The 135967-nt window shown below is 47.2% G+C and overlaps 4 protein-coding genes across 7 annotated transcripts in view; 3 read left to right on the forward strand and 1 right to left on the reverse strand.

Moving 5' to 3' along the window:
• Positions 1 to 14581: 14581 nt before the first annotated feature.
• GPR157 (G protein-coupled receptor 157) lies at positions 14582 to 37010 on the forward strand. 4 transcript variants are annotated; one of them, XR_014714487.1, is made up of 5 exons: positions 14582 to 15442; positions 26406 to 26619; positions 29113 to 29307; positions 31962 to 32231; positions 35699 to 37010. XR_014714487.1 is itself a non-coding variant. In XM_084652062.1 (5 exons), exons 1-4 carry the CDS (start codon positions 15048 to 15050, stop codon positions 32172 to 32174), a joined length of 1017 nt encoding a protein of 338 aa, XP_084508188.1. In that variant the 5' UTR covers positions 14582 to 15047; the 3' UTR covers positions 32175 to 32217; positions 35699 to 37010. The 4 variants fall into 4 exon arrangements, 3 of the variants coding, with proteins under 3 accessions (XP_084508188.1, XP_084508189.1, XP_084508190.1); XM_084652062.1 differs by having other exon boundaries at positions 31962 to 32217; XM_084652063.1 differs by having other exon boundaries at positions 31962 to 32197.
• A 12026-nt stretch (positions 37011 to 49036) lies between these two features.
• On the forward strand, positions 49037 to 72457 carry LOC311532877 (solute carrier family 2, facilitated glucose transporter member 5-like). Its single transcript, XM_084651799.1, has 12 exons — positions 49037 to 49257; positions 53419 to 53517; positions 55567 to 55727; positions 56526 to 56650; positions 58400 to 58552; positions 58646 to 58771; positions 60581 to 60768; positions 61179 to 61289; positions 62780 to 62881; positions 63372 to 63447; positions 66755 to 66882; positions 68097 to 72457. The coding sequence occupies exons 1-12, from the start codon at positions 49201 to 49203 to the stop codon at positions 68331 to 68333; spliced, it is 1563 nt and encodes a 520-aa protein (XP_084507925.1). The 5' UTR covers positions 49037 to 49200; the 3' UTR covers positions 68334 to 72457.
• An 8521-nt stretch (positions 72458 to 80978) lies between these two features.
• Positions 80979 to 121694, reverse strand: CA6 (carbonic anhydrase 6). Its single transcript, XM_084651608.1, has 10 exons — positions 121596 to 121694; positions 104153 to 104245; positions 101891 to 102073; positions 100551 to 100699; positions 98477 to 98572; positions 92574 to 92640; positions 90706 to 90863; positions 87379 to 87502; positions 85620 to 85718; positions 80979 to 82607 (listed from the first exon to the last, which is right to left on the reverse strand). The coding sequence occupies exons 2-10, from the start codon at positions 104229 to 104231 to the stop codon at positions 81994 to 81996; spliced, it is 1569 nt and encodes a 522-aa protein (XP_084507734.1). The 5' UTR covers positions 104232 to 104245; positions 121596 to 121694; the 3' UTR covers positions 80979 to 81993.
• A 5592-nt stretch (positions 121695 to 127286) lies between these two features.
• ENO1 (enolase 1) overlaps positions 127287 to 135967 on the forward strand; it is a 20275-nt gene continuing 11594 nt past the window's right edge. The window contains exons 1-2 of the mRNA XM_084651611.1: positions 127287 to 127411; positions 133410 to 133503. Coding sequence (XP_084507737.1) covers positions 133419 to 133503 — 85 coding nt within the window. The 5' untranslated portion in view covers positions 127287 to 127411; positions 133410 to 133418. The remainder of the gene's footprint in view (positions 127412 to 133409; positions 133504 to 135967) is intronic.

Raw genomic sequence — 135967 nt, forward strand, 5'->3', positions numbered from 1 at the left:
CTCACTTCATCGGATGCATACTGTGGCCAATTTACTGCCTTGGGGTGAGTGTTCTCCTCTGGTAATCCTGTGTTCCACCCACAAACTCATAGGTTAATGTTAGCCTCACCGGTGTTCTGGCCTGACTAGAAACAGGACATACTGGGAACCTCCATGAGGGAAGCATCTCTTCTCATGAAACTCCTCTGAAGAGTTAAGCAACTCTTGCTGGAAGCATCTAAACTTATGAGGGCCCCTCTGAAAGTATGGAACGTGGCCTGTCACTGCAAGAGGCTGGCAACAGGTCCCTAATTTCTCCACTCCATAAGTTAGGAGTCTCTGGCCAGTTCATTCAGCTGGGTCCAAAGTCATCCCTGGTGTAAGTCTGCTGACTTTGGTTGAATGGCATGATGCTGGAAATGAACTTGGCCCTTTCTTTGTTTATTTTGTTAAATGGAGGCTTTCAGTAGCAGAGAGATGTATCCCTATGGGGAATACCAGGCACATCTCTGCAGGTCTTCTTCGGAAGAGACTCCTTCCCCTTTAGAGCAAGAAGGAATGTGGTCCAATAACAGGAGCATCTTCTCCCCTGCCTTGTTGGGTATGTCTACACTGCAAACAAAACAACAAAAACAAACACTGCAATGAGTCTCAAAACCTGGGTCTACAGGCTGACGCTTTGAGGGCTTGTGGTATGGTGCTAAAAATCTCAGTGGAGACGTTCCCCCTCTGTGTCTCATACCCACCCCCTCGCTGGGTTTCAGAGCTCCAGCCCGAGCGGGAACATCTACAGTGTTCTTTTTAGCGCCATAGCACGAGCCTCACCAACCTGAGTTGGTAGACCTGGGCTCTGCGAGCTGTGGGTTTTTTTTCTGCAGCGTAGACATGCCCAATGCGGTTTTCTTGCTTGGTAATAGAATGACTCACACTAACTTTCTCTTTAGGGTTAATCTGTTGTATTGTGATATGATCCACCAAGCAGTTCCTTCCTGCTCACTTATCCACCCCCCAGACAGGTAGGGCAAGGGTGGAGCATGGAATCCTCCAATTCTGTGCCCCACCAATATCTCAAATGAGCAGCCAAGACACAATAAAGAAAGCAATAGATTGGAATCTAAATTCAGAGCCGGTGTGAGCTGGTGTACTTTGTGCACTGAAGGGCTGGGTTGTACCAGGGAAGGCAATCAGAAGTGCGGGTGGGGTGAGACAAAAAAGTTTTTCCTTCTTACACATCGTCTCTCCCCCCCCCCCCCCCAATCCCGGTTGACAGCCATTCCTGGTGTAAACCCCATGTTTCTGCCCCCTTCACTTGCAAATGACACCAAGACATGTGCACGACTTAACCACATGCAACTTTCACCAACATCTATATTGCCTCTGACTCTCGCCCTTGGATGCTAATGTACCAACTGCTTGTTGCCCTCAGTCACACTGCAAAACACGCACCTGAGTGGGAAACTTGCCATGAATATGTCGTCCCAGGAAGTTAGCCGAGAACTTGGAGAGGAGGGGAATGAAACTTGCTGCCTGGACAAGTGAAATACAGTCACTCCATTGACTGCCTAGGACCAACACCTCCAAGCAAAACTCTTCCAACTGTCTTGCTAACTCAGAAAGCTTTTTTGGTCCACTTAAGACTTCAACGCTGCTTCTGAGGCAGCCCAGCAGAGAGAACCTCCGTGTGGCTGGAAATGAAAGAGCAAACAAATTCCCTGCTCAAGAGCTGGACAGATTTCTTAAGCGTCACAAATGCCTGCCTTTTCTGCAGCAGCATGGGGCGTAATCTGAATGAAATGATCCTCACTCTCTGCAAAGGAAGATGATGCTTCTCCCCCCGCCTCCTTCACTTCCTTCATGTAGCTTTTAAAATATCCATTGCAAAGTTTAAAGGATCACTGACTGTTAGGTCCCAACTTTTGGTGGTAAATCCCATCCAGCATCCATGGAGGAGGCATGTGTGTTTCCTGCTTGTGAGAAATCCAGACATCCCAGACTCAGGGTGTGGCATAAAGGTTTTAGTGGCACGCCATCAAATATTCCCTATGTGTGTACGTACTCCGTTGCCTGTGGTGGGGATTTCATTAACACTTCATGGCACTCAGATCTTCCGTCCAACCTAAAGGAAAAAATTACCTTTTTAGAATAACTCCTAATGGACTGGGAGGAGAAGCTAACATCTCATTGTTCGGGATGTCCTAATGACTTCTAGATATTCAGAGATTTAGATTGTAAGCTCTTTTGGGCAAGGATATTCTTTCCTACTATGTCTTTGCACTGCGCGTAGCACAGCAATTTAATTAATAATAACAGGCAACCATGTGTCTCCATTGGTTCAAGTCAGTATTTATTTCTGGATGTATAAAATAGCCCCATCTAACAGGATATTTTAAAGTTCTTCCCGTTTTTGCAGGGATTCTCATCCACGCAAACAAGCCACTTCTCCTTCCCACCCCAACTGCAGCCTCCCCACCACCATCCTCCCATGCACACCGTTAAAGAAACCCCAAACCCTCAAGGTGCAGCTGATTTCACTTTCAGAGACCCATGGGATTTGGGAGATTATCTGCTGCTTTCTTGCATTAGGTGCCGCATTATCTAAAATGTATTTGCTTCTAATGATGAAACAAAACTCCAAGCAGAGATCCGTGCACATCTGCCTGGAGCTAGACTCCAACTCGTTAGACCTGATGGAGAGATTAAATCGCGTATAAGGTTCCAGCAATTTGCAGTTGAATGCTTGAGTAGATTAGCACTAAATAGCTAAGAGACACAGAGGGAGCGTTCTCCATCTCCTCTTCCCCACTTTGGGGTGCTGCGTGTGCATTTGATTGTGCTGCTCTTCCAAAGAGGTTTGAGTCCAAGGCTATAGGGGATTATCATGTTGGCTAATACTCCCCTACAACAATAGCAGGGCTGACTCCATCGGATTATGGGTACCCTCCTTTGCCAAAGCACTTTGAGCTCTTCAGATGAAAAGCACCACAGAAGAGCTAGTTATTAGCTGGCTTTAACCTGTCCAAATCTATGGACTAGGTAGCATGGAGATATGAAAGTCAGCTAGCCTGCCTCTGTTGCCCCATGCGTAAAAGATTGTTCCCTACAGTATCTTCTCCAGGGCTTTGTCCTGTCCAGATTACAATGGTCCAAGTGATGAGGATTCTACCATTTCCCCAGAGAAGCTATTCTAGTCTCATAGCTCTCGCAGTTAGGCATAAAAGCAGAGTGGGTGACTTGAAATACCAGTGGCCCCTCCTCCTTCTTCTGCATTTGACTGCTTTGTGCCCCTGTAGAGCCTGTCCCTGAACTGTTCGCTTTTGAGATAAAGTCTGACTTGTTTTGAGACTGATGGGGAATACTGGAGTGCTGGTTAGGTCATTGTTCAAACAAGGCAGCTGGTTCCAGATTTTGGCCCATCTCAGTGTTAGGGAAGGGGCAGATTACTGACCACCTGGGGAGGTGATTGCTGTAAAGAAGGCTTGACCCTGTGACTTTCTTGCTAGGGTGAGACGGCTGCATAAACAAAGGGTTTGTTAGTTAGCAGTTGCCTCCTGTGGGGTGGACTGATGGCACTGCAAGTCACCTCTGCCCTTTGATGCACGGGCTTTATTGGAGTGCAGGTACTAGTGGTCGCTCAGTCAGTCGGCCTCCTCAGACAGACGGTTCATAGGGTCTGATTTACACCTTCCATGCCCTAGGCACAGCGTCCTCAGCGTCCCTCCTGCCAACAGCTGGCCCTCATGTTTTCTGTAAAAAATGAAACTTTTAACCCACTTCCAACTTTTAGGCACCCCAAGAACGCCAGCGCCCCTAGGCTCGTGCCTACCGTGCCCAATTGGAAAAACGTTCATAGAGTTTAAGGACAGACGGGACCATTTAAGATCATCTGCTCTGACCTGCTGCTTAACACAGCCCACAGAACTTCATCCGGTGATTCTATCGTCAAGCCCCATAATGGGTTGGACTTGGGGATGCCTTTTAGGACTCCAAGTGCCAAGAAACTGCCATGTCCCTTTGTAATAATAGAGTTGCCTGCTGACCACCCAATGAAAAATAAAGAGTTAGGAAAATCTGTAAAGAAGTGGGGATGGACCTCCATATAGTTCAATGTGTTGTTGCTTTGGGATGTTAGCCCTAGTACCAGAGGCCCTAGGGGAAGGCTCCCGGCATATGGGATGAGACCCATGAGGTTCACTTTGTCTTAAATAACGAAAGTCGACATTTTCACATATTCACATGACTGCAGGCGCGAGGGCTTTTTGAACACCAGATATTGCAAGAGTTAGCAGTACTGTTCCGCTCCCTGATGCCACTGTACACCACTCTGGCTGGGAAAAGAAAGTGGCCTTAGTATAAATGAGAATTGGGCCCTTTTTCTGTTTCATTTGCAGATGGATCTGCTCTGAGTGAGTTGTTCTTCTCTAATCCCGAGCATGACTCAGGGGTGGCAGCGTGCAGCCAAGGGAAACCACTAAGAGTTTGAACGGACTTGTGTCTTGTGTATTAGGAATTTGGGGATGGGTTATTTTTCCATTATCTCTGCTGAATGAGGCTCTCTGGAACTAGGGGACAAATTCAGGTAAATATGGAATCCAGACAGGTGCTGGCTTTCTTTATTATTTTAATATCTGTATCATTTAGAGGCTGTATCTGAGATGGTGTGTGTGTCTATCGAAGTATATTTTCAATCTCCATCTGGAGAGCCACTTTTATTTTTCTCCCCCTCACTATTATGGCTGTTTATTGACTGTTTCTTTGTCCCCCAGACTCGCCTGCCATTTTTAGGTCAGAGAAAGAAAGAGGGAGACGGAACCACCCGCCGCAGCTCACATCCCGTCAGTTGATGCCAGCTGTGAGTGTTTCTTTGGCAGTGTCTTAGCTGGTTGTTGTGAGAAATAATCAAGGAAGCAATCAGCAAGTATACTGCCCTAGAAGTGCTGCACGTTGTTGGGCCCGCAACACGTCTCACTGACACGAGAGGAGGCTGCCGATCCCGAGTGGAATGCGGCCCAGCTGTTCCCCTGTGCTTCGTGCTGGGTTGGAGAATGGCATGGCAGGTGCTGTCGGTGAAGCAGAAGACTGACGTGAGAGGTGCCGAAGGAGGCCTAGATAAGATGGTGATTGTATCAGAGGTGCCAGAGGCAGCTGAATTGAGCATTGCAAGGTGCTGTTCACTCATTCCCCGCCCCACCCCGCCAACCCCCTACCACTGCGTCAAGGACAGCCGTTAGTAACACTGCGAACATCTCTGGCTGTTGGGAGAAGTGTCCCTGTTGGGAAGAGTCTCTCTTGGGTCAGGGCTTGAGCTAATAAGGAGAAGTTGATATTGATTTTGGCCCCAGTGTGGGGTCAACATGGAGCGTGTTCCTGTGGTCACTGCTCCTCCAGGGCCCTATTCAGCAGGAAAGACAAGCAGCTGAACACGCCAAGCAAGGTGCTACCCGAAGTCCCCCAGGCCTGGCTGTGCTGCCACGCTTTACCAGTCTGTTCCACTGCAAGGTCATTCAGGTCACAGCCATAAGAATCACATGGTTAGTCTCTAAGGTGCCACAAGTCCTCCTTTTCTTTTTGCGAATACAGACTAACACGGCTGTTACTCTGAAACCTGTCATGATAAGTAAGTGCAAGCCAAGCAGAGACCTGAGGAAGTGGAGGGATTGTCATACTGAGATTGCCCTGTGCCCTGCTCGAGCTTTCTTTGTGCTGGATCCCATGCATGAAAGATCCTATGTGTGAGAGCACTTTTGAGCTGCTCCATGTTTTGGCCTGTATAGGATACTTCTCCGGGCTCTGGCAGCTGGCATTAGAACTCCCCTACCTGGTGTCTTTAGGGTGTAAGCAGGTGTCTGCCTGAAATATGCCACTCTTTTATGTGTAGATCCTGCCGGGACAGAGTTAGGTGGGTTTAACTTATGGCTGCTAATCCATGTGGATATAAGGGACATGGAGAGTGGCTTTACTGAGATGAGGGATCTAAGGTGTGGGCTGAACAGTCCTGAGGGAGGAACCCTAAGAGCAACCAAGCTCATGGAGGGGATTTGAGCTGAACTTTATCTGTGTCTGGTGGTAAAACAAACACCAGGAAGGGGATGAGAGTGCAGGTTGTGAAAGGCCCGTGCTCACACTGACCTGCTGTCTTGTGCAGAAACAGCCCCCAAGCCCCACCTCTGTTTGGACTCTCACTATGACCTGGGGTGTGTCTCAACTTTTGTGCATCAGTTTTCCCTATCTTTAAAATGGGGGTGACTGTACCAACCTACCTGACATAGGGGGTTGTGCGGCTTTAATGCATGAATGTTTGTAAAGCTCTTTTTTATCAGAGCGTGTTGGGCGCTAGAGAAATGTACAGTATTGTTTTGTTGCAGCTGTTCTGAAACTGGACTATGCCTTGTTAGAGACCATAAAAGAGCTGGTGAGTGAGACTTTGGGCTGGTATATCACCTCTCTAATGGCAAACACTGCCCAGAAATCTTCTCTGTATAAGGTTTTTCCTGTTTGCAAAGCAAGAGCTACAGTCAGTCCCCCCTTTTTTTTTTTACCAAAGCAACAGTATTCTGAGCATTGTTTTCTGTAAATCCCTAAAGGGAACAAGCGTTCTGTCTTCAGCCATTCATGAAACACCATTTCTGCAGTGCTCCCCTTCTCTTCACCTCACCCCACCCTCCAACCCTCTTCCCAAAAACTCCACTGCTTTGCATGCTTGAGTCCCACCAAGCAGGGTGTAGGCCGAATGGAACTGATAAAATGTCTGGAATGTGGGTTGGGATGACTGTCAGACACTTAAGGCCTGGATCTACTCTCACTTATGCGGGTGTAAATCCATAGTAACTCCACTGGTGTATAAAACCAGTGCGACTCCATTTACACCAGTCAGTAAGATTCTGGTCCTTTTATGATTTTCCTGTAAATACCTTCTGTCGCTGACTTGTGTTTAATGGTGTGGACTGTACTCAGCTGAGGATATGTGGTAGGAACGACACTGCAGAAATAAACTGTATTGTAACCGGGCTCCTTCTTCTGTGCTCTGTACTACCTCAGAAACTCTCTGGAAATATACAGCACGCTCCCACTTCCAGGTGAAATGATCCTGGACGCAGAGCTGAGCTGGAGCTCTTCGTTTGTGGGGAGGGTTATTTATGTCCACACCTATAGAAGGGTGGGTTAGGGCTGTTGAGGGTCACACCTATTTGTTGGCAAATTGGAGTGTTCAAAAACCATCCTGGGGCAGACAGATGGAGAAGGAGGAGAGTCAGCTCATTTATAATTAATCGGGCACTTATGGCAGCTTTTCATTAAGAGGTAAATGAAGGGAGCAACAGGCCCTTTGTTGCTGTTTAACGCCCACAGAGTCAGCTTGGACACAGAATTTGGATGGTGGCCCTGCACTAAAAGCCGCTGGATGTTGATCTGAGCTATGATCCGGACATCTTTAAACAGGCGGTATAGTTCTGCTGCACCCCTGTTCAGGTCGAAAGCAACTGGGTCTCTGCCACTGAGCACTTCATCATCCAGGTGAAATAACTCTTGGATAGGGTGTTAGTAAAGTTGACATCTCTTCACAGCACTTCTTCCTGGTCTCACCATTGAACTTTACACTCTTTTCCTTTCTCTATGCTGCTGTCTCGTCTGTGTTAAATGGTAAGCGCTGTAGGCAGGAACATATATTGTACATATTCCTTTACAATGCCATATCATGTAAAAGCTGCACAAGAAATCCCCAGACACCACAATAAAGAGAGATTGGTGTCCTTCCTCAAATGGAGCAGAATTTCAATCAGTAGGTTTTTATTAGAAGACCAGATCTGTTAAATTATCGATTGCTAATGCTAAGTGTCATTGTAAACGTACCATCCATTCAATAACAGTAGCAGGAAGGAGTATCCTTATAGCATTCTTGTAATTAAAATTTAAAAAGGAAACTATTATATCACTGGAAACATAGCTTAATTCAATGATTGTACTGGTCTAATTCCCAGTGGGTAACTAATTACATTCTGCCTATAAAATTCCCTATGTAGCTGGTGGGGGTTTTGGTCAATTGCTGTCCTGTGCTGGTGTGTAGCCTTGCTGCAGCCCTCTTACAGATTTTTAATGTTAATGGAAAACTTTGTAAAGTGACTCAGGATTCAGGCATCTCTGTTGGATTGGAAGAAAGCAATTGTACACACTGGTCAGATCTAACACAGCACTGTGCATCGTCTTCAGCCTACGTCCTGTCATTCAACGTTCAGAGGTACTGTTCTGCATCCGTAACTTACTGGAGACCAAAACGTGCAAAACTGCATGCTGCCAGGACTCCTGTGGTATACACAAGCTATTAGCCTAATGGGAGTGCAACTAAGTATATTTGCATTGAGTCACTCACCTGCACCGATGCTAAGTTTTGCAAACAAAGGATTCAGTCTGGACCCTGAAAACTTTGCTATGGGGCAACTGAGCTTTCAAGGCCAATGTTGGTTTGTTGGCCTAGTACCCTGAAGCACACCCATAAGGCGACGTCTCACAATAGGTGGATTAAAAGGCATCCATCAGAGCAGTAAAATGGAAGGAACTACCTGGGTGGGTGAAGGTGGGAGAAATGAATTAGACTGTAGCAGCTGCATGGGTACACAATTTTTTGATTTTTATGATGAAAAGCCATAGAAGAAATTCAGAAAAAAGTCTGTTAATGATGCAGGCTGCTGGAAGAACTTAGAAATAATAGTTGATTAAAATGCTTAATTCTCAGGCTGTTACTATTATATTAATGAGCTCTTCTGTAGGGCATCACGGATGTGGACTTTAGTACTCAGCCCATCCCGCCTCTGCTGTAGGGGAGGGATGCTGGCATGATCCTCACTTAATAGATGGGTTAAACTAAGGCAGAGCAAGGTTAAATGCCTTGCCCAAGGTCCCAGACAGTGTCAGGAACTTGCATGGATACAAGCAGCCCTTGTAGGTCTCAGAGTAACAGCCGTGTTAGTCTGTATTCGCAAAAAGAAAAGGAGTACTTGTGGCACCTTAGAGACTAACCAATTTATTTGAGCATGAGCTTTCGTAACTTTCGTAACTTTCTGTAACTTTAGCCTCTAGCAGAGGAGAAGCAGCCAGGGCAGAGTTACCTTAACATAGGGCAGACTAGTCACCGTGGTGATAGCTTTTGTCTTGCGCACAAGGATCTGGCCTAACAGGCATGCCCAGGACTCATCCGATGTCAAGCAGTGACAGCTAGAGGTGAGATTGTCATAGTCCATGACACAACTAGGTTTCTATCCAATGAGGGCTGTGATCTCAGGGAGGGGAATGGCAGGGAGAGGAAAATAGGATCTACATTTCAGTGGAGGTGGGCGCTAAGCTACTGTTCTCTCTTGTATGCAAGCACTTGTGGAAAAGGAGAAGTGTGTCTTTTAGTCAATTGTAGCTTCGACTATTTGCAGAGTTTAACAATGCCACACATGCAGTACAGTCCAGCGCCTGTCCTCAACAGCCTAAACCCCTAAGTTCCTTTTCCAGGTGCCTGAATCCATCATGGGGAATGAAAGCTCTTAATCTCCTATACTAGCCTTGTTCCCTCCAACACGCCAGCACTGCTGATACTGTTGTGCTATGCGATTTTTTTTTTTTTACACAGCCATCCAAACGCTGAGGACCTCTAGTTTTGCAGCTCACATGAAAAATGGCACTTCAAGCAGCATGGTGCATTGGCATCTCCTTACGCGGTTTTTCAGCACTGGATGCTTATACACTGGCTCTGTGTAGGCTCAGCAGGAAGCATTCCACCTGGCCGACCACAAACGCCACTCACTGGAATACGGGGCTTCCCATCCAAGTACAGGCTGAGCCTGTTTTTTCAGATCGCACAAGTTACCACAACCCCAAGTGCTATGCCTGAAAGCATATACCCCACACACACACTCCCTTGATTGCTGTAGGCTGATGTCTCCACATGAATGTGGAAGCATAAATACAAATATATATAACTAGAATCTCTGTATGTAACAAAAAGCAGTATATTCTTGACCCAAAGAGCTTCCAGGGTGATCCCCCCCCCCTTGCATCTAAAGAGTCCAATACATGCTGAGGACTCAACCACCATCTCAGTCCTTTAGACTATGCAACTTCAGACTCCAATATTGGGGTAACACACTGCTGTGTGTAAGAGCAGTTACAGTTGGGGACGTGCAACTAGTTTTTCCAGAAATATTACAGGGTCTCTCCTGATTATTCTTCTTTCAGAACCAACTTACTGCAAAGGGCAGTATCAGAAGAGGAACTTACTTGTAGAACAAGCCTGAAGGCTTTAAAGGGCTTTGCAGAGCTTTGCTATATAGCCTCAGGGATCCCCCTGACAGCCCTATTCACAGAGCTATGTTGTATTAGTCTGGGCTCCAGAAAGGGCTGTACCAAGGAAACAAAGTCACTGTTTATATAATTAATCTGCAGCAGGACTGTTGGCTGTGTAGATGCTAATTCAAGTATCACAATAAATAAGAGAGAACAAATATTGGAATTACCATGTCAGGGGGTGGCTGGTCTTTCATAGGAGTTGGGCCTCTACTCCACTTGGGACTAATCAGCTGCCTCCCAGCTGATGTGCCGCAGCCAGGGATCAGGTGATAGCTTGATGATCAGTTTGTCCTCATAAAAAGCAGCAAGAGTGCATTTGATAGGGAGGTATGGGTTAGTCTCCGTCCTCCTGCAGCAGTCCCTGGGTGTGTGGAAGAGAATTGCAGAGTGCAATCGCACAGGGAGGTAGCAGGCTGCAAAGGGAAAGGGATCAGAGTGACATGCCTTGTCTCCCAGGTGGATAGCTTGTGGAGTGTCATCCTGTCAGGGGTAGGAAGGGCCTTTGTAGAAGACCTTGGGTCAGGGCAAAGGGTACAAATGTGATGCTGAACCTGTGTTATTTTGAAGAAATAAAACTAAAGCCAAGGAGACTGAAATCTTGTTGCTGGAGGGTGTTGTCTGGGATACCGGTCAGTGAGATAGCCCCCTGGTTTATACCACACCAGTGTCCATCAGTGGTCCATCTTGTCTATCATCCTTTCTCCACTAGCCCTAGGGATGTCAGCAGAAAGGGTGAAATATCCCTAAAAGACAGTTTTGTAATAAAAGAGGTACACGGAGAAACTGCCTTCCTAACCCCCTTGTGACTGACCTTTGCCTTCAGGTACCTAGCAATGGGCTGGGAAGTTACAGCTGAAGTGGAGTTTGATCCAAGATTTCAACTGTGGGCATTTTAATAGAACATCTAGGTGCTTGCATTTAGTAGCTCAAAGTGCCACTTTGACACCTAAATGTCAATTTAATACACATAGGTGAAGCCCTAATGCAGAAACACATGCATAACTCCATCCTTATTCTTCAGGACAGCAATTAAACATATGCTTAGCTGCTGTCTTGAAAAGGAAAGCTTTGCCTGAATTGAGGCCAGGGATTTCAATGTCCTTTGGTAGTCTCCCTGGTTGTAGACCAGGCTCCACAGGGCTAGGAGTAAAATATAGAAAACTAGTACAATGATGTGCCTGAGAGTCATTGCACAATGGTTATGAGGCCCAACTACAATTAAATTCAAATAAAAAACAAGCTTTTAATTCTGCGTGTGGGGTTTTGTTCTGTTTTTTGCTAAGATTTATATTTGTGTCCATTTCTTTGCCCACCTGTATTGTACTCTGCTTTCCTATGCCTGATTCTCCATCCTTATGCCAGGACCTTGCCAACCCCCCAAATTCTGTACATATTTTGTTAGTTAATCTGCAATATCAGGTGAGGGGCGTGAGGATGATCTGGGAAAGAACATTGGCATCAAAACACTTTGCCTTATTTATGACCATGTTAACACAGTGAGGGCTTTGTCCAGTGAAGCTATTTGTGAACATCTGCTTCTTGGAGATCTTAACTCCGCTGGCAGCTGGAACAATAGTGACATCTTGAGGCTAATGAGAAGAATCATTGATCCGAGTTCTAAATAGGCATGGGGGGGGGAGCAGGGAGAGGGGAGTTTTTAAATTATAATTGCAACAAGACTAGAGGTGCTACCTGTCCTTGTTTTCCCAGAATCGTCAATTATTTTTTGTAGATAGCTGCCCTGGGAAATCGAGAAGAGTGCTCAGTACACACTACCAGCTGTACAGTTTAATGGGCTGAGAATCATCCCAGAGACCCCGACAAGAAATGAGTGTGTTATTCCGAGTTCTTCTCTTGTTGGCCAGGTAGCTGTATTATAGAAATGCACCAGTTTTTTCTCCTAAGAGGCCTCCTGTTCCAATCTGGCAAATTTCATGAATGTAACAAAGCTGGTTGACTCTCAGATAGCCTCATCCTCTCACAAAATCAGCAAGCAGATTTTAAGGCTGCAATTTTCAAAAGAACCTAAGGGTGCCTTTGAACATCACCGTATAAAAACTCTTTTACTGTGAAGTTAACTATCATCGAAATAAACAGAAAATCAGGAGAAATAACACTGAAATACCTTTCCCACCATTTACCATTTTGGTTACTTCATTGTGCATATAAATACATTTGATGGGACTTTCAAAGGGAAATTTAGCTTAGTCAGTTGCTTTTAAAGCAAATGATTCCCCTAGATTTTTTTTTTGTCTCCACACAGTTAATTAGAACGTGGTTTTATCATTTATTTTTAGTCAGTTTCCAAACATTTCTATTACTTTGACAACTGTAGCATTCCATGTATTTGAGGGTAGGAATGTGTAGCTGGGGAGAAACAGAAACAGCTGCACATCCACCCTGGGATTGGAGGCAGTAATGTCAAGGTTGTGGTGGTGGACATCTTACATGTGCAAAAATCAGGAAAATGGGGAAAAAACAACCCGGTGTGGTTCTCACAATTAATCTATCCAAGTTAGAAGCCTAAATACTTTGAGGATCTGGGCCATGGATCTCTGGCCCTCACCCTACAATCTGATCCATCGGAGCAGGATCTTAAGCTCATCTCAAGTCCCACTGAAGTCACTAGAGACATGTTGGAGTCTGCCCACAAGGTTCAGATTGCAGGATCAGGGCCCATGGCTGAATTTGAGATCACACAATCACACAGTTGCTCATTATAACTAGGCTTGGTCGAATTTGACATATATATATATATATAATTTTGACATTTAATTTTTAAGCATTTTTAATTTTTTTTATCAATTTACATTTTCGTAGTTGGGAGAAATTGGGGAGGGGGAAAGGGAGACAATAATTATTAAATGACAGTAGACATTGAAATTCAAAACCCTAAAGCTCTATAACCCTTAAATCACAAGTGGACAACAACATGTCAAAATATCTTTTAATCCAACTCTAAGAAATGCTCACCCAGCATTTTTCTTACTTTGCCTAGCTGTAAATGTTGATTATTATTGATGGAAATATTTGTCATGGGTTTGTGAGTATATGGGGAAACTGACATTTACTGACAAAAATCGAATCCTCCAAGACTACTCATAAAGCGCATGCAGTTTGAAATTGGCAACAGAGCAATGGAGAAGGGGGGGTCACTAGCTTTTTCGTACCTTTTAAGGTAGAATTGGAAGGGCAGCGTACAGCTCGCCGTCCTTGTGAGCTAGGCTGCCAGTTTCAGAATGCTGGTGCCCCATGGCGCCTAATGTACTGCCAAGTCTGTCTCAGTATCAAATCAACATGGTAAGTCAGTAGGGCTGGGGAGGAATGATTGGCCAAAGAGATGGTGGTTAGGATGTATTTGAATGCACAATGCTAAAACTTGTCCAAACATTGTAAAATACGGGGGGGGGGGGGGGGATCAAATCTGACCCACCACACTATTTTGAACACTTTATATGTAAATCAGATTTCTTCACTCATGTCAAAGGCGATGCCCTCAGGAAGGTCTGAGTTGACAGCAACGGGGAAGTTTTCCAAAGAACCTGTTCTGAACTCCAAAAAAATAAAAATAAAAAAAATCTGAACATTTCTTTAAGTGGTTTAAACAGTTGCCACTTGCCATCTAAACTAAGCCAGTGGGAGGGATTTTGTGGAAACCCTCCACCCATAAAAATTAACTTTCAGGCTGGGAACAAGGTACTTTTTGGAAACTGATAAGCGATCCACACAAGAATGGAAGTTCCCTCTTTTGGGTGAGACATAAAACCAAGGTCCAGACCACTGTTGGCCATCGATTCAAGATCTCATGGCACCTTTTTGCAGCACTATCCTCCGCATGGTGGCTAAATTCCAACTTGAGCAAGTACCTGATGCTGCCTGTTAAGCCTTTCCCTTGCCGTTTCAATTTAGACGGTGTAACTCTTTTCACCCGCCATCCCAATACTGTCCTGTGCACTTAGGCCATGTCTCTGGTAGGAAGCTCTGTAGGACCATAGTGTAGATACTGCCTACATTCAGGGAAGGATTTTCCCATTGATGTGGGTAATTCCCCTCCCTAGGTGTGGCAGTAACTATGGACCAACTCTCCTGTTGACCCAGCCACGTCTACACGGGGGGCTAGGTCGGCTTACTTACAGCCCTCAGAGGGGGGAGAATTGTTCACACCCGCAGCTCGGTGCAGGCTTCAGGGAGCGGTGGGGCTCCACCCCAGGGGTGGCTGCACGCCAGCAAAGGAGCCCGGGGCGGAGCCCGGGGCGGACTGGAGGCGGGAGAAGGAAGGAGCCCGGGGCTGGAGGAGAGCGGGGAAGGGACCCAGCGAGCGGCAGGGACGCGGATTCCGTGGCCGGCGCAGGCACGCGTGGCCCGGGCAGGGCTGAGACACGCACCGGCCGCGGGGAGCCGGAGCCAGGCGCTCACAGGAGCGGCGCGGGCCGGGGCCGGGCTGAGTCTCGGCGCTGGGAGCCCGGCAGAACTTTCCTCCCGCAGCCGCCGCGTCCCGGCCGGCCGGGCCCTGGGAGCCGCTTCGCTCCGCCGCCCCCTGGTCCCCTCCCTCCGCTCGCTCCTCTTTCATTTCTTCGTCAGCTGCCTCCCCCTGGGCCGGGCCCCCTTCCCCTGGGCTCTCCCTCCTCTCCTCTCTCGCCCTCCAGCCTTTCCTTCCCCTTCTGCTGACCTCCCCTACCTTCCTTCCTTCCTTCCCCCCACACCCACATCCCCTTCTCTTCCCTTCTCCCCCACCAGCCACCCCTATGCCCCACTCCACCATGCTGATGGGGACCATGCCCCCAACGGAGGTGTACCCCTCTGAGCGGGTCATCGTGCTGGTCTCCTGTGTTCTCTCCTTCCTGGGCTCCAGCCTCCTGGTCTTCACCCATGCCCTTTGGCCGGAGCTCCGAACCCGTCCCCGGCAGCTCCTGCTGTACCTCTCCCTGGCCGACCTCCTTTCGGCTGCATCCTACTTCTACGGGGTGCTGCAGGACTTCAACAGGACCTCGTGGGACTGCGTGCTGCAGGGTGCCCTGTCCACCTTCTCCAACACCAGCTCTTTCTTCTGGACCATGGCCATTGCCTCCTACCTGTACATCACCATTGTGAGGGGCACACCAACGGGCACTGGCCTGCTCTGCTTCTTCCACGTCATGAGGTGGGTGAGTTCTGGTGTTACCCTCATCCCAGGCGCCCACTTCAGCCAAGAAGTGCTGCTGAGAGCCTCTAGACGGGAGTCCCCCTAGTGCCCATCTGTGCCATGGTCCTGGTTGGTGGGTAGGGATGGCTGTTGTGTGTTCCCCACTGCTGCCAGGATTGGTGGTGATGAGCTGCTGGGGACTCAACCTGGTCTCTCCTGAGGCTACTTTGCCCTTCTTTAGCCCCTTTCAAGCCAGGGCTTTGAGGTAATTAACAAATTAAGTGTCTCAATGCCCTGGGGAGGTAGTTCTCATTAAACCCAGATGAGGAAACTGAGGCATGGAGGGATGAAATGACTTGCTCATGGTCATGCAGTGGATCTCTGGCAGAGACAAGGAAAGAACCCAGGAATCCTGGCTCATAGTTCTTACTTTCTCTCCTAGAGTGTCCCACTAGAATACCACATGTACCCAAAGCATGGAGGCGATATTTAGTGCCTCTGCTCCAGTGACAAAGTCCCTCATTTAGAGTGTGTTTACCTAGATCCTTGGTCACCCCACCTCTCTATACTTCCCCTGCACCAGTAATTCAGTAACTGTAGGAGAATGGCAGTTTGAAAGTGAGGAGGCTGCTAGAAAAGCAGTCTGAAGGCTGTTTGGCATATCTGAAGGAAAGCAAGACAAAATAGCTCACGGTTTAACTTGCGCCTGGGTGTTTACTATTTAGCTCGCTGATTTTCCACATCATGTTTAATAAAAGCCTTCATTATGCAATCCGAGCTTGTGTAATCATATGCCACCTCCAAGCTCAGCCTGACAGTGATCCTTTGGTGCTCTGGGCTGCCAGGTTTTTATAATAAATTACATGGAAAAGGATATAGTTTTAAAAAACCCTCCAGGGCAAGCCAAATAGTGGATTTGGGGGTCTTTTTCTTTGTCAAATGCTTCCATCATCTCATACTTACAAACAGCATTATTTTGGAGATGATTGAATGACTTTGTTGTGCCGGTCTAAAAGATAGGCCAGGGAAAACATCAAGCAAGTCTAAGTGTTAAGTAGAGAAGAAAACTGGATTCTTACACTCAGACGATAATTAGGAGCTAGAGCAACATCTGCTTGAGTGGAAGTCAGAGAGCTTGCAAAAGCAGCTTGATAGCTCAGTGAGTATAGCGTGTGACTTACATGATCTTTGCTATTGTATGTTACAGGATGGTGGGGTGCTTTCATTTTGTCTTCAAATAAAAAGAAGGTGGTGGGGTGGGGGTATGGAAACTATGGAGAGAGGGACTGCTAGTGAGAAGGGCAGGTCTAGTGGTTAGGGAATGGGATTAGGAGCCAAGATCCATGGGGCCAAATTCTGCACCGACTTGCATCCCATCAAACTTGATAAGAATGAATGAGTCTCCGCAGAATCTGATCCATTTGTTCTTTTCCTGTCTCTATCAGGGATATATGGGACCCTGGTCTGTGCCTCAGTTTCTCCATCAGTTTAATACTTCCCAACCTAGCAAGGGTGCAGGGGAGGGGAATTGTAAGGATGGATTGATTGTTTGTGCAGCCTGCTAAGAATTCAAGACGTCCCTTGCCACCACTAGGTACTGGGAGGGAGGATTCAGAAGCTGAACTTCCCCTCTTTGTGAACCTTGTTGGGTTTTATTTTCACACTCCATATAGTCAAAATCAATCACCATGTTCTCTATGTCCTAATAAGCGTCAGCAAGATGTCTGGGTATCATTCGGCTCAAACTTTGCTGTGTTCAAAGGACAAGGCAAGTAATTGACATCTAAGTCCTATTATTGGATTCTGCTTCATAATCAGTTGCACACATACAAAATGGGAAATGATTGCCTAGGAAGGAGTATTGCGGAAAGGGATCTGGGGGTCATAGTGGATCACAAGCTAAATATGAGTCAACAGTGTAACACAGTTGCAAAAAAAGCCAACATTATTCTGGGATGTATTAGCAGGAGTATTGTAAGCAAGACACAAGAAGTAATTCTTCTGCTCTACTCCACACTGATTAGGCCTCAACTGGAATATTGTGTCCAGTTCTGGGTGCTACATTTCAGGAAAGAGGTGGACAAATTGGAGAAAGTCCAGAGAAGAGCAACAAAAATGATTAAAGTTCTAGAAAACATGACCTATGAGGGAAGATTGAAAAAATTGGGTTTCTTTAGTCTGGAGAAGAGAAGACTGAGAGGGGACATAACAGTTTTCAAGTAAATAAAAGGTTGTTACAAGGAGGAGGGAGAAAAATTATTGTTCTTAACCACTGAGGATAGGACAAGAAGCAATGGGCTTAAATTGCTGCAAGGGAGGTTTAGGTTGGACATTAGGAAAAACTTCCTAACTGTCAGAGTGGTTAAGCACTGGAATAAATTGCCTAGGGAGGTTGTGGAATCTCCATCACTGGGGATTTTTAAGAGCAGGTTAGACAAACACCTGTCAGGGATGGTCTAGATAATACTTAATTCTGCCTTGAGTGCAGGGGACTTGACTAGATGACTTCTCAAGGTCCCTTCCAGTTCTGTGATTCTATGATTCATAGATGACTCTGCTGACACACTGCTGTGCAGAGCCTGTGAAATATTTTTACAAGCCTTAAAAATCTGCAAGAAGTTGGAGAGAAAACCAGTGCAGCAGCTGCACCAGTGGGGACTTGTTCCCTGCCCTACCTATCATCATCATAATACCTTGTTCTCCTCTTTCCCCTCCCTCCTTTGTTTTCTTTATTGTGACTTGAGAACTTGGCCATAAAAAGAAAAGGAGGACTTGTGGCACCTTAGAGACTAACCAATTTATTTGAGCATAAGCTTTCGTGAGCTACAGCTCACTTCATCAGATGCATACTGTGGAAAATACAGAAGATGTTTTTATACACACAGACCATGAAAAAATGGGAGTACTCCTTTTCTTTTTGTGAATATAGACTAACACGGCTGTTACTCTGAAACTTGGCCATAAAAGTGCAACTTGGGAAGGATGTTGTCTGATTGGTTATTTTTCAAGGCTCCAAAGTCCTATTGCCCAGACTGAATTGTCTTTTGTATACTGTCCAAAATCCCTTATCCAACAGGACAGGTCAAATCTGGAATAGCCACAAACGTCATGTGACGTTTAGATACTGGGGCATGTGGTGAAAAGTAAATTGAATGGAGGGACAGAGGGGGCTGTATAAAGAGAAGATGTTGTGGTTAGGAGTTAAAGATAAGATAAAATCATTAGGATCCTTGAAGCGTGAAAGGGGGTTAATGGTAGATAGCTCACCAAGGCTCTGATCTTGCAGTGCATTTGTGCACAATTGTGCATATTCCCATTAATTTCAGAGAGACTCCATATGGGCAGCTATCTGTCTGTAAGAGTGCATGGCAGGAGTGGGGTTGATCATAGTTAAATTACCCGTCAAAGGGTTGACATTTTTAAAAAGACAAATGCTATCCTGTGGTTGCCTGTGCCTTATGGTGGAAAAAAGAGTTGCAATTCTCTCTTTGACGTTCAATTTAATCAATCCGAGACTTTTTTTTTTTAATTGACGTGCCCCTGTGATGGCGGAATGTGTGCTGGATGGTTTACCCTAGATTTTTCCTCTTAAGGAAGTAGGATTGTTGCTTAGATGAATCTGCCAGACTGGTTTCTTGGTTGTTGACTGAGTAGTAACACATGCTCCGTTTTAGCAGCCAATCTGGGGAGCTCCATCATACGCATTCAGTTTTGTTGTGCTGGGCCTCAAGATGATGGAGTTAATTTTGAGTCTGCTTAAATATTTGGAATGTGCGTTAGTCCCAGTATCCTGGCCACAAAATTCCAAGTTAGTTAATTATGTTCTGGTTCTCTGAATAGCCCACAGAATCTCAACTGGACACAATTTTCTTTGCTTCCTATCCAAAATTGTGTAGTACGGTTGTGTGCTATTAAACAGCTTCTGCTGTCCACCCAGAAGCGGCTGCATGCCTTTGGGGAGCTAAGCAATTAGAGAGAGAGCATGTGTGTATGACTATGTATCCATACATGTCTGCAGCACACTTTGTTATCCTTTCAAATACAGGGCTGTGTAAATGTAAAATACTGTTGTATTACCCATCTGAGATTTCAGTGAAATGGCTCTTAAACTTACTGCGAAAGTACTGATGGCAAAATGTTTTCATGAAGGTGAGATTGTCCATAAACTCTTAAGTGCTGCTGATAACAGGTAAGAAGCTGTTGCACCTTGCTTTGGTTTTATAGGGTAGCTCACCAAAGGCTATTTATTACAGGTGAGGTCAAGTTCAGTGGAAACACATGAACGGTAGTGCTGTAGCGTGTAAATCCTTAGTCACATATCCGTGAAGGGTGCTCCTCCTGGTGACAGAAGGTGATGATGCTCTGATGACACTCAAACCAGATCCACTCCTAAATCTAGAGTAACTAGACTAGGAGACCTCATAGTTGTCCCCAGCTATTGCTAGCTAGCAACGCTGGTGGGAATAGAAAGTGTATTGAGTAGCCCGTGTAGATAGAGGAATAGAATATAAATATTTATTTTCTTCCCAAAGGATCCCAAAGCATTTTACCAATGACATACATGCAGTACAAATGAAATGCAACCACCTCTGAGGTGCGGGGGGGAGCAGCTTGCCAGCCACTGCACACAGCATGTTGTATCGGTAGAGGTGGGGGCCAAAGATACCAGGGCAAATGACTGATTTTATTAAAAAGTGCTGGGTAGTCTTCAGTGTCCATGGAGAGCAGAGAGAACCTTGACTTTTAAGGTCTCCTGAAGAGACTCATGCACCAAACTCCAAGTATTGGCCTCCCCCACTTACATAACCTAAAACTGTGTATGTTTATACAAGCACTCTGGAACTTCAGCAGCCGATGGACCTACCACCAGGTCTGGCAGCCCTATTGGGTGATGGTCTGGGATGCTGTGAAACGAAAGCGGGCCATGAGTGGCAAGATTTGGGTGCAGATCCTGCCAGTCCCAAAGTTCAAGGGTGTGAGGACCCAAACCCTAAGTTTAGGGGAAAGGTTTGGCTCTGGGTTCTGGTTAAGGTGCATCTCTGGATAAAACCCTCTGCAGCTTGTGGCTCCTATTTCCAGAAGCCCAGCCCCCTTTTTTGAGGATGCAAATTTCTGCTCACAAAAAAAAAAGAAAAAAAAAAGAAAATGCACTTGTGGTTTTGTGGCAGCACAAATCCTACCACTTGAACGGGTCGCGGCCGTTCTTGCACAGGCAGCATGCTGCAAATCCTCCCAGGACTTGTAGGAATATAAACCGCTGCATGAAATATGTCAAAAGGAGAACAATTAAACAGCCTGACCCCAGATACTTTTTGGGGGTGGGGGTGGGGAGGAGGAGAGTGTGTGAGGAAACTGAAATGGAAAGCTGAGATGGGAGCTTCTTGTACCCCAAACTCCTCATCCAGTAGGTGTGGCAGGAGCCCTGCAGCAATAATAAGCACCCTAGTGTGTATTAATATTAGCAGTTATCTAATAATAACCGTACTTAGTTCATTGCTTTGATAGCTAGTAATAGCTGGGGACAGTTCTCCTGGGCTAATTTCTCTAAGTCTGAGTGTATCTGCTTTGTGTGTCATCAGAGCATCGCCTTCTGTTACCAAGTTGAGTACCATTTGTGGCTGCATACGTGTCTGTGTATTTACACGCTAAGGCAATACTAATCGGGTGTTGGCACTTCACTGATCAGACGTGTAACAGCCTTTTGTGAGTCCCAATAAAACAACCCAACTTGCAACGATGCTTTATGTCCGTACCTCTCAAAGCACTTCACTGAGGAGGTCAGTATCATTGTCTCCATTTTACAGATGGGGACACTGAGGCACAGAGGAAAAGTGACTTGCCCAGAGTCTCTCAGCAGGCCAGTGAAAGAGCTGAGAATAGAACCAAGTTTCTCCCGGGTTCTAGTCTATTGATCTCACCACTAGGCACCACTTCCAAGTGCTTTACAAATATAAATGAATCCTCTCAGCCCCTGTGAGGTAGGGGAGTGCAGCTATCCCTATTTTACGGATGGGGGAAACTGAGGAATATAGAAATTAAATACTGTATTTTCAGAAGTTCCAGGCACCCCAACTTTGAGTGCTCAGCCCTTCTGAAGACTGGGGCCTAAGAGACTGTTTCCCCAAAAGGGGGAGGAGAGAGGGAGTAACCCAAGCCAGGAATAAAATTCAGTTCTGCTCCCTTTGTTACTGTGCTGTTGGTATGCACCTTGGGTGTGTCCTGTGGCCAACAGCAAAATATCTTCAAATGTATGTGCTAAGGAGTGCCCTGGTAGCCTAGGAATAAACCATTCCAGAATGCGTGCCTCTGTGATCTTCTTGGCTAAGCAGTTGGGAGCTAATCCTGGCATGGACGTGCATGGCTGTAGCAGCTCTAAAAGCAGGGGGGCTGGAACAATTTTTATAGTGGGGGGGGCTGAGAGCCACTGACCTGTACACCCTGTATATGATGGAAACCACTTCAAGGCCGAGGGTGCCGCTGCACCTCCAGCACTGTGACTAAAAGGCCCAATTCAGAACATCGCTTAGTGTCCCAAACCGAAATTTTCCATGCTTAGAAACTGCCAGTGCTTCCCAGTTTTCTGATTTCACACCAGTAGGCACCTGTCTTGCTCTGACCTCTGTTGTTCATTTACTGTTGAATAGCCGGGAAGCTGAATAGTATGGAAAAATATCAAACCCCATTTGCAGTCAGAGCTGGGGTAGTTATTAGTTCTGAATAACAATCAGGAATTTTATTTTTATTTTTTATTTTTCCTGTTCACAAATCAATCCTGATATCTGAAGAAATATTTGCTGACTGCTTTGAATAAACAACTCTTCAGCCTATGGGGTGATTTGTGAACCGTTCTCTCTCCATATTCATGGAGTATGATAGGCCATCTCCGTCACATGGACATGGTATAAATTTTTTGCCTCCTGACTGGATGAGTAAATGTTATAAAATTGGAGAATGATAAAATCGCAAACAACACAAGCTCTGGCAATAATTTTCAGGCAAGTGATCATTCATGCCAAGATGTATGAAACTTCTGGGATTCAACAGACATTTTCACAAACACTCAGCAGTGGTCTGAATACTTCTGAAAAGCCAATGCACGGGGGGATTCCTCCATGTGGAACGTCTTTCTGCAGAAGTATTTTCAAAGGGCAGCATTGGACCAGCTCTATTAGTGCTTACAGCTGCCTGAATCTCTTTCTGAAACATCTGAAGTCTGGTTATCTGCTTCTGCTGTTTGCATTGTACTGCCCCAGTGGATGGCAACCTTGGTGTGGTGGAGTGGCTTGAGTGTGCCCATGATGCTAAGAGCAGTTCCCTCAGGGGTCTCGCACTCCTGGCAGGGTCACCCAAGGTGGCAAAGTTGAAGGTGATGTTCCAGATGAACAGCGATCTCCCCTCCTCCCCCTACCCGCCCCCCCGCAAGTCCTCAACATCAGAACAGGCAGATGAAGAGACCATTTCTCTCAATGGCTGTGAAGGTGGATGAAGGTTGCAGTAGGATGAAGGTCTCCAATCATGGTGGTTTCCTTGCCATTGGATTATGATCCTCCTCCTGCCAAGCACCACGTGGACACTGGTTTGCAACAGTATCTCCATGTTTAAAGAAATCACGCACTGGTACCTTCCGTCCAGATTGGCCCCTTCCCTTGGGAAATGTCTGCCCCAACTGTGAGAAGATCTGCGGATCCACCAGCAATAAAGGGCTGTCGTTTTATAGAAGACCATCATCCTTGAACTCTGAGGGATCGCCAACTGTGGCAAATTCTCATTTTGATGTTTACGGGAGATAATGTGCTGAGCCCAAACCCCAGCTCCAAGCACACCATACCATGATTGATTGATTGATGTTAGACCTGAAGAGAGAAAGTGTGGATGGTTTTGTGGTTAAGGTCCTGGGCTTGAGACTGAGGAGATCTAGATTCAGTTTTCAGCTCTGCCACAGACCCCCTGTGACCTTGGGCAAATCACTTAATCTCTCTGTGCTTCAGTTTCCCATCTGTAAAATGGGCATACAACACATGGGCGTAGTGAAGATAAATTCATTAATATTTGTCAAGCACTCAGCTACTACTGTGATAAGCACCATAGAAAACTCTATATATGTTGCGGGCACTGCTTGCTTTCCGTGTATTAATTATGTGTGGTAGTTATTCCCCCCCAACCCCACCCGCCTACAGCAGTATACTAGGCTTGGAAAAAACGTAGACTGGCTGGTTAGAAAGGACAAGGGATCTGGAATTGATTTTAAGAGCACTGTCCTCCCATAGATCCTTCACTGGGCGTAGCTGCTCAGGATCAGCTGCTAGTAGGATTAAGAACCTAGAAAGATGACTAAGGAAATAGGACATTTGCCTTGTTTTCTTGACATCTGGAGGGGTGTTTATTCTGGGCTTTTGTCGCTGTCAGGCTACTTTTTTCACCTCTTGAGGATCATGTCTACTGCCACCTCCCCAGGCCTTGCAGAGTGGAATAATATGGAAGGGACAGATTTTGTTTCCAAGTAAATGTGGGCTGGCATTGTAGCAATGGAGAGATTCACAGCTAGTTGGATCAGGGGCTAGGCTTGTCCTCTGCACTTTAAGATACTGGGTGGGAGTTGGGGTCGGGGGGAACATTTTATGCTTGTGTCTGTGAATTCCTGTGGTTCTCATTTATGGATTTTTGTGGGCTGCCCAAGGTGTCTCATGACTTCATTTCCCTTCTGTTTTTGGCTGCGGTTATCTACTAGAGATGGTCCTGAAACAACACACTGGCTCTGAACATCCTGACACTTTGGGGATTTCCTCTCTTGGTCTGAACTGTGTACATCAGGCTCATATGCTTATGCTCTCTCATAAATTCCTGTATTTGCCACCAATGCTTGTATTTACCCACCTAAAAAGACACTTACACATTCTGCCTCCTCCAAAACCAACTCCTCCTTCCCAAAGTAGCTACCATGTGGCAATTTTCCAAAGTAGTTGCCCAAAGAAGAAGTAGGATATTGATGCCTTTACTTGACCAATTGGCACTTACGTTTAAGTGCCAATTAGATGTCTACATGCAAGATTTAGGTGCCCAGTGTCATTGCCCATGTTTGAAAACTGGGCTCCAGCTGATTTGCTCTTGAATCAGCTGACTCCGTAGCGTGTTCCAACTGTAATAGATTTTCGTACACACAAGTCCAGGTGCTTGCGTGTTTCAGTGAGAAGAATGGAGAGGATTACTACACATGACTGCAGTTTGGCAGCGAAGTGCCAAGAAAAGAGTTTGGGCTGGCAGAGAGAAAAAGGATGAAAGATTATATTGCTGGTCACCTGCGGTGGTGGTAGGAAATGATAGGTCTCTCTGAGTGACCTGTCTGAGTGTTTATACGCTCCTGTCAGAGTAGGATGGGGAATTGGTGCTGCAAACTGATGCCATGTGGCCAATGCTACAAATTCAGAGCAATAGAAAAATGAAGACTTTTCTTGTCCAAGCCCCCGTTGTTCTTTGGTTGCATGGCAGCTGCAGCTTTGGCTGCTTGGTGATCTTGCACTGACAAAATAAATCTAAAATGCTGCCCTTCTGTTTTGGTAGCATCTTGTACTGGTGGAAATGATTGCACAGGATTCAAAGCAACATGATTAGACCTACTGTTTGCTTAAATCCTTGAAACTGTGGAGAGGATTCTTATGCCATGTGCATCTCAATGGTACCTTCCTGTAGGTCAATAAGCAACATGTCTAGAATCTATCACCCATGGCTTTTCTTTCTATCATCCTCTCCCCAGTGGGGAAGTTGTGTGTATCCTGCCTGCTGAGAGAACCTGGGAGAAAGAAGTATCTGTCCAAGTCACTTAGCTGGAGCCTGATCCTGTATTTGTCATGTAGGCAAAACTCCTGTTTTCACTGTGCATACAGAACTTGAGATCAGGGCCCCTGAAAGATGGCTTCACTGCATGGTCTGTCAGGCACAGGGAGTCTATATTATGATGGCATTGATAGTGGCAGAGCCTGCCTTTGAACAGGACTGTATTCTGTTCACGTATAAACTAGTTCACAATAGGGCTTTTGTGATGCCTGGGCTTCTTGCTGGATCACGTATTCCTGCAGAGCTTAGCTCCTCTCCAGTCATGCAAATCCTGCCTCAAGAATGGTTGATGAGAAATCTCAATGGTTGGCTAAATTTTAGGAGAAGAGAGGGGTGAACCTAACTAGTCAGCTGTAGGAAGGAGTGCATCCGTCCCCTGTTGTGTCAAAGTACTGTGTTCTTTTAAAGTTGCATGAAAGTTTCCTAAATACTACAGTGCTGTGGGCCTAATAAATGCAGGTGAGAAATCAATAGAACTGATCCACCATCCATAGAGTTCCATTTGGAGGATTTAGTTGTCTCTCTCTTTTCCTGCTCTTATTTTTTTCCCAGTGTTTGGATTTTCCTTCCTTCAGATCAAGGATCTGCTGCGCGTTAGACTGTGTGAACTGGAGGAATCGTAGGTCACCTCAGTGATTGTCTCTAGTGACAAGAGGAAATGCCAGGATGTTGGAATTGTTGTAGCCGTACTCTCTGGAACTGAGCAAGCCATGTTACCCTGTTTTTAAAAAAACAACCACCACAAAACCTCTGCTTCAGTCTGACGTCGGGGAAATAAGGAAGTGGAAGAGGAAGCAGGGATGAAATGTCATCGTGTCTCTTTCACACAACTTCCAGGGTAGAAAGAGCCCAGCTCCGAGAATAGATTAATTGGGACATCTCCAGCTGTTGTGCAGGTCCTGAGATGGAATTAAATTGGGAAGGGTGTTGGCATGCATTGTGCCTTACTGCGCCTTGGGGTTCCCATGCATGCTGACTGGATTTCCCAGCTGTCCAGGTGCTGGAGTCACCAGCTGATTATCCAAGGAGACTTCACTGTCCTCAGTGCTGAGGGTTTTGCTTACTGTCTGTGACCTGTTCCCCGTTCTTCACTGTGTGGTGACGGTGAACTGAACTGTGTCCTCTTCCCCCTCCCATTCTCTCTTCTCAGCTGGGGAGTCCCATTTGCCATCACAGTGGCTGCTGTCGCTCTGAAGAAGATTGGCTATGATGCATCAAACGTCTCTGTGGGCTGGTGCTGGGTCAACCTGCAAGCGGCAGATCGGGTCCTGTGGATGCTGTTGACAGGGAAGTTGTGGGAGCTGCTGGCATATGTGATCCTACCAGTCCTTTACATCCTCATCAAGAAGCACATCAATAGAGCGGTTGGTACCCTGGCTGCTTTTGCTTTATATAAGGCTGACTTATGATATCACTAAGGCTCTCAAGGCATGCTATCCACTACATAGATTGGAACCGCTTCGCCCATCCCTGAAATGCAACCACCTCTGGGGAGCATCAGTGCACAGCACCACTACCCAGTGACTTAGCATGAGATGAACCTGGCACCTATTTAAAAACTGTAAAGGGTAGGGGACGTGAAAAGGTAGAATGTAAATATTGGAGTAGGGCATTGGGGGCAAAATCCAGATCTAGTGTAATCGAAGGCCACTTTAGTGGAGTTGATCCACCTACACTAGGCCTGAATTTGCCCCCTGGGGGGCGGTGTAAAACATCCTTAGCCTGGCAAAAAGTGCTGTAGGATCTTGAGAGGCTGCTTTGTGCTAGGCACTGGATACACACACCTAATAAAAAATTTAGCTCCTGCCCCAAAGATCTTTCAATGTATACAACAAATAAAAATGAAATCCTGGTGAGCATAAGAACTCAGAGGGCCAGGTTAGCACTTGAGCAATGTGGAAATATAAACCTAAACTATGCCACAGTGGCAGGACACAGGGACCTCCAGAGGACAAATTCCTATATTTCCCCTAAATTATGGATTTTAAAAAAGCCAACCCTAAAAATGTCATCTTCCTCTGGCCACCAGTCACATGTGCTTGTCAGGGTGATAATTAGAGAGAGCAGACAGCTAAGGGATTGGTTAGGCTAGACATTCAGAAGGTGGGATGTTTCTCCCGCCCGACTCTAATGAGGAAACCTGGCTTGCCGTCTCCCAAAGAATGGCTGGTTTTCCTGCCATGAGACCAGGCATCACCTGGTCACGTCTGTATTGGAAACACTGGGGAATATCCTCAGTGCCTGGAGGTCTAGGAAGAGGAGTCTGAGAAGATTCATGGCTGTTTATCACCTGTTGCCCATCTCTGAACTAGCTGGGACTCTGTGTTCTATCAAAGACGACAGTGTGACTGTCTGGAAATCCAATCTGCCCCTTTCCCCACCCGTCTGTTCTGTGCCAGAGACTTTCAGGCACTGTCCTCTCCCTCATGTGCCCCGGGCTCTGATTGCTCTGCAGGAAGGGAGCTGAACACAAGCGGTTGTCAAAGCCGATTCTTGTAATTGGTTTCCGAGGGCTAGAGGCAGCAGCATGCTGGGCCATCTGGACTGCAGCTTTTCTCCCTTCTCCTGAGCTTTCCCCTGTAGCTTGGAACTGTGCTGAGCCTGATAGCCCAAGGACTGCGGTCTCACAGCTCTCCTCCAGCCCCCGGGGGGCGGTCTGCCACTTCCAAGGAACAGCGATAAATAACCTTCCCTCCCTGCTGCGGCAGCTTGTTTAGTCAGTGCTGGTTTTGGAGTGCCTTATAAGCCAGCGTGGGTTTGCGACATGTGCTCTCTTGTGATTGTGAGAGCAGCTGTGTTAGGACAGGAATGCAGAATGCTGGCAGGTTGTATTCTTTCCCGAGAGAGTCTTGTACCCCTATAGAAATGGCTGGGGCTTTACTGATGGCCCTTGGAGGGGGTCTAACTCCCAGCTGCCCTGTGAGGTCCATCTGTGTGTGATTGCACCGAGCTTTTCTGGGGCAATGGCCTTTTGCTGGCAGGACTGCTAGCAGTGGGAGGAGCAGGAGGAATGGGGGTTGGGGGAAGGGAAGGGTATAAAATTTTATACGCTATGCAACACATGTGAGAGGGAGGAGGAGTTTTCAGCGGGACACCTGTGCTGGGTTTTGAGAGGTGTCAGTTCAGTGGCTTTCTGCTCATTTCACCAGCTGAGAATCTGGCCCTTAATCTCTTGATTTCCCGCTCTGTAAAATGGGGATAATCCTTCCCTGCCTCACACACATAAGCGCATGGATACTACAGTGGTGTGGTTATGCAAATACCTGAATAGACGGTTAGTCCTCTGGAGACCACAGAAGCAATAATAATTAATACTTTGCTCTTTATAGTTGTTTTTTATCTGTGGATCTTGGTTTTATAAAAGCAGGCTGAGATTACCCCTATTTCACAGGCACGTACAGATTAAGTGACTTGCCAAAGGCCATGCAGCAACACAGTGGCAGAGCCAGGAATGGTCCCCAGGTTTCTCAACAATCCGTGAACCTATTTTGTAACGCATTACTGATGTTTACGTTGCTATAGCTGTGATTGTTCTTAATTATATAGCAACCTAGGTGTACGTGGTGCTCACGTAGAATACTGAAAAAGTTGAGGTGTCCCATTCTGCCCTCCTTTACATCTGGGTGGCCCTCTTGGAATTTGGCCCAAAATCTGTGTTCCAAAGAACAGAGAGAACAGCTAGGCTGGAGTCCAACCTGGGCAGTCTCTGTCCGGCTGGGGCATTCCTTTGGCTGAGGGTGTAGCAGTGGGCAGAATGCAAAGGGTTAATTGTCTTTGGCAAGAAGCCACCAGCGTGAGCATTTGCAATAACCTAGTATTGGAACTTCAGAGTCTTTCATTTTTTCTTTCCTTCGAAGCATGCGGCACTCTCTGAATATCGCCCCATACTAGCCAGGGCTCCTGCCTTTCAGCCCAGGACTTCCATAGCAGATAAGAAATTGATCCTCATCCCTCTCATTTTCATCTTCCTCCGCATCTGGAGCACTATCCGATTCATCCTGACCCTCTGCAGCTCCCCTGCCGTGCAAAATCCAGTCCTGGTGGTCCTGCATGTAAGTACCTGCTGGTCACTGCACTCCCCTGACAGGTCCATATGGGAGATGGGGCGGGTGAGAAGTGATGGGCTTGCCCATGTCTGAGACATGCAGTTCTTGGTCCCTACCATTTTCGGGGCTAGATGTAACAGTGCAGGGACTTAGAGAACGGCCTGCATGATTTGTGTGTGCCACAAGCAAAGACTTCATGCTGGACCAAGATCATAGAATCATAGAAATGTAGGGCTGGGATGGGACCTCGAGAAGTTCAGCCCCCTGCTCTCTGGCAGGACCAAACAAAACTAGACCATCCCTGGCAAGCTTGTGTCCAACCTATCTTTAAAACCCCCTCAACAGAGGGGATTCCACAAGCTCCCATGTTAAGCTCTGGAATAAGCTTCCTACTCTTATAGTTCAGAAATTTTTTCCCAATATCTAACCTAAATCTCCTGGCTACTGATTAAGCTCATTACTACTTGTCCTACCTTCAGTGAGCACTGAGAACAATTGATCACAGTCTTCTTTATAGCAGCCTTTAACATATTCAAAGACTGTTATCATATCCCTCCTCTGTCTCCTTTTCTCAACACTAACCCTGCCCAGTTTTTGTAACTTTTCCTAATAGGTCAGATTTTCTAAATCTTTTATCATTTTTTTGTTGTTGTTGCTCTCCTCTGAATACTCTCCAGTTTGTACAGATCTTTCCCAAAGTGTGGGGCCCAGAATTGGACACACTACTCCAATTGAGGCTTTTCTCTTGTTCTCACTGACTGCTGTGCACAAGCCATATAATTTTCTATAAGCAAGAGAGTGTACAAAGAAAGGGTTAGTGTGTGATTCTCCCAGTTCCTTTTTACAAAGGCACCTGGGGTGCGGGGCAGATGTCCGTTTCTTTCTCTGAAATAGACCACGCTGTGACTCATTATCCTAAACCAGCATTTCCTAAAGCGGGGGGTGATCCGTCGGGGAGAGCTAGTCAGGGGGCACAGATGCACCTCTGCTTTCCTTTTTAAAAATCTTCCTTCAAAATGTGACCCGGGTATAACCGATGCAGCAGATGTCTGCCTGTGTTTGCAGAGAGCCTGAAACAATAGCTCAGAGATGTGGGCTGCCCCATTCTGTTCAGAGGGCCAGGATGACATACTTTAAATCTCAAAATGGTTAACTAGTCCACTGCTCATCAAAGCAGGGAAGAAAGGAGAGGAAGGGTCATATTCTGAAGATCTATACAAGATAGTCCAGTGTTTCTCAAAGTGAGGGCAATGTCCCCATGGATGGGCAGGGCTTGGAAAATGAATCCATTAAGATGGGTAGCTGTCGAGCAACACAGCAGAGTTGCAGAGGATGGACGTGATTGATTTTCCTGACAGGTGGGGAGTTCAGCTCCCACAATTTTGGGCAGTGCTGTCCTGAACAATATTTCCTCCCTCTAACGTAACATTCCAGACTTGTGTGGTTCTGCGGAACGTGTCTCAACGTTGCTATGGATCAGCAAAGCCTTTTTTTATCCCTGTGGTGGAGCAGCTTCGTGGCGGATATTTTTGCTAATCCCTTTATAAGTCACATAGACCCCACTCCTGATTGGCGCTAATGCCTGGGGAGCCCTGTTGCCAATGGATGGAGGGAGGAAAACCAACAAACGTGATTAAAAATCGAATGCTGCCGCATCAAAAAATGCCCTGCCCAGGAGCAGCCGTTTCAGCAGCATCTAGTGGCCAGAGGGGCAAACTGCAGCCAAAAAGTGTTTTCCCCCTGTCCCAGCTGCTAAGGATGCAGCGCGAGATCCATGTCGTAGGCTAGAAACTCGGTGACCGTCTCTCCCGGAATGGGACTGTTGGTTCTAACGGAATAGAGCTGAACTTCTCCTGGGTGCCAATGTCTCGCATTCAAGGAGCTGGATGGAGGTGCTCACATTTCAAACAGAAAGAGGATCTGAGATATTGCCTGCATGAGCTGCTACTCGGCTTTAGGGAGTTCCAAAGCCAGGCTATTTTTGGCTTGGTTTATGGCTTTGCTGTTGTTTGAGCCGACCCTCCATTAATACACAGATATGACACGTTCTGTAAAGCAAGGGTCTTGTGAAATGGAATGGCCTTAATTTTCCTATCCCCGGTCTCTTTCTATCCCCCCTCTCTTTTTTTCCTCTCCATCTCTTGACTCATCTTTCATGTCTGGGTATCTGACCAGCTCTCACTCTTTTATTAAACATTCCTGTTTACTTTACTGTCTCAACCTTTTTTCCTCTTTTTCTCTCCCTGCCTCTGCTCTTTCCTGGTCTCTCCTCCCCAGTGTCTTTTTCTCTCCCTCTGTTTTCTGACTCTTCCCCACCATTTCTCCATAGCCCTATGCCCTGGCCTCTCTTAGGGTGGGCCCAGAGCACAGGTTGTCTTTGCCCTCCTAAAGTGGGTGATGGCTTTGGAGGGACAGTGACTGTGGGGATATTCCCTTCCAAATGCAGGTGAGTTGTCTGTCTTTCCTGACTGCTTAGGGGCTTGGTTTTCTTTTTGGTGCAGGGATGATGTCCCAGACCCTCGTCCTCTCAAGGCTATAACCCTCTGCTCTGCCAGTTCAGTGACTGTCTTGGCCTAGTTTAGCATCTGATTGCTTCTGGGATGGGGGAGAGACACCTCCTGCAACTGCTTGGGGCTAATTTTCACTTTCTGCCCTTGCAGGGAATTGGGAACACGTTCCAGGGAGGCGCCAACTGCATCATGTTTGTCCTCTGCACCCGTGTGATCCGGACCCGGCTGCTCTCTTCCCTTTGCTGTGGTCACTACGGAGGCTTGCGTCAGTCTTTGCAGAGGCTAGAGAGGGGTTACCAGGATGCCGAGCCCCCCATGAACACACAGGCTGAACAGACGGAGGCCGAATTCGCAAGCACCTGAGCCTTGAATCTCCACGTCTGAGTGTGAGATTCCGTCGTTCTTGGTAAAGGTTTAACTGTGAGTGCTGCCTGTGCACAGCTGAGTTCCTGTAGTCGGGGTAATTGCCATGGGTGGCCCGGAGGCAGAGGAGGAAAACAACAGCGAGCTTCATTAAGAGAGATGAATTCAGCTGCCAGAGCGAGAGAAGAGAATTCCAATGCGGCTGGTTCTGCAGCACTCCTGCAGGATAACTGTCCATCTCTGGGTGTTTTACAAGCATCAGTGAATTGATTCACACATGGCCTCTGTCAGACAGAGAAGTATGGAAAATGGGGAAACAAGGCACAGAGGCAGTTGGTGGTGCAGAGGGAATAGAAGCTGTATCTCTTGACCCTTTAGCCGCCCAATCACGTCCCCCCATATATCAATTGACAACGCATGCAGCCGAGTATAGATAGGGATCTGTGGTTACTGCCATTGCCTGCCTATCTGTGGTACATATATGGCCCCCGTTTCCTTAGTAACTGAGTACCGTGCACTCTTTATTCTATTTATCCGCACACTATCCTTGTGAGGTTGGGAAGTAGGGCAGTGCTATTAGTCCCACTTCACAGAGAGGGAGATTAGGCACAGAGAGGCTAAGTGACTTGCCCAAGGTCACTCAAGACTGTAGCAGAGTAGGGACTTGAGCCCTGGTCTCCCAGGTCATAAATTAGTGTCCTAATCCCTGGACCATCCTTTCTCAAACTGCCTGGCTATGTTAAGAGTCCTGTTTCCATTTTGAGGTGTAGCCCAGCAGGAACATAATGCAGAGCTGGGAGAGTGCTAAGACTTTGCCCATATGATGAGAGCTGTGTGGTAGGAGTCTGAATATCACAGTGTTGGATGGAACAGATTCTGGCAAAGCCCTCTGACTTCAATATGGAGCTGCAGCCCATGGAGACAACAGGTCCCATGGTGCCATGTTTAATCTGCTCAGATCCAGGTGGCTCCCTGCGCATGGTAGTCTCTGCAAAAGTAGCTGCAAGCCTTGCAGCGTTCCCTGACCTGTATTGGCCCTTCAGGGTACACTCCCACCACCATTAGTGCAGAGGGGTGAACCTGAAAAAGGCAGCGGTCTTTCTAGAGTCACTGTGAGCAGCTGGAGGTGCATGGCGGTTGGTGAACACTGGGTGTTACGCACGAGGGAGGGACATGACATATCTTTGGGTGAGCTCCTGCCACCTGTTTTTCCTCCTTGTTCTCTCCTGATACAAACGCAAGGCTTGGAAAAGCAGAGCAGGATTTTGCTTCCTACTCACATGTGTTTTTAAAAAAAACTATTTGTAATCAGCTTTTGCAGAAAATTAGCAACACATGAGCTGTCGGGGGGTGGGGAAGGGGCAGAGGGCAGCAGCCCAACTCCCGTTGCTCCATGCACACAGCTGTTCAGAGACAGCTCTCATTAGTGTAACTAATATTAGACCTGAGCACATGGCGGTCAAATGATCTAGCGACCACCCAAGGTCTAATCCTGGCTGGGAGGATGAATTAGGGTGTGGCTTGGCGTAAAATCTTTAAACGAAGTGCACGTGGGAGATTGGCGACGGTATTATTCTGTATCCCAGTAATGCCTCAACTTCCTGCTGGGGGGGGGGGGGAGATGCTGTTGGGCCACATGCTGCATAGACATATAGGAAGGCAAAGGCCGTGCTCCAATGAGCTTACAGTCGTTCTTGCTACGTCACCAGGGTGTTGAGCGGCTGACTCGGTTAATATTCGTAAAGCATGGGGAAGGTGCATTCATGTAAGTATTATGGGCAGATCACTTTTAGATAGGGTTCCCACCTTTGAAATGCAAAAAAACCAGCACCCCTCCCACCCAAGACAAGCCTACTGCAACCCCAACCACAAGGCAACTTCGCAACCCCGGCCCCTTCAACAGCTATTTATAGTATCTAGAGCAGTGGTCTCCAAAGTGGGGAGCGCGCACCCCAGGGGGTGCGCAAGACCATCCCTGGGGGTGTGCGGCAGGAGGAGCACCGGCGGCAACAGCGCTCCTGGACCTTTGATTCTTCGGCAGCCCGTCGGCGGCAGCTCGGCTCTCTTCCCGCTCTGTCTTCGGCGGCAGCTCAGCTTTCTTCCTGCTCCGTCTTCGGCGGCCCACCGGCAGCAGTTGGCCCTGGGGGTGCGCGATCCAAAAAGTTTGGAGACCACTGATCTAGAGAGAGAACACATATAGATAACCTCACCCGTGTTCTCTCGTGACTCAAACCTTCTCACACACCCGCGCAGTGTGCTTGCGTGTTGGTGGGCAGACAGCTGCTGTATTTTCAGCCGTTTGCATCTGTTATTTCTAAACTGCAAAAGTGGGAACACTGCAGCATCTTCAGCTGAGCACAAAAACTGTTGACGTTCGATATCCCAGGGTAGTGGGATGATGAGGCAAATGTTTAGACCTATGTAAAAAAATAAAAACCCCAGCAGATTAAATTATTTTTCTGGCAACGGGCAAATCCATAAAAAAGAAACCGGCCCGGCCAGTCAAATACGAGCCAGGTGGTAACTCTATTCACAGTGTATGTATGCACAGCAGCTGGGAGGTGTGACTGCAGCATGAACAGACTTACCTGCAGTAGCTTTGATCTAGCTAGCTGGAATAACAAGAGTGGCATGGGCTAGGTGCCAGAGTATATACCCAGGGTCCCGGGCAGGGTTATGCTCAAGCAGCTAGCTCTGGGTGCCATGACTTCACTACTAGTGTTAGTCGAGTTGACTAGATCAAAGCTAGCTCAGGTAAGTCTGTACCTGCTGCAGTCACACCTCTGATTGCAGCGTAGACAGATCCTTAGAGCTCTGTCCTGCAAACAGAAGCATCTATTACCTTGATAACGAGCAAGTAACCAGCCCAGTACCTAAACCTCATGTTGCCAACCGTGAACATTGCACGTGACTTGATTAATGGCAACTACAGTTTCCTTTCTTATAGAGGGGGAGAGACTAGGCATTAAAACTGAAATTAAACCCTTGCTTCATTTGAATCTTTTGAAGCTGCTCTCAGAAGAGGAAATAAGAATTCTGATAGTCACCAAGATACTTTTTTTAAATGCAGCAAAACCACCTTCTCTCTCAATTCCTCTTTCCATATAACTCCAAAGGAAGATTGAAAAAAAAGCTGGGTTTGGTTAGTCTGGAGAAGAGAAGGCGGCCGGGGAGGGGAGGGGAGGGGAGCGGGGGAGAGAGATAAGTCTTCAAGTACATAAAAGGTTGTTATAAGAGGAGGGTGACAAATTGTTCTCCTTATCCAGTGAGGACAGAACAGGAAGCAATGGGCTTAAATTGCAGCAAGGGAAATTTAGTTTAGGCATTAGGAGAAACTTAACTGTCAGGGTAGTTAAGCACTGGAACAAATTACTTAGGGAGGCTGTGGGCCAGTCTGTTTGTGGAGACACAGCCTTCCCTACCCGGCCCTCCATACAGTTTTGCAACCCCGATGTGGCCCTCGGGCCAAAACGTTTGCCCACCCCTGTCCTAGATCTTAACCTGTTTGCTTTTGTTTTGAACAGGTAACTGAATTACCACCAAGTGCCTATAGAGGGAGCTAGAGGCATGAGGAAAAGGAACTCCCACTTGAACAATTAACGTGCAGGCAACGACTGAGAGCGTCTTTATGGAAAACTCGCTCCATGGAATTCAGATGCCAGCTGCCTTAGCTCTTCTCTCAAGATTTCCGGGAATGTGCTACCGGGTCACACTTTAACTTCCAGTCTCATACCCATGCCCCTTCTGCAGAAGTTTACAAATGGTTCCTGGGTTCTGATTTTCTATTTTACTAAGAGGATTTCTCACCGTGCGGCTGGAGTGGGGGAAAATCCACAACGTTCTGAAAACTCCAGCATTTTCTGAGGGGAAGCACCTTGGATGTGTGATCAATTTATCACCTGTTTCATGAGGCCTTCAAGGGGGCTCCTGCTCTTCTATGCTTCAGATGGTGGATGAGGGACAATAACTTGGCAAAGTCTTTCTTGGTTCTCCTTGGGGTGGGGATGTGTCTTGGATGTTTTGCTCCTTTTTCGGTGTCACAGCAGCTCATCTTCCTTCTGGATTTGGGATGTGAATGAGCTTGGGTGGCCGCTTGACTAAATCATGGCTCTGTGGACAGTTTGGTACTGAGGGTAGGTAAGTGGGTGAGTGTATCAACCCGGCCATCCAGCGAGAACAGCCCCTGAAGGGGACAGCATGGACATATGGACACATTTTGCTGCACAAATCCTAAATCCAGATTTTCCTCCTTCCAAGGCACTGTCTGTTTTTATTAATGCTCCCCTTCTCCCACCGTGGTTTTTAAAATCACAGCTTGGGCTTTAGGAGATGCCATCCCTTTTAGAACACATCCTGTTTACAGATCCTCAGCTATCCTTTCCTGGTGCACTTCCAAAACCTTTGTCTTTTTAACAAAGTCCTCACCGGATTCCTGTCTCTGTATGGACAGCGGTCTCCTTCTGGTGCATTTTTTTTTTATGGAGATGTTGTTATTCAGTGTGTGATAACGGCACAGATTGGTCTGCCAACACCTCTCCAGCCTGGGTTGGGGGAGGAGAGAGATTGTGTGACAGTGTTTTACAAGTTCGCAGTGTGTCTGTAATTTAACAAATGATTGTCTAAGGCATGTGCAGGGTGACTAAGCACAAGTCTTCCATGCCAATTGTAGATGTTGCTCTTCCCGATTGTTTTTACTCGGATATCAAGCTCTGACCAGCATGGGGAGCAACCTGCTGAGCTGTGTGTGTGTGGGTTGGTTGATGTCACTTGGAATGTCCACTGCTCTCTTGGTATAAAATTAAAGGCAGCATCGCCTGTTATCAAGGGTGCACAGCACTTCCCTTTTAAGTGTCTGGTTTTGGTTGCTTTATAACTTTGCCACGCTTTAACCATTGGGGTTGAAATTTTCCATGCCGTGTGTCTGCCTCGGGTTGGTTTGTGAGTTTCAGTCAACATGATTTAGCCATTGCCAAGAATGAGGTGGGGGGGAGAGGGGCGAGACGTTGCTCAACGTTTTTAAAAAAAAAATTCTGGTGCCCTTTCTCCTGAGATGTTCCAGTGTCCCCATGTTTTGCAGAAGAGACTTGAAATGCAGTGAAGGGGTGGCCATGGGGCCAGTGAGGCCAAGTTCTGAGCCTTTGAAAATCTCAGCTCATGCGTGGGGAGACTTCTTACAAACTAACCAGCAAAATCACAGCAGATTTCACCCTCACTGAGCCTCACAGCTCCTTGTGCTGACCAGACTGGCTGGGCTCCAGCCCTGCCTACAGGAGCCATCGTGAACTTCCTCCGTTCACACTGCCTAGCCAAGGTGAGACAAGAGCTGGATGGGGAGGAGGGGAGAGGAAGGAGTAGAAGAAGACAAGGAACTGGGTGGGAAGGGGAGACGGGAAGCTGGGGAGAGGGAAGGGAAGAAGGACACTGAGGTGTGAGGGGGAAGACTGCGAATTGTTGAGTAATAAGACTGGGTCTGGCATCCAGGAAGGGATGAGAGTCAGGGAACAGGGAAATGAGATCGTACAAGGAGACAGAGACTGATCGAGCAAGGAGACTAGGACTGGGAACCAGAATGGGGGGGATGGGTCTGACGAGGAGGTGGGGGAAGCAGGGGTGGAACTTGGACAAGGAGCCAGGGAGGGGGTGGGGTGGGCCAACTGGGATTGGATGAGGAGCACAGAATGCCAGGTGCAATGGGAGCACGGCAGGGATGATTGGAGGCCCGGGGTGCAGGGGGGAACAAATTGCACAAGGAGCTGGAAAGAAGGGTCAGTGACTGGGTCTGGTAGGAGTGTGGGGGAGAATGGGACTCGGAGGGGGAGCGTAGGATTGGCTGTGCAACCTTAATTTGGCCCCCTTGTGTGTATGCCTCATGGTAGTCGTTAATTACACGATCACGTACTGTTTCTTCCATGGGACCCCTGCCTCGTTCAGCACAGGACAGTGCTTCAGGGAGGGATCAGGGCTGTGTTGTCTGTAAAACCCTGCCTCGTTTGTCACAGATGTTGAAAGCTGTGCAGGGGCATTTGCTTGAGTGGCCAAGTCTCAAGGGTGCAGAGCACTAGCTTTTGCTTGAAAGAAGTCAAAGGGGAGCTCAAAAGGCAGGGTGCCCAGGTGGTGCCTTGGCAGCTGGGCAGGGCATGGGGCCAGGGGACTGCAGGAAGAGAAAGGAGGGTCTCATGGTAAAGGCTGCTGGATGCTTCACTGAAGAGCTGGAATTTTTCTCTGCCCCAGAATTGCTGTGTGATGCTGGGCAAGATGCTTAAACTGAACTTCTCCCGGGTGGTCGCTGGTGGTGTGTTCCTCGTTTTCTGGTGCCTGACTGGAGACCCTGGGCTCTCCTTTGCAGCAGGGCTGGGCACTCACAGCCGCAACTGAAGTCGCTGGGAGCTGTGCTTTGAATATAGGAAGGGCTAGATAACAGTAAATACTCTGAAAAATCCGGTCCTCGGTGCTTCAAATTGGGCACCCAAAACGAGTGGATGATTTTGACCTTAATCTGCATCCCTTCCCCCTTCTGTAAAATGGGAATCATACCACCCCTCCCCTCAAGGGGTGTCGTGAAAGTAATTCGGTTTTGTGACACGCTCGGGTACCACATCAATGAGCACCATAGAGAGGTCCCTGCGGGAATTAATAAATCGTTTGAATCGTGTGCAGTAAATAAAGCCTGGAGTCACACACACAACGATGAGGCTAAAACAAAAGATCAAATAGCTGCTTATTATGCAAGCACCATCCATGCTCCTGCCCCTTTAAAATGCCTGGAGGACCAAACTCCATGGAATAGCCCTGTGTCCACTTAAAGCAAAGGCAGAATGCTGGTGTGGCAGGTTTAAAGTGTCAGGAGAGCTGAAAGTTTATATAAGGCTCTGTAAACATTTCATCTACTCCTCCTCCTGCCTCGGAGATCTTACAACTGCTGGATGAATCAAGGAAACTCCTGGTGAAACAAGTGATAGGATTTCAAATATATTCCACCCCCACCTGCTGGAATCATCCTTCCAGCCAAGGAGACCTGGCTGGGCAGCATCTCTCTCAACCAATGCCATTTTTAATTGCCTGTAGAGGTCACTCTTGAGAGATACACAGCTCTCCTTTCTTGGAGGGAGCGGGAGCTCTTGGCATCTTACCTGCTGTGTTGAATTCCATGTGACATCTACTCCTACATAACCACAGCGTAAACCCTTGCTTCTTCTGAGCGCCTGAGATACGGAAAAGGAACGCCGGGCTTGGCAAAATCAGCATTTGTCTCTAGGAGCAGGAAAATGAACCCACCCACCCACCACGGTCCAAGAGGTCAGATAACACACACTGAGGAAAAAGGGGCTTGTGCAGAACCCAGGGCAGAAGGAGCTTTTAATTTCCATTCCTTTTCTGTGGTGTTTTGCATTTTGTAGCCTCCTCATTTTGCTGGATCACGCAGGCATGCCGGCGGAGAAGGGACCAGAGCATTCGCAGACCTGCACACCCAGGACTGGGGTCAGTTTGCAGGGCTCAGGAGCTGGGTTTGGAAGCTGCTGTGTTGGACTGAGTCTCATGCAAGCACAGAGTTTCTGCCAGGTAACAAAGGCTGATGGTGTCTGGGAGGAAGTTTTGGTCAAGGAGGGAAGGGTTGCTCTGAGGTAGGCAGTGGGACACCAGCCAGCACTGTGGTTTCTGCTGGGCACGAGACATATGAAATGCACTGAGAAAATTCTGTATATATTTTTTGTTCTCTCTTAGCAGCTTAGCAATAAGTAGCTCTGCTCTTGTGGCTGCCTCGGATTCCACATCCAACCCACCCTTCCCACAGCTGCTGAGTTACCTCCAAAGTAAACGGGCCTTCGCAGATGGTTCCATCTGTGCCATTAGCGATCAGTAACATGCCATGTGTCCTGTTGGCGAGTGTAATGAAGGAAAATCCCATGCACAGCCAAAGCAGGATGATATACGGCAGGATCTGTACACATTTTGGTTGTGGGCAGATCTTTGGTTATTTGTACTGCAGTCATGGGCCAGGACCCTATTGTGCCAGGTGTACAAACATAGAACAAAAAGACAGTCGCTACCCTAAATATGCAGTGTAGTTGTAGCTGTGTCAGTCCCAGGATATTAGAGAGACAAGGTGGGTTGTTGTGACCAACTTCTGTTGGTGAGAGAGAGAAGCTTTTGAGCCACACAGGGCTCTTCTTCAGGGCTGGGAAAGGTACTCCTAGCATCCCGGCAAAATGCAAGGGGGAACAGATTGTTTAGCATGAGTAGTTAGCGCACACTGTCAGGGACCGTTCAAGGTAGAGTGGCCCGTTAGTCAGATGGGGAAGAGGAAACAGGCTGTAATATCTATTGTTAAAAGGGGAAAACACCTGAATTTTAGAGTGTGTGTCTCTGTGTTGTTCCTTATCGATCAATCCAGGATTTTATAACCGCTCCATCATTGCATAATCTGAGCGCTCCAACTGCCCGGGTTTCAGCATCCAGTTTTTAAGCACAGCAGCATTGCATGGTCAGTCTCTCTCTCTCTCTCTCTCCAATAATTTCTTCTTTAGTCACGAGCGGTGGGAGGGATAGCTCAGTAGTTTGAGCATTGGCCTGCTAAACCCAGGGTTGTGAGTTCAATCCTTGAAGGGGCCATTTGGGATCTGGGGCAAAAATTGGGGATTGGTCCTGCTTCGAGCAGGGGGTGGGACTAGATGACCTCCTGAGGTCCCTTCCACCCCTGATATTCTATGATTCTAGGGTCCCCCGTATCCTGTGAAAAACCTTAGTGCTAGCTCCAGCTCTCTCCTCCCCTTTGTCCGTTGCTCACACACTAATTTTCTCCAGCCAAGTTCGTTGGGGCTGAAACTTCAAACTTGGGAGCTTTAAATATTTTGCCCCTTTCACCACAAAATTCGACTTCTCTTCAGCTCCTAGTTTTGTGAACCCAGGCAACAGGATTAAATGCAGATAGTTCCCAAACACACACACGAGAACTTCTCCCCATCACAGGTGCAGGAATGTTGTGGGCAGCCAAACTAGCGAGTGTCTCCAAACAAGTTCTCCTCTTTGGATTTGGGTGCCGGGGTGGAGCACAGACCTAGTGAGCTGGAAAATTCTTTGATGTGTGTTGGCTGAAATGAAACCATGACTGTGAAATAACAAGTCTTCTGCCAAGCTGGTGTTATAAGCAACATGTAAAAGAAATGAAACATCAGGGAAATCTTTAAGGTACAAATACAGTGTTGGTTATTTTTGTTTTATTATTTGCATTCTGGTGGCACCTCGCAGCGCCTGGCAAAGTCACCTCATTGTGCGAGGTGCTGCACTGAGGAAGAGAAGTGACTAGCTCAAGGTCACCCCTAGGTCAGTGCCTGAGCCAGGAACGGAATCTAGGTGTCCTGGGTTGCCGTCCTGTGTCCTGTCCACTGATGCTGTATGTCTGTGTTATACCAATAAAATAAAAACCAGCAGGATCTTATTAAAAGGAAAAAGGCAAAATACCACATTTATTGTGAATACAGAAAGACTCATAGTAAGCAGTTAGTTATAGCTATAACATTCCATTCAATTTCATATTTATTCACACATTCATACACACACACACAGGTTCTGCAAGGTTGTGATCATAGTTACCAGCCTTAGAGTTGCTCATGCCAAGCCACTGGCCAGGTGGCCTGGACATGAGGAGAGAGCAGGGCCTTGTCAGATGCTCATCTGATGCTCCTGGAAGTTGGTTTGCAGAATCAGACCCCAAAGTTCTCACTTTCTAGAGTCTATTTTTATAGGAATTTCTTCCTATGCCAGTCTATGGGAATTGCCTCATCAAGCTGTTGCTGAATCAATCAGCAGATGGCACATTCCTGACGGCTCCGTGCTGCCAGATGTTATCTTGTTCTTTGGTTCTCCCATTCTTGAGGCTGTTGGGTGGATTCCAGTCTGCCCTCCGGGGGTCCTCTGGTTATTACCACTTGACGCCTTCTTCAGCCGATGGACACTGGATTCTTAGGCTGGCACCTCCCTGATCATTCAGTTATTATCCACATCAAGCATCCATCCACATACATCCTCTATCTCTATTTTAATCACAATTGTTAATACAACAAAAGGGCAGGGAGTCTCTGGGTGCTGTTTCTGTTGTTACAGAGTATTGCTTTGAGTCTCTCTCTGTGTGAATTGCTTTGAGAACAGACTGTCTTAGAATGTACTAACGCAATTAGCAGCTTGCAAGTTTCACACATAGAGGGAGAGAAACAGTACCAAAAACCAAGAGACCTCTTCATTAGTAATACCCTGGAATTGAAACTCTGGGGAATCAAACTCATTTGTGATTTTAATACAGCACTTCTTTAATATGATCCAACATCTGCACCCATCCCGGAGCGAACTGTGTGCGAACATGTTTGGGTGGGTGCCCTGTAACACACTGGCTTCCTGGAGAATTATTAGCTACACCAAATTAGACTTTAGCCCTTGGTTCTGGGCTCCATTTATTGTCCAAATGACCACGAACTCACAAAAGAAAAACAAAACTTCCAGCTGGGGCTTTCTACCCAGTCATGACTCCCGGGGCTTTCCACCTGGAATCTGCCTTCCTCGGGGACTTATTGCAGGAGTCTGTCCCTTCCTGCAGCTTCTCCCTGCAGTGCCCCCTCAATTGAGTCACTTCCTGGTTGTTATAATCACTTCCTCCCTTTTCTGCTGGGTCTGATAATCGACCATGGCTGGTTGATCCCAGGCCATTGGCCCTTAAAGAGTCAATCCCACCTGTTATATGCCCCCACTCACCACGCAAGTGTGTCATAAAATCTGTACTGCTGTGAGTTAAAGGAGATTCTCCAAGTGGGCAGGGGCCAGCTTTAGAAGCAGGATGGTGAGGTTTATATCCTGTGAAGTTCTGAATGATGTGGCATGCAGCAGATTGATTCCTGTGAAGTCCTAGGTCGTCACATATTTGTTGTAGTCTGATAGGGCACCCGGCTGCTATAACAAAAGGCCCAGAATACTGAGACTAAAACGTGTGTTTATCTTGGGAGAATGGGGATGTTCTAAAACAAAATGAAATAGGGGCAAACAGCTTAACTTGCTTTAAGATTGAGCTCGATAAACTTATGAGTGAGTTGCCTGCGGTGGTGGGGAACTATGCTTGGTAGCCCTGGAGGGTCCCTTCTGTCTTATGTTCCTAAGATCTCATGCTTCAGGGCTTCAGATGGTCAAATGTAGGAGTCAGGAAGGTATATTTTCCCCTCCAATGTATTCTGGGTTTTTTGTTTGTCTCCTTCCCCTGCAGCATGGGGCATGGGCTACTTGCTGGGATCATCTGGGCATATATCCCTTAATCAATACCCTGGCATGACGGGGCCTCAGGCATGGGTCCACCTTGCTCCCTCCTGTTTCCTGCCTGTGGTACACACAGAACAGCCTCCCGAGGCCGGTAATAGTTCGCTTTCATTCCAGTTGTTGGGCCTGGTGTAGAGGTGACGGGGTGTTGGTTGATGGTCTGTGATCTGGTGGTCCCCTCTGGTCTTATTCTGACTAGAAGGCTGGGTGGCTGGCTGGACAAGCAACAGCTGCTTGTTTGGGCTGCAGTGTAAAGCAGCCCTCCCCATATCTATATCGATCTGTTTACAGTTCCTCTTCTGCTGCCAATTGCATGTTGCTAACTGACCTTGATGAGATAGGCAGATCTACAAAGAACTAATCTTCTGCCTCCGCCCCAGGCATTTATTGCACCCTTTCATCTCAGGCTGGTTTGGTTATGGGGTAGGGCAGTATTTTCCTCGTGTGAAAGATCTCTCCCTTCCCTGTCTCATCCTGTTCCCCATCGACTGTCTAGTTGTGGTTGCTTGGCCAGAGCTCCCTTCGGAACTCTGGCTCTCCTCTGTAACGGGAAGAGAGTTTATTTATTGAATGGGGCGAGGCAGCCCCTCATCTACCCCAAACCTGGAACTGATTGTGCTGCTGATGCAACACTCCCAGCACCAATCAGCTTAGGGGCACGTGGGACTAAGAATCCAATTTAGGACTACCCCTGGGCAAGCCAGTGCATGTCCCCGTGGTCGTGGGCAGTGTTCATGTGCTCTGCACATTTTAATCCAGCAACCAAAGGAGGTAATTAACTGAAAGTTCTATTGCAGATGGGTTAACTCAAACTCCTAACTACCCTTGCTGTGTTCTGATTGGTTAGAAGAGCCAATAAATGTTAAGATTATTGTTGCAATTAATGTTCTATCTTGCACCTGTGTTCAGTTAAGACTGGTGATGATAGATATGCAGAAGAGCTGGGAACTGCTAGAAAGAAGCAGTTTCTACAAGGTGAGGAAGCTGCTGTTCAAGCTCTAAACTATTCGTTAGCTTCTTCCTTCAAGGAGCTAAGCATTTTGTTAAGATGTTCAAATTGGTGTTGTGTTTTTTCATTACTAAACAAACAACATTTTAAGCCATTGGGGGACAGTTGGCTGTGGGTTGTGTGTGTGTGTTTGTTTTTACCAGCACTGGAGACCTATTTTTGTTTACATTTTGAAATCCTAAGAATGTTTCTGAGGTGAGTTAACATTTTTGGCTTTTGCCAAAGGAAATTACTTTCTGCTTTAACTGTGTGCCATAGGCTCTGTACTGCCAAGGAGATTCTCCTTTAGCTCAAATGATGTGGTCCTATGTTTTTTGGAGTAGGAGAATCTTAGATCCATCACGACTGCTGATGTGAAATTCTGCCTGTATAAATGATACCTCTAAAGGGTTTTCTTGGCAATGAATTTGTTACTACTTAGCTTTTTTTAACAGCAAAATTCTCCTAAACTTAAATCCATGGAACTGCACAGATATAACAAGATAAAAACTGAGCTTGTAATGTTCCTTTGTCTCTCCATAGACAGGGATCTGTTACTGAATAATTCCTCCACAGTAGGATTTGCCTATCTTTTTTCACAGAGTGGACCACATCTTAATATAAATTATCTCATGAATCCTTCTCATCCCCCTCAAATCACATAAGAGACTTTCCCCTTCCCCTGGCAATCATAGAACAAGAGCCCGGTGAATCTGTGGATATCCACTATACGTCCACGGACCACATTTGTGGATCGCAGATCGGATACGGATAACGCAGGGCTCTATTTATAACACCACTGTGACACCTACAGCAGTCGCTTCTGTGGGGAAAGTGACAGCAGGAAAGCTGGAAACAGGCGAGATAAGATCATGGGATCAGCTGGTTCTCTGTGGGCCCACAGCAATTCACAAACTTCTGCTCTCAGATTAATTCTCCTTCACCGTGGGATTCTTCTCAGCCAATAAAAGCGTGAGGTTAGGCCTCTTTAATTTCTCTCCTTCTGGCAAGAATGGCAAACTGGCCACTTAAATAGCTGCTCTCTCTAGTTCTTTGCATCCTTGGCTCGATGTGTAGTTCGATGGGTTCTCCTTTCGTTTCCCAGCACTTGCTCGTGTTTTGGAAGGATGTCAGTAAAGAATTGTGCAGTGCTGAATATTTCTCGATGCCAGAGTGTGGGTGCAGGGATTTCTTTCCTGCATTGAGAGGCGACATTGCCTTGCATACATTCTTGCTTGCTTTTAAGTTCTAAAGGAAAGGGGTTTGTGCCCATACGGAAGAGGTGTGGCTCTTGGGGGCTACCTGCATAGTTAAGCTTAATGAGAGACATCAGACCTTGGGGCATCCATGCATAACCAACCCCCTACCACACTGGGTCATCAGCAGGATTTTTAAACCCAGGATTGTTCAGCACCACAGCACTGTCCTCCACTATGTGTGCTAAAGCAGCAATTTAGCTCCCTCATTCTATTAGTTGCTAGCAGTAGTAGGCAGTTATCCTCCAGTGGATCAGCTACTTTCGTGGCACACTACACATTCTTTGCCAATGTGTTTGCATATGCAATTTAATTTTGAGCACTTACCCCTTTTTTGCTCTTGGAAGGAATCCTTCCGGGAAAGGCAGCTGTGTGCAGTAGGTTTTAGCGTGCACAGAATGAAGCTGTTTAGGAATGAGTATCTTTATGAATCACTAATACCCTTCCCCAAGATTTCTGGACTTATCTGTTTCCCTGAATAATTTTTGCTTTAAGGTTTTTTGCTTTCCTCCTTATCCCTCCATCGGTCTTGTTTCTACATAGGCTTTGCCCTAATTACAGCCAGAAGCTGATATTATCTGTTGATCACCTTTTACATTGTTGCACAGCATTGTTTGTGCATTTTTAGTGCAGTCTTTTTTAGCACCTCGCACGTGAGCTTTACTTGTGTTCCTGATTTGGATTAGCTTGAAAGGGACTTTGAATAAACATAACTACTCGGTGTTGAAAAGAAACAAACAACCCCCAAAACAAATCCTGAAGAAGGAAGAAGAAAAATTATGGGAGCTGCTGTTGATAGGTTGTTACTTCGGTTTGAATGGCCAACCTGTTTCTTTTGTGACCTGCAGAACAGTGCTGGGGAGGAACCATCGACGGGTGCCAAAAGTATAAGTGAGGGTGGAAAATGCTGAGTCTAGATCCTGTACCCAGTCTTGTGTTAAGCCCCTTAATTGAGGGAAGGGAAAGCAAGCGCACAATGGACCCATGTGGGACCCATATGCAACTCACGAGGGTCCAAGAGGACAAGGTATTTTATTGAGCAATAAAAACAAGTGTGGCCTTTAAGAGTAGCGAGTGTTGGTTGTTTCATCTAGCCTGGTGATTGGGACTATCTGTGAACTTCACTTCCTAGTTAATCAGGGCCATCCAACCTCGGTTAACTAATAATAAGGCGCTGTGCAAAATTAGCTCTCGGAGTTGGAACGGAGAGAAGAGTTGAAACCTCTGCCAAAAAAGGACGTAGGGGTTACAGTGGACAAGAAGATGGATATGAGTCAACCGTGTGCCCTTGTTGCCAAGAAGGCCAATGGTATTTTGGGATGTATAAGTAGGGGCATTGCCAGCAGATCGAGGGACGTGATCGTTCCCCTCTATTCAACACTGGTGAGGCCTCGTCTGGAGTACTGTGTCCAGTTTTGGGCCCCACACTACAAGAAGGATGTGGAAAAATTGGAAAGAGTCCAGCGGAGGGCAACAAAAATGATTAGGGGACTGGAACACATGAGTTATGAGGGGAGGCTGAGGGAACTGGGGATGTTTAGTCTGCGGAAGAGAAGAATGAGGGGGGATTTGATAGCTGCTTTCAACTACCTGAAAGGGAGTTCTAAAGAGAATGGCTCAAGACTGTTGTCAGTGGTAGCAGATGACAGAACGAGGAGTAGTGGTCTCAAGTTGCAGTGGGGGAGGTTTAGGTTGGATATTAGGAAAAACTTTTTCAGTAGGAGGGTGTTGAAACACTGGAATGCGTTACCTAGGGAGGTGGTGAAATCTCCTTCCTTAGAAGTTTTTAAGGTCAGGCTTGACAAAGCCCTGGCTGGGATGATTTAATTGGGGATTGGTCCTGCTTTGAGCAGGGGGTTGGACTAGATGACCTCCTGAGGTCCCTTCCAACCCTGATATTCTATGATTCAGCCATTCACCCCCCACCCCAGCCCCGTGCATGCACCTTGCATGTGGTAGTAAAAGACTTAGGGGCCGAAGGGGTTAATATGCTTGGGGGCAAAAGCAGCAGATCAAACAGCTGAGCAAAAATCTAAGAGATGGGTGAAATGTGCTGCTCTGAACATGCCATGACCTGCAGCAATGCCCCGAGCAGCCAGCTGCAAACGGCTCCTCCATGCTGCACACTGGGCTGTATTCCGGTGTAAAGAACAGGGAGGCAACCTGCTGCCATGAGACGGTTCTAACCCAGTTTGGTCCCATGCCCTCTGGCAGGACTAAAAGCAGGCTGTCGCATAGTTAGGGTTTGAGCCTGTCCCCACTGAAGCCAATGGCAAGGCTCCCGCTGGCCACAGGATCAGACCCTTCGAGCGCAGTGCTCAGACAGGGTACGTTTTGTAGTTTAAATGGGCCCGGAGCGAGACAGAGGCTACGTGAGGACAGACAGATGCTCTCTAGGCCCTATGCCAATCTTTGTCGGCTGAGTCTCTGTAACCCTTGTTCATGCTAGTCTCAGAGCCCTGCCAACTACAACTGTGTTAATACACAGCGGCGTCTATCGTCATTTCCCTGTGCAGCACAGAGGAGGGTTTTCTCTTGTCTGGGGTGGGAGATGGACGAGGCTGTAACTAACGAGCAATACTCAGGACTTGCAGTGTGCACGACCCGCAGTTCAGAGGTGCTGAGCACCCTCACCATCCATTGTTGTTAGTGGGTGCTCAGAGCACTCTGCTCCTCTAATTGCCTGGCTAGGTACCGCCTGATGTTTTCCCGAATACTACAAAAGCGTCATTCAAACAAATGCCTCCCCCCGTCCCCGGCCCCCCAAGCCCTCCAGCAGTGGCCCCCAGATGCTGCAGTCTCACTGTTGCATGCCGCAGTGGCTGGATCATTGGCAGATAATACAGGTTCAATAGGGGCTGTTGGGTGTGGGATAGTACCCTGATTTTACACATGGAGAAAATGAGGCCCAGCGAGGTGAAATGAACTTGCCCATGCTGCCCCAGAGGCTGCGAACTCCAGGAGCTCCTGGCTCAGGCTCCTCGACTGTGGTGCCTCTAACTAAAGCACAACCTACAGCACTCGAGAAAATGGCTCTGTCCACGCAGGGCTGAGATGGATCCTACGGCTACATCTGCAGAAGTGAACCTGCTCTCCCCGGGGCAGAGCCAGCATGCTGCAGTGGAGTTTCCGGCTGCTTTCCCCACGGCTATGACAGCAAGGAGCTGTTTCAAACATCCAGAGTGGGAGTGTGGCAGCGATCCAGTTTGAGCATGGGCTTGGCACGTGGGATTCTGACCTTTGTGGGGATGGGACCTTGGACAGAGGAAGGGAATGCCAAGCCATACGGGAGATATGCGAGAGCCATGCAGCCCCCAGGAAGGTCCAGAGGACAGACTGATTGTACTAGGCAATAAAGCGTATTATTGGGTGTTCCCTGTCACACCCACAGAGCAGCCAGCATGCATTATCTTTCCTCTTGGGGTGTCCCCTGCCCCACTTTGCCTATAAAAGCCTGAAATCAACGTTTTTTGCATCACACACCAAAATGAAGCTGACAAAGGAGAAGAGGGAGCGCTCTGACACCTGCAGGGGCAGGAAGGGGGTGAGTTTACCTGGCTCTTTCTGGATGATATGGTGAAGGCTGCAGAAAAGTTTCACTGGGGAAAATGGGGGTGGAGGAGAGAAAAGGGAAGCTGGTTAGCAGTCCCAAAACTGATGCTCGTGGGCTATTATGGTTACAGACCTATTTGTGTCTGAGGCTGTGTTGTCTAGTGGTTAGGATGCCGGAATTGGGAGACCTCGGATCTATTCCAGGTTCTGCAACTGACCTGCTGTGTGAGCCCTTGGCAAGTCATGTTTGCCTCTCTGTGCCTCCCTTGCTTTGTCTGTCTTGTCTGTTTAGACAGTAAACGTTTAGGGGCAGGGACTGTGTCTCACTGTGCATTTGTACAGCACCAAGCACAGTGGAGCCCTGATCTCATTTGGAGCCTCTAGACACTGCTATAATACTGGAGATGGGGTGGCATGGGGCTGGGAGCCAGGAACTCCTAATCCCACCTCTGAAACTGACTCACTGCGTAACCTGGGGCAGTCACACAACCTCTCGGCATCTCTGTTTTGCATGGACGTGGCTGAGACATCTGAAGAAGCTGAGTGTGAACAGTAGGGAAACTAGGTTTCAGAGTAACAGCCGTGTTAGTCTGTATTCACAAAAAGAAAAGGAGTACTTGTGGCACCTTAGAGACTAACCAATTTATTTGAGCATAAGCTTTTGTGAGCTACAGCTCACTTCATCGGATGCATACTGTGGAAAGTGTAGAAGATCTTTTTATATACACACAAAACATGAAAAAATACCTCCTCCCACCCACTTTCCTGCTGGTAATAGCTTATCTAAAGTGATCACTCTCCTTACAATGTGTATGATAATCAAGGTGGGCCATTTCCAGCACAAATCCAGGTTTTCTCACACACACACCCCCCCACACACACACAAACCCACTCTCCTGCTGGTAACAGCTTATCTAAAGTGACCATGCTCCTTACAATGTGTATGATAATCAAGGTGGGCCATTTCCAGCACAAATCCAAGGTTTAACAAGAACGTCTGAGGAGGCGGGGGGTAGGAAAAAACAAGGGGAAATAGGTTACCTTGCATAATGACTTAGCCACTCCCAGTCTCTATTCAAGCCTAAATTAATTGTATCAAATTTGCAAATGAATTCCAATTCAACAGTTTCTTGCTGGAGTCTGGATTTGAAGTTTTTTTGTTGTAATATCACAACTTTCATGTCGGTGATTGCGTGACCAGAGAGATTGAAGTGTTCTCCGACTGGTTTATGAATGTTATAATTCTTGACATCTGATTTGTGTCCATTTATTCTTTTACGTAGAGACTGTCCAGTTTGACCAACGTACATGGCAGAGGGGCATTTTTGGCACATGATGGCATATATCACATTGGTGGATGTGCCGGTGAATGAGCCTCCGATAGTGTGGCTGATGTTATTAGGCCCTGTGATGGTGTCCCTGAATAGATATGTGGGCACAGTTGGCAACGGACTTTGTTGCAAGGATAGGTTCCTGGGCTAGTGGTTCTGTTGTGTGGTATGTGGTTGCTGGTGAGTATTTGCTTCAGGTTGGGGGGCTGTCTGTAGGCAAGGACTGGCCTGTCTCCCAAGATTTGTGAGAGTGTTGGGTCATCCTTCAGGATAGGTTGTAGATCCTTAAGAATGCGTTGGAGGGGTTTTAGTTGGGGGCTGAAGGTGACGGCTAGTGGCGTTCTGTTATTTTCTTTGTTAGGCCTGTCCTGTAGTAGGTGACTTCTGGGAACTCTTCTGGTTCTATCAATCTGTTTCTTCACTTCCGCAGGTGGCTACTGTAGTTGTAAGAATGCTTGATAGAGATCTTGTAGGTGTTTGTCTCTGTCTGAGGGGTTGGAGCAAATGCAGTTGTATCGCAGAGCTTGGCTGTAGACGATGGATCATGTGGTGTGGTCAGGGTGAAAGCTGGAGGCATGTAGGTAGGAATAGCGGTCGGTAGGTTTCCAGTATAGGATGGTGTTTATGTGATCATCATTTATTAGCACTGTAGTGTCCAGGAAGTGGATCTCTTGTGTGGACTGGACCAGGCTGAGGTTGATGGTGGGATGGAAATTGTTGAAATCATGGTGGAATTCCTCAAGGGCTTCTTTTCCATGAGTCCAGATGATGAAGATGTCATCAATATAGCGCAAGTAGAGTAGGGGCGTTAGGGGACGAGAGCTGAGGAAGCGTTGATCTAAGTCAGCCATAAAAATGTTGGCATACTGTGGGGCCATGCGGGTACCCATAGCAGTGCCGCTGATCTGAAGGTATACATTGTTCCCAAATGTGAAATAGTTATGGGTAAGGACAAAGTCACAAAGTTCAGCCACCAGGTTAGCCGTGACATTATCAGGGATAGTGTTCTTGACGGCTTGTAGTCCATCTTTGTGTGGAATGTTGGTGTAGAGGGCTTCTACATCCATAGTGGCCAGGATGGTGTTATCAGGAAGATCATCGATGGATTGTAGTTTCCTCAGGAAGTCAGCGGTGTCTTGAAGGTAGCTGGGAGTGCTGGTAGCATAGGGCCTGAGGAGGGAGTCTACATAGCCAGACAATCCTGCTGTCAGGGTGCCAATGCCTGAGATGATGGGGCGCCCAGGATTTCCAGGTTTATGGATCTTGGGTAGTAGATACAATATCCCAGGTTGGGGCTCCAGGGGTGTGTCTGTGCGGATTTGATCTTGTGCTTTTTCAGGGAGTTTCTTGAGTAAATGTTGTAGTTTCTTTTGGTAACTCTCAGTGGGATCAGAGGGTAATGGCTTGTAGAAAGTGGTGTTGGAGAGCTGCCGAGCAGCCGCTTGTTCATATTCCGACCTATTCATAATGACAACAGCACCTCCTTTGTCAGCCTTTTGGATTATGATGTCAGAGTTGTTTCTGAGGCTGTGGATAGCATTGTGTTCCGCACGGCTGAGGTTATGGGGCAAGTGATGCTGCTTTTCCACAATTTCAGCCTGTGCACGTCGGCGGAAGCACTCTATGTAGAAGTCCAGTCTGCTGTTTTGACCTTCAGGAGGAATCCACTTAGAATCCTTCTCTTTGTAGTGTTGGTAGGGAGGTCTCTGTGGATTAGTATGTTGTTCAGAGGTATGTTGGAAATATTCCTTGAGTCGGAGACGTCGAAAATAGGATTCTAGGTCACCACAGAACTGTATCATGTTCATGGGGGTGGAGGGGCAGAAGGAGAGGCCCCGAGATAGGACAGCTGCTTCTGCTGGGCTGAGAGTATAGTTGGATAGGTTAACAATATTGCTGGGTGGGTTGAGGGAACCATTGCTGTGGCCCCTTGTGGCATGTAGTAGTTTAGAAAGTTTAGTGTCCTTTTTCTTTTGTAGAGAAGCAAACTACTGGCTACTCTGGAGAAATCCTCCAGTTAGAGAGGCTGAACAAGTTCTCTGCGCTAGAATAGATGGGCTGAGGCTCTGAGCCATTAAGCCTAATGGTAGCTGGAGAAAACAACCTATGGCTGAATGGAAATATGATTTGATTGCCCACAGGAAACAACAGAGTGATTTAGAGAGCTCTAAAAGGCAGCACTGTTTGCAGCACAGCTGGCTCCAGCTTGAGAAGTCAGGAGCAACCAGGAATACTTTGGACTGTTGTTAGTGGCTGGTGTCTCCAAGGGCTCTGTGCCCACAAACAACGTTCATGTTCAGGCCCTGCACAAGCCAGTTATTTCTCCCCTCTGTGCAACTGCAAAGCCCGGCTCCTACAGGGCACGATTTGACGTCCGTGGAAAGGTTCCAAATGAGTTTAATAGCAGCTGGAATGGGGCCCATAAGCAGCTTGATTCGGAAATGCTGATGGCAGAACCACCATGAGAAAGAAAATAGAGCAACTGCGAGGGGAAGAGATGTTTATTCATTCTGCAAAATTTTATGATCTTTATTTTGGCTATTGGCATCTATTTGACTTCAACGACCAATTGATACTCTAGAGAAAGAGTGTTTGCATTGAAGCTTCAAATAAGGGAAAAATCAAGCAGAATAAAGTGAGTTGTAGTGTAAACAATCTATCAGACGTTCCTTTTACACTAAAAAGAAACACAAGGCCAGGAGCCCAATTTTTTTAGTGTCTTTTGCTTTAACGAATGTCCTGAGTTTTTTATATATATGCGCACACAAAGAGAAACACCCCAATGCTATTTCCACCCATGTAACTGCTCTTCTTTCTTGCAGAAAATGACACTTCTGCTCGCAGGTGTAACGCTGGTGTCCACCTTTGGATCGTCTTTCCAGTATGGTTACAATGTCTCCGTGATCAACGCTCCAGCTGTGGTAGGTTGAGTTGGGGTGCAGGAAACAGCCTAGAAAGTGCGGGGGATGGGGGCCACAAACAAGTGGCAGACTAGTAACAGTGGAGTGTGCACGCATGCACATTTATATGCAGAGTCTAGGCTTTCTGAACTCCCTCTGCCTTGGGATTACTGTGGCGCCAAGAAAAAAGAACAGGAGGACTCGTGGCACCTTAGAGACTAACGAATTTATTTGAGCATGAGCTTTCATGGGCTACAGCTCACTTCATCAGATGCATACTGTGGAAAATACAGAAGATGTTTTTATACACACAGACCATGAAAAAATGGGTGTTACCATACACACTGTAAAGAGAGTGATCAGTTAAGGTGATCTATTACCAGCAGGAGAGAAGAAAAACCTTTTGTAGTGATAATCAAGATGGGCCATTTCCAGCAGCTGACAAGAACGTGTGAGGAACAGTAGGGGGGAAAAATAAACCTGGGGAAATAGATTTACTTTGTGTAATGACACATCCACTCCCAGTCTTTATTCAAGCCTAATTTAATGGTGTCCAGTTTGCAAATTAATTCTAATTCAGCAGTCTCTCGTTGGAGTCTCGTTTCTGAAGTTTTTTTATTGTAATATTGCCACTTGTAGGTCTGTAAAGTGACCAAAGAGATTGAACTGTTCTCTGACTGATTTTTGAATGTTATAATTCTTGACGTCTGATTTGTGTCCATTTATTCTTTTACTTAGAGACTGTCCGGTTTGGCCAATGTACATGGCAGGGGGGCATTGCTGGCACATGATGGCATATATCACATTGGTGCCAAGGAATCCCCCAAGGGAGAAGAAGTGCCCTAACTGTTTCCTCTCTCTGTCTCGTGTGTTCTTAGCATGCAGTGATCGTGGTCTGTAGGCATGAAATATAACTTCGGGATACCACTGAATTTGGCTCTGTTCTTTTCATCCTAGGCTTTGCTTGCTAACACTTGATTCCTGCCCCTCTTCCTTTCTGAATGTATTTATCTTGATGCCCTTTCCTTTCGAAACCTCATAACCCACTCTATATGAATTCTAACTCCACAAGCCATCTGGCTAGTGTGGAATTCTCCCTGTGCACATATACTGGACAGCTGTAGAGATGGAAAGAACATAATGAAGCACAGTCCTGAAATCCTTAATCAGGGAAAGCTGAGAGGGCTGGACCACGGGTAAGATCCCATCCTGGGCTTCTGGCATCCATCTTTTGGCATTTCTCTACAAAACTAGTTGTCCCATAACACTGTATTATGGCTATCCTTGTCTTCATGAACAAGTAGACTTTGTTCCCAAGGACTGAAATTTTGGATCCATCTGTGACCCCAACTTCCTTTTTCCTCCAAATCTACCAGTCACCATCCTCCAGTGTACTGCCAAAATTCATCTTCAGGTGGACTCTCCCTCTGCTCTGTGTGCTAACATACCCACTTCCTGGCTTGACTATTGCACTTCCTCCTTTTATGATCTTCCTAAAATCCTGCTTTCTAAAGCCAAGTTCAGCCTCACTGAGGAATGGGACCTTTATCTCCCCCAGATCGTTTGCTGGTCTCCTATTTATCTATGCATGTCTTCCCTGTGATCCTGCCCGGGTAGCACTTATCATGGGATGCCAGGGTTACATTTCCCTGTGCCCTGTCTCTTTAAGGCTGTGCCCTTTCTCCGTATAAGTGTGTCTACGCTGCACCTGGGAGGTGTAATTCCAGCTCCCGCAGGCATATCCACACTAGCTCTGACTGAGGTTGCACACTAAAAACAACGGCCTAATCACAGCAGCACAAACAGTGGGAGGGGCTAGCCATGCAGCTACAATCCCATCTGAGACCCTAGGTACATACTTGGCCTGGTAGCCCCTCCCACCACTCTACTGTAGGTTTCTTTAACCTTCTGTTGTATTTTTCTTAAAACAAATCTTCCTCTTTCACCAAGAAATTGTTCAATGGAGTTTTACACTGTTTGGTCCCCTGCTGCTTTTATAACCTGAATAACCGTGTTTGTCATTTTCCCCCCTGCCAAGCCTATTAAGTCTGTTTTTTGTATCTTTTCTAGTTCATGCAAGAGTTTTACAATCAAACCTACTTTGATAGGAAGGGCATCCCAATGGAGAGTAGCTTCCAAATGCTGCTCTGGTCTCTCACGGTGTCTATGTTCCCACTCGGAGGCTTCTTTGGGTCCCTTATGGTCGGCCCTCTGGTGAACCAATGTGGCAGGTGAGTGACAGAGGCACCATAAGATGGACGGTCTGTAGTCCATTCAGAAGCCATTTGTTGTGGTTTGAATCAAGGTCTTCTCATGAGTCCATCTGATTCAGTATCCTACCATAGCCACCCTCCACATTATGCCACCGGACCAATGTTTGCCACTTGGATCAGAGACGAATCCACCCTCCCACATCTGCAGAACAACCCATCTGGCTGCACTGTGGACGGATTGGACATGACCATACTGCAGACATGATACTGAGCCAGATGTATCATTTGCTATGCCAAGGCCTATAGTCTTTACACTCTTAGCCCCTATCTTATTATTAATTTTTAAGCAGCTTAGTTTATCTAAGGCACTTTTGGTTAGATCCCATTGTAGCTTTTTATGTCTCTGGTGAGCCCTTCCCCACTGTTCTCGTCTCAGCTACTTGCTTTCCTGTGTTAAATGCAGGAAAAATCCTCCAGAGGAGAGCGAGGATAGTTGAGAGGGAGGACAAGCTTGTGGTTGAAGTACTGGACTGGGTTCAGTTCCTAGTTCTGCCACAGGCATCCTGAGCAACCTTGGATAAGACACTCAACCTCTTTGTGCCTTAGTTCCCTACCTGCGAAGTGGGATAATATTTCCTTTGTCTGTCACGCCTATCTAAATTCTAAACTCTTTGGGGCTGCAGTTGTGTCCGGCTATGTGTTTGTACAGCACCTAGTGCACCTGAGCCCCATCTCAGTTGGGGCCTTTAGGCAATACGACAGTACAAATAATGATGATGATAAGCCAGAACTGTCACCCTCTCGATCTCTCCGTAGAAAGGGCACTTTGCTGATAAATAACATCTTCTCCATTGTCCCTGCCATTCTCATGGGAACCTCCAAGGTGGCAAAGACCTTTGAGGTGATCATCCTCTCACGAATCATCGTGGGAATATGTGCAGGTGAGTGAAAGGCGGTACGCAGGGGTAGGACAAAGGGGTAGGATTTTCTGGGCCAGGTTGGAGCGTGTGTCATAGCGGGTTGGTTTGCGAGGAGTATATTGTAGGGACAGTACCTGCTGCAGTACAATGCAGTGTCTCCATGTCTGTCTCAGTCTGTGCTGTGTGCAGAGTGGGTGTGGTTCCCGGTAAACGAAGGAGACCAGGCTGGAACTTGAGCTCCATGGAAGTCTGTAAATGTAGTTGTTTTCTTTAATAAATGTATACTGTTTAAGAAAGACTGTGGTTCCATATGTCATGACAGCCGCGGCCTTGCTGGTGATGACTCATTTCTCAGTAACCGTGTGCTCTCTGTGTAACAATATCTGCTCCAGTCAGCCTCTGACAAAATACATCCCAAGCCATGAGGGCTCACTCCAAAACTTTTCAGGGCAATTAGTTGATCAGGAGGCTTATAAAGGAGGGAAAGGGTCTCTCTCTCTTACAGACCATATGAACAGCCTCATTTGGGTGCTTAGTACTTGTGACAACTTGCTCCTCTGGAAGTGGAAGAGGAAACTGCTGTTTCCACTAGACTCGTTTTGAAAGCCCAAAGCAGAAGCTGGGTTTGTTCAGAGCAGGGGCAGCAGGCTGAATGGCTCAGGTCATATTGAGAATCACTTGGCTGCCCCCTGCTGGCGGTTTTTGCCCTGCTGGGAGAAAGATGCTTCCTTCGAGAAATTGGCTGCATCAGAGCCCTGAGCCTTTTGTCAGCAGTGGTTGGGGTCTTCGGTTGGCTTAGGCAGTGCTGTGCTATTGAGTTGCTGAGGGGGCCCAAACCAAAACTGTCACCCCAAAACTTGGGACCCAAATTTTTCAGCTTGAGCCCATTCTGTCATTTTGTTTTAAATGCTCCAAACTCCTCAGCTTAATTAAATACTTCATTTTTAGCTGGATCTCTTCTAGCTATAACCCTGTCAGGAGAGACCTGGTTACAATCAGGCTTAAAGCTGTGGTGTAGACAAGACCTAACTGTGTCCCTGTAATGGGGTTGAAACCTTGGGCAGTTCAGAATCCTAACCCCATTATGGGCACGTGATTAGTCCTATGATGCTAACCCATGCTGTAACCAGGTACCCTAACTTGGCCCGAGCCCTAGTATAGATGGGGCCTCAGAGCTTAGACAAACAGCCCATTTCTGTGTCCGTGAATTGGGTGCCATGGGCAGGGGTTGGCCCTGGAGAGCGACCGCCTTGTCTATCCACGGAATGGATACAGTGTGGGAAGCAACAGTGCAAGTGTCCCTGCCTTGGAATACCAGCTGCCGGGGCAAGAGGGAAATTCGAGCTCATTGCTAGAATGGTCCCATTCGACCTTTGGCCTTTCTACTGAGGCTGACCAATAAAGATGCCAGCTGAGGTGATGGACTTTGTACCATGGACACCTTCAGACTAGGAATGGAGGTGATGCCACCTACTCTTTTATTCTAAGCTCAGACGGAGGGAGAAGAATGTCCTTGGCTCCCTTCACACAGGCCAAAGTGGTCATCCGGTGGCAATAAGCTTTCAGCCACTGCCAGCCTCGGCTAGCTGTGAACCTGGGATATAGCAGCGGAAAGCAAGCTCCAGGCTCCAGTGCCATCCAGCCCCTTGTCACAAGGAGGTCAGCTGTTGTCATCAGAAAAAATACCTTGGTCAAGCCCCTGAACGTCCATGTGTTACAGCAACCGCTCACATCCTAGAGCAGGACTAATCTCTCTCTCTCTTCACCTAGGCCTGTCCTCCAATGTTGTTCCCATGTACCTGGGAGAGATGTCCCCCAAAAACCTGAGAGGTGCGGTCGGGGTGATGCCCCAGCTCTTCATCACCATTGGCATCCTTGTAGCTCAGATCCTTGGTCTTACTAACATCCTTGGAACCCGTGAAGGTAAAGCCACAGTCTGAGGAGGAGGGTCTCTGACTGCGCCTCAGTGGATGAGCTCTCTCACTGGGCACCTTGTTATCTGTTTGTCTGTTGCAGGCTGGCCAGTATTATTAGGGCTAACTGGGATCCCTGCAGTTGTGGAACTCTTCCTGTTGCCCTTCTTTCCTGAGAGTCCCAGGTACCTACTGATACAGAAGGGCAATGAAGAACAAGCCAGGCAAGGTACAGCCACGGCTGCTTAGCACTGCTAGCAAGAGAAGTAGGAGAAGGACCAGGGGCATGGATTCGAAACTAGGTCTCCATTCATAAACAAACTAGGGAAATGCAACTTAGGTGGAGCTACTATAAGGTGGGTGCAGAACTGGTTGGAAAACCATTCCCAGAGAGTAGTTCTTAGTGGTTTACAGTCAAACTGGAAGGGCATAATGAGTGGGTCCCACAGCAATGGGTCAGGTGGTTCTGTTCCATATCTTCATCAATGATTTAGATAATGACAGAGAGAGGACGCTTTTATAGTGTTTGTGGATGATACCAAGCTGGGAGGGGCTGCAAGAGCTTTGGATTAAAATTCACAATGATCTGGACAAACTGGAGAAATGCTCTGAAGTAAAAAGGATGAAATTCAATAAGGACAAATACAAAATACTCCACTTAGGAAGGAACAGTCAATTGCACACATACAAAATGGGAAATGTCTGCCTGGAAAGGAGTATGGGGGAAAGGGATCTGGGGGTCATGGTGGATCACAAGCTAAATATGAGTCAACAGTGTAACACTGTAGCAAAAAAAACAAACATCATTCTGGGATGAATTAGCAGTAGCATTATAAGCAAGACACGAGAAGCAATTCTTCCGCTCTACTCCATGCTGATAAGGCCTCAGCTGGAAAATTGCATCCAGTTCTGGGTGCCACATTTCAGGAAAGAGGTGGACAAATTGGAAAAAGTCCAGAGAAGAAAAACAAAAATGATTAAAGGTCTAGAAAACATGGCCTATGAGGGAAGATTGAAAAAATTTTGGTTTATTTAGTCTGGAGAAGAGAAGACTGTGGGGAGACATGATACCAGTTGACAAGTACATGAAGGGTTGTTTCAAGGAGGAAGGAAAAAAATTGTTCTCGTTAACCTCTGAGGATAGGGTAAGAAGTAATGGGCTTAAATTGCAGCAATGGAAGTTTAGATTGGACGTTAGGAAAAACTTCCTAACAGTCAGGGTAGTTAAGCACTGGAATAAATTGCCCAGGGAGGTTGTGGAATCTCCGTCACTGGGGATTTTTAAGAGCAGATTAGACAAACACCTGTCAGGTATGGTCTAGATAATACTTAGTCCTGCCCTGAGTGCAGGGGACTGGACTAGAAGATCTCTCGAGGTCCCTGCCAGTCCTTCACTTCTATGATTCCCTGATATATGGGAATATGCTATGGGGAAACATCCTGAACCAAAAGTCAGGTCAGGCTGAATTAAGCTCCTGGTGCGACCCTTTTATACCTGGCAAACAGTAGGTCATTTATGCTTCCCTGTACAGCAAGTACATATAACTCCAGTTTTACGCGATAGGGCTGAAATGGGAACAGAGAGAGGATAACGGATTTGCCGAGAGTAAGAAAAATGGTCAGTGGCAGAGTCAGGAGTTCCGGCTCCCCTCAGTTCCTTGCTCTCACCACAAGAACACAAACTACTTAACTCTGATGGCAAGAAGATGGGTTGGAGCTCTCAGAACTCTCGTTAGAAACCTGGGCCTCATAATCAAGTGCAGGATAGAAGTGCTTTTTCCTGAGGGGAACTCTGGTCCCCTTCTCATTGTTCCTTTGTTGGCTCATATGGACGAAGGACCCCGTGGCCCTCTGGTCCCCCCTCCAGTCCTATGGCTGTTGCTGGTTGCTTTATGTTTCCCACAGTGCAGAAGTGGCCAAGACTGCCCTCCTGCTCCTGGGGTATCTCAGTTCCCCCTCTAGTTTCTGTAACTCCAGCCTCCTCCCCCGAGCTGAGATTACATGGAAATCCAACTTCCCCTTCCCTCCTCCCATCCAGCTCTGAAGAGGCTGAGAGGCTGGGATGACGTGGATGATGAGATCGAAGAGATGCGTCAGGAAGACCAGTCAGAAAAGTTGGAAGGTCGTCTGTCCGTGTTCAACCTCTGCACCTTCCAGGCCCTGCGGTGGCAGCTCATCTCCATCATTGTCATGATGATGGGCCAGCAGCTTTCTGGAGTTAATGCGGTAGGTGAGAGAACACCCGGGAAGATCGTCGGGTGGACTAGGAGAGGACCTGAGTTCTTAGGCAAGAGTGGCACCGCAGTGTTGACACAGATACGAGAACCCATTCCAGATGGGCACAAAACCCCAGTCTAGACCTTGGGATATGAGATTGGTCCCATGCCACGAAGTCTGGATCAGCATCTGACTGTTTAGGAGGGTTCTGCCCAGGGGTCTCAGGTTTGGAAGTTTATGGAGAAAGAAACCAGACACAACAGCTGGAGCCAGATGTGGCTGTCTCCAAAGTTTGAGAGAGTTCAGATCTTGGATTTGCGTTTGGCTGCTTTTACAGCCTGGAGTTGCCCAAGTCAGAGCCTCCCCTTCCCCCCATCTATGAATGGCTAAGTATAACCGCAGGTATGGTTTGATTGCAGATATTCTACTATACAGACAAAATCTTTGAGTCTGCAGGTGTGAATAAAAACGACGTGCAGTATGTCACCGTGGGGATAGGTGCAGTCAATGTGTTCATGACTTGTGTAGCGGTAAGTTTCTCCCACTGCCCTACAGGTTCTAATTCCCCCACTGCCCACTTTTAATCCCCCCATGGCCCACCTCTCTGGCCCCTTTATACCATTACCATTAACACAACTGCCCCTTCCCACATTTAGAGGAAAAGTCCCCTAGTGCTCAAGTCATACTAAACAGAGAGGCAAATTGTTTCCTTAAACTCATGCCATGTAATAGTGGGCATATGCTGGGTTACACCAATGCATGCCATTTCAACTTTCTTTGGGGAAATGGCAGGATCTACTTAGCTTCCTCACCAGGTCTTTTCTTGCTGCTCATGCTAGTGCACTCTCTGTCCTTGCAGCTGCTGTGTTACTGTAACGGATGGGTATAATGGCATCTCTGCCCTGGGAGATTGTGGATATGGTTCCATGGCCTTGGAGGCAACAGGCCTGCCCATGTGTCTATGAATCACTGATTGCTAGTGACACCCCTGATGCTAGGGTGGAGAAAAAATTCTTCAACTCAGACAGGTGATTGGGCTCTGAGAATGCATAGGCAGCCATGAGAAAAGAAAGGTGTCTTTTTTAACTGGTGCAATGAATAGGGCCTGGTACCAGGAGACCTGCGGTTCTATTCTCAGGTCTGCAAGAGGCTCACTGTGTGACTTTGAGCAAATCATTTGACTGCTCTGTGCCTCAGTTTTCCCTATCTGTGAAACACTGGTAATGATGCTTATCCACCCTTGTGAAGTGCTTTGACATCTGTGGATGAAGAGCACAGTATAAATGCTGCAGTGCCCCTCATGGGAGAGAAGAGACAGGACTTGGCTGGAATCCTTCTTGAGGCTGCTGGACCCCAGCGCATCTTGTGGTTCTGTCTGCCTCGGACTGACTAGCACAGCTTGGTCTGTCCAGTGTCAGTGCACAGGGTCTCCCTAAATCCTGGCCTGGATTAGGCAGTCATGGTAGGGACTGCTGACTGCCCTACAAGTGTGCTAAGCATCTGCAGAGGGGGTTCCCCCAGCTTTCACGGTTTCTATTTTATTTCCAATCCACACGTTACTGGTAATACTGAACTTTCCCTAATGGAACAGCCCCTTGGAATGTACAAAATATAAACTTCTCTATATGTTTGTTTGGTGTTGGTGTTTTGTTTTGTTTTTGTTGTGATTCTTTTTTTGGACCCATCCTCTAGAATTTGCTGGACAATTATCCCCCTGCTGTTGACTTCCCACAGGCTTTTATAAAAAACCCTATAGCAAGGGGATCTTGTTCTCTATTAAATTCTAGAGGCTTTTAGAGTAATTCCTGGAGAACCCTAGGACACTTATATAGAACCCTGTTGGCTTCCTTGTCCTTAAATTCTAGTGGACTCTTCCCTGCAGAACTGCAAAGCGCTAGGTTCCTCAGAACACCCTGCCCCTAACAGCTGACAGCCCCCTGCCCACTTTCTCCTCTCAGGACAAAGAATGCTGGGTTCCCTTGGTGCCCCCTTTCTCACCCTCTTGTGTTGTGTCCCTCAGGTTTTCATCATTGAGTCCCTGGGGAGGAGACTTCTGCTTCTCGCTGGCTTTGGGATCTGCTGTATATCCTGTGCTATATTAACAATGGCCCTCAACCTCCAGGTACGTACGCGGATGGCTTAGGTGATAGTCTCTGTCTGTCTGTGGACCCTCTAGGGGATGTGGGCAGGGTCACTCTTTCCAGAGCTAACCGGGAGAATACGCAAGGCCTCCCAGCACAAACCACAGTGGGAAGCAGCAACCCTGCTGGGAAAGAGCAGGACTTCCATTAATTACATGGTTGGGTTAGCAGTGAGTGCACTCAGAGCTGAATTTGGTTGCTTCTCCCTCCCTCCCTCTAAGTTCTTCTGACCGTTGCCCACGGTGTGCATCTCTGGTAGTGCCCCTTGGGGCTGCTTATAGGAAGTGAGGTTCCAGCTGAAGCTGTAAACTTAGGCCAGTTAGTGACGCTGTCTGACCCATCCCCTTCACGATCTCAGCCAGACACCCTGGGGTATACAGCGTCTCACAGTCTGCTTGCAAACGGCGCCTTGACTTTGCTGGCCACTTTAGTAGAGAACTGACTGTAATTCAGTGATTGAATTCCCCACAGGCCACTGTCTCCTGGATGCAGTACCTCAGCATAGCCTGCGTCATCGCCTATATCATTGGACATGCTATCGGAGCTAGTAAGTGTGCCCAGGATGGTAAAACAAAGACATAAACTTTAAACAGCAACTTGGGCTGATGCAGAGATGAGCTGGTGTGTTTCTGCTTGGCCGTGTGACTTCGCAGTAACGATACAGATCTGATTGTTACCAGCTAGGCTGCACGCATGGTCCAGGGACCAGGGCTTTCTTCCCCAGACACGCAGGCCCCTTCTCATGCCAGCTAAAGGAGGGGTGTCTGAGTGTATCGGTAAGAGAAGGACGTGATCTTCTATTTTCAAGAGGCTCTATAAAGACACAGTCTTACTGGTGTCTGAGACATGCCCAATAAATTTTGGAGCAAAACCCTCCTTGGAGGGTGAGTCACACCAGTTTAATCTGAATGGTGCTTTCTTGCATTTATATGCTCCACGTGGAGCAAAAGGCAGCTGCCCCCTAAGAGCCAAATTCTGACCTGGCTGTGCCATGAAGTGGGTGGGTGCAGCATGTGCATAGTCGTGGAGGCTTTGTCCTGGATCTGCACCTCCTGACAGATGTGCTGCCCCACTACAGCAGAGGTGCCCTGCATTCGTTCACAGGAGGAGCCCTGCGGAGCAATTCCCAACACTGCAGTATACTGTCTCTTAAGCTCCTGCAAGGGTTTCGCTGGCTAGTGGAAACTGCCATCCCCCCGACCCTTTCCTCATCTATGTGCATAGCGGGACTGGCTCAGGAATGCCGGCTGCAGACAGGAGACTCTCAGTGCAGAGTGACCGAGTTTCTGCAGCCGTGTGTTTGTGAGTGAGCTGCAAGATCTTTTCTTCCCTCTGTCTAAGTTATCTCTGCCTTGGCTGTAAACACTTAGAATCATAGAATATCAGGGTTGGAAGGGACCTCAGGAGGTCATCTAGTCCAACCCCCTGCTCAAAGCAGGACCAATCCCCAATTAAATCATCCCAGCCAGGGCTTTGTCAAGCCTGACCTTAAAAACTTCTGAGGAAGGAGATTCTACCACCTCCCTAGGTAACGCATTCCAGTGTTTCACCACCCTCATAGTGAAAAAGTTTTTCCTAATATCCAACCTAAACCTCCCCCACTGCAACTTGAGACCATTACTCCTTGTCCTGTCCTCTTCTACCATTGAGAATAGTCTAGAACCATCCTCTCTGGAACCACCTCTCAGGTAGTTGAAAGCAGCTATCAAATCCCCCCTCATTTTTCTCTTCTGCAGACTAAACAATCCCAGTTCCCTCAGCCTCTCCTCATAAGTCATGTGTTCCAGACCCCTAATCATTTTTGTTGCCCTTTGCTGGACTCTCTCCAATTTATCCACATCCTTCTTGTAGTGTGAGGCCCAAAACTGGACACAGTACTCCAGATGAGGCCTCACCAATGTCGAATAGAGGGGAACGATCACGTCCCTCGATCTGCTCGCTATGCCCCTACTTATACATCCCAAAATGCCATTGGCCTTCTTGGCAACAAGGGCACACTGCTGACTCATATCCAGCTTCTCGTCCACTGTCACCCCTAGGTCCTTTTCCGCAGAACTGCTGCCTAGCCATTCGGTCCCTAGTCTGTAGCTGTGCATTGGGTTCTTCCGTCCTAAGTGCAGGACCCTGCACTTATCCTTATTGAACCTCATCAGATTTCTTTTGGCCCAATCCTCCAATTTGTCTAGGTCCCTCTGTATCCTATCCCTGCCCTCCAGTGTATCTACCACTCCTCCCAGTTTAGTATCATCCACAAATTTGCTGAGAGTGCAATCCACACCATCCTCCAGATCATTTATGAAGATATTGAACAAAACCGGCCCCAGGACCGACCCCTGGGGCACTCCACTTGACACCGGCTGCCAACTAGACATGGAGCCATTGATCACTACCCGTTGAGCCCGACAATCTAGCCAACTTTCTACCCACCTTATAGTACATTCATCCAGCCCATACTTCTTTAACTTGCTGACAAGTTACTAGCTTCTCAGCCAGGGAATGATTGCCCAGCCCTTTCCCCGTTTTCTTTTGATCCGGATGTAATTTGATAAATCAGTGGGTTATTCAGGGCTGCACGGGGCAGGGGAGGAGAGGGAGCAAAATCTGAAACTGAGGCCACTCCTCCTCCCCTGAAACTTAGGCTGCAGGTGGGTCAGGAGTTGGAGAATGAGCCTGGCCCACACTCACCTTGCAGCAGCGGCTCCTGGGCCCAGCTCCCCGCTCCAGGCATTCCGGCCTAGCACGCAAAGTTGCAGGGCCACTCCGGTTTGTCCCAGCCGCCCCTCTGATGGGACAGGGAGATGGCCAGGCCAAGTCTGAGTGAGTGGGGTTGTGACCCGGTGGACTGGCTCAGCACCCTCAGCGGCTGGGCCAAACCAGATTGGAGCCACCCCATGCGCCACATCACAAACACCTTCAAATTCCACAGGTTTGGGGGTCCTCTCAAACAGAGGGGCTGGGGGAAACTGCCCCCCTCTGCCAATTATGGGTGGCAGTGGGCTTCTTATCTTAGATTGCCATTCAGGGAGCTTTGCCCCTCCTGCCCCAACCAGGAATTTCCCCAATGGTCAGTTTCTTTCGCAGAGACAGCAGCAACTGTTACGACAGCCAGCTGTCCTCAAGGAAGCCAGTTTGCCCCATCAGAGATCTCCGGTGCGATTGCTGTGTGTGTTGACATGCTTGAGCACTGCTGAAAACAGCAGTGTCGATGTGGCAGCCCGGCTGGGCATATAGGGATTTTCTCAAGGGAGAGGCAGGTTGTTGCTGGATACCAGTTTGAGATTGACATAGGCACATGGTGACGTGTTGGAAGAAGTCAGGCCTTCTGGGGAAGGGGGGGTCCTTAGGTAAGATAGATACGAGAGCAGGCTCTTTCTTGTTTTAAAATCCTTTTAATCTTCCTCGGTGTACCCACTGTGAGGACAAACAGTTTGGTTTAAGAAGGCTGTTGGATCACTGGATAACACGGGTTACAGGCTCCCAGAGCTCTGTCACACCTGCTGGGTAGGCTCCGTGGATACGCAGGGGGCTGTAATCCAGGGCCCAGTCTAGCAGTGGGAGAATTGCGGAATTCCGCCCTAGGTAAGGTAAAGGCAGGAGGCCTGACAGCTGAGGGGTGCGCTCAGAGACGAGCGGGGGACAGAGGTGCAGCTAGCCTCAGGACCACGACAATGGCTAGTTACAGTCATTCCATTCTGCTTTTTCCATCTCTTCCTGTAGTTAGTTTATCCAGGGACTTGTAACCACGAGTGCCTTAGAAACCATCGCCTTCTATTGTACATTCAGTCCCGCGCCTTCTAAGGATTTGGGAGAGGGAAATGCCTCTTAAAATGTTCGGACTCTTCTTTCTCTTCAAGGTCCAATCCCCTCTGTGATGATAACTGAAATGTTCCTGCAGTCATCCCGGCCTGCGGCCTTCATGGTGGGTGGATCTGTGCATTGGCTCTGCAACTTTACGGTTGGGCTCGTCTTCCTTTACATGGTGGTGAGTGCGGAGCGATCTCCAGAGTCTCACGGGGGTTTGTCACCTGAGGTTAGAAGCACCCTCCTGCCCGGGGGGGATGGTCTTAAAGGGGAACACTGGCCCTTTTTTACTCTTAACACTTCAAAGTCCCCAGTTAGTCCCAGAATGCATGGGTGGAGGATTAACTATAAAGGGCCAGAACCTCATCTGATGTAAATCAGCATTGCTTTATTGACTTCAATGTCTGCTGAGGATCTGGCCCCAGTATATCTTCGCTCCTCTTTCGGGCCCTTGCCTAGTGCTGAATTGAAAGTTTACAAAAATCTTCCAGAGGATTCCGTGGTGGGGAGTAGATGTTTCAAGGGAAATTAAAGATATTTATAGTCTTTCACCTCTGGGTCACTGGTTCAAAGCCAGCCCAAGTCAGCAGTGACCCAAGCTATTGATATCTGACAACCTCTACCACCTCAGAACTGGGGGTATTTTCCACTCACTTTGCATGGATATGAAATGTGGATAGATAAAACTCTCAGCCCCACTTCTTCCCCCCTACTTGCTGGCAGTCTCAGGAGAAATGGGGGAGAGATTTCTTGAGCATTTTAAGGTGCTCAGGTATCAAAGTGGCAAGTACGATGTAAATGCTTAGCCAGACAGGATTAACAGCCTATTCTGATGCTTACTGAAGCCAACAGAAAGACTCCCACTGACTTCAGTGAGCATTGGATTGGGCCCAGAATGGGCCATGGAGATGAAACTTCTCCCTGTGAGAAACGATCCCTCTAGCTCAGCATGGACGTGCATTGGCATGACTGTGTGGGCAGGTTGTACTGCGATGGTGCCCGACCTGCCCTGCCTTGTATCTTCTTTCACATCTGTGCAAAGTGGGCGTAAAACCACTACCACCTTAGAACTGGGGGTGTTTACCACTCACCTTGCATGGGTGTGAATGAACAACCCAACGTGCAAGACACCAGGATCAGGTCCACATCCCAGGCTGTGCCGGTTCTGTGACAAAACACAGGCCTTTAGTCCCTAGGGCTGTGAATCCAGCACCTCGGCTATCTTCACATGGTTACAATTAAATAAGGGTCTATGCTGCTGCCTTTTTTACAGCTGCTGCAGAGTTTTGCATTTCCAAACTATGTGACACAGGCCCTGTAGAGCCTCCATCTTATCATAACTGGCATCCTCTACATGTTCCCTGACTCCTTCCCCTCTGGTTTTCATTCCTCCAGAAAGGGCTTGAAGCCTATTGCTTCCTTGTCTTCTGTGCCATCTGCCTGGTCGCCGTCATTTACATCTTCATCATTGTCCCCGAAACCAAGGGCAAAACCTTCATGGAGATCAATCAGAGCATGGCCAAGAGGAACAAGGTAGAAATCCAGATGGACAAACAAAAGCTGAATGATTTCCAGCCTGCCTCAGAGACACCGAAGAAGAAGGAAGAAGCACACTCAGCCAGTGTGCTCTGATCCAGTCCAGCGTCCCGACTGACACAGTGATGACCAGGTTTCAGAGTAACAGCCGTGTTAGTCTGTCTTTGCAAAAAGAAAAGGAGTACTTGTGGCACCTTAGAGACTAACCAATTTATTTGAGCATGAGCTTTCGTGAGCCACAGCTCACTTCATCGGATGCATACCGTGGAAACTGCAGTAGACATTATATACACACAGAGACCATGAAACAATACCCCCTCCCACCCCACTGTCCTGCTGGTAATAGCTTATCTAAAGTGATCATCAAGTTGGGCCATTTCCAGCACAAATCCAGGTTTTCTCACCCCCCCTACCCCCATACACACACAAACTCACTCTCCTGCTTGTAATAGCTCATCCAAAGTGACCACTCTCCCTACAATGTGCATGGTAATCAAGGTGGGTCATTTCCAGCACAGATCCAGGCTTTCTCACCCCCCCCGGGAACACACACACACACACATAAACTCACTCTCCTGCTGGCAATAGCTCATCCAAACTGACCACTCTCCAAGTTTAAATCCAAGTTTAACCAGAACGTCTGGGGGGTGGGGGTAGGAAAAAGCAAGGGGAAATAGGCTACCTTGCATAATGACTTAGCCACTCCCAGTCTCTATTCAAGCCTAAGTTTCATAGATTCATAGATATTTAGGTCAGAAGGGACCATTATGATCATCTAGTCTGACCTCCTGCACAATGCAGGCCACAGAATTTCACCCACCACTCCTGCAAAAAAAACCTCACACCTATATCTGTGCAATTGAAGTCCTCAAATGCGAAGGACATCACTTTGTCCAGTGACGAGTTAATTGTATCAAATTTGCAAATGAATTCCAATTGAGCAGTTTCTTGCTGGAGTCTGGATTTGAAGTTTTTTTGTTATAAGATAGTGACCTTCTTGTCGGTGATTGCGTGACCAGAGAGATTGAAGTGTTTTCCGACTGGTTTATGAATGTTATAATTCTTGACATCTGATTTGTGTCCATTTATTCTTTTACGTAGAGACTGTCCAGTTTGACCAATGTACATGGCAGAGGGGCATTTTTGGCACATGATGGCATATATCACATTGGTGGATGTGCAGGTGAACGAGCCTCCGATAGTGTGGCTGATGTTATTAGGCCCTGTGATGGTGTCCCCTGAATAGATATGTGGGCACAGTTGGCAACAGGCTTTGTTGCAAGGATAGGTTCCTGGGCTAGTGGTTCTGTTGTGTAGTATGTGGTTGTTGGTGAGTATTTGCTTCAGGTTGGGGGGCTGTCTGTAAGCGAGGACTGGTCTGTCTCCCAAGATTTGTGAGAGTTTTGGGTCATCCTTCAGGATAGGTTGTAGATCCTTAATAATGAGTTGGAGGGGTTTTAGTTGGGGGCTGAAGGTGACGGCTAGTGGCGTTCTGTTATTTTCTTTATTAGGCCTGTCCTGTAGTAGGTGACTTCTGGGAACTCTTCTGGTTCTATCAATCTGTTTCTTCACTTCCGCAGGTGGGTACTGTAGTTGTAAGAAAGCTTGATAGAGATCTTGTAGGTGTTTGTCTCTGTCTGAGGGGTTGGAGCAAATGATGTGATGACCAGCAAGTGATGACCAGGGTTTCTCTTCAGTGAGGGAGCAGCTTCCTGACTGGACCTTTGCTTTTTCATTCAAAACTTTGTCTGCATGTCTCCCACAGTGGGGGAGCATCCAAAGAAGCCAGAGAGTAGAGTCCGCACTAGCTGCTCCCTGCCAGCACTAGCGTGAATGTTGGTGGTAATGTTTGGGTTTAGAAAATTAATCTCCTTTCTCTTCATTCACAGCTTGAGCTAACTGTGGGCCCTAACTCTCAGCCAGCAAAAAATTGTCACTTAATGCTTAAGTAGCATGTCCAAAGTGCTCTGCAAACTCATCCAAATTCTGGAGAGGCGGGTATCGCTGTCCCTGTCTTACAGATAAGGAAACTGAGGCCGTGAAATTTGCAGAGCCAGGATTAGATCCCACAAGGGCCTACCTTCCAGCCCTGCTCTGGCCAGTAGACTGTGCTGTCTGTTGGTGGATGTAGGCTGCAAATTCAATGGGTGCAACGTAACTCTGGTGTAATTCCGGTACGAAACAAAACAAAACAAAAAAATACCAAGAGCATGGTACAATGAATGCTCTGGGGCTGGTAGGGAGTAGGTCAGTGAGGGGCCCTGGCTCACCCTCAGGACCTGCTCTATGCAGCTGACTTAGGGTCCGTCCAGCAGCAAGAGAGACCCCGCCTGGGATGCAGTGTGGGAGACGACTCCATTCAGCATCCAGACCTGGCTGTGCGGAGGTGGGATAGCTCTCACCATAAGCCTAACACCCTGCCCCTGCGTTCCTGCTGCCTGGAAACCGGGACATGTAGGGGTATTGCCCCGGTGCTCCCTCTGGCAGATTTGACTCTTCGGGCCTCTGTAGCATCACACAACATCATGCAGCAATGTGGCCGGGAACAGTGCCACCGTGACACAGGGTCCAAGCCATGGTGCCATGCATGACTTCTCAGCAATGGAGCAAATGCAGGTCCTCGCCCTCCCTCCCTCTGCTACTCTGGGTGTTTTTGCACCCCTGATCAGCACCCTTGATCTCAGTGGGTGCTGTTGAACCCATGAACCCCCACTAAAGCTGCCCCTGGTGCTGCCTGTCCGGTTAACTATCCCTAATGCAGTTTCTGTCACACATAGCAGGGCTGGGACAAACCAGCTTGGAGCTAACTAGACCCCTCCCAGGTCAGTGCTAAGCAAGCAGGCTGTGAGCCCCTGTGAGCACTTTCTGGCTTTCGTCATCGCTGGAAGTATTGTCCCATTCCACCATTCAAGCCAATGTTGCCTAAAGAGCCACCCAAGTGTTGGAGACCCCAGGGCATGGCCACTAGTTAAGTCGAGGGGATGGAAGGCCATAAGGGTCGAGGAAGTCTCCCTGCTGAAGGCCTAAGGCCTTCTTGTCAACCCCCCTTAATAGAACTCAGGCCTGGCTGGTTTGAGTAACCTCTTTTGCTCTTAAAACAATGTTGCTGTTGTAGATAATGCCTCATAGTGTAAGGTTTGCTGACGCCAAGTTAAAGATAACCGGAGAGACAGCTACAAGGCCAGACAGGATGTGCTGGTTGTTTAAGTTGCTAGGAATGCTTGTTAGAGGTTGCAGGAAATAAACATTGTTGTAACCCATATAAGGAAGGCAGAGTATTTGTGCAAAGCTTTGACTGGCTGATGTGTAGTGCAGTAGCATTAAGGAATATAAAAGTGTGTGTAATGACCTGCTCTGGTGTGCAGGATTTGAGATTTCTCTCCCTGTACCTTTCTTTGGAATTCCAAATAAACTTTTCTGCTTCTCCACTCCATTGTGTTTATTGGATGGCGCACACCGGGCAACGAACCCCTGCTGTTGTTTTGCCTGTGGGCACTGGGTGCCGGCAACAGCTTTTGGCGTCCCTGGGTGGGCGTGAGGCTGCAATTTAGCCTTGCCCGGATCCCTTCCGGCTGTCGAGGATTGCAGCGACAACCGACGCCCAGCGTGCACCGGTGAGTTCATCAGGGGCCTCGGAGGAGACGCAGTTTGATCGACCCCAGAGGGCACGACGGTGCAATGCACTCACACAGTGGAGAAGTACCGAGGGTGACGGTGGGAGGAACCGGTCCTTCAGATAAGGTAGGAACTTTGTGAAATCCGGATTGTACTCTCTGTTTGAACTTGGGGACGCCCAGAGTTACCCTGTAGGTATGGGACAGGAACAGAGCACAGGAGGTAGGGTACAGTGCACACCCCTAGAGTGTATTTTAGTAAATTGGAAGGTATTTGGATCAGATCCAATGACTAAGGGTAAATTGAAGTGATTTTGTACGGTTGACTGGCCTCAGTACCAATTAGAGGACCAGGAACAGTGGCCTCCCGGAGGATCACTAAATCATAATATAATCCTCCAGTTACTCCTGTTCTGTCAGTGAACGGGGAAGTGGAATGAGCATTCTTATGCTTACTTGTTTATGACCTTGTGGTCTCGTACTGGTATTTTACAACTCTGTAATTTAACCCCGATTGGCCCGGTAGCAATTAATGTCAGTCCCTGGACCCCCACCCCAAATGTAATGGCAGATCCTGTGTCTCCTTTGGCCCCTACACCCACACAGAGTGAGGCTCAGAGTAAGATTCCTAGTGAAGCTCATAGTGAGGTTCGAGCTCCATCTGCTGGACTATACCCATTACTTACCAAGACTAAAATCGCCCGTAATGCAATAGAAAGGACAAGCTCTTACCATGCAGGTCTATACTCATGCACCTTTTAATCCTATGGACCTGGCCACTTTCAAAGCACAGGCTGGAGAATTTTCTATCAACCCAAGCAAGTTTGTATTGGTTTTTGAGGGATGTCTTAGCAGCTACAAGCCGGACTGGGATGATTGTAATGTCCTTCTGCGAACATTATTGACTGAGGTTGAACAAAAACAGGTCATAGCTAAAGCAAGGGGAAAAGCAAAAAGGCGATATGACCAGGACTGTAACAATATCCCGACCCCAGATGATCAGGTTCCCATAAAGGATCCTAGGTGGGACCCAAATGACAATCAGGCTATGACCCACCTCACCTCCTATAAGGAGCTGCTACTGTATGGACTCAGTTACGCAGCTGTCAGACAGAATAATTGGACTAAACCATATGAGGTAGTGCAGGATCCAAAGGAAAGCCCTGGAGCCTTTTTACAGCGCATTCGAGACACGATCCGACAGTATACCAATGCAGATCCTAATGATCCGCAAACTGAGGCAATTATTAAAGGAGCATTTACAAGCAGGGCAGCCCCTGACATTAAGAGAAAGCTACAGAAAAAGGAGGATTTAATGGGTATGACCATGGCACAGATTTTAGAAGCAGCAAATCGAGTGTATAGTTTAAGAGAAGTGGAGAAGGAGAAGAAGCAAGTGAAATTGATGGTAGCGGCGGTGCAGGCAGGCACGAAGGGAAGTGAACGAGAAGGAAGGGGCCATGGACGCGGACGTGCAGGCCCGCAGGAGAGACAACTGGGGTGCAATCAGTGTGCCCTGTGTCGGCAAGAGGGACACTGAAAGAATGAGTGCCCAAACAAGAAGGAAAGGGGGGGTACCTCTATGATGGTGATAGAAGAATAGGAATACGGGTGTCAGGGGAGACGGATCATCCTACCCCCGGAACCCTGAGTAAAAATGAGGGTGGGAAATGAAGAAATAGATTTTTTAGTGGACTCTGGAGCGGCACGAATGGCTGTAAATCAACCCTTCAGTTGCCAGTAGCAGACTCCCTCACTGTGACAGGAGCCACAGGCAAAGATACCAAGCAAAGCTCTTAGAGAACCCCGAGGTCACGCTGCAGCCTTGTCCATCCCTTAACCCTGCCACCCTCTTACCAGAAACTGAGAAACAGTAACATGACTGTTTGGAGATCATACATGCCCAATATTCTAGCCGCCCGGACTTGAAGGATGTGCCCCTCCCAAATGCAGATTATGAGTGGTACACTGATGGTAGCAGCATGGTGATAGATGGGCAAAGGAGGGCGGGTTATGCTATTGTGACCCTCAATGACACCGTGGAAGCTGAAAGTTTGCCTGCTGGGACCTTTGCCCAGTTGGCTGAGCTAGTGGCCCTTACCCGTGCACTCGACCTGTCCAAAGGAAAACGGGTCAATATTTTCACTGATTCCAAATATGCTTTTGGTGTGCTGCATGCCCATGCTGGTCTATGGAAACAAAGGGGAATGCTGACAGCCCAAGGCTCCCCAGTAAAACACAGGCCCCAAATCCTCTGGCTTCTAGAGGCAGTGCAACTCCCCTTGGAAGTGGCAGTGGTATACTGTAAGGCCCATCAGAAGGAGGATCAATATGTGACCAGGGGTAATGCCAGGGCAGATAGAGAGGCGAAGCATGCTGCCACCCTGATGTCCCCTCAGACTGAGAACACCTATATCCATGCCCTTATCCCATCAGTGGGGGAGCTCCCGACCCCTCAGTATTCTGGGGAGGAGAAACAGCTAGCTGACAAACTTGGTCTCCAGGAAAAGGAGGGATGGCTTCATTCCCCGGAAGGGAAAGTCCTCTTACCAAAGGGCCTAATGCTGCCAGTATTACAGAAACTACATCAAACCACTCACGCTGGCAGGGAGGCACTTATCCAACTAATGGGAAAGTACTTCATAACCTCCAGACTCAGACCCCTGGCTGCCCAGGTACAGGTGGAATGCCTAGTCTGTCAAAAGAATAACCCCCGACCAGGACACCCAGTGCCACCAGCGGCCCTGGAACCCACTCCATGCCCCGGACGGGTGCGGCAAATAGACTTTACTGAGTTTCCCTGGACCCAAGAGTTCAAGTATCTCCTTGTCATAGTGAATAGATTCAGCGGATGGCCGGAAGCCTTTCCATGTCGCAATTGCACTGCCAGGACAGTGGCTCTCAAGTTTGTTAAGGAGATCATTCCTCGCTTTGGACTTCCCCAGTGGATAAAATCTGACAATGGAACACACTTCACGTCAAAAATCGTCCAAAGCATCTCAGACGCCTTACAGATTCCCTGGAAACTCCATACACTCTGGAGACCGCAAGCCAGGGGGGTAGTGGAGCGAACCAATCAGACCCTTAAGCGTCATCTCTCGAAAGTATGCCAGGAGGCCTCTCTACGGTGGCCTGATGCCCTGCCCCTAGTCCTGCTCCGCATCCGTGCTCTCCCAAAGGGTAGATTAGGGCTCAGTCCCTTTGAAATTATGTTTGGAAGGGCATGGCCTATGAATGGTACACCGGTTGTGTCAGGGGGAGAGTGGGAACTGGGGAATGGGTTTCTGTCTCAGTATATGTGTTCCCTGTCTGCTGTTCTTTTGCCTCTTTACAGGTATACTAAGGATTCCCAGCCTCTACCCTTGGACTCGCCCATCCACTCCCTGCAGCCTGGTGATTCAGTGCTCGTATGTACCTGGAAAGACGAGCCCCTCCAGGAAAAGTGGAAGGGACCCTATACCATCCTGCTGGTCTCCCACACAGCAGCAAAGGTCAAGGGACGCAAAAATTGAATTCATTATACCCGGCTGAAAGTGGTGTCAACCCTCCCCCCGGCTGAAAGGTGGACCGTGCATTCAGCCCCCTCCACTGAGGATCTTGGACTAAAATTATTATTCAAACGGCAGCCCACCGGGAAGGCAGGAAAGTAGATGGGAGGGTATATTTTATTCCCCCTCTTGGCCGTGTGCCTAACCAGTACTGCTGTTTCAGGCACTGTACCCGTAAATACCTGGCTGGCACTGGCCCAGAGTGCAGTGAACGCAACGTCGTTCTCAGAGAACCTTATTCTCAGAGACTGAGGCAGCAGCTCTGGCCTTTTCCTTAGTTGGTATTCCTGGGCTTGTGGTGCATAATTACCACGCAGTAGAGCACCTTGCCTGCACGGTGGCAAAGGCCATTAATTTAACCTCAGCCGTCCTGGCCCAACTCTCACATGAGTTAGGGGAGGTACGTCAGGGGATGCTACAGAACAGGTTGGCTGTGAATTATTTGCTTCTACGCCATGGTCACCTATGCCAGAAGTTTGCAGGAATGTGTTGCTTTAATATAACAGATGCAGGGCCATCCGTAGAAACTGATTTACAACGCCTACAGCAGCTGGCAAAGGGCATTCATCAGCAAACTGGGGAAGATTGGCTAGGCTCTTTATTTTCTGGTTGGGGCCTTTCCCCGTGGCTAAGTGGGTTGTTTAGCCTATTATTTAAGGTTTTTTTCCCCCTGTATTAATCATGTTATGTTTACTGTGTTCTATGTGGTCCTGTGTAAAAATGCTTATTTTGCATAGCTTTAAAAATTTTAATTTTATGCATAGCCCACTAGTAAGTAAATAAAGATGAGAAGACTCAAGCAACAGAAATAAGTATTCTCAAAGGAGGGAATTGCTGGAGACCCCAGGGCATGGCCACTAGTTAAGTAGAGGGGATGGAAGGCCATAAGGGTCGAGGAAGTCTCCCTGCTGAAGGCCTAACGGCTTCTTGTCAACCCTCCTTAATAGAACTCAGGCCTGGCTGGTTTGAGTAACCTCTTTTGCTCTTAAAACAATGTTGCTGTTGTAAATAATGCCTCATAGTGTAAGGTTTGCTGACGCCAAGTTAAAGATAACAGGAGAGACAGCTACAAGGCCAGACAGGATGTGCTGGTTGTTTAAGTTGCTAGGAATGCTTGTTAGAGGTTGCAGGAAATAAACATTGTTGTAACCCATATAAGGAAGGCAGAGTATTTGTGCAAAGCTTTGACTGGCTGATGTGTAGCGCAGTAGCACTAAGGAATATAAAAGTGTGTGTAATGACCTGCTCTGGTGTGCAGGATTTGAGATTTCTCTCCCTGTACCTTTCTTTGGAATTCCAAATAAACTTTTCTGCTTCTCCACTCCGTTGTGTTTATTGGGTGGCGCACACCGGGCAACAAACCCCTGCTGTTGTTTTGCCTCTGGGTGCTGGCAACACAGGGAAAACTGAGTGGTTGGCCCTTTGCTGTAATCCTCCTAACCAGACAGAGGAAGCTGGTGCCTCTGAGAGCCAGTGGGCAGAAGTGTGAAGATCCTTGATGTGGCAATGGCTAGCGAAAGGGGGAGGTCCCAGGAAAGAATTGATGAGGAAGAGGTTAACATTAGCCCTTAATGCAGAAAGGGCTCTTGATAGGTTGTGCTGGAACGATTGGTTAGTAGCTGTATATAAATCTGATTTGATGAAAACTTCTGCACGTGGCTGTTATGGCACAGGCTGAAAGAGGTTTTTGCCTCACAAACGGTTGCTCATCACAAACGTTCTCAGTACATTGAGGGCCTTGTCAGGACGGTCGGCTCACTCTTGTTGTATAACCCTTCTAGGTGGCCTGTGGCAGAGATGCCATGGGTTGGCTGTCCTTAAGAGTGAGTTTGACAGCCCCAAACAGTGACACTTTCCAGGTGGTGTGGTAGGTCATTGCTTAAGACAGGGACTCTCATCTTTGGTCCTTAGCGACATGCAACAGTCCATGTTTTTAATTCAACCAGCACTTAATAGTTTGTTTTTAAAATGTACATTGCTTAATATTGCATATGAAATGCTTAGAGGTCCTAATTCATACTAAAGTCTAGGGCACGTGGGAATTCTATATACAGCGCAAACCAGTGGATTTTAATAAACACAACTATTTGCTAGTTGGAGCCAAGACCTGGGTGGTTGGAGATCCCTGAGGACATGAATTTGTCCAGTGGGGTGTAAATTTTGAACTGTATTTGGCAGAACCTGCAAGCTTTTGATCAAGTCCTGCTCATTTTTTGGGCAAACTCATATTTTTTTGACCATCAAGTAGTCACATACACACAAAAAAACCCACGTAGCCTCCTCTCTTCTCATGAGCCTGTTATCTCCGTGGCTACCACAATACACAAGCTTGGAAAACGGCTTTCCAATCTCCAAGGAGGTCCCGGCTGTATTATTGTCTCTTGCAGAGCCTGAGTAAAAATGTTTTAAACCTTTATATATTTACTCAAAATGAGTGAGATAAGCTTAGGAATGTGTGCGAGAGTGAGAAAGCATGGTAATGAGCAAGTCTCAGGCCCAATGAGTGAGACTAGACGTGTCTGCTGCTATTTGTCATGGAGCCTAACGATAAGTATTAAATCTGATAGGAAAACAAATTACAAATGGAGAAGGCCTAAGTCTGCAGGCCCAGTCTGTTTGTTGCAATGGGGCATTTCAACACTCACAGGGCTGTGCTGCCTAGCTGTTCAAAGGGGAAGCAGGCCTGATTTTCAGCTAGGCCTTAAGCTGTTACAACCAACACCTATTTCCAGGTGCAGTTCAGATTATTTGGATATGTAAGTAAATGATTGTGCCTGGAGTTCTAAGTACCATCTTTTCAGCTGCAGTCAGGTACCTCTAGGTGACCTTATTTGTACCCACAATTTGCTGACACAAAAATGGAAGCCAGAAAACCCGCCCTGAAGTGTCGACCAAAGGGCTGCGTGAAAATTAATCTGAATCTGTCTGCGTGATGCAGACAGTCAGAACTGGCTCAACTCTTCTTGGGGAAGGGGAAGAAATGACTGTACACATTTCCTCCCCCCGCAAAATGCCACTGTCTGACTTTGATTCTCTGTCGATTCTGATCCCACACCCATTTCACAGCTTGACTTCACGGGAGTTATGCCCGATTTATGCTGTCGTGAGAGCAGAATCAGGCTCATAAAGTGTAAGTTGCCAGAATCAACTATTCCTGCAAAGCATTTCTAAGATCAAAACCCCCTAAAGCCCTGAGAATTTCTATAGAAGTAAGGATTTCTTCCAACAGAGACTGGAGTGATCCTGGAATTAATCTTTCTATTGGCATTGGACCAAATCGGTGAGGTACAAACGCAGCTGCAGACAGAAGTGTTTCAAATCTGGTCCCCTCTTGGTGGCACTGTGCTGTCACTTTTACAAGGGGGAGAAATAACCTTTGCTACTAACAAAATATACCAGAAGCATGAGTGGTAAATGGTCCTCTAGTAACATCAAAGTGTTCTGAAGGAATCAGAGGAGAATTATTCACTGTCACTTATTTAGCACATTGTGGCAGCAAAAGAATATATGAAATGCATGTAAATTTTCTTGTGACAATAAAACAAACTCTGTCCAACACGTGGGCCCCCCAATGTGTGTTGATTGCATCATGTGTTTTCCTTTCTTTTACTGCTGTCAGAATGTTATGCTTCCACTTGGAAGAGAGGAGGCAAAATGTTCTTGTGATACGTGGGGGCCAGATTCTGCGCATGCACAAATACAGAGAAATGCCATTGGGGCCATTAAGGTGAGAGGAGAATCAGGCCCTGCAATATACTGGGTTTGTGTGTGAATTGTTCTCTCTGTGGTGGAGGAAAGAGTGCAGGTGGGGATGCAGCAGTAGAATTCGTTTTCTTTAAACTTGAACATTTTTCAAGTGTCCACTAAATGCTGGTATGCAATTTTTGGGTGCCCAACTTGAGATAGTTGGGGCCAGCTTTTTGAAAGAGCTCTTTTCCTATTATGGCACCTAAACAAAGGTCTGATTTTCAAAAGTCCCCAGCAGATGCCATGTATAACACTTCTGGACATATTTGCCAAAGGGCACAGCTGCACCCAACCTGGGGAGCACACTTTGAAAAGCTGGCCACTGGGGCCCTGATATTCAGAAGAGCAGAACTTGTTCTTTGAGTTGTGCTCCCCCTCTGATGGGTGCTCCACACCATTCCAAACCAGGCCCAAGTTGTTGAGCTGAGCACCCAGATTTATTGGCACTGATGAAACTCTAGGCCTCAGCTTCTTTATTGTTTATAAGCCTAATTTGGTTTTAAGGAGCTTTCCAGAGCTGGTTCTTGACTAATTCTACTCCTGAGCATTCTATTCGTTCTGAAAACTAATGTGTTGGCCCTTGCAGGAAAGGGCAGTGCAGCATTAGAGCACTGGAGTGCTTTTTTTGTAATGCATTTACTGGTCCAGATTTTTTTTATAATTAATTTCATGTTTTAAAGTTGTAAAATAAAATCTAAAGCTAGTCTTTGCCATAAGGGTCTTACAGAGCAGATACAAATAATTCTATTCAGACATCTGTGCCCAACTATCTTGTGCGTTGCTGCTTTCTGCTGGAAAGAAGCAGAACTGTTCACCAGCATGTTATTTGCTTTATTTGCTGATGGAGACTCTGCTTTAGCTCAAGTACTCCTGTCCTTTGAGAGAATGAGGATCAGAGTTTTATCATGCAGACAGCATGTGTAGAAGGTGCCAGGCTGTTTGCATGCTCAGGTTTTATTTTTCAGTTGTTTCCCTTTGGAAGAAAAAATAAACTTCTGACCATGGAAAGAATGGGTGTTTGATGGCAATTAACTGCCACGGGCTTTAGTCTGGCTTGGCCCATAGGTCAACCTAAGTCCAGGAAAGAAGATCCTGGAATGGGGTGGGGTCTGGGAAGATGACTGCATAGGGGCAGTGGACTGAGATAATCCCATGCTCAGGGGGATGGAATGATCCCTGGGGTGGTGAAAGAGAACCCACATAAGGATGGGGCTGTTCCCACGCGAGGGGTGAGAGGATGCAATGCTGGCATGAGAAGTGTGGAGCCCATGCATAGAGAGCACACCACAGAGAAGGGGTGAGGAGGCAAGTAATGGATGGACAGACGGTAGCCCAGCCCCTGTGAAGGAACAGAAGAAGATAATGCCACGTGTGAGGCTGCTGTGTATGGGAGAGATCTGTGCATGTGTTTCTTTTGTCTAAGGGGCAGCAGCTACATCAATCAGCTTAAACTGCTGACAAATGCTTGAGTCTGAGAGTCGTGTGGGGGCTTAACCCCTGTCAGGTCCCTGCAAACAAAGCAAAGCTGTGAGGGTGACGTTTTGGGGATCACCTAGAGCGGTAAGAGGTTTTGTCACCCCCTGCCCTGTAATCGTGGGGGCCTCTATTCTGGGGCTTTGATTCAAATCCCGGAGACCAGTAGGCAGCCCACAAGCACAAGGTCTCACCCGGACTCCCCCCAGCCTCTTTACTCCTTGGACGGTGACACCAACAGCCTTTCCGGTACCAAGTCTCCCTAAAACATCCTCCTGAGTTTGTAATTACCAGATACTTGGACTTTCCCCCTTTGAAAAAGGAAAAGGAGTACTTGTGGCACCTTAGAGACAAACAAAAACCTTAGAGACAAAATTTATTTGAGCATAAGCTTTCGTGAGCTACAGCTCACTTCATCGGATGCATTCAGTGGATCCCAAAGGTGTGAAAGCAGCCCCGAAGTGATCAGCTGACAGTGGGGTGCACACTCCACAATGACCTGGTGTGTGTGTGGGGGGGGAATAAACAAGAGGTTTATTTAATAGAAGAACCATAGATCCAAAGATAAAATAGTAAGAAAGAGCAAACCCATACAAGTCACACAGTAGACGGACATAAAGATGCCGTTGCAGGCGTTACATTTCTATATTGGATAAAATCCCTTTTCTACTGCAAGCTACCTATTGCTGGGGACTTGGAATGGTACCCAAGAGTACCCCCTCGCTTTAGTGAGGAATCCAGGGTTCACAGACAGGCTCCCATCTACAAGCTGGTCCCTAAGACTTGTCTTCTCTCCCTCCCCGCTCCCCCGCATGCTGACTCATGGTTATTCATGGGGGGGCAGGAATTCTAGCCGGGATATCTGTGTCTTCCCATTAACTCTAATGGCCTGTCATTTGTCTTTCCCTAAGTTGTACAAGGCTGGGGCTAGTCTTGGCTGTCTCAGGAGGCAGCTGCCCCTCCCTGCCTGCTGCCTGGATGTCAGGTGGAGTTGTAGCTGTACTATAGATTATGAGCACGGATTTCTATATACATAAATACATAACCACAGTCTGTGGACATATTGCATAATCATGACCATTGACTTTAGAACATTACAAGCATCCAGAAAAGACCTTACTCAGTAGACCTTTATAGCACATTAACACAGTATAAAATCTGTTGGTTCCACGGCTCTGTTTTGGGGTTTAAACCTTCTATTCTCCCCGAGGGGTGTCTGGGCCCTGCGTGTCACACTATCCTGTGTGTTTAATGACTCTAAACTTAAAGCAGAAGGAGAAATGGCCAGTTAGCCAAGGTGCTTTAGAAAAATCACACACTGTACAAATGTGCTTCCCCATTTGCTCAGAAAGAGGGGACCAATTCAACCTGCTGTCATTGGCAACTGGGGTCTGACTCCAGCACCACTCCCCCTGAGAGACTCATGGGGGTCTCCCCCCAGGCGATCACGTCCCCCTTCAGCTCACTGCGCCTGCACAAGGCGAGCGCTCGGATGTCGGCGTGGCTGATGACCCAGCTCCACAGGTTGACGTGGCTCATCCACCCGGAGAACCCGTTGGAGAAGATCCCCAGGAGCTCATCTCTATCCTTCCCAAGGACGAGCGTCCCTCCGGCCTGGCTCATGTACCCTCTCTGGAGGTTCATCTCTCTCCCCACCACTCCGTTGAGCCACAGATGTGCTGCCCCGGAGTGGGAAGCCCATGCCACGCAGTAGTGGAGCCACTCCTCAGATTTGTGGTGCAGGGGGAATTCAACAAAGCGGCCCCCTACCCACAGCCCCACGGCCGAGCCCACAGTCACCACCAGCTCGTTGTCTCTTTCCTGGGTGCAATAGGCGAGAATGGTCTGACTGCCTCGATTCTGGGCTTGGATCCAAAAGCACAAGGTGAAGGCCTGGAGCTTCATGTCACGGAGGGGCCGGACGGCCACATAGCTCATGATGTTTTCAGCGGGAAAGTAGAAAGCTGGGAAAGCACTAGATTTAAGGCCTGAAATAACCAAACATCAACCAGCCATTATGCATCTTTAGAGACATGCTTTCCTGAGTCTACAGAGGGCAAGGGCATGTGTGGACAGAGCGCACAGCTGCACTGGCAAAGCTATGCCAGAGTCTTAGCTGGCGTCAGCTAGTACTCCTTGTATTATCTTTACGGCCTTGAAAGTGCATGCAACATTTTACCCCAAATGCTTTAACATGCAAAGGCCCGGCCCAGAAGCTCTGAGAAAGGTGGACTGATACCATCAGAGCTGAGCAAAAAGAGGGAAAGATCTTTCATTAAAAAAATCCAGAAAAAATGTGAGTAATATTTGTTCCACAGATTTTGAAAAGGAACCATTTTTTCATTCATTCAATTTTTTTTGAAACTTTGTGCAAAAACGTATTTTTTTTTGTTTAAAAAAAAAAAAGTCAATTTGCAGGGTTTCTTTCTCCCACTCCTTTCATTCCTTCCTCTTTTATAATTTCCCCCCTTCCCTCCCCTTTATTCCTTTTTTCCATTTTGCCAGTAGAAAAGGAAGGGTGGTAGAAAGGGGAAGGAGCCCCAAATGAAAGTTTCATTTCCAGGTGTCATTAAAAAAACCTCCAGAACATTTAAAAAGCAAACCACGTTTTTAACTATGTTTCATTTTTGAATAAAGGTGGCTTTTGTTTAAAAAAAATTGTATTTGAAGAATTCCAGCCCCCTCCCAGTAAAAACATGCCTGACAATAATTCACATGCAAGCAGCTGTAAGTGGTCCAAGAACTGAAGGAGCACAAAACCCTTTAAGTCTGGATTTGAGGAGGCTGCAGAGAGGAGAGACTGTGGCCAAGAGGATAACACAGGACTATCGAGAATGGACAGGCATAGGAGGTGATAAGCTATTGGTGCCTCGCTTTCCTGGGCAACAAAATCCCTCAAAAAATTGGGAAAGAAGGAAGAAAAGAGGAGTTTAACTTTGTAAATTCTGGATAGTAGCATGTAACGGAGCACAGTGAGAGAGAAGAATGTGAAAGACCTTCATTTGGGGCAGAGAACTTTGCAATGGTGTGTCTTTCTTTCTTCAACCCTTAAGATTCCCTCCCCTTGACCCCCCAAAAGAGTGGTACTTTCCATAAATGATGTTTCTGTGATTGGCCTACGTCATAAATATAAAGGGAAGGGTAAACACCTTTAAATCCCTCCTGGCCAGAAGAAAAACCCTTTCACCTGTAAAGGGTTAAGAAGCTAAGATAACCTCGCTGGCACCTGACCAAAATGACCAACAAGGAGACAAGATACTTTCAAAGCTGGGGGGTGGGGGAACAAAGGGTTCTCTCTCTGTGTCTGTGTGTTGCTTTTGCTGAGATCAGAGCAGGAATACAGGTTAGAACTCCTGTAAAGGGCTAATAAGCAATCTAGTTAGATATGCGTTAAATTCTGTTTTGTTTAAATGGCTGATAAAATAAGTTGTGCTGAATGGAATGTATATTCCTGTTTTTGTGTCTTTTTGTAACTTAAGGTTTTGCCTAGAGGGATTCTCTATGTTTTGAATCTGATTACCCTGTAAGGTATTTACCATCCTGATTTTACAGAGATGACTCTTTTACTTAAATTAAAATTCTTCTTTTAAGAACCTGATTGCTTTTTCATTGTTCTTAAGATCCAAGGGTTTGAGTCTGTGTTCACCAATGCAAATTGGTGAGGATTTTTATCAAGCCTTCCCCAGGAGAGGGAATGTAGGGTTTGGGAGGATTTTGGGGTGGGGGGCGGGGGGGTGAGAGACGTTTCCAAGCGGGCTCTTTCCCTGTTATATATTTGTTAGATGCTTGGTGGTGGCAGCAATAAAGTCCAAGGGAAAAAGGTAAAATAGTTTGTACCTTGGGGAAGTTTTAACCTAAGCTGGTAAAACTAAGCTGAGGGGTTTTTCATGCAGGTCCCCACATCTGTACCCTAGAGTTCAGAGTGGGGAAGGAACCTTGACAGCCTATTCCTCCAATGTTGGTTCAGGGGGCTTCTCTTGGAATAACATCTCATTGCAACTGACCAGCATGCCTGAAGATACCAGTAAATGAGGTGAGGTTGGGGCATGGGGGCGGTCGTATGTGCATATGGGCAGATATTTGGGGGAGTGAGGTGTATTTCAGGTCCAATGCACCTTTTTCTCCCGGCTATAATAACTATTTCAGGTAGAGAAGGGTACAATTTGATGTTGTTGATATGTAGTTCTGTAAATCAAAACCAGGAGCAGTTTGGATCCAGGTCCCAATTAATCTGAACTCCCAAAATTAAGGGTTCTGTGGGGCAGGCAGCTCAGCTGACAAGGTCCAGGCATGACCCATCTTTCTTGATAGATTGCCAATTGATACAAGACTAGTTTGTTGGTTTTAAATGCCTGACAAATGAGCCTCTGGGATTAAAGGGGACATGATTCCTGGAAGCCATAACTTTATGAATGTAGCAGATGCCACCTATATATGCACGAGAGTCTATTTCTATGCAGGCGTATCTGGGAATGAGGAGGTGAGTCTGGAAATTAAATTCATATCCTCCAAAATATGGATCTGATTTGGGAGGAAAGCTGGTCTTGTTGTCACAGCACAGGACAGCGAGTCAGGAGAGCTGGGTTCATTTCTTGGCTCTCTCACTGACTTGTTTTGTGCAAGTCACTTAATTCTCAATGCCTCAGTTTTCCGCATCAGTAAAATGGGGATAATCATATTCCATTCCATTCCATAGCAATGCTCTGAGTTTTAATTCTTTCATGTGCTGATCTCCGGAGCCACTGGAGTAGGGCAATGGGATGTTAACGGCTGTCTAACAGCTGGCCTTAAGTTAAGCTTAGCTATGCTACAACTGATGGAAACTCTCCAGCGGAACCATAAAAAGGACCAAATTCTACTCATATGTCCACACAACACCCGCTGATGCTGACGCATCCACGGGCAGAGACATTGTGGGCTCCTCATTAGAGGAAGATATAGATAGTGACTTCCTGTGCAAGTGAATCTCATGGAAATAGAAGTGGCTGGAAGTGTCTTACCGGTCAGGCCCACTCCAGCCAGCAGATGCTTCTTCATCTCCTGGAGCTGAGTGTGTATTTGCTCCAGTTTTGAGCTGAGTTCTTCTGGCAGACAGAGTTCTAGATCAGTGAGAGAACAGCAATCACTGATACACATTGATTCATGGTCAGCTGGGATATTTCTCCAGCTTCCAAACATCGGGAGCTTTTGGGGCACCTCCCTTTTAAACTGAGGTCTCTTTCCCCTGTGCAGCACTTGGGGTGGGGAATTGTTTGAGTGGGCAGTTGTTCCTGGCTACATGGCCTCATCTTTGCCGTCTGTTAAGAGAACAGTGGCAAAACTGCCACCATTTGATGAGAACCAACAGGCCAGGTTCTACTCCCATTGACAGCAGTGAACGTCTTACCGCAGACTTCCATGGGATCAGGTGCTTATCTGCACAACAGATGCTTTGCCAGTACAGTATGACTATACTGCTACAGCCGTGCTGGCAGAGCCCCCTGGTGGAGATGCAGCGTAAGCTGATAGAAGGGGGCGTTGGACCAACACAAATAAACCATCAGCTAAGCCAACAGATGCACTTCTGCTGGCATCATTGCATCTACACTGGGGATTTTGTCAGCACAGTTGTGTTGGCTAGGAGGTGCAATTCCTTCCCCCACCCTCCTAGTTACCATAGCTATGTCAACAAAACTTTGTAGTGTAGACTAAGCCCATGGGTTGACCCTTCTTGGCTACACCTAGCCTGAGTTTAGCTTGTGACCATTTCTCCCTGGGGGTGTGTGTCCCTCTCTCCCCTTCTCGCTTTCTTGCTGTTAAACTCCACAAAGCATTCCACAATATGGTTTGTATGAAAGACACTGAGCAAAGGTGAGTTGTCGAGTGGTCTATGAACCTGGAGAGAGATTTTTAACATGTTAGGTCCCCTGTGTCTGAAATTGTCCCTGTTAGTTTATTGCTAATGTTCTTCCCACTGGGGTCAAAGGTGCTGGGACAAAGGTCCAAACCTATGCTACAGCAAACACACTGGGTCTTGCGCAACAAGTGGTGATGCATCATACCGCCTCCAAATTCTCACAAACCCAGGTATCCTTTCCAGGCACCCTCTGCTAGCACTGGCACTCACTTCAGTTGCACTGGCAGACAGTTCATGTTGCAAGGGGCTCAATACGCAAAAAGCTCGCACTCGCTCGCTCTCTCTCTCTCAAAAAAAAAAAAAGCCCTTGATTGTGGGCGCTCAGTCAGTGATGCTGTGATGGCTATGCTTATCCTTGCCTGTGATGAGGAAGGATGGTTTACTAGGTAAGGCGCTAGCCGGGGACTCAATTTCCTGCTCTGCCACAGACAGACACTGACACCTTGGGAAAGTCATTTAGTCTGTGTGCTTCAGCTCCGTCTCTAAATTGGGGATAATATTTCCCTAGTTCACACAGCGCTTGTGAGGATAAATCTGTTAAAGATTGTGAAGCGCTTGGATACTACAGTAATAGGAGCCATATAAGTACCTTAGATAGATCATGTTGTTTCTGCTAGTAGATATTAGAGCTGTCATGGCACTTGGACACAATACACCCCTGCACCTTTCCTTACCCATAGTCCGAGGGTACCGTTAACCCCTACTTGAGTGTGAAGGTCGTGGGTTCTCTGCTTAACTGATTGCAAATGAAACTCACTTCGAATGGTTTCTCATTCCTTACCTGCAGGCCTGTGCCCCACCTGGAGCCACCCCTGTGATGCTGTGTCCTACCCCAGGCACCCAGTCCCAGCCCCCCCTCTTACCTTTGGCGCCTTTGGCTTTGAAAGATGATTCCACCACTCTGTCGTTGAGAGGCTGAGCGTGGCGATAGTCATTCCTCAGGGTGTTGTTCTGCCAGTCCAGCAAGGTATTCTCCAGCAGCTTGATCTTTAAGCAACATGGGCTTGTTACGGAGGGGGAAATGGGTGGCTAGCTCTTTGAAAGAGAAAACACCCCTCGCCAGACCGAGAGCGGGGTAGCTGCAGATCATGTCTCATGAGTCCTTACAGTGGCAGAGCTAGGTAGGCTATGTCTACACTGTCACTGGAAGTAAGCCTCCCCACCCAGCTCGACAGATTCACGCCAGCTTGACTCCAGCTAGCGCGCTATAAAAATCACAGGGTGGACAGTGCAGCTCGGGTGCAGACTCAGGCTCAGACCCATGGGGTCAGTTGGGCTTGATAGCCTGCTCTCCTGCACCTGCTGCAACACCCCCATGGCTATTTTTAGTGCACTACCTCATGCCCCACTAGCATGTGTCTGCTCCCCGGGTGGGGAGGCTCATTCCCAGCAGCAGTGTGTAGAGGCCCAGAATCAGGGTGTTGCAATGTCAGAACTGAGGGACACACAGGAGTAGAACAGGAACACGGCACCTGTCAGGCTCAGGGGCAATGGCTGGACTAAGTGGAAGAGGAAGTTGTTCTGACAACTATGCATGTAATGGGGATTTTGCAATAGAGTCCTATTATTTTGCTTAACAACAACTGCCAGGGGGCCTTTGAACTGTTCCCCCCCCCCCCGCCACATTAGAATGCACAGCCCCTTGTTTAGATGCAAATTCACCTCAATCACACACACCCCATTCCTATCTCTGCTGTGTCTTAAAGAGAAGGTTACACACATTATTTACCTAAGGAAAATAATTCATCATTTAAAGCTCCTTGGTGTTCTCAGTTTATTGATGTTGCTTATGCTGGGTCTCTGCCCTATGCTAAATGCCCTGGCAGATCTAGACAAGAGGACAGAGTCCCGTCCTTCCTGAAAGGTTTTGATCACTCTTGGGGGTACAGGAGACACCTGTAATCACTCATCAACAGCTCCCCTTTGTGTCCAGAGTGGAGTCATCAGCACAGCTTAATGCCTAGCCTGGAGTCTAGACCAATGTTCATCTGGCATGCAGACAAAACCTGCACTGGCCCCTAGCTGAAATAACGCCTCCATTCACACAAGGCCAATATAAACGAGGGAGTCGCTTTTCTAAAAACAACAATTATTGTTCTGTAATTATCTTTAATCTGGTCCCAAGGGCCTGCTGGTGGGTGAGTTCGTTATGCTCCTGGCTTTGTAATCCGCAAAGACTCTGCCTCAGCAGTTTTGCTGGTTGGTTCTGGCTGGTCTTCCTTGCTGTTTTTATTTTTGTTGGGTTCTGGCCCTGTTGCATTTAACTAAGCAGGGGGTTTTGCTGCTGCTTACCAGACATCAGCTATGCTCTGCTTGACAGAGATTTTAACTTAAACCACCATGGCTGCAAGATGTGGCTGCAGCTGCCACTCTTGCACCGCGAGTTTGGCTGGGGGAAAGGCAGAGAGTCGCTCTGGGTGGAGACGCACCTGTTTATGCCAAGGCTGAATTTGGCCTAGAGAGTTTAGAGATTCAATAACCTCAGACTATAAACCCTTTGAATTAGCAGTCTGGCTTGTGCTGAGTGTGGATGTCTAAGCAGCAGACGAGAGAATACGAGCCAGCACCTCTAATTCCAACAGGGACAGTCATGGTCGTATAATTAATGACACTTTCATACTAGGTTTCTTTTTGTGCCCATTTATAAATAATAAATCAGAGAAGCTTCTCCGCCTCCTTCAATTACAACGATTGTTAGACATGTTCAGCCAAACACCAATAATTTGCACTACAGCATATCACGTCACCCAGAGTGCTCTGCAAATAGATGGATCTTCACACAGACGCGCTCTCAAACAGTCATGGTTAATGTTTTCTATACCCATTGGATGGCCTAGGACAGGGGTTCTCCACCAGGGGTACACAGAGGTCATCCAGGGGGTACATCAACTCATCTAGATATCTGCCTAGTTTTACAACTATATAGAAAGCACTAGCAAAGTCAGTACAAATTACAATTTCATACAGACAATGACTTGGTTATACGGCTCTACATACTATACACTGAAAGGTAAGTACAATATTTATATTCCATTTGATTTATTTTATAATTATATGATAAAAATGAGAAAGTGAGCATTTTTTCAGTAACAGTGTGGCTGTGACACTTTTGTATTTTTAGGTCTGATTTTGTAAGCAAGTAGCTTTTAAGTGAGGCGAAACTTGGGAGTACGTGAGACAAAACAGACTCCTGAAAGGGGTTCCGTAGTCTGGAAAGGTTGAGAGCTGCTGGCGTAGGAAACCGAGGCACAGAGAGGTGAAGGTCATCCAGGGAGTCAGTGGCAGATCAGGGACTGGACCCTTGAAGGCCTGGCAAATATTATTCTCACTACACCCCACGAGGCAGGTAAGTATTGTCACGCTGAGTTACTGTCAAGACCAGGATTAGAATGTGGGAGCTCCTGGCTCCCAGCAGTATGCTCAAACCACTGGACCACACTGCCTCTGTCAAGCAGTGTGACTGGCTGAGCATCCATCACCCTGAATCTGTAAGCCAATGATCAGCCACCTGTGTCTGTCATAGAGTCTCACGTGTGAGTGCCAGGCAAAGCAATTGGAGCGCTGGTCAGAGTACTGCAGCATGGCGAACGCACCTAAGGCAATGGCCCAGCACTGCTTGGATCCAGGCCCAGTTTCCTGTGCAGCCAGAAAAGGGACAGAGCGGGGTAACACCTTACTCTTCCCAAGAACACAGGAGAGTGGGAAAGAATGAAAAACATCCCCCTACATCAGGAAAGAGCTACAACTAGTGACGAGAGCAGGGGACTGGGAATCAGGAGGTACCAAAGATTAACAGTGTGGTCTTGGGCAAGTTACTTAACAGCTGTGCCTCAGTTTCCCCAGCTGTAAAATGGGATAATGTTATTGACCTGCCTTGCATAAAGGGAAGCTACATTCATTCCTGTCTGTAAAGCACTGTGACTTTCCTGGATGGAAGGCCTTAGAGAAGGACTGAGCACTATTATGTCAAGACATCACTACAACTTTGTGCTTCTCTGCGACTTCATTCCTTTACAAAATGCCACATAGACACACACACCTCCACATGGCCCTACAACACTGCAAATAATTGCCCCAGCCCCCTCGAAAGCACCAGACAATGGAGAGTGGAGGTGTGGAGACAATTAAAGAAAGGCTGCCTGGAAGGAGGAGAGGCTGTCACATCTGGCAAGCAGCAGAGGGGGCCTTACCTGTGTGTGTGACAGGATGATGGGAGAGTCAAAAACTGTCCAGATCACACTCTCTGAGCATGGCGGTGTGGTCAGTGAGCCGTGATACCTGTAGAAGTGTGAGAGGTTTTCAGGCAGCATGGCTTGGACATCCAGTGAACTGAGCTTGGTTGACTTCCCTAAAAAGGCAACAAAACACAGCTATATAATGACCCTGGAGAGGAAAGCAGAGGACTGGTCCTGGCAGCTATGGCCAGACACTTGACAAATCTCTTCCCAAATTCACCAGGAACTAGGCCAGTGACTGAGCCAAGCAAAGGCAGATGGGCAGGGACTGTCTTTTTGTTACGGCTGTACGAGAGCTGACTGCAAACAGATTTTCTGTCCTGAGAAAAATTCTCAGATTTTTAAAAAAAATCTTCATCCTAAATCAAGATGAAAATGTAGACATTTTTTCAAGAAATGACCTCCCAAAAAACTAAAATTAATTTCAGGTCCTTCGACACTTTTCATTTCAATAAATGCAAAATGATCGGTTTAGATTTTTCACCCTTTTATATTTTTTATTTTTCACAACAAAAATAGTCAAAATGGTTCTGAAAATGTTGAAAAAAGATGTTTTTAAAATAGGTTTTGTCCAATTTTTTTAAATTAAATTTCATCAAAATGGCTACACACTTTCACCCAACTGGTTCAGTTTTGTTGAAAGGACACGTTATGATGGAAACTTGTTTCGATGAAAATTTTCTACCAACTCTAGTCTACAGCACCTTGCATAGTGAGGCTGGAGTCTATATGTGCAACTAGAATAGAGATAAATAACAATATCCATACTTGATAAGCTGATTTAATAGCTCTTTTCCTGCTCTAGGCACTTTGAAAATAAAAATCACTTTATATAAGGGCCAGGTATTATTAAGAAGACTATTTTTTATGATTCTGGACCTTCCAAGGTCCCTATGGAATTTGCCCTACACATAATGCAAGGGTGGGTTTTGTGGCTTGAGAACCAGTTTGGTGTTCGCGAGAAAGACCTGATTACACAGGTGAGTTCACCTGTCCATGGGAATCAGCTCAGGAAATCCCAGGGCAGCCCCAAACCAATAGCCCAGCGTATTGTGTTAATACTGAGTTGCTGTAGACTTTTCATTTATTTATTTATTTACTTATTTAGTGAGACTGTTTTTTCTGATGTAGCAAGCTCTGGTGGAGGCAGGGAGAAGTCCCTCCCTTTAACAGGATGCCATGGCTTGCTTAAGAATGGAAGGATGATTCTGCAATCAGCACCCCTGTTTTCTGCATGTGTGGGGAAGGAGAGAAACTGCAGGGGTGTGCAGTGGGGTATGGCTGAAGTAACCTAGTTATTTAACTGTAACTTGATATAGAATTTGTTTTTAAAAAAATGCAGCAAGCTGCCTACTAGCCTCCCCTGCTTCTCCCAGTAACAACTGCAGCGTCCAGCAACGCACATGGAACCCAATGAGCATGGGGCATCTGTAAGACTGGTAAATTACAACTGAAAGGGAAAGTCCCCATCAGCTGGGACCCTCTGGCTGAGTCACAGACCTGGGTCCTGTCATGCATGACGAGGAAGAGCATGTTAAGTTCTGATAGCTTTATGTGACCTCTGGCTCATGGGACATCTGACCTTGAAGTGGCCACTGCACCTTAAAACCAGGTAAATAATAACCCCAGTCTCCCATACCATTCATCAACCAGGCCAAGATCTATCTGGCCTTATCCATGAGAATGAAATGGATCTTCCTGTTGAGCTCACCCGCCCTGCCATCTCTCCCCTTGGGCTGTCTCCTTTAGGTCCAGGCGTACCCAGCACTTACAAGTACTGACTTTTTGGGCAACAAGAATGGAGAGGGGTGCCAGGGACTTACCAGCAAACCTGATTTTGGCCAGGTTCGAAATGAATTCACTGTAGTAGGTGTTCTCAAAATTCCCATCCTAGAAGGAGAACAGGGCTTGCTGAATAAAATGTGTAAAAGTCAAACTAGCACCAGCTCTAGCTCAGTTCAGCATGTGAGATTCACTGAGGCAGGAGCTCACACAGCCAAATACTGGAGCTGGATTTCTTAAGGGATTGGATATTTTCATGAGTAATCACCACACTTGTCATTATGGATCCGAAAGATAGAAGCCTGCACTGAATTGCACAAGAGTGCTGCAGGGTTAGAGGGTGAAGGGCTCCTCCCCGTGTCCTCCTCTTACATACACACTAAAGCATCCTAGTGTTCTTTTGTGTTAGGTGGGGGAAACTGTGGCATGGAGATGCTAAGGCTGACATTTTCAAACTTTGGGAGCATAAAGTTGGGCACCAAAGTCTGTATTTAGGTATCTGAACAACTGACTTGATTGTCAGAGTCCACTGCCTTCCATAAGATGTGTGGGTGCTCAGCACCTCTGACAATCAAGCTAGTTATGACTCAGGAAGTGTCTCAGTAGTGAGTTAGATGCCCAATGTTAAGCAACCACATCCTGAAAATTTGGGCCTAAGATCCTATACCTTTTTGGCCCTAAATGACTCACCTAAACTCAATGCATGAACTGAGAGTAGAACTCATGAGTCCTGGCCCCCGGCCCAACTGCGCTAACCACTAGACCACACTGTTCTCCCAGTGCTAGAAACAGAACCCAGAAATCCAGATGCAGTCCCTCCTCCTCTAACCACTAGACACCACTTCCCTCCCACAGCTGGGAGGAGAATCCAGGAGTCTTGATCCCCTCAGCCTCTGATCATTGCCTCTCATGAACTGCGAAGCATGAGGAAGAGAGGGAGATGCCCTTTTTCAGTGCCTGAAAGCTTCTCGTCAGCAGGCGCTCTGGAACGGAGCGAAGTTATGCCTCTCTTTATCGCACCACAATGGGATCTCAACTGCCATGTCAAATCATCTCTTGCTAGGACCGCAGATCCCTGTCTGCAGCTTTTGTCAACACGAAGCAGCGCTCAGGCCTTTGAAATGAGCACAGAGCTCTCACGAGGCTGGAGCCTGGAGGAGGCGAACAATGCTCTGGTGCTGGCAGTGGGCAGCTGAGTGGTGCTTCCCAGAGCCAGAGAAGAGAGGGGAGGGGTGACCCTTTCCCATCAGAGAGCCAGACCTCTGAGTCCAGTTAGTAAGGTCAGTGAACACACAGACATTCAGCCACGTCCATGACCTAAAGCCAGTCACAGCACTCCCGAGGCAGAAGATCGGTCACTAATTTGAGCTTCCCTGCCCCCCATCAAATAGTTATTCTGTTATAATTTCTTCTTATTACAATAACACCTAGAGGCCCCAACTCAGAGGGGTGCCCCATATGGGTGCTGGAACAATGGATGCGGGGGGGGGGTGTGCTGCAGCACCCCCAACTTGAAATGGTTTCTAGTATAGACTGGGTTTACAGTTTGGGTCAATGGGTCTCAGTACCCCCACTATAAAAATTGTTCCAGCCCCCCTGGTGCCCCATGGTGCTAGGTGCTGTGTATACATCTAGCAGGAGACTCTCCCTGCCACAAAGCACTTGATGTCTAAACAGACAAGGGAGACAACAGGTAGGAGAAAGGGAGTGTTGTTATTGGGCCCAAGTTACAGATGGGGAACTGAAGGATGAGGAGTCTGAGGCCCAGGCAGCTGATTTCAAGGGAAGCTAGGAGTCTAAATGCCATTGAGGATCTGAGGCTAAGTGACTTGCCCAGGGTCACACAGTGAGTTTGTGGCAAAGCTGGCCTGGGAGTTGAGCCCAGCTCTCCTGTATCCCAGGCCCATTCTCTAAATGAGCATGCCTCCTCCCTATTATTATTTACCCACAATGTTTCTTTTCCGTCATTCATCCAGAACTGCTTCTTCTACTCTGTCTGCCTCGATGCTGCTCCACCTTCCCTCTCTCACATCCATGTGCCTACGGGGCTCTTGCTTTACCTACTAACATCTGCCACTTTGTAGCTTTCCCCCAGGGCTCGTACTATGGGGTTGTTCAACTCAGTCTGTGAGGGTGTGGGTTGAGTGGTAGGGGTATCAGCTCACCTTCCCCCCACTCCTGGGCTAGGACACCCTCCCTTAGACAGCTCTGATCTCAGACTCTTCCTCTTTGTACCAGCGGGAGCTGCCTGTAGTACAGAGCCCATGCACTTGCCAGAAGGGAGCTGTTGGACACAGGAGCCTGGGCCTTCAAAATAATCGCAGCTGGGGACAGGACCACTCCAAGGACAATGAAAGGCTGAGCCGCATCATTGTCCACAGGCAAGTTTCACCTCTCTCCTCCCCCCTGGCAACGAGAGGAGGCCATAAGAGAAAAAATATATTCATCACCCAGTGCAGGCAAAGGAGTCGGACCCAGTCTGCAGTGGAACCAGTGTGGTTCTGTGACATGGGGAGAGGGCAGTGCATGAGAGGGCGGCACAGGGAGTGCTAATCCCAGGCATTCCCCGGAGCCACGTTCCAAAGGGGTCACTGTGTGCAATACAAAGGCTGAAGGAGCACCCCATTAGGCACGTCCACCAGCCATGTGCTACAGGCAGGTGGGATAAGCTACTCTAGCCTAGAAGCCTGGGCCAGGGAGGAGCTGCGACACTCTGAGCAGGGAAAGATCCGCCCCTGGCTGCTCCAGTAATGTGCTGGAGAGAGGACTGGGGGGTAGATGCACTAATGCTTTCCCCGTGCAATGCAAACACGCTGAACAAAGGAAAGAGAGGCATAAGCTTTTTTTTGCATAGAACTGCTGCTGTGACCAGGGAGGGAGTGACTGGCTGTCATTCCGTGAGAATCCAGGGGTCACTTTCAAGCTGGGGGTATTGTGGGCTCAAGGTCTTCAGGGGGAAAAAATGGAGCTGAGATTTTTTACAATGGGGGAAAAAGCAAATTTAAATTAATAAAGGGACTGGAAGGGATGGCTCTGGGGATTGGTGATAGACTATGAAGACTTCACCTTTAACGTGGCTGGTTCAGATTCGTCCACAGGGGCCACTTAGGGGTTGTTTGGTAGCCTGTGTGACATGACTTTAGTGGGTCTCTGCCCAGTTCCAGTGGGCACGTGTCTACATCACAAAAACCACTGCCAATAACTGGTCAACTTGCCTGGCAGCATCAGTGGCTATCTGGCCCGCAGAGAAAAGCTGAGTGTCAGCCCCACCTGTAATACAGCCCGCTCTTCTCCCCAGGCGGGGAAAATGAAGGTCATGTGACTGGTGGATCACATGACCCACCAATCAGGTAGGGGATAGATAAGCAAGAGTCGGGGGGGCAGAGAGACTTTGGGTGAGGCAAAAGACTGAGTTAGAGGTGCATGGTGGTTGTTGTGAAACCTTCTGAAGTAGCTAGGGAAGACTCTTTGCCAGCTGGTTTCCAAGGTGGGGTAGAAGATTGCATGATACCCCCACAAGGGGTCTTGGAGAGAGGGCTGGTGTTTGGAAGGTTTCGGGTTTTTTGGGGGGTTGTTTTTTTGTTTTTTTTTTAAAGACTTTATTGACTCACCTAGGTGAAACTGGTGATGGAAAACTTAAAAGGGCTGGGGAGAAGCATTGTGTGAGCCCTGGAAAGAGGGCTGTGTGATCCCCTAGCTAAGAGGGAAGGGTTTGGGCCTGGAAGGCTCCTAGAAATTGCATGGAAAGATTTAAAAAAAAAAAAAAAAAAAAAAAAAAGTCACCCCACCCCCTGAAGTAGGGGTTGCCAGGTGTCTGGTTTTTGGTGCTGCAGGGCTAAGCTAGGCTAGTCCCTACCTCTCTTGGCACTGGGCTGTGCCCTGGAAGCGGTCAATGGGTCCAGCTTGTAGATGTGGTGTCCATGGGGCTCTGTATGCTGCCTCCAGAACCTTTGCTCAGAGTGGCACTCCCATGGGCTGGGAACTGTGGCCAATTGGAGCTGGGGGGGTGATGCCTGAACGTGAGAGCAGTGTATAGAGCCTTCTACCTGCCCTCCCCCCACACAGGAGCCAGACCTGCTTCTGGGGTGGAGCCAGGGCTGGCAGGGAGCCTGCCTTAGCCCTGCTGTGGTGCTGACCGGGATCCGCCTGAGGTAACCCCCTGAGCCCTCCCCCAAGCCCCTCATCCCTGGCCCCAGCCCAGAGCCCTCACCCCTCTGCACTCCAACTCCCTGCCTCAACCCATAGCCCCCTCCCACACTCTGAAACCCTTGGCTCCAACCTGGAGCCCCCCCTCCTGCACCCTAAACCCCTCATCCCTAGCCCCAGCCCAGATCCTGCACCCCAGCCCAGTGAAAGTGAGTGAGGGTGGAGGAGAGTGAGTCACAGAGGGGAAAGGTAATGAGCAGGGGGGTGGGGGCCTCAGGGAAGGGGCTGGAGCGGCCTCGGGGACATACCTAGTGTGTTTGGTTTTGTGTGATTAGAAAGTTGGCAACCCTACCCTGAAGGGAAGTTTTGCTTTAGGTAGCCTGGACTATGGAAAGCTCCTGGAAGACCCAGGGGGGAATTGAAGGTGGGGTGTCTGCAGGGCCACCCACTGCCATGAGGTGGAGCGAGGGAAAGGGTGTTCTGGCCACAGGCAGTCTCAGCAGAGAGGCCAATGACTGAATGGGCCATGGGAATGAATTCTTCTCTCATTCCAAACAGGGCTCTGCCCAGACCGGGGAAAGAGGTGCTGGGAGCGGGGGAGCAGAACCTACCATCTGTGTTCTGGGCCTGAATAGATTCCATTCCAAAACCTTTCAAATGCACGGAACTCCCACAAAAATCTTACTCTGGAAATATTTCCAAGCATGAAGCAGGGTCTCTGCAAGGACTCGGATCAGGTTATTTCTGTTACCAGGCAGGCGAACTCTGTTGTGGTGACCATTCCAATGGGTGCTCCTTTGTGTTGGGTGCTGCAGAGCTGCCCCTGCGCCACTGTGCTTTTTGCTGTGGCGCTCATGGTGCGCTAGAGGATGGGGCGATGGATTTCTTTGCTTCTGCTGGGGTTCACCCCCATCTCAGGAGCCTCTAGCCCCCTCCTGTGCTCAGTGACCGTCTAACCCTGGCTCCCAAATAGTTCAAAAAAACAACCATGGCATGTCCCGTGGAAGGTAACTCTTAATGTCTGTTCCCATCCTTCACAAAAGCCCTTCTGGCAAAACTGTGACCTGGTGGTCAGCCTTCTACCACTGAATGAGTTGAGGGGTGATGACCCATCTCAGCAGTGTTCTGCCGTGGGTGACCCTTGAAAAGCCAATAACCTACAGCAAGCAAAAGGAATAGTCTATAGCAAGCACCTTCCACCACCATTGTGGTCCAGAAGATAGTGCCCTGGACTAGGGCGGGAGATCTGGATTTCTCTCCCCGCCCACAAGCTCCATCTAACTGCTACATACCCTTGGACATGTCCTTTCACCTCCCTGTGCCCCTGTATTCCCATGTCTGTTCAATCTGCTAGGGCAGGGGCTGTCTCTTACTATGTGTTCGTACAGTGCCTCGCGCAATGGGGCTCTGCTCTTGTTTGGTGTTGTGTTCATAGCATGCATGCAGCAATTAGATAGAAACATAAATACGCCCGTTGGAAGGCTGCAGTGTCACACTGCTTTATTCCTTAGCATTCAGAATAACAAAAGCACCCAAAAATGGGGAGAGAACAGGCTTGCTCCCTAAGGCAGAGGGGCACAACTCACCCCACCTAGCTTTAAGCTGGTTCTTTCCAGATTGACTCTGATCAGAGCCCCCTAGCCTGCAAGCTAGTTCTTAACCTTGTTCTTAAAGTGACCACCTACAATTCCAACAAATACACTTCAGTTAGGCCTGCTACATGCTACTGCAGAACAAATAATAATGTCCCATACCCACTCGCCAACCTGTTCCCTCTCCCTGTAGAGCTACAACCTACCACATAGAGGAAAGCAAGCACTGCCAGCCCGTTCAGCTTGTCTTTTGCTTCTTCAAAACTGGAGTAGTTACCGGAGTTGTAATGGACAATGTGCAGCTGTAGGAGAACAAGACAAGGTCAGTCCAAGGCTGGGGACTGGTGGTCAAGCTGCCTTTAGCTCTTGAAAGAATAGTCTCCGACTGAAGGGATAGCCAGTGCCCAACCTTCTCTTGGTCCTGCTAACCTAATGCAGACACCCAAGCCTTCAGCAACAAGGGTAGGGGAAAATATTTTAGGACCAAATTTCTAGCCTCCATGACACTCAGGTAGCTGTGGTGACTTCAGTGCACAGTGCTGGAAGAATTTGGCCCTAAATGTTTATCACAAACCTGTGTTGCTGAAAGCCTGTTTGATTGGGATTGTGCAGGTGCGACTAGAGCGGTAGCATGGCCCACAGTGGCTAGTGTGTTGGACTTCGATACTTGGGGTCTAATCCTGGCTCTGCCACCAATCTGCTGAGTAACGTTGGCCAAGTCACTTCGTTTCTTTCTTTAGAACGCAAACTCTTCAGGGCAGGGATTGACTCTTACTGTGTTTGCACAGCACCTAGCACAGTAGGTTCCCTCCTCACATTTGTGGCCTTTAGGTGCTACTGCAATGCTCACTTTCCTCCTCCTTCCTTAAAGCTACTAGCTGTAGCTCAGGTCCCGCCATTGACCTTTAACGCAAGAAGGCTTTTCTTTGCTTACTGCCTGTAGGGCTGAGGCTTGTGAACAGATGCCGAAGAGAGAGTCCTTGTGCAGCAGCAAACCTTCATTTTGCAAAGGTGGTTTGGCTCTAAGGGCTGACCAAAGAGCCAATAACTCCATATTACTCATAAGCAGGATTCCCTCCTGGGTTTTAAAAGTAGGAAGGAAAAACATCTGTGATACTCCTTTTTGCAACGATTGCAATTAAAGAGCAGTTTGAGAAAACAAATGTTACGGGCCTGATCCAAACCCCCTTGGCTGCCATGAGAATTGTTTTTCCTTTTCATTTAATTGCTTTCAGAATCAGGCCCAATATAAGGAAAAATAAAAATGTATTAACATATCCCTGAGCCCCTATTAAACAGCCTTTGCTAACTGCAGCTGCAAACGTCAGACAGGGAAAAGCATTTGCCATTCTTGTTGCTTTCTGAGGGCCAGCCCTTTGCTGCACATGATCTTGTCTGCCAAAGCTTGGCAGCTCCCTTCTGTGAAGTGGGCTGTCACAGAATGGGCCCTGGGGCAAACAGCTAAAATGGAGATTAATTCTAGCTCTGTATTCCCCCCTCAGACACACACATCACAATGCATGTGGTGAACTTTGGCCTGCCACTGTAAGCAAAGAGCAACCATGCGGAAGACAGTGGATAAAGCAGTCGGGGAACCTTTGACAGTCAAGGGCTGGAGTCTTATTTCTAAACATGAAAGAGCCTTGGCTAGTGGAATACCAGAGCTTTTCTCCTCTCTCTCTCTCTCCCTTCTTGCTAGGACTGTCTTTTAATAACCCCCACCTCAGTCAATTAGGTTCATTGCCAAAGAAACTGACTAACAGCCTGATCAGAGTCAAAGCTCAAACTACAGGGGCTTCTGCCTCAATCTCCCTATTGGCTATAGCATGCAGTGATGGAACCTGGCCAGAAATAAGACATGGCCCAAATTTTGCTGCTTGTTGTGCCTTAATTTTCTACCTCCTTGGACCTTTTGCACCCATCTGGACACGATGAGTGTAAAATGCATCTATATCAGAATCCTTCTCTCGCTCACATCAGTGGTAGCATTTTACATCCACTTTGCATTCTCCTCTAACAAGGGGAAATGACTACCCAAGGCAGTGGCAAATCAGGCCCATGGACATCAGTGGAGTTGCTCCAGATTTAAAGCAACGTAACCCAGACAGCCCTCTACATTTAAAGCAATTCACAGGGTGCTGTGTTTGCCAACAGAGGTTTTCTTTTAACATGGGATTTTCCTGTGTTGTTTGTTGTTGCTGTCCCCCCGCCCCATGAGGGGAAAGAAGGCAACCCTCTCCCTTTATGAGGAGGAGGCATGTCTTCCCCTTAAACAGGTACCTCCGCGAAGTATCTCATTCCATCCACGGTATGTTCGGAGCCACTGGTCTCCAGGTCCAGCCCGCCCCAGTGCAAGTGCATCTGGACAGCCGTGAAGAGGCTTGGGAGCCCTTTGGTGATGTGCATGGTGGGTGGCAAATCAATCTGGACTGCAAGATAGGAGAATAAGATGACACTAAATGGATGCAGCTGGTCCTGATGCTGCAAATACTTAATACACTGTATACAGCTTAGTGGGGAGAGCAGCTTCATGGAACTCAGTTGGGCTGCTCCTGCTGGTGGGGTAAACTCCCTAGCCTCTGTTTAGGAAAGCACTTGAGCATGGGAGTACTCCTAGTGAAGTCAGTGGGATACTCAGGATACCTGCTTAGGGTTAGGCAGATGCTTAAAGTTATTTCCTGATCTGGGGCCTGTGCTCCATAGGGGGTGTTTGCAAGATCAGTCACCCTGAATGCTGGCATGTCCTAGTGCTAAGGCTGCTCTGGAGAAAGCGTGAGTTTAGGCATGTTGGTTTGTATGATCTCTGTAGATGGGGTTTATCTGATCTAACGAATGCATCTTGCGGCTGGGATGCTGGTGCCTGAACTCTATGAAACTCTTTTCGAAAGCAAAAACGGTCTAAGGTCAGATAATCAATGTTGCACACTAGATGAGTGTGAGAGAGAGGGGATCTGCGCACATCGGTGCATCTGCAAACTACAGTCCACTGAGTCGGACATGCCTGACATAAATATGTACGTGTCTGACTTTTTCTGCAATGCTCCAGAATGGGAGGAGAGTGGACATGTCACACAAGTGCAATTTTCAAAGGGTGATTGTATGAGCATCTTCAGTTCCACCCATGCAATCTTCAGTGAATTAAAACTACAACTGACTTTAATATATTAGATCCAATGAGTGAAGAAAGAGCCATCTGCTACAATTCTAATTGCTTATCGGTGGCTAAAATATTAATGGCCAGACTCTTGCAATCTCCAGTGCTTCCCATGGGGCTTGTAGGATTCAGCACTTCTTGGGATCAGGCCAAGTGGTCTAAAGTGCTGCTGTTGACTCCAGGGGGGAGCAGGATTGAGCCACAGTGACTATCTCGTTCATTCCATGAGGTAATAAAGGTGCAAATCCCAAGGCCTGTTCTCCATACCCAAGTAATGCTACAGCCTCTGCTTAAGGTTAGATGTAGTGTGAACTGTCCATGGCTATGGAACGAGAGATGCTCCAGGCCCTGTTTACTGTATTGAGGCAGTAACCTGCCACCCTCCTGAGATTAGCAGTGATGTCACAGCCCTGCTGCCCTCCTCTTTGGGGCAGGGAAGGTAGTTGGACAAGCCCCCACTGCTTACCTGAGTGCCCATTGTTGGTCATGGTGAAGTTCCCCTGCAAGGGTCCATCGTAACCAGTCAGCTCCAGCTGTGTGAGCTGCGGGTTGTACCTCACTTTCCTCTTCTGAATGTCAATGGGGGACTGGTGCTTGCCAGCACAGGCTGCAAAGTGCTTTCCCCAGTGCATTTCATCCAGCTCTCCAGCTGCAAAGCCGAGAAGAAGCAGAGCAGGCTCTTACAAAGCGGCAGGAGTCCTGCTGGCCCACTGGCGATGAGTTGTTCCTTGCTCAGCAGCAGGGCCGCAGAGCATCCCCCTCTGATTATTACAACTCCAGGAACTGCATGTCTGAAAGACTGATCTACCTTCCCTAGTGTGAAAATGTGCATCGTTCCGGCTGCATGACAACTGCCCCACCAGGCAGGAAACCTGCCTCCCCCTAATATCCCATCTCTACTAATGGCTGGAGGCTGAACCTGTATTGAAATAGAAGTGGTGTTTATACAGACAGTGATGTTTATATCTACTTCAGGGGACAGAGGCATGAAGTCTGGGTTCTTTTCTAATGAAAGCTGCGAACTGCGCTAAGCCAATTGTCTCAGTTTGTCAGAGGTGGGGGCCCACGGAGGATTGTCAGCAAATTCTCTACTTTTTTTTAAAAAATTATTTATATAGGCACTATCAAGGAAATAAGGAATGGAAAAGGGGAGAGGGTTTAAAATAAATTAAACCTCTTGCGTGTTTTTTCCTAACTCATCTCACTTGCTGTCTGGAGCTTCTTTGGTCCCTTGAATGCTCTCTACTAAGACACTAACTTGTCAGTGCTTTACAAATAAGAATTGGCACTTTCAATCCCACCTTTCATTTGAGGATCACAAACCTTTTTATTCTCACTGATTAAACCATATACTACCTCTTTAGGGTAGGTAAATAGTACTAATTCCTTTTTATACATCGGTAAACTGAGGCCTGGGGAAGTTTAAGTGACTTGTGAGTCAGTCGTAGATGTAGAAATAGAACCCAGGAGTCCTGGTTTGCCACTCATTTGCTCTAAATCACTAGCTAACATTCCCTCCCTTTTAATATATAAAGCAATAAAATTTCTGCTTCAATTTCCACTTCAATTCAATGTAAGTATTTAACACCTTCCACAACCCCAGTGCCATCCAAATAATTAAGCACTGCTTTAATCTTTGAAGGCTCTTTGCTCTCGCTGTACTGTTGTATTCAGGACTTTATGGAACTTTTATGTCCTCTGTCACTACTCTGGCTTAGAATCAGTTTGGAAATCCATTCTTCCTTTTCCAGCAGTTCCCTTTGCCATTTACAGCATGTTGATCTATTTCAGAGTCAGAATACCAGAGCCAAGGTAAACCCTTAAGCTGTTGCTGAAATCTCCCACTGAGAATTCAACAGTACAGGGTGCTGGTCTGGCTTTTTAACCATTTTTTAAAAAATCTTTTAATTGTTCAAAGCTATTTCAGCATCTGCCAAGTGTTTTTCTGTTTGTTTGTTTTGTTATTACTACATCATTATAAACCTATTTCAACATCTGAGACCTTTTCTTTTCTTTCATTTTACTTTGGGAAAGTCCGTTTTTGCAGGTACTGTAGTTTGTTTAATTCCCAGACATGCATCAGTGAGGTAATTGCACAGATGCTCCAGAGATGTTGGTGAAAAGATTCCAAAGATAATTGTTGTAAGCAGCCCAGTGTGCTAACTGGAATTTAAAAAAAAAAAAAAATTAAATCAAGAACTTTAGTTCCCCCACTGTGGCAGCCTGCTTCAAAACCCATTGAAATCCATGGAAAGGCTCCCAGTGACTTCAACAGATTCTGAAAAAAACTAAGAATTAAGCAAAATTTCACGAGGGCAAATATGCAAACAGCAGCCCTCTACCTCTGTATCCATGTTCCACAGGCTGTGAAAGTAAAATAGTGAGCAAGCAGTTATCCAAAGGGAAAGCTCTTTTTTTTTCTTTCCAGGATCAGCAAAAGGTCAGCTTTTATTCTAAAGCCCTGTAAAGATTTTTCTCGTTGTTTGCACCCCATTGTTCTCTCTGACAATATGTTCCAATCACACAAAGGAATGGAGAAGGTTGGCAGTGAAAAGAACCACTTTTAAAATACACAGTCATCAATGAAGTGAAATAAATTAGCTGCCATGTTTTTTTCGAATAGACCAGCTGAAAAGCCCAGCTTTACCTCCAGCCACAGGTGACTGTCTTAAGCAGCCTGGTGGAGCCAGCAGCACTTAAAAACCAGTTGCTTGCTTGTGCTCGTTACCTTTGTATGTCCAGTGCATTATATGAGAAGCGCTGAGATGCACAAGGAGCAGGTGCAGCAAGGTGGCTGGAATCCTCATGGCTCTTGCAGTGTCTGAAATCAGAACCGAGCTGGGAAATGCATTTCTTTGACAATCCCAGAAAGTGTAAATAACAATTTACTCAAAGTCCAGCCCTTCTGCTATCTGTCCCATCCTTCTGCTCTCCCTGCTGAAACAGTAACCACCACCAGGGATATTTTACGTGGGCTGCTAGCTACCACTGCTAAAAGCATTTTATTGATCCACTCACAGAGACTGCCAGTTCTAATGAAACAGAAGGTTACTCCACTAATGCCCTTGAGGTCAGCTTCTGACATGCACTTGATTTATACCTTTCTGGCCACTTTTCCTGTCTGGCTGTTCCCCCTGAGCAGGGCTGTGAGCTTCCATACAACAGTGCCTTGCAAATATTAACACTTAACGCTCTTCTGCTGCAGAGCTCAAAGCAGCACTGTTTTGCAGAGCAACAGTCTGAGGCAGAAAGAGGTTAAGAGACTAATTTTCAGAGGTGCTGAGTATGCACAGCTATATTTGAAATCAATGGGACCTACAGGTGCTCAACCCCTACCACCGGGGCCAGATTTTCCCCCCTAAAATCTATGGGACTTGGGCACCAAAGTGCTTTTGAAAATCCCACTAAGGTGTCTATCCGCATCTTTAGGTGCCTAAATACCTTTAAAATCTGGCCCCAAGTGACTTGCCCAAGGTCACGCAGCATGTCAGTGGCAAAGCTGGGACTAGACCCCAGGTCTCCTGTCTGCTATGCTGAAGTCCTGTTCATTAGACTATGCTAATGTTGTAAGAACAACCTTGGCAACCTGTACTCCTCTCTGCCTAATAAACCCCTACCAATAATGTCCCCAAACCAAAATGAATAATAAAATCAAAGAGCCTCCTGCAAGCAGCATTTTAACCCCAAAAAGGGAGAAATGCCAGACTCCATGAAGTCCACTAAGTACTTTGCTATGGCAATAGATTTTACATTGACGGTGCTTAGATACTATGGTAATGGCCAGATAGATAGATCATGTCAATAAAATCTCCAGTTCTTCTGCCCTCGCTGTCTCCGCTAGTTTCAGTAATGTTGCGCTGCCTTGCAGTGATGACTTAAGAAAGCCACAGCCAGAACAGGTACGGGAGTTGCAGATTTCATTTAAACTTGGCTTTCTGGGGCTTGCATCAAGCTGAAGAATGGGAAATGCTGTTTTGTTTTTAATCTCATCATTTGTCCATGAATGGTTAATTTTAAAAGGCCTTTTTTCTTCTATATCCCACACACCATGTGTTTAAAGTTTGGGAACTGCTGTACTATTGAGTTACTTAATCTGATGTGTATTTTTCTCCCCCTCCCCCACCTCTAAAGAAGTCATTTATTCTGACAGCTGCACTGAACTGTGTAAGGACTGAACTAATCAAACACGTCCTGCAATGCATTTCATAATCCTTGTGTATCCAGTTGGGTAAATAGTCCTTGGAATTAGCTGAGGGAGAAATTTTAGGGGTTTATACCTGTTTTCGCTCCAGAATTCCACATAGGATCACATCTGAGGACGAACAAGACACTAGACAGGAGGTCACTTCTGCACCAAAGCATCCCTTCTGTCCCCCACCCTGACTTGCATTGAACATGGATGTTATTTGGGAACAATCTGTTTCCCTAGCCCGTCCTTTATTGATCAGCTCCCTAGGGGCGACCCAGATGTTTTGAAATGAAGCCCATTGCAAGCTTGTGCTGGTGCTGGGATTGCTGGAGGTGGGGTGAATTCATGTTACATGAAGCCGTTCTGCTCAGTGCCCAAGCTGTGGGATTTACTTGGAGTTTTCTGGAGGACAAACAAGAAATTTAGGCCAAGAGTGGTCACTAATTGTGGGAACTTCCCTTGTTTAGAGCCCAACCTGAGACATCAGATGATGTGGAAACAGCTGAAGTACTCATTGCTTCCCGCCCCCTGCCCCCTCTGTCTTCACAGATAAGGTCAGCTCCACACTGATGTCCTGGGCAACACAGCATGGGGAGGAGGGTGAGCAGCCCTCAGTGCTGAAAGAACAGGTTAAGAACTATTTAGAAAAGCTGGACATGCACAAGTCCATGGGTCCAGATCTAATGCATCTGAGGGTGCCGAGGGAATTGGCTGATGGGATTGCAGAGCCACTAGCCATTATCTTTGAAAACTTGTGGTGATTGGGGGAGGTCTCAGAGGATTGGAAAAAGACAAATGTAGTGCCCATCTTTTAAAAAAGGGAAGAAGGAGAACCTGGGGAACTACAGACCTGTCAGCCTCACCTCAGTCCCTGGAAAAATCATGGAGCAGGTCCTCAAGGAAACCATTTTGAAGCACTTGGAGGAGAGGAAGGTGATCAGGAACAGTCAAAATGAATTCACCAAGGGCAAGTCATGCCTGACCAACCTGATTGCCTTCTATGACGAGACAACTGGCTCCGTGGATATGGGGAAAGCAGTGGACATGATATATCTTGACTTCAGCAAAGTTTTTGATACGGTCTCCCACAGTATTCTTGCCAGCAAGTTAAAAAAGTATGGATTGGATGAATGGACTATAAGGTGGATAGAAAGCTGGCTAGAGGTCAGGCTTGATGGGTAGTGATCAACACTCGATGTCTAGTTGGCAGCCGGTATCAAGCCGAGTGCCCCAGGGATTGGTCCTGGGGCCTGTTTTGTTCAACATATTTATTAATGATCTGGATGATGGGATGGATTGCACCCTCAGCAAGTCTGCAGATGACACTAAGCTGGGGGGAGAGCTAGATATGCTGGAGGGCAGGGATAGGATCCAGGGTGACCTAGACAAATTGGAGGATTGGGCCAAAAGAAATCTGATGAGGTTCAACAAGGACAAGTGCAGAGTCCTGCACTTAGGACAGAAGAATCCCATGCATTCCTACAGGCTGGGGACCGACTGGCTAAGCAGTTCTGCAGAAAAGGACCTGGGGATTACAGTGGACGAGAAGCTGGATATGAGTCAGCAGTGTGCCCTTGTTGCCAAAAAGGCTAATGGCATCTTGGGCTGCATTAGGAGGAGCATTGCCAGCAGATCGAGGGACGTGATTATTCCCCTCTATTTGGCACTGATGAGGCCACAGCTGGAGTACTGTGTCCAGTTTTGGGCTCCACGCTACAAGAAGGATGTGGAAAAATTGGAAAACGTCCAGCAGAGGGCAACAAAAACGATTAGGGGACTGGAACACATGACTGATGAGGAGAGGCTGAGGGAACTGGGCTTGTTTAGTCTGCAGAAGAGAAGAGTGAGGGGGGATTTGATAGCAGCCTTCAACTATCTGAAGGGGGGTTCCAAAGAGGATGGAGCTCGGCTGTTCTCAGTGGTGGCAGATGACGGAACAAGGAGCAATGGTCTCACGTTGCAGTGGGGGAGGTCTAGGTTGAATATTAGGAAACACTATTTCACGAGGAGGGTGATGAAGCACTGGAATGGGTTACCTAGGGAGGGGGTGGAATTTCCATCCTTAGAGGTTTTCAAGGCCCGGCTTGACAAAGCCCTGGCTGGGGTGATTTATTTGGGGATTGGTCCTGCTTTGAGCAGGGGGTGGGACTAGGTGACCTCCTGAGGTCCCTTCCAGCCCTGATCTTCTATGATTCTGTCCTATCCCCACTTTCCCCTGGAACTCTAGCTGAAATCAGCAGGCACCGCACATGCTCAGCAACTCCAGAAATCAGACCTTAAGTGTCTCAGGCTGGGCAACCAAAATTAGCAGCTGTTTTTGAAAACTTTGGCCTTGGGTTTGTGCTGATTTCAGGGGCAAATTCTAGTTTCTAAGGGGAGGCAAATGTATGCATCCCTTTTATCCTATGCATGAGCCCTATTCCCCTTTCAGAGTAAATCATACCCGCTATCTCTTCCCCATACCATTAAAAACTATCCTGTCAGGGACAATCCCTCAGTGGCAGGAGACAGCTTGGATGACCTGATACATCTTTGCCATCTCTAATGTTTATTATGGGCTAGAATCTCATCTGGTGTAAGTGGGAAAAGCACAATTGACTCTCATGGTACTCCACTAATTTACACTCTGTGATTTCATGAATCTGTGTTACCCTTCAGAGTGAGTTTCACAAATGCCCCTGGCAGCTCAGAGAACTAATAAGTGGCCCTGCAATCCACATGTAACCAGCAGCTATACCAAAATGGTAGTGTCACAAACAGCAGGGTCTCAGCTAGTATTCAATGAACACTCTGACTGCATCAGTAAATACAGGCACCTCAGAGACTTGGTGGGATAACTCACATGACTGGAGTACTGTCATGGATGGTTATAAACTGTTCAGGAAGGACAGGCAGGGCAGAAAAGGTGGGGGAGTAGCACTGTATGTAAGGGAGCAGTATGACTGCTCAGAGCTCCGGTACAAAACTGTAGAAAAACCTGAGTGTCTCTGGATTAAGTTTAGAAGTGTGTGCAACAAGAGTGATGTAGTGGTGGGAGTCTGCTATAGACCACTGGACCAGGGGGATGAGGTAGATGAGGCTTTCTTCCGGCAGCTCACGGAAGCTACTAGATCACATGCCCTGATTCTCATGGGTGGCTTTAATTTTCCTGATATCTGCTGGGAGAGCAATACAGCAGTGCATAGACAATCCAGGAAGTTTTTGGAAAGCGTAGGGGACAATTTCCTGGCGCAAGTGCTAGAGGAGCCAACTAGGGGGGGCGCTTTTCTTGACCTGCTGCTCACAAACCGGGTAGAATTAGTGGGGGAAGCAAAAGTGGATGGGAATCTGGGAGGCAGTGACCATGAGTTGGTTGAGTTCAGGATCCTGACGCAGGGAAGAAAGGTAAGCAGCAGGATACGGACCCTGGACTTCAGGAAAGCAGACTTCGACTCCCTCAGGGAACGGATGGCCAGGATCCCCTGGGGGACTAACATGAAGGGGAAAGGAGTCCAGGAGAGCTGGCTGTATTTCAAGGAATCCCTGTTGAGGTTACAGGGACAAACCATCCCGATGAGTTGAAAGAATAGTAAATATGGCAGGCGACCAGCTTGGCTTAATGGTGAAATCCTAGCGGATCTTAAACATAAAAAAGAAGCTTACAAGAAGTGGAAGGTTGGACATATGACCAGGGAAGAGTATAAAAATATTGCTCGGGCATGTAGGAATGATATCAGGAGGGCCAAATCGCACCTGGAGCTGCAGCTAGCCAGAGATGTCAAGAGTAACAAGAAGGGTTTCTTCAGGTATGTTGGCAACAAGAAGAAAGCCAAGGAAAGTGTGGGCCCCTTACTGAATGAGGGAGGCAACCTAGTGACAGAGGATGTGGAAAAAGCTAATGTACTCAATGCTTTTTTTGCCTCTGTCTTCACTAACAAGGTCAGCTCCCAGACTGCTGCGCTGGGCATCACAAAATGGGGAAGAGAAGGCCAGCCCTCTGTGGAGATAGAAGTGGTTAGGGACTATTTAGAAAAGCTGGACGTGCACAAGTCCATGGGGCCGGACGAGTTGCATCCGAGAGTGCTGAAGGAATTGGCGGCTGTGATTGCAGAGCCATTGGCCATTATCTTTGAAAACTCGTGGCGAACGGGGGAAGTCCCGGATGACTGGAAAAAGGCTAATGTAGTGCCAATCTTTAAAAAAGGGAAGAAGGAGGATCCTGGGAACTACAGGCCAGTCAGCCTCACCTCAGTCCCTGGAAAAATCATGGAGCAGGTCCTCAAAGAATCAATCCTGAAGCACTTGCATGAGAGGAAAGTGATCAGGAACAGCCAGCATGGATTCACCAAGGGAAGGTCATGCCTGACTAATCTAATCGCCTTTTATGATGAGATTACTGGTTCTGTGGATGAAGGGAAAGCAGTGGATGTATTGTTTCTTGACTTTAGCAAAGCTTTTGACACGGTCTCCCACAGTATTCTTGTCAGCAAGTTAAGGAAGTATGGGCTGGATGAATGCACTATAAGGTGGGTAGAAAGCTGGCTAGATTGTCGGGCTCAACGGGTAGTGATCAATGGCTCCATGTCTAGTTGGCAGCCGGTGTCAAGTGGAGTGCCCCAGGGGTCGGTCCTGGGGCCAGTTTTGTTCAATATCTTCATAAATGATCTGGAGGATGGTGTAGGTTGCACTCTCAGCAAATTTGCGGATGATACTAAACTGGGAGGAGTGGTAGATACGCTGGAGGGGAGGGATAGGATACAGAAGGACCTAGACAAATTGGAGGATTGGGCCAAAAGAAATCTGATGAGGTTCAATAAGGATAAGTGCAGGGTCCTGCACTTAGGACGGAAGAATCCAATGCACCGCTACAGACTAGGAGCCGAATGGCTAGGCAGCAGTTCTGCGGAAAAGGACCTAGGGGTGACAGTGGACGAGAAGCTGGATATGAGTCAGCAGTGTGCCCTTGTTGCCAAGAAGGCCAATGGCATTTTGGGATGTATAAGTAGGGGCACAGCGAGCAGATCGAGGGACGTGATTGTTCCCCTCTATTCGACATTGGTGAGGCCTCATCTGGAGTACTGTGTCCAGTTTTGGGCCCCACACTACAAGAAGGATGTGGATAAATTGGAGAGAGTCCAGTGAAGGGCAACAAAAATGATTAGGGGTCTAGAACACATGACTTATGAGGAGAGGCTGCGGGAGCTGGGATTGTTTAGTCTGCAGAAGAGAAGAATGAGGGGGGATTTGATAGCTGCTTTCAACTACCTGAAAGGGGGTTCCAAAGAGGATGGCTCTAGACTGTTCTCAATGGTCGCAGATGACAGAACGAGGAGTAATGGTCTCAAGTTGCAGTGGGGGAGGTTTAGATTGGATATTAGGAAAAACTTTTTCACTATGAGGGTGGTGAAACACTGGAATGCGTTACCTAGGGAGGTGGTAGAATCTCCTTCCTTAGAAGTTTTTAAGGTCAGGCTTGACAAAGCCCTGGCTGGGATGATTTAACTGGGAATTGGTCCTGCTTCGAGCAGGGGGTTGCACTAGATGAACTCCTGTGGTCCCTTCCAACTCTGATATTCTATGATTCTATGATTCTCACCCACACTGTCATAGGGCTGGCCCTCTTTAGACCCTCTGGTGGTTTAACTAGACCTGTTCAATCTATCCTAAATATCACTTTAGCCCCCTACAGCTCAATCAATACAGGATTTGCTTTGAAGATATATCTTAACAAAACATTTGTAATTGTACATGCTAGGCATATTCAAATCTCAAGCTCCAGGGTACAAGCTGGTTGAGACAAGGGTCAGGAAGGAACTTCTACCTATGTAAAGAATTGCACAGATGGGCAAGTGCATTATGTGCACGTTCTGCCCTTCTCTAGAGCATCAGGTAGTGGCCTCTACTGGCAGGATACTGGCAGACTTAATGGACCAGTGGTCTGACCTGTTACAGCAATGGAGTGGTTAGAGATGAAGAATGATTGGCTCCTAGGAGCCATCCCCTACAAGGAGAGGACTTAGTTTCCCCATTAGAGGATGTAACCGATATTAAACTGATGATACCTTTGATGAGAGATGGGCTCTGCTGCACGGTTTGGAGCCAAAATTATGAGGTATTCAGAGCTGGGATTTTAGTTTGGCCAGTTATTAAAAAAGAAAGTGTGGGGGGGCAGTCAGTAGTAAAATTCAGATTCAACCATCTACCAGAGGGCCAGGGGTGTTGCTGGCAGGACTGTGCTTTGGGCCCATCTCAGCACCTGAGTTTAGTCAACAGCAAATTCTATGTCTAGATAGCTCAGGCGTAAATGTTCTTAGCATGTTTTTGGTATAAAGGCAGGCTGCTTGCCCATGGATGCACTTATACAGACACCAGCCCCACAAAGTAGAGTGGGAAATCAGTCTTTCACCCCACAGATTTGGCTTCCAGACACTCATGCTTGAATATCCTTCCTTATTTTCATCTCTCCCCTACAGTTCACTCTGTACCATTAATTAAATTTGGCTTCACCCAGGATGCTGCTTCTATTCCAGGCAGCTGAAGAACTCAGGTCAGATTGCAACTTCAGACCCATCCTTGAAGATGTAACTATCCCCCTTACCAGTCAGGAATGTGTATAATCACATAGCAGCCTTGGTCCTGCACTGGAGTAGCTGGCTCAGCATTTAAGGCTCTGACTCAGATTTGAACCCAAGCCCCCCTTCTGTATGCGCACAAATCAGTCTGACTCATGTCAGCAAACACTCAGAACCTGGGTCCTAGGACCCCACTGAAATTCAGGTCCAAAGCCCTGTCATTTTGTAATGTGGACGCAGGTTGAGCCACAGACCTGAGTCAGAAGGTCTGTGTCGTGCAGGGTGAACTTGTTAGTGTGGCTGAGGCCTGGGTCCAGCAAATGTAAACCCAGGTTTCCAGTGCAGTATGCATGCTCAACCACAGGCTTGGAAAACTTGGGTCCACAAGCCCCACAAGCCTGAGCCTAGTGTGCAGTATAGACATAACCTTAATTTGTCCCCCTTTGATCCAGGACATCACATACTCCATCGCTGAAGTCAATGGGAGTTTGCTGGATCAGTACCAGGTCTGAGGAACATTTGGCCAGGAGCTCGTTGTTTAACTCCAGGCAACCAGATTGCCCTCATCCTGGATGTTTAGTGTTTGTTAATAGAGGCTAATGCCTCTTCAAACAGAGTTTTTCCTGCTGGAGCCAGGCTGAGTAAAATATTCACATTTCTTGACAGCTGTTTGTGAAAAACAGAAAGGCAGCCAAGGGAGCTGCAGATTGGACAGGTCCCAGCCATGGAGTAATGGCTGCAAAGGCTGCATGGGCTAGCATGGTAGGAGACACTCCAGTCCATAAACTGCAGTTCTGAATGAGGGAGATTGGAGGAAGGCAGGGTGTTTGGTGGACCTCTCCCGAAAGTGAATGGCATTTCCCTGTCTCCCTCTACGTCAGTGGCTCTCAACCTTTCCAGGCTACTGTACCACTTTCAGGTGTCTGATTTGTATACCCCCAAGTTTCACCTCACTTAAAAACTACTTGCTTATAAAATCGGACAGAAAAATACAAAAGTGTCACAGCCACACTAGTCCTGCAGAATTGCTTACTTTTTCATTTTACCATGTAATTATAAAATAAATCCATTGGAATATAAATATTGTCCTTACATCTCAGTGTATAGTATATAGAGCAGTATAAACAAGTCATTGTCTGTATGAAATCTTAGTTTGGACTGACTTCGCTAGTGCTTTTTAATGCAGCCTTTTGTAAAACTAGGCAAATATCTAGATGAGTTGATGTACCCCCTGGAAGTGGTTCCTGGTTGAGAACCACGGCTCTAGATTAAGCAGTGGGCACTACATACGTATTCCTGTTGTTCTGAATGGAGTTTGGAGGAAGGGTCCTCACAAGACCGCATGGACTTTTGGGAAGCATCACAGAGGTGTGAGGGGAGTGTGAAGGGTGGGGTGTGAGGGAGGCAGGTCACTCCACTGACTAGGAGGGTCTGTAGCTGGGAGTGGAGCAGTATTTAGGGGTCATCTGGGAACTAAGAGGGTGGGGTCAGATAGACGAGTTGCCCATGCTTCCAAGCAGGGGACATGATGCAAATGCCCGTGTTGCACTTACACACTCAGATGGATGATCAAAACTGGTGCAATAGGACAAATCGTTTTAAATTGAGCGGTGTCCCACTTTTTACGTGGGCCAGGTGACTCCCCGTGAACATGGCCATATTTCCTGGGACTGACCCATATGTCAGAGGTTTGAAACCGTGGCTTAGATAAGGATATTACTGATTAAGCTGTTTCATGCTACATCTCAGTTTAGGTTTGCCTACTGCATAGCAAGCAACAGCTCTGCTAAAACGTGGTAAGTCAGCAAAAATATCAACAACATCCACAGACACAGTGGAACGGGGAGGCCTCTGCACTGGACCTATCCAACCAAACAGATTGCTGTGGTGGAAAAAAATTATTTGCTTTATTTTACCTTAATTTTCTGGGGAAACAAAACTATTGTTATGTTAGGGGTTCAATCTGGCCCCCATTTCTCCACCTGTATGTTCTTGCACACAAATCAGGTCCTTCCATGGTCTCCTATTTAAATTGGGCAGTGAGACCTCTTTGGAAATTTGGCCCTACATTTTTAGTTTTTCCTGCATTTAAACTAATCTGTGAGAATCATGGAAGTTGGAAGAATCATTCCACCCAGCTTCCAGCCCTCGTGGTCACTGCAGAATTGGTTCCACCTGTATTATATCCCCATGTGCGTGGCCGAATTCTGCTCTCACTGATGTAAATTCAGAGGAACCCATTGATTCTACTGGAGCTCTTGGATATGGTGGTGATTGGTACGATAGAAAACCAAAGATCAGATAGTCTGGGAATGCACCAATGTTAGAGAGCAGAATTTCTCTTGCTTTGTACAATTTAAAGAGTGACGGACCTAGCACCACTTCACTTAGGAGCCTATTTCATAATCTCTAAGATCTCATCACTAGGTAACTTCACTTGATATTTAACCTAAATGCTCCTTTGCTCAGTTTCACCCCATCACTCCTAACTGTATGTCTCTGAACCACCCAGAAAAGTCTCCCCTTTTTGGGGATTTACACCCTTTAAATACTTGTGAGCAGTTTTCCCCACCTCCCCCACCCCCATGCACATACAGCTGTCATTCAGCCAAGGATGCAGAGAAAATAATGTAAGGCTATAGAAAGAAAACTGAGTGATAGAAGAATCACTTTTTCAACTTCTATTTTCTGGACAGTTAAAGATTTCAGGTAATGTCTCAGATTATGCATGGGTTTGATTGTCCAAAAGATGTGGCTATGTTCCAGCAGGTGCCTGGTCATTCTGATCCCTTAAATGTAGAAGACTTTGATTATCTGGAATAAGGCTATGATGGGGTGTATAGATGCCAATCAGTGAATGGCAGGGAAAAGTTAATCTTCTCCCTGTTGCTAGGGAAGGGGGCACAGGTGTTTGTCCCGTGCAGGGATTTGCAGGGGAGCTGGTCTGGGCCAGCTCTGGGGAATCATTTAATTCCCACCACTGCAAAGTCCATTGAAGTCAAACACCAACTTTACTGAGTTCAGTGGGCTTTGGGGTAGACTCCAAAGGAGGCGCTATACTAGTGGGAGCTGAGTGTGCCTGTGAGAGGGTGGGAGGAGCCTGGGGAGAGAAGAACAGCAGAGGCTGGGCTGAAAGGAGAGACAGTTGCTGTGGAGCTGAGGGATGCCCTGTTGTATTGGTATTTGGCCCTTAAAGGAGAAGACCATTTACTTTTCTCTTGTATAAGAAAAGTCACCCAAAAGGAGTTCAAATGCCACCTAGTCATGCGGAATCCTTCACTGCTCCCAATGAATGCTTAATTGTTGTGTAATGCTGAATTTGCCTCTTGGAAAGTGTTATGCCTATGGTTGGAAAGAGGTTTAGCTGCTCTGCATGCAAAGTGACTGCTGTAACTCAGAACGGAGTTAGACTTCATTCAGAAGCTCTATGGCCTCGTGTTTCCCTGCTGAATTAAAAGGCCAGGATGTTGACGGAGCTGGGGTGGAGGGCTATTGGGGGAACTGGGTGATGGTGGTATTGGGAAGCAGGTTTAAAACAAACAAAAGGAAGTATTTCTTCATACAACACACAGTCAACCTGTGGAACTCCTTGCCAGAGGATGTTGTAAAGGCCAAGACTATAACAGGGTTCAAAAAAGAACTAGACAAAGTCATGGAGGATAGCTCCATCAATGGCTATTAGCCAGGATGGGCAGGGATGGTGTCTCTAGCCTCTGTTTGCCAGAAGCTAGGAACAGGCGACAAGGAATGGATCACTTGATGATTACCTGTTCTGTTCATTCCCTCTGGGGCACCTAGCATTGGCCACTGTTGGAAGACAGGATACTTGCCTATATGGACCTTTGGTCTGACCCAATATGGCCTTTTTTATGTGAGGCGGGCCCAGTATTGACCCAGACTCCCGCAATAGCATTCCCAGCAACCTCAGACATCTAGCATCCACCCCAGCTACCTGCAACACCTAGAACCCCCTCCCGTAGCTACCTAGAGAGAAACAGAGGAGAGGGAAATTGGGGCAGGGGAAGCAAAACCACATTCCTCCCACTCCCAATAGTTCCCCCGGTCCCTTAACAAAAACTTGCTCTTACGACAAATCTCATTTGTGGCATCCCCCTGTGCCCTCCCATCCTGCCCCAGCCTGGCAGCCATGAGTCCCCCAGACAGTGCATGGGATTGGGGGAAACTCTGTTTTTGGCTCACCCTCCCCTCTTCCACAGGGGGCCAGGGGTGCTGTGATGGGGCAGGTGCAGATTAGGCCACGCAGCCTGAAGATCACCAGGAATTCCTGGCACCCACCCTCGCAGATCCCTAGGCATCCCCCCAGAGGGGCTGTCCCTGCTTGCCGTCTTGGCACACCTCCCCAGATGGCAGTGCCAGCCCAGATAGATGTACTGACTGGCAACCAGCACTTGAGCGCCATGACCTACATACTGGGCTCCCAAGAGATTGTCAGCTGAGCTCTTCTCTGGGCAGCATTAACTAATTCCTGACCCTGGGATTCAGGACTTAGAAGGCAGCCATGCAGTGTTAGATCAACTGTTACCCAGCTCCGACCCCTCCCTGTTTCTCGGTGTGGTCAGTGGGCTACCTGGAGTTTCTGTGAATGGGATGGAGGCAGTGACCCAGTGAGAGGGGACAGCCTTCACAGCTGTCTTCTCCCTTCCATGTGGCCCCACTGTGGCTAGTGGTTATATACAAGCCAGTTGCTACACGGAGCACACAGCTTCATGGCTGCAGTGTTCATTTTCTAATCAAAGGTGTTGATTATAACATGCCACCATTTCCCTGGTGGGGGCTCTCCTTTCGGTCTGCCTCTTCTTCCCCTGTCTGAGGGCATTTCCGCTACTCCTTCCCTCGTGACGGGCCTCCTTGTACCAAATCTAGCGCTGTGATGGCATTAGTAATCCAGCCGTGACACTGCAATCAGAGGATGTGATTGTAGCTTGTGTAGACGTACCCGAGATGGCTTTAAGCTGGCGAGCTTGGGTACCATTGCAGAGAAGCCACGGCAGCATGGGTTTCAGTGTGGGCCAGCTACACAACAAGTTATTACCCAGAGTCCCTGGTGGGCATGTAAAGCCCATGCAGAAGCCTGTTCTGCCACGGGCTTCTTTGCTGCTGGTACCCAAGCTAGCTAGTTTAAAGCCAGCTTCGGTATATCTACACAAGCTGCATTCACACTCCTTGACTGTCCTTTGTCACCTCCTGAGTCCTGTCATCTCCAGGGGTGGACCATCCCTCTCTTTTTCTCTCCTGCTCAGGGCAAAAGGAGAGGATGGGTATGTCTACATTTAAAAAAAAAGTGTGTTCTTTCCTCCAGTCAGCTAGCTTGGGTTAAAATAGAGGTGAAGACACGGCAATTTGGCTTTTAACTCAGGTTAACAGCTCAAGTTAAAGCCTATGGGGAAGTCTGGAGTTGGATCTGAGCCACTAACCTGAGTTAAAAGCTGAGTTGCTGCATCAGCGCTGTTTTAACCCAGGTTAGTTAACGCGGGTTAGCTAACCGGACTTAAGAACACACTTCTTTTTGCAGTTTTTTGTAAACATGCCCGAAATTAGATTTCACTTTTCTCCTGTAGTGAATCTCTCTAAACTAACTGAACGTGGTTAACCTGCATGGGGACAACACGGCTGCATTTGTGCTTTGCTTCTAGCTACTGCTCCTGACTCCCCGTTGTGTAATGTGCAGAGAAAGCACTCCTACTGTTCTGTAGTTCTGAAAATCAGTAAAAACAATGTAAAAAGAAACAAAAACTCCCAAACCCCTGAACAAATACATACTCCATGCAGAACAAAACAATTTCTGGAATGCTGTTGTTACCCTGTCGCTGGGTAAGCACTTCTTCCCACTCCACCCTCCCTCCCCCCCCCCCCCCCCGGCCCCTACTGTATTGTATGTTGAGCAGCTGTGACATCCAGTGGCCAAATACAATACAGTTTAGTTTTGTATAGAGTCCGTCATACATAGAAACAATAACATAGTCCTTATATAGCACTTTTCAGCTTCAAAGTGCTTTACAAACACTAACTAATTAACCCCTGCCACAGCCCTGCGGGGTAGATGAGTGTGATCAACCTAATTGTACAGATGAGATGGGGCAACATTACACTCTAGGCCCTAAACAAATAGTAATGGTGATAATTAATTAATTATGAAGTTCAGTAGTTGCCTTATTCACTTCTGGGATAGGTGAAGACGCCACAGAGGGAAACTCAGGAGTTCCTCACTCCCAGTCTGGTGTGCTCAGTGGATCCCCCCATCTTTACAAACAGGATCTACTATCAGATAAGGAGTGAAGGAGGGCTGTAAGGCAAAAGGTATCAACTCAGACTAATTTAGCACCTCAGAGGGAGGCAGCAAGTGATCGGAGGGATGTGTTCTTATTCCCTGGGTCAAGAGAGAAGTGTGGATAGGGACAGTGGCAAGCCCTAAAAGAAGAGATTGCAGTAGTGGAGATGTGGAGTGATTGGTTCAAGGATAAGGAGTTCAGCAACAGCCAGGTCTAAATAAATGCCTTCCCCAGTGACGTTCTGAAGGTGCGGATGGGACTAACTAGCAGCCATGGAAGTTGTGGGAGAAACTGGAAGTTCAGAGTTCGAGCAAACTGAGGCTGGATTCAAGAGCATGGTGGTGGAATGAAAGATACGGGACAAAGAGGCCTCTTGACATGTTTAGTAGTAGGATGTGACAGTTTAACCAGAAACTGGCTACCCCTCTATGGGAAACAGAGGGATAGGAGAGTGAGTCAGGGAATGGAAAGTTGGCCACTATCCAAAAATAGGGATGTCCAAGGCTGAAGCTAGCAGAGATCCATCCCAGAAGGGACCAAGATAAAGCCTTTAGGCACCTTGCAATGGAGGGAGAAAAAGGAGGATGTAAAGCCTCCCTCAGAGGCTTAGGGGCAGTATTTATTCTGTGGATCAGATGTATACAACTTCAGTGTTTACTCCTGTTGTTCACCTTGCTTCAAATCACAATTCAGTGAACTAAATTAACGGATTAGCATGTGCTTGCTACATTCAACAGTTGTATTCAGAAAGCCCCTGCAAATAGAACAGCAGAAAAGAGAAACCGACAGAAAAACAAGACTGGAATAGTTTGGATGGTCCAAAGGATGGTTAAAGTGGGTGGCAGACCCATGCACACCCAGCTCGCCTTGTTGAATCCAGCCTAGGCTGGTAGTGGTAAAAAACGGTTATGATGGGTATGTAGTCCGGAGATGACACACCAAAGGTAGCTTTAATCTAGCTAGCTCCAGTAACAACAGCAGAGAAGCTGCTGCAGCACAGGAGTTGAAGGGGCCAGGACCTTGAGTACCTACCCGAGCAGCTGATGCAATTTCAGTACTGTTGTTACTCAAAGTAGCTGTGATCTAGCTAGCTGTCTAAAGGTACTGCAGTTGCCTCCTGAAAGCAGTGCTGACATCCCTTATTTCCTGGTCGGGGCCTTTGTGAAATGAGCGGGTGATTTCGGCCCAGTTCCTGTTCAGCAGGTGCATATTTCACAACAAAACAGAACAAAAAACACTGGGCACTAGTGGGCTCCCTTGCTAGCCGTCTAAGCAGAGAGACCAAAGACTGAGTTGGCTCAGAGAGCATGTGTGGGGGTACGGGAGCTAAACATGATTCCTTCATGCTAAGGTTGAGATTGGTGGGGGGCAGTGCAAAAGAAACTCATAGCTGCTGCCCATGCTGTACTGGTTCTGCAAATACAGGATGTTTCTGTCCAGTCCTATCCATCTGGTGCTTTTCACAAGCATTAAATACTCACCAAAACAAGTAGGTGAATTATTTATTAATTTACTGTGAATTGATTGTAATATTCGGGTTTTTTTTTTAATTAAATTGCAAATTTACTTCCTTAATGACAAGCCAATTAATGACTAGTCAGTTCCTGGTCTTGACATCTTGTCCATAACTGTACCAGACTTTAAATGCTAGAAAAAGATCAGAGCTGTAAAGAACCCAGAATCTACAGCAAGGTGCAGTACAGTATTCAGCACGTCAGCACCTACCCAGGTGATTACTTAATAATTTTTCATACAAGTTTTCTCTTGTCATAGGTTACATCAGCAGCAATTTCCTTCAGGTTGTTCAGTTCTTGGCAGTTCATGATCGGCTGGATTAAAAGCCTTTGGTTTCACCTCAAACCCTCAACAATGCCAGGTGATTGCATTTGAACTTCCCTCTTAGCTTGTCAGCATTAACTTTTTCAGCCTTCCTTGCGGCTTGGATATATTTATAAATACCTCTCTCCTGAAGTTTGAAAATAGACCTGTGATCATTTCATATATAAAAATTACTCCCTTTCTCATTCTGGGCATGTTAGCCCTCGTTTGGTTATAAGGACTACAACTGACTTGCATTGACATTATATTTTAAATAAGGTACATTCATAGTACTGTATTCTCATTGGTGAATGTGTACACAGCAGTGTATTTACATATATGGACACATAGACTGATGCCTGATGCACTGCATATAACTTATGCACGGACGTGCCCAAACCAGAGTCCACACTGTCACCCACTACAGGTCAGTAGTGAATCCAATACCTATTGCATTTTAAAGTACCAGTGAAAGCATGTATCTGATTGAATAAACCCCTTGAGAACCTCTTAGATGGGGAAACCTTATCCACACAATCTCTGGCCTGGTTATCAAGATCCATAAGCCCTTTGGCCCATTCCAGCTGGTTGGATAATGAACTATGGAAGAGTGACTTCCTCACCAACAACCTAATCCAAAGTCCATTGAAGTCAGGATAAAACCCCACGTCAATGTGCATGATTCTCAGATCAGATGGCAGAGTGAGGTCGCTGCAGTCATACAGGATTTGTAACTCGGTTTCTTGAGAGCAGATTCTGGCCTGCCTATGCACATGGGATGATAGCACGCAGACACATACACCTACACACTATCTAGGTATTGATATCAGCTCATGATCTTGGTGCCTGAGTACCTGCATTACATCTAAAAGGATCAAACTTTGTATACGATCTTCAACTACAACCCTGCTAATTATGCCACAGGTGGGCAGATAACTGGGGTGTTATGGGTTGGAAATTACCCTCAGGCAATGAGTTTCAATTTGGCATTTAGGTGCTGGTGAAGGAGGTGGCTTTTGGAAGCATTCACAGTACTTCCACTTGTCTGCCCTTAAGAAATCTGGGTGAGGGATGGGGTGGGTTAGGGAAGAAGTGGAAAACAAAGGTCATAAGAATTTCAAAATAACGATCATGCTAAGTCATTTCATTATCCTGGTGCATTAAAACCTGATCAATGGCTGCAAAAAGCGTGACAGCAGAGAGAAATGCTCTGAGATTCAGCACCTGGAGCCAGGCAGGCAACTGTGAATAAACATTCAAATATTCATGTAATGTTTTTAAAAGAAGCCCACAAACCAGCATTAGTCTAACGTGCACCATTACCTTTCTAACGTCTGCTTCTTAAATAGCTCGGTCTGTAGAGTCGATAGAGGGAGGAAATCAGAGCATCACAGTGCTGAGTGCTGCTTCCATTACAGCATTTCTCTGGACCAGCGACACCCTAGCCATGCAGAGTGATGAGTTAGGCCAGAAGATCAGGAAGCCTTGATTACAAGAACACTCGGTCCCAGAACGGAATCCTCAGCTGGAAGTTCTGCTTTTTGGGGGAACACGTCAACAACATGCAAGTTGGCAGGCACACACAAAGAGATCTGCTGGATATGGTAGATGTGGATGATGTGTAAGCAGTAATATGGTGATATTCGCGCTCCTCAGGTGTGTTGTGAGGTCTGAAGTAGAATCCCCCACTCCTGCAGCACTCTGGATGTGCATACAAGGTGCTGTAAACCCACACCCTGGAATGTACGCTGCGTTTATGTAATAGGCTATTGGCTATATTAATGAATTGACTAGCAAGTCCTGATCTGTGCAGGTTGTGGTCTTGTGCTTACATGCTTTGGAATCCTCAGCAGATAATCTCAGCCAGGCATTTCATGGCAGAGTTGCCATTCTTAACCCTCATGCTGAAAAATTTCAAACAGGAGTGGAAGCAGGATTGCCCCCTCAGATACTAGAGTAATGAGCATGGGATAAATGATTAGATGCATATCGTCTGTAAATTTGTCACAGTCCATAATAATAAGGGGAATAGCTAGGCTGGCTGTCTATAAAAATCCCATTAAAGGAAAATGATTTTAGACCATAAGGAAACTGGATTATATTCCTAGGTGGTGAGACATCTATAATGTATACCTCTATTATTACAAATGAGTTCCAACATTGGCAGATTTTGATTTACATACCATGCCCATCATTCTGGTATCCTAGCACCTTGTCCAATGACAAAGTGTGCATAAAAGATCTATTTCTCTCTTTCCCCCCTACTCTGTAGGGATTCAGCATTGTTTGTGTTTTACTGGTGTTATTATGGAAACGCTGGGTTAAAGAAGTGGGGTTTGCATTTTGCTCTGGAAATGCTGAGGTCCCTGGTTATCCTGATCTGTGCCGGGACTGAAGTTCAGATTCATGACCCATCACTGGAAAACCTCTGTCTCCTGAGTTCCCAAGATCAAGAATGAGAAGTAGCTGTCTGGGGAGGATATGGTCAACGTCGGCTCTTAGCATCAAGGATCCTGAAGGCTCTGAAAGTGGGGACCAAAACCTTTTATTTGACCCAACTGAGACAGCCGAGCACTGGGGCAGTGTGGTCTTGGCAGCCTGTACATCTCAGGAGATGGACTGCTGTGTTCTGAGTCACTGTAGCTTTTCAAAAATTGGCAGTTTTATTCCTAAGTGTAGGCAAAATCCTCTTTTGTTTTTTAAGGGGCTGGTTAAAAGAAAAACAAAGTTGACTGAAATATTTCTTGTGTAATAGGATGAAATGTTGGAGGCAAGGAATTTTCATGGAGCCACGGATACCCCCTATTCAATGCCAGCAACAAAGTGGAGGGGGGGGGAGAGATTCTGTTTCCCAGCCCCTGCCCCAACACTTCTATGCAAAACTAACCCAGGAGATGCTCAGATTCCAAAGGACCTTCACTGAAGAAAATGTGGATAATTTCTGCTATAGTGCAAGGAAGAATTCCATGGGGCTAGGGGATTTATGTGCACCCCTGATCAATGTAGCTATGCTGACCTAACGGATGTGCTTGTTCAGGAGGTGGTATTCCCACACTGATGTAAAAGCCCCTTCTGCCAGTATAGGCTGTATCTACACTATGGAGTTGTGCCCACATAGCTCCCAAGTGTAGACATACCCTCCTTCTTGTGCTTTATTTCATTTTAATGACAGTGCAGCATGCTGAGATCTGTGCATAAGAGGCACTATGTGACTAATGTGATGAATATAATTGTCTGAACTGTTCAGTTTCCAAGTCTCAATTTCAATGCTTTAAAGTTTGTTTCCTGTACAATTTCTTGGTGCCTTTGCTAGGTGTGGGTATCAATGTATTTTCCCTTTGTGTATGCATTGTAGCCATGATCCCTATTTTATGTATTGCTACCAGCCCCTAACTTGCAAACACCTATGCATGTATGTAACTTTACTCAGGTGAGGCTTCACATGATTTCAGTGGGACTACTGACCTGAGTAAAGTTACATACCTGCATAAATCTTTGCAGGATCAGGGCCCTAGCTTGGATTTTAACAACAATAAACATTTTAAATCCCTCTCTCCAATATATAAATATTGAAACTGACAAATCCGTGGCTTTTTCTCACATATAAAGCCACTCAGGTCCTGAGCCAAAGCCCATTAAAAACAATGGAAATATTCCCATGGACTTCAATGGCCTTTGAAGCAGAGCCTTGTTAGGCATCTAAATCCAAACTGTAGATTCTCAAAACCTCTGCTCAGGTGCTGCCTGAAGTCCCTAGGCACCTAAATTTCCACTGGAAAAGCCCCCTACAAATCTGCCAGTGAGCATATGCACAGCTGCCTCAGTCTCGGTGCTTTGGGTGCCTAGCTCATACCTAAGCCCCAGCAGAAACCTCAAACTAGGCATCACCCCACCTACCTTACCTGTGTGGCCCAATCCTCTAGGCGTTCTCAGAAGCTGCCTACTGGATTGGACTCCACAGAAAACACTGCAGGGTGGGTGGTCTAACCACCAGGCTGAAAGTTTATAGGGGTGGGGCTTCACCTCATTTTGTTGTGAGAAAGGGCTTAGGCATCTAACGCCAGGAGCAGGTATGTGATTGTGAATTCTAACCTGAGGAAGGCGCCTCCCTCCGGCCCAGATGTAGGCACCTAAATCCTTTGACTTACACTGCTGCACAGTCATTATCATGAAATAAAGCCCTTTGTGGGGCGGGGCTTAGGACATCTCTCTCCTCCTCAGCACTTGCTATGGGCCAGCTTAAGCGGCTCCCCACTTGATATGGTGGCTTTTGTGAATCCCATTCTTAAAGGAGTCTAACTCTCCCCATGCATTGTATAGGGAGCATGGGCACCTAACTCAGCTGTGGATTCCACTTGGCAGCAGGGCGCCTCAGCATTAGCTATTGCAATGCTGAGTCTGAGTCCCTTTTGTGGATCTAGTCCTGAGAGCTTTGCCACAGAACGAAAAACTCCCCTTGGCATGGATCCGGCATTCTTTAGGCACCAAAACGCCTGTTGTTAACAATGATGGCTCTGATCCTGCAGACGCTTATGTACACAAGTAGTCCCGATGAGCTCATGTCTATAAGTGTTTGCAGAATTGGGACCTATGTCGTTAACAAGGATGGCTGTTCTCCCAGCCATCTGTAGAAAGGGGATATAACTGTACAGGGATATCCTCTTCCAGAGATTTTTTGGTGGGGGAGATTAATTAATTAATTAATTAACACTAATTAAAGCATGGGTGACAGTTTCTGTGCTGCCTAGAGGGTAGCTTTGTATTATTTGTATTTTTTAAATATTTGGTATAACAGAGCCTGGATACCACACCAATAGGGACTATGCAACTTAAATGTTCTGGTTCGTTCTCTATGTACAAATGGAAAATTTCTTTTAAAATCTCTCTTTTTGAGCCAGGGCTGCAAGTCATCCCTAGAGGGGTGGCTGAGATGAATCTAAAGGTAGGGATGAGGGGTGAAACCCTCCAGAGTGGCAGGGAAATCCCCTTTTCCCGTTCCCTTTCAGAATAACCACTGCTTTCGAGCCTCAGAAATCTTGTTGCAAAGTGCCAAATGAAATGTATGTGTTAGCTATGTTTTCCAATCTCTGATTCTTTGGCCTTCCTAGATCTTGGGGCCTGAGTTTCTGAATGGTTAATAAAATGTAAAATGCCTTGCTACTCACCAGCAACCACACACCAGAACCACTAACCCAGGAACCTATCCTTGCAACAAAGCCCACTGCCAACTGTGTCCACATATCTATTCAGGAGACACCATCATAGGGCCTAATCACATCAGCCACACTATCAGAGGCTCATTCACCTGCACATCTACCAATGTGATATATGCCATCATGTGCCAGCAATGCCCCTCTGCCATGTACATTGGCCAAACTGGACAGTCTCTATGTAAAAGAATAAATGGACACAAATCATACGTCAAGAATTATAACATTCAAAAACCAGTCGGAGAACACTTCAATCTCTCTGGTCACTCGATTACAGACCTAAAAGTGGCAATTCTTCAACAAAAAAACTTCAAAAACAGACTCCAATGAAAGACTACTGAATTGGAATTAATTTGCAAACTGGGTACAATTAATTTAGGCTTGAATAGAGACTGGGAGTGGATGGGTCATTACACAAAGTAAAACTATTTCCCCATGTTTATTTCCCCCCCACTCCTCTCCCCACTGTCCCTCAGACGTTCTTGTCAACTGCTGAAAATGGCCCACCTTGATTATCACTACAAAAGGTTTTCTCCCCCCACTCTTCTGCTGGTAATAGCTCATCTTAAGTGATCGCTTTCCTTACAGTGTGTATGGTAACACCCATTATTTCATGTTCTCTATGTATATTAATCTCCCCACTGTATTTTCCACTGAATGCATCCGACGAAGTGAGCTGTAGCTCACGAAAGCTTATGCTCAAATAAATTTTAGGCTCTAAGGTGCCACAAGTCCTCCTTTTCTTCTTCCTGGTTAGCATTACCTCTAGATACACTTCTCCAGTACTCAGTCCTACTGGAACGAGCACTAACAGCAAGACATGACATTTTTAGCAATTGTCTGCCCCCATCAATGTGTTTGCTGTTTTCATGGATTCTTCCACCACCCTTCATTTCCCCCAACTTTTTGTATGTGGCTTCTCCTATGGCTTTCTTAGAGCTTGGAATGGATAAAAATGTTGCCGGGGGGGGGGAAGAGAAGGCGAATGAAAATTCTTGCTAGGAACATGTGGCATGCGCCATAAATTATCTTACCCTTAGCTGCTCTTCCCCTGGTCCTGTTCCTTTGGTTTGGCCAGGATAAATCACATTGCCAGAGCTGACTTTAGCTTTATGAATGGAAAATAGTATTTTTCAAAATCTAACCTAGTACTGTCAAACTCATTTCAGTTGCTCTTAATCGTTCCCCTCCTGAGCTGCGCTTTTCCACGGTCTGGTACCTACTTTGCCTTTGCTAGAGGTGAGACCTTAGCTTTCTGAGTGGATAATAATGGGCTACCCAAAAAAGCACTGTGGTGCAAACTGGCCTCCTCGTTCCTCGATTATCCCCATCCTGAGCTGTGTACTCCTTAAGTGCTTGGCCTGTGACCGGGTGGCATGGTGCTTGCAAGCTGGTGCCTGGTGCATTCGGTCCCCATGCGGGCCCCTAAACAGGACAATTTTGAGGGCTCCCCCCCTTCATCCAGGACTAATTGCATCACTTCCACAAACCAAAAAATGGACCAGCACGACACACACGATGCGCTTGTTCACCAGTCCGCGCTCAGTGAGATGAACGGTATTTGGGTGGAAGACCAAAGCGGGCCCCCCCCCTCCACGAGCGGCTTGGGGGGGGGCGGGGGCCCTATGCAACTGCGCCCCCCCCCGCGCCGGCCGGAGAGCGCAGGGGCTGCCGCCCGCGCCCAGCAGAATGGGATTTTTCCATGACTGAAACACCCAGCCCGGCACGTAGCGCACGCGCCCCAGGGCTGGCGCGAGCCCCGCGCGGCCAATCAGAGACGGGCGAGTGGGCAGGGCCAGCCGCGGCGGGGCCGGGCCGGGCCGCCCCTCATCTGCATGGGAGGGACTATAGCCCAGCGCGAGCCGCCTGCCTCTTCCCCAGTCGCCTTGGAGCGCGAGACTCGCCCTCTCCTCTGCCGCTGCGCCTGAGGTAAGCGGGGCGGCCTCGCTGCAGCCCCCCCCCCTCCCGGGCACGAGAGCTGCCCGGCCTCGGGGCGCACCAAGTTGGGGGGGGGGGCGGATGCCAGTAGGGTGCCGGCGGGGGTGGGTGGCGGAATGGATGCTGCCGCCCCCCCGGCCTCCCTTCACCTCAGGAGGCTGCCCTCGCCGGAAGATGGGGTGCGTGGCAGCAGGAGGGGCTGTGTCGCCCCCCGGGGGTGGGGAGAAGAATATATCCCCCCCCCACCCCGCAGCCAGGGTGCGGCAGAGCCGGCCCGCGCACAGCAGCGGCCGCGTCGGGAAGGAGGCGCGGGCTGGTGCACGGGCCTTGCCCGCCGCGCCGCGGCTGCTGCTGCCGCTTCCTCCGGCTCCTCGGCGCCCGCCCCCGCCGCCTCCTGCAGCCCCCGCCTGAGTCTGCGGCCGGCCCGGCGGGGGCGGGGGGGGGGACTCGACCCCGGGGACTCGTGTGAGAGGCGGGACGGGCAGCCACGGTCCGTTCAAACGCGCTCCTGGCTGCTCCGTTTTCAGCCCTCCCCTGCCCTGACCAGAGGCTACACACGTGCCCCGTGCACTGAGCCGGTTTCCGCGGTGACCGCAGTGTAGCGCTTTGGTTGGCCGGGAGACATTGGGGGGGGCAGGTCAGACCCCCACCAGGCTGCTTCGTTCCCCAGTTAAATCGGGTTTTGTGTGTACTTTGTGCCCTTGGCTAATCTGAGGGATCTCTTGGCCGAGGGTGGGGGGCAGTGAAACTGACCAGTTGAGGAGGAAACGTTCCTTAGGTAAGAGACTTCCTACTTCCTCTTTGCACCTTCCGTTTGCTGCTCTTCTGTCTGCCCGCACCCTGCCCCCCCCCCCAAAAAAAACAACCCACCCCAAACTTCACTTAGTTGTGTGGGTTTTACTCCCAGACAGTGTCCGCAGACAAATGTTCAAAGCCATGTGGAGCCCAGGGAAAGTCAGTACTGCTGAAATATTAGGGTTAAGCAGCTGGCATAGCAGCAGCATTCGTGCCTCACATACCAAGTCCCCTTCAATGCAGGTTTACGTTGCAGGGCTATGTATTGATTTACAAGGCCTGTAGGCCCCTGGGCCATGCTGACTGTTGCAGGACTCTTGCAGGCCAATCAGCATGTGGTCTCACAAGGGGAATGGTGCTTTTTTCAGCCTGCTTCTCATGACTCACAAGAGTATTCTAATCTATGTGCTGTACCTATTACTCCCTTTTTTCATGATGCTTATAATACTTTTAGTAGGAGTGGACATCATGTTACTGAGAAAAATGAATCACCATGCAAAGGAGTGGTTCCTTAGTTCAGTAACTGTTAACATGATAAAAAAAGGAGTACTTGTGGCACCTTAGAGACTAACCGATGTACTTGAGCATAAGCTTTCGTGGGCTACAGCTCACTTCATCGGATTCTGTAGCTCACGAAAGCTTATGCTCAAATAAATTGGTTAGTCTCTAAGGTGCCACAAGTACTTCTTTTCTTTTTGCGGACACAGACTAACCCACCTGCTACTCTGAAACCCGTTAACATGATGGGTACAGACTAGTGAGTATTTTGCAGCAGGCTTTAATTAACAGTGACTGTCTGTAGTAGGTTACAGCTTTGAACCTTTCCCTCTTTTGCAACAGTAGCTGTCCTTCAGCTCTGCTTCTCAAATATTTAATTTATTTCTAGATCAACATTCTTGACCAACATATGTTCCCAAATGGACCGTTGGTCTGACCCAGTATGGCCATTCGTATGTTTTTATGAAATCTTAATAGTGAAAATAATTAAATGTTGCTTTTATCTTTGGAACAGTACTGCGAGAAAGGTGGCTGCATAATACTTGCCGGGGGTTACCACAGTCTTCGTCTGAGTGTGAAAACTAGTAGTGGAAATTCTCCTTTTGACTCTCATGGGGTTTGTACAGCTAGTCAGGAGAAGTTTTTAGTCATCCAGACTTCAGAGATTTCTTTCCGTTACTTAACATGCTGAGTCATAGGGCAGGGATATGGGTTTTGAGCTGTATGGGAAGTATTGATATTTCACTTCCAAAACCACAAATTGAGGCAATTCAGTCCTTGATCTCCATTTTATTAAAAAACTGATTTTGAGTAGTCTGTTATTTCCTGACTTCCTGCATTCCCTGCTATGATAGATGCCAAGCAGCATTCTCATAGTTGCATCACACTTAGGGCATAGGGATGAATGAGGAATACACGGAGCGAGGGGAAGACATGGGGTGGAATCTGATGGTACCCTTGTTGAAGTCTTCCTTGGAGACCCATACCTATCCTCTCTGGAATGCTAAAGAGTGGAAGTAATAGGCCAGAGCCTAATCTTACTGGAACTGTTCATAATTGGAGGTGGTGATGTCAGTCTTATCCAGAGAGTAAGGGAAGGTTGGGGAGGAGCCTTGTGAGTCTGCAGAAACCTCCAGGATATGCTTTTCAGGACCAAATGCAACTTTGCAACAAATAGCTTGCAATTCTCATTCTGTACAGTTGCATTTTCAGTGGCAGGGCATTCAAGGATCTGTGGTGGGCTTACCCCCACGATTTGGATTATCTCATTGTCCCATAGCCTGTTATGTGCATCTGCAAAGGCTGTCCATTACCTTCAGACTATGTTTTCACTGCCAAAAAAGGGAGTTTTTACAGCAAGATACCTCACTGAAGTCAGGTATCTTGCTGTATAGCCTAGTGGAGGGGAGGCACAGTGTTCTTATTTTTAATCTTTATGCAAGTAGTAAAGGTCATTTTGCTGTAAAAACACCTCCTTTGAAGAGCTGACCCAAGAATCTGTAAATTAGTATAAAGTACACTAGGCATTCATGTAGTACTTGTTATCCATCTGGTAGGTGTGTTGTCCCCGTATACAGTATAGGATGAGGGACACAAGGATTTGGTGCGTCGGTGGGATTAGAATTTGGGACTCCTTAATTTCCAGATGCTAGACCACACCTCTCTAAATGGATGCAGGTATCCCCTCATCTTACGGGGACCATTGACTGAGTGGATCACAGAAATAAGGGGGGGACTATATGTAACTTGAAAATCACTTATGAAACAAGAAAAGGAGTACTTGTGGCACCTTAGAGACTAACCAATTTATTTGAGCATGAGCTGTAGCTCACAAAAGCTCATGCTCAAATAAATTGGTTTGTCTCTAAGGTGCTACAAGTACTCCTTTTCTTTTTGCAAAGACAGACTAACACGGCTGTTACTCTGAAACCTGTCACTTATGAAACAGCCACTCCCCAGGTTTGACTCATTTCTGATTAGTTCTGCCATGAAGCATTGGAGGCTTGGAATGGTAAATGTGAGCTTACTGTGTTCCAGAATGCTCTCTCGGGGGGAGGGGGGGTTTCCTGTTTTTACAGCCCTGTCTCCCCACTTATATAACCAATGAAATGAGCACAAGCAGACCTAAGCACAGCTGTGACATGCTCCTGCTTGTTCTTCTTTTTCCCTCTATAGCTGTGGTTGATTGAATCACGGTTGTCCAAGCAGACAGTTCATGGAAGCAAATGATTTACGCTGGGCTCATGATGAGTCAGACTGTATCTTGTAGACAGATGCTGTTCCCTACCAACCATTCCTGGGCAAAATGACTCTGTGAAGACAGGGGTGAAGAGGCTCATCAAGGGTTAAAATAAAACTGGTTTGGTACAGGTCTGAAATACTGCAGTGCTGTAAACTGAGCATAGCTGCTAAGGAAGGGGAGGGACTTCTGGGGAGGTCACTTGTCAAGGACATTTGAGTAATAGAGTAATATTAATGCCTGGTTATCATGTCAATTGAGGGAGACAAGCGCACTGGAAGCTTATAATGAGTATTTCCTTGGTAACAAGTCTGCTTTTTTAAAAAAAAACAAAAAACAGTTTACATGTTGTTTAACTAGATTTCCATGTAAACTGGCATATCCCACTAAAGGTAGCGTGTCTGATCAGGTGCTTTCTGATCATGGTGCAGCCCTGAAAATGAAAGTAAGAGACAGCGTATGCAAGAGCCTAATCAGCTTTGCGTTAAAAGCAGCCTTTCTAGGATAAAGGAAGGATTCCTGCATCAAGGAAGGGCAGTATTTCATGATGGCCACTAAACAGCATTGTAGAGGTCTGTGCACTGGAAAACAGCAAGGAAAAGAGGGGGAATGTTAATTACCTTGATACTTGCAATTGGGCTAGCGGTCAGGGTTCTAAAACTCCAGGACTCTTCATACAGACCTGCCTCTGAAAATTGATGGCTCAGTTTAAGGCTCTTACAATAGAGCAGAAAAATAGAATTAAAATCCTTTCATCCCCAGGTTTTCTAGTACCTCACTGTCAAATGAATCAGAGAGGATTCAAAGTAAAGGGACTAAACAAAGCTGTCTTCTTTCCTTGTAGTGGAGAGAGATTAAGGACATAATTTTGGGAAGAGGGATAGCTCCTGAAAGAGAGGAAGGCAAAATCAGTCTCAGACCTGTAATCGCAGCATTTTAACACCTGTCCCTTGAGCCTTTATCATCTCAAAGGCAACTCATGATCACTCCTGTATGCTGTCCCTACCTATGACTGATTTGCCAAACAAACTAGCTTACAATTATTTCCGTCTAATGCAATATTTTTTATTTGAGACTAAGCTCTGCTCTCTTTAAAGAAACTAACCACACTGCTAAATCATGGCACGCAGGCACTTGCATGAGTTGCTTTAAAACATAGCCAAGCTTATATAACTGCAGTAAATAATGCCTGTTCTCAAACAAATGGGCTGAGGGGAGTAGCAAATGGGAACACAGCCAGTTTGACAGTACCTCCGGTGATGGGGTGCACAATAAACGATGGACATTTAAAATGTTCTTTAACCTTGAAAATGGAAAAACATTTATTTCCCAAAAAATGATCTCCTTTGCAAGGTTTTTAGCATCGCAGCTAAAGCTAGAGCAATGTTAATGTTACAAAGCAGGTAGCTTAGCCCTGTAATAGGCAACACCATGCAAGGAAATGACATGCCCGCATATCCTTCTTGGATATTTACTTTGGAATGCAGCTGAGGTAGATATGAAAGGTGTTTTCTCTGTAGTTTGCCCTAGTTAATCCGTGCTGCTGGCTTTAGCTGAATGGCTGGGTACTAAAAAACCTTGAAATGGAGACTGATTTCAGAGTGTATTATGGCTGCTCTGGTAATAGCCCATGAAAGCTTTATGCCCAAATAAATTTTTTAGTCTCCAAGGTGCCACAAGTATTCCTCATTGTTTTTGAAGTGAGAGTAGTATTTATAAAAACTGACTCTGAATCCTTATTCCACTTAATGAGCTGTTGCTCCAAGATTCACTGTGAAAGCACAGTATTGCTCAATGAGAAGTCAACAGGTCCTTGATTGAAGGATCACTTCCTGCTGGTTGTGGGTTTTTTGGACAAGGAAAAAAATGTATGGAGAAAACTAGATGTGAAACAAAAGTTCTTCCTCCAAATGGAGAACACCATTAACACACTTCATATCAAATGCAGCAGAAGCTAGCCATACAGCCTTGACTAGAGACATAACTAATTAACACACGTAGCTGCCTCTTTCCATTTCAGGATTTGGTTACATTCAGGTCCCAGAATCTGCTCTTACATGTGCTAAATGGGAGCTCCTGCACTGAAGTCTCTCTCAACAAAAGTGGTTTCAGCTAGTTCCTGTGTGTCAGTGTTGCTTCATTATTATCTAAGAGTGGTATCTTTTAAGGAGTCTAAGGGAATTGAGCCTAAAGGAATTAGGCATCTCACTGCCTTAGGCTCCTTGGAAAATCCTAGCCTGAATGAACAGGTTATGCTTCCTCAAACTCATAACTGACACCTTAGCAGAGGGAAGAGATTTGATGGTGGCTTTCTCCTGTGCGAACAGGAACTTTAAAAAAAAAAAAAGTGACTAGCAATATTTATGGAACTGCATACATGACCTTTAGTGGTACTAAGGGTTCCTGTGCCGTGTCTGTCTTTCAGAATATTAAATCTTTTTTTTTTTTTCTTGGCAGATACTCAAAATGTCCATACTCAAGATCCATGCTCGTGAAATCTTTGACTCACGTGGGAACCCCACTGTTGAGGTAGACCTCTATACCAGCAAAGGTGAGTCTTGTTTCTGCCTAGGTCCATCTACTCCTGCCACATATCAGTCTGGGCTGCCTACATCAGTCGAAGTAGAAAGATGATTGGTACAAAACCTCACTGCCAAGAATGAGAGTTCAGTGTTGTGTACATACTGTGGTGAACACTCCTTTCATTCTTCATGGGCCTCCTGCTTGCTTGGGGTCTGAGGCTGACTTATAGGGGAGGATATTTAGAGGAGAGGGACGCAAACAAACAAGGATAGCAGCCAAAACTTACGTGAAAAGTGGTGCTTTAAAGCCCTATCTATTTCAGTCTGCTCTGTCTCCTAGGATGGATGAGATAAAGCTTCCTAATTAAATGGGAAAAGCTGAAATCTCCAGGTGTGCCGTATTGTGATAGAAAGGAACACATCTCAGCCCAGTATTTCTGTGCCGGGGGAATCTAATCTCTTTAGTTATTGGTCTTGCTGGCTTTGTTAGGAACCTGATGTATGCTAGCATAATTTTAAACTGCAAATTACTTTACAAATAGTGGTCAGCTTGAGTTGGGCTTCATGAATAATAAGGGAAAAATTCATCTCTAGTGTAACTCCAGGAAGGAACTGTAGGCGTGGGCGCCCCCCTCCCAAGATTAGGGCTAGAAACTCTTGCATTTAAGCCACACTGAGGCATGGGAGAATCATACAAATTTTAAATGGCTTGTCACTACACTTGTTTTCTCTCTGGCACTGAATGTGTGCACTTGCGGGGTTCCTCTCCCAGCCTCTTCTGCATGATCCTGTAATCATGTATTTGATGTGAGTATCTGTAGCCACAGGACTTCCTGTGAAGTGCAGCATTGAGATTTAGCTGCTGGAAGAGCTGATGAGTGGTAAAGAGAAGGTGAATGGGTCTCAGAATCTGAACTTCTCCTAAGCTAGCACTGATAGGAAAGTGCAAACCCAAACTGAGAATGAAACGCTCTTCACCTAATTCTATACTGAATACGTTAAGTTGCAGTGATGATATCCTATTCTATTTATATGGATTCAGTGGCATAATTAATCTGAGCATGGACAATGAGGTGTTTTCTTCAAATGTACTATGGTCATGTCTTGAACAGAGCTGGGACTTTCCCTCTCTATGTAAGGCTTCCCAACCACAGATAAGTAGGAGCAGCAGGAAAATAAACTAAGAAGGACAAGACACATCAATAGTGCAGCAGTTTGTACTTCATTAATTCAGACCTCTAGCATTTGCATCAATGGGGATTTCTGCTTGAAACTAGGATAAGCTTCATGGATGGTGTAGCTGGAGCAAAATCCCAGTGTAAGTGGGGGGTCTTATTTCCCCCACTTTAACAACTACCAATGTCACTTGCTCTGCTGTGCTTTCACAACTCCCGCAACATTGGGCTTTGGCAAACTCAGCTCTATGCATATACATTCTTGCTTTCCCTCTAGAAGCTCTCTCTGCTTAATTAGAGGAAGTTGTGGCTATCTCTCTTGCGTTGCAGTTAGCTCTGCTCCAGGTCTCTTGCTGCACTGCCTGCCTAATGACATCTGCCAACACACTTCCCTTTGCTGTAACTTTGTGTAGCTGTTTAATGTGGACACAGACATGACTAGACAGCTGCTTAGCTGTAATTGTGTTTGTATATCTAACATCCTTCATCTGTTTTGGTTGCTGCAAGGCCTTTTCCCTCCACCCTTACTCATTGGGTCTTTGTTACTTATTGCGCCATCTCTTACAAGATCAGACACTTCCATTGAACAAACCCGTACAAGCGTGGCTTGGAATGAGCAATCACAATAGCTGTAATGCACTAATCAAACAGCTTAGCTCTGCCTGGAAAGATGAATGCCGTCTCTTAATGACATTCCATATCAGACTTCTGCTTGAGGGAGGAAGGCTAGAGAAATCAAAGCTGGCATATCACTCCAGAGACTGGATGAACTCTAGTACTCTCCATGTTCTGTTCTGCAGGGTAACATCCTCAGCTAGAAGAGTGGTATGTCTGCAGTTTTGTGCCCACCTTGAGGGGTCTTCCCCTCAAATGACCAGATAGCATCTCTGGGGACTACATTCTCCATAGGATGACCTGCCCTTATCTCTCCCATCTCCATTCCCCCAATTGAGCCACAGCTTAACACATCTTCAGGGCACACATTAACCTTGGGCTTCAATTGGTAAATTGGGGTGCTGATCTGAAACCTTCAGCCACGGCTCTGTCTGTCTAAACCACTTTGCCTGCTTCCGAAGAGTGACCTTGCCTGATGAGATGATGAAACCTTTGTCTGCTTCCCCGGGACACAGTGATGGTGATGCTGAGCATTATGTAGCACACTCAATCTTCCCGATGCCCTCCTCCCCTCCCAGCCCCACGCCAAACACCTGCTCGCCCAAGAGCAAAGGATTCAATTTAGGTTCTCTGCATAGAACTAGTGGGCCAGCCCTGGCAATGGTGCTTTTTGTTGGGAATTGAGTTTTGGTTGTTTTAAGTT

The sequence above is a fragment of the Lepidochelys olivacea genome (assembly GCF_965140295.1).
Source record: "Lepidochelys olivacea isolate rLepOli2 genome assembly, chromosome: 18".
Classification (NCBI taxonomy): Eukaryota; Metazoa; Chordata; order Testudines; family Cheloniidae; genus Lepidochelys; species Lepidochelys olivacea.

Bases quoted from the DNA above. Each gene is read 5' to 3' on its own strand.
- GPR157 (XM_084652062.1), top strand. From the start codon at position 15,048: ATGCCCCACTCCACCATGCTGATGGGGACCATGCCCCCAACGGAGGTG. The intron at 15,443-26,405 runs GTGGGTGAGTTC...CTCTCTTCTCAG, and splicing joins TGCTTCTTCCACGTCATGAG to CTGGGGAGTCCCATTTGCCA. The intron at 29,308-31,961 runs GTAAGTACCTGC...CTGCCCTTGCAG, and splicing joins CAGTCCTGGTGGTCCTGCAT to GGAATTGGGAACACGTTCCA.
- LOC311532877 (XM_084651799.1), top strand. From the start codon at position 49,201: ATGAAGCTGACAAAGGAGAAGAGGGAGCGCTCTGACACCTGCAGGGGC. The intron at 56,651-58,399 runs GTGAGTGAAAGG...CTCTTCACCTAG, and splicing joins CATCGTGGGAATATGTGCAG to GCCTGTCCTCCAATGTTGTT. The intron at 58,553-58,645 runs GTAAAGCCACAG...TGTCTGTTGCAG, and splicing joins CATCCTTGGAACCCGTGAAG to GCTGGCCAGTATTATTAGGG.
- CA6 (XM_084651608.1), bottom strand. From the start codon at position 104,231: ATGAGGATTCCAGCCACCTTGCTGCACCTGCTCCTTGTGCATCTCAGC. The intron at 98,573-100,550 runs GTACCTGTTTAA...GTTCTCCTACAG, and splicing joins GAATGAGATACTTCGCGGAG to CTGCACATTGTCCATTACAA. The intron at 87,503-90,705 runs GTAAGGCCCCCT...TGTTGCTTAAAG, and splicing joins TCATCCTGTCACACACACAG to ATCAAGCTGCTGGAGAATAC.